The sequence below is a fragment of the Rattus rattus genome, chromosome 10, assembly GCF_011064425.1.
Source record: "Rattus rattus isolate New Zealand chromosome 10, Rrattus_CSIRO_v1, whole genome shotgun sequence".
NCBI classification, from domain to species: Eukaryota; Metazoa; Chordata; class Mammalia; order Rodentia; family Muridae; genus Rattus; species Rattus rattus.
In genome coordinates, this window is record NC_046163.1 from 31,068,125 (window position 1) to 31,187,982 (window position 119,858).

At 45.5% G+C, this 119,858-nt stretch overlaps 1 protein-coding gene across 1 annotated transcript; it reads left to right on the forward strand.

Moving 5' to 3' along the window:
- The first annotated feature begins 2,058 nt into the window (after positions 1–2,058).
- On the forward strand, positions 2,059–87,378 carry Niban1 (niban apoptosis regulator 1). The gene is made up of 13 exons (XM_032915317.1): positions 2,059–2,188; positions 6,953–7,084; positions 10,188–10,302; positions 14,401–14,565; positions 57,472–57,587; positions 62,789–62,893; positions 63,170–63,332; positions 68,202–68,389; positions 72,086–72,247; positions 74,537–74,647; positions 77,907–78,014; positions 83,894–84,005; positions 85,413–87,378. The coding sequence occupies exons 5-13, from the start codon at positions 57,477–57,479 to the stop codon at positions 86,561–86,563; spliced, it is 2,211 nt and encodes a 736-aa protein (XP_032771208.1). The 5' UTR covers positions 2,059–2,188; positions 6,953–7,084; positions 10,188–10,302; positions 14,401–14,565; positions 57,472–57,476; the 3' UTR covers positions 86,564–87,378.
- Positions 87,379–119,858: the final 32,480 nt, after the last annotated feature.

The following is a 119,858-nucleotide window of genomic DNA, read 5'->3' on the forward strand; positions in this document are numbered from 1 at the left end:
TTAGCACGGTACTCTTCAGACGGACCAAACAGTGCTTACCTGGAACTAAAGGGCAAATTTTGCTCATCATTTACACTCTCGTTGTGGGAATTCACAAAGATCTCCCACTCCTGTGTAAGAAAATTATAGACAAGGATATAGGATTACTATTTATGCGTTGTAATAAAAGCTAATAAAATAATAACCAATTAGATGCTTATAAAGCCCGAGTATATTAAAGTATTATGCAAATCCTGATTAATTGTAATACCATAAACTCAGGGAGCAAAGCAAAAGCATGCTTGATTCAAATTATAGGGGCTTTTATTTGCATTTCTACAGAATCTATTATTAGTGGGTCTCAAAGGACCTTGCAAGTAATAATTACTAAAGCCCATAAATAAAACCCATAAATGTCATTTTATTAAGGGAATACAAAAGAGTTCCCCTTTCTCATACACATTATAAGACGGAAAAAATGCCCAAGCAGAGGTGGGCGTGTCTGCCTGCAGAGGGTCTTGGTATGCATGGGTGGTTGGCTGTGATTTCATAGGCACACAAACAGGCAGCTGTGTGAGCCAAGGCTCTCCTACTGAGCATTTCCAAATACCTGACTCAGATGCCTCGTTCCTTCCTGAAATTTTGCATGCGTAATAGCTCTGTGCAACTCTTGCCTGTAAGGTATATTTTAACATTCCTCTGTCAACTAAAATATCAGATTTGAAAAACAAAAGTTAAGCCAAGCCTTCCATGAAGTATATTTAAAAATATTTTTGCAGTGCTATCCCTGGTTTATGTTCCTCAAGTTCCTATCCTACCTATTTCGAGCTGTAAGTGCTTGTCAGAATAGATGGGGAAGCTAACATTTAGTTCTATCCTTGGAAACCAGTACCGAAATGGTAAGAGGCTTTGTAGCCTGGTTCAGAACTCTCCTGTACTAAGCAGGGGTTGGAAGGGCAACTGGATCTTCCCCTTCCTCCAACTCCAGGTCCTACAAGATTGACAGCAAAATTTACCCCTGGTGTCAAGACACCAAAATGTCACTGCTGGTCAGTATGGTGATGTAGTTGTGCCTTCAACATCATGCTTCGGTGTCACCATGACTCAGAGAATGCGGACCCACGTCTCCCTACCCTACTTCTCATAGAGGGGCAGTGGGTCTGGAATGCAGAGGGAGTAGGCTGAGTTTAGGTGGGTGGTTTCTAACTCACAGTTGGAATGGCGTTCACAGTCCAATAGATTTTCAAGCTAGTTCCTCTCTCTACCTCATGGCAATCATATAACACTTTATATCACAAAAAATCTCCTAAGCACAAGTCTCTCTCTCTCTCTCTCTCTCTCTCTCTCTCTCTCTCTCTCTCTCTCTCTCTCCTCCCACCATGTGTGTGTGTGTGCACGTGTAGGCATGCATGTGTGTATGCATGTGTGTACATATAGTATGTGTTTATGTGTGTGGAGGCCAGAGGTTGATGTCAAATGAGTTCCTCAGTTGCTCTCCATTTTTTTTTTTTTTTGAGACAGGATCTCTCACTGAACCCGAATCTCACTAATTTAGCTAGAGTCCTGGCCAGCAAGTCCCAGTATCCTCCCTCTCCATCTCTCCGGGGCCAGGGTTCTTACATGGGTGTTGGGGGTGTGTGTCCATTCAGGTCTTTGTACTTACCTAACCAACACTTTACCAACTGAGCCATCTTTTTATCCAGGGCTATGGAGGCAAAAAGACTAGAGACTCAGCTTCTAGTTCTGGATAAAAATGAGAGATGTGTACCCAGAGTCTGGAAGGGTGGACTTTGAGATTACTGTGATGTAGAGAATACTCTTACAGAGCAGTAGTGAGTAAAAACGTCCTCCGACCACTGACCGCGAGGTCCGTGGGGACTCTCGAGCTCTCTGGCGTGATGTTAAGTGAAGGGGTTGGAAGCGGGTGTAGCAGGAGCAGCGTTCCCAGATAACACAGGCTGCTAACAGCCGTGGTCAGCAGTGGTGTTTGGGAGATGGGAGCGGATATTCAGAGTAACTTGGTATCTCTTCTGGGAGGTACGCTTCACTTCAGAATTCTGATTTTCGTAATTTTCCAGGGAAAACGGAGGCTTCTATCAAAAACTTCAGTCCCTACTACAGCCGGCAATATTCTGTGGCTTTCTGCAACCATGTGCGCAGCGAGGTGGAGCAGCAAAGAGATCTAACGTCACAGTTTCTGAAGACCAAGGTAACCCACGAGCCTTTGACTTACATCTTTCCCTCACTGGAGAAAGGGTTATAGTTGCTAATATTTGAGTTATTTGAATTACAGTTCTTAAAACTACACTAAAATCATTTCATACCAAAAAAAAACCCTGAAAACACACACACACACACACACACACACACACACCACACACACACACACACACACACACACACACACACACACACCACACACACACACACACACACACACACACACACACCACACACACACACACACACACACACACTCACACACACACACACACACACACACACACATGCTTTCTCGTTGATGGTATGGTCTATATAAACAGAAAGCTAGAAGGATTCACATCTCACAGTGTTTTTCCTCATTGATGGTTTGGTACAGGAAATTTGGCTTGCTGTTGCGACGTTCAATCTAAAAAAAAAAAACATGATTACATTTGTTTTGGTCAACGATCAAACATGATTTCCCCCGAGTTGCCTTTGATCTAGTACATGAATTTCAAAACTCCCTACCTTCCGGTAGTTTATGTTCAGATGGAGGAGACAGACGGTAAACAGTGGAAGAAACTAATAACAGGTGATGCTAGGACAGTGATCAAAGCTTCAGACACAAATGAGGCAAGCGCAACTCTTGTCTGGGGGAAGTTGATAGGGAAGGAAGGGAGGACAGCATCGAATCTGATGACGGGACAGAGCAGGTGGGGAGAAATAGCAGTGGAACAAGAGTCCCAAGAAGATGGAGCTGGAAGTGGAAAGGTCCTCCAGCCCAGAGCCCCCAAGACTCCACGAGCTTGCCCGGAGCTCTGTGAGGGAGGGAGAGTAGTGGGCAGTGACCCTGGGGAGACAGGTAGGGACCAGAACCTGTAGGACCAAGGTAAAGACTTGGTTTTAAGAGTGACAGGACGTTCCACGGCAGGGTACAACATACAGGCCAATACAGAATTTTAAGTGTGTAGTTGGTGGCTTTGTTATTGTTATTCTTTTCCTTTTTTAATGGGCTCTCCGTGACTAGACCACGAGGGGAGAAAGGATGCGATGGCCATTGTGTGTGTGTGTATGTACACACATGTGCACATATGTACATTGTGTGTGTGCACAAATGTGTGTGTCTGTGAGTTTGGAGGAGGTCAACGTTGGGTGTCATTCCTCAAAAGGAGGAAACCTTGGTGTTTGAGACAGGATCTGGCACTGGCCAGGGTTTGCTGACAAGCATAGGCAGGCTGGCTGATGAGCCCCAGGGATCTGCTGGGCCTCTGCCTGCCCACCACTGGGATTACTAAGCATCACTTTTCAAGTGTGGCTTCTGCTTGTGTGATTAGTGTGTCACTGACTGAGGTATCTCCCAGCCTGGGAAGGAGGTAATTTTGACAGAGCTGGTGGCATCTGCTGTGAGGGAGAAGTGTAGTGTCAGCGTGGCTTTTCATGTGAGAGAAGCAAGGGAATGAAGCTGCCTTTTACTCAGAGAGGGGAAGGGGTGAGTGGAGTCAGGGGGGTGTGTGTGTGTGTGTGTGTGTGTGTGTGTGTGTGTGTGTGTGTGTGCGTGCGTGATTGTGCACTCTTGTCTACAGGTGCCAGGGTATCCAGAAATGGTGTTAGATTCCCTAGAGCTGTAGTTTCAGGTGGTTTTGAGCCATCGGATGTGAGTGCTGGGAACTGAATTTGGATCCTCTGCACGAGCAGCAAGCACTCAGTAATCACTGAGACAGTTCTCCAGTCCTGAGATGGTGATGGTGGCTGGGGTGGTGGTGCTGATGGTGGTGATGATGATGGTGGTGATGGTGTTGATGATGATGGTGATGGTGGTGTTGTTGTCTGTTGATGATGGTGGTGGTGGTGGTGGTGGTGGTGGTTCTGATCTGGAAGCCCAGTAGACAGATGGAGTCTGGGATTGTTAGCTCACAGTGGAGATCAGTAGTGAGGTGGGATGGGAGGAGGCCAGAGACTGGGTGGAAATGCACCAGTCTCAGCAGCATTTGCAGATGCCGAGGAGGAGACGTCCAGGCAAAAACACTCAGAAGAAACTCCCTGAGGAGTATGAGAAATGAGTCAGGAAAGACAGGAATGAGTGATGAGTGCGTCAGCCACTGTTGAGAGTCTGAGTTAACCAGAGAACTCAGCAGCATGGGGAACCCACAAAATAGTCTCAGGATTTAGAGAGCACATTCCAGAGCTCGAGAGATGCCCCGAAATTAAGAGCACCTGTCACTCTTGCAGAGGACTTGGATTTGAGACCTAGGACCACATGGTGGCTCACAAACACCCAGAACTCCATATCTCAAGTTCCAATGATCTGATGCCCTCTTCTGTCCTTTGGGGACATCTCACACACACACACACACACACACACACACACACACACACACACTGGGAAACATGCACATAAAATAAATACATTTAAGGAAAGGAAGGACAAGAATGCAAGTTCCAACCCTGTATGGTGGGGTGTAGCTGTAGCCTCAGCCTGGGGAGACAATGGAGGGCAGGTCACTGGAGAAACCGGAGACCAGCCTGGGCAACAGACTTCTGCTTTAAGCAAAACCAATGTAGATTCTGTTTCCGGAACCCGGAGACTGAGACACGATAAGTGAATCAGGAGACCACAGTGGCCTGAGTTTGAGAAAAGCTGGACACAGGAACTATAAGGTTGTCTTCAACCTCATTTAAAGAGACCAGAGAGGTCCATTTTATCTTTTAATGAGTCAAGATAGAGGGTTGTCAGGAGGGTCTTGAAGCCCTGGAATTTGGAATGAAATTCATTTCATCCTTTAGATGAGTCTTAAAAGAAAAAGGCCTGTCTCTTCTGCATGATTCTTATAAGTATTTTGTTTTAAAGTAAGGTGATGAGTTTTGAAGGCTAAGCAGGCCTGTTTAAAAGGGAGAAGTCAGCATGGCATTGGTGACACGTCCGACAAGGGCACATTCCGGTATTTTACAATGATAAGGATATTGTGCAGCAGAGCAGCATGCGTGCTCTCCTTCTATAGAGAACTCGATAACGAGGAGCCAAGTAGAAATTGCTGTAACTCATACACCAAGGTTAATGAGAGGCGCTCATGAATACAAGAGAGAGAACGGACTGCTGCTGGCTTGCTTTGTTCTTCAACCCAAAACATACAAAAAGCAGGAAGGTGAAGCCTGGCAGTGCGGGCACACACCCTGCATTCCAGTGCTAGGAGGCAGAGGCAGGTGGGTCTCTGTGAGTTTGAGGCCAGCCTGGTCTACAGAGTGAGTTCCAGGACAGCTAGGGCTACACAGAGAAAACTTGTCTCAAAAAAAAAAACCAAAACCAACCAGCCAACCAACCAAAGCAAAACAAAAGAAAAATGCAGGAAGACAGGCAAAGTGTTCACAACCTAGGTCTCCACTACTTTTGGAACAGGTGGGATGAGAAGGAGGTTGCTTTGAACTGTCAATTATTAATACTATTATTTGTTTGAGTCAGGGTCTCTCTGTGTACCACTGGCTGGTCTGGAACTCACAGAGTTCTATCTGCCTTCCCAGTGCCCAATGGAAGGTATGTGCCATTATATCTGATAGAACTGTCAATGTGATATATAGAATCACCTGGAAAGATCATCTTAATGAGGAATTACCTACATTAACGTGGCCTGTGGACATGTGCCTTGGGTATTTTCTTATTGCTGCAATAAGATACCATCACCAAAACAACTTATAAGAAAGAGAGTTTATGTGGGGCTCACAGATCCAGAGGGCTTGAGTTCATGGTGGTTATGGCAGGAAGCATGGCAGCAGGTAGGCAGGCAGGCAGACACACAGGTAGGCACTAGAACAGTAGCTGAGAGCTCACATCTTGAGATACAACCACAGGCAGAGAAAGAGAGACTTGGAATGGTGCCGGACTTTTGAAACCTCAATGTTTACCCTTTCCAACACACCTCAAAGCCATGCACTTCCTTCAACAATGCCACACCCACCCAATCCTTCCCAAACAGTTCCACCAAACTGGAGCCAAGAATTCAAACACATGAGCCTATGGGGTCGTTCTCATTCAAACCACCACGTTAAGTCTGTGGAGATTGTCTGAATTGTTGATTGACATGGGAAGACCCAGCATCCACTGTGGGCAGCACCACTGAGCTAAGCAAGAGAGATGAAAGCAATCAATCAAGCAAGCAAGCAAGCGAGCGAGCGAGCAAGCAAGCAAGCAAGCAAGCATCCATGTGCTTGTTAGAACTTTCTTTGCTCTTGATTGGATTTGATGTGACGAGCTGCTTCAGTTCCCCGAAACTGTGACCTGGAGCTCTAAGCCAAACAACCTCTTGATTCTCAATTGCTTTTGGAAGTCAAAATATTTTTATCACAACAACAGGAATTGAACTGGGACAATAGGAAAACAGCTGACTGATTCAAGATGGAACCTTGAGGCATGTCGGTGAGTGAGTTGCAGTGGATACCCATAATGTGAGCTCAGTACACTGCCTCAGCCAGTCACACAGTTTACCAAGTATTTAGTAAGTGCTATGTACATGCACAGGATATGCCTTCGGCCATAGGCTCCCATTCCTAATCTATACAGAGGGAAACGAAAATCAGAACAGTACCATGTTACAAGCGTCTGCACTTTCTTTGAAAGAATAAGAAGGGATCCATGGTAGCCGGAAGAAAACAACAGTGTCCCCAGGATCACCGCACACGATTTCCTAAATTATTCCTTGAATATCCTGGATAATATACTGTTCGCAAGGTGTATTGTTATCTTTTGTTGTGACAATTAATCATATCCATCTTCTTTAAGCCCCCACTGGAACCAGGAACTGTTTTGTATGAAGCTGAGCTCTCACAGTTTGCTGAGGACATCAGGAAATGGAAGGACAGATACATTGTGGTTAAAAACGATTTTGCTGTGGAAAGCTACGAGAACAAAGAGGTGAGACACGTTGCCGACAGTTCTTAGAGTAGTTTTTTAAACATTGGCTACGTTGGTATGCCCTGGCCTGGGCCGTTGACTGCTTGGATACTCAACTCAATTGATAGGTGTTTGTTGAGTGTATCTACTGTCTGTCAAATGTCTTATATGGATCTGAATGCATAGTAGTTGATCAGACACATGCTTGCAGTATAGGGAAAAAGATAGGCTTGGGAAAGCGATGGCGGGTGAGTGTGGGAGTAGCTTCAGGAGTAGCTTCCTGTTGTTAAGTGACTGGTGCTTGATGTAAGGGCTTGTTCAGCGATTGTTCATTCAACTGCAAGGTTCTTCTCAGCCCGACGTTTGCTGCTGCTCTCTGCTCTGCCTCGTCTTTCTGCTCTTAAGCATCACATCCGATGCATGGCCAGCGAGTTATTATTCAAGAAGATAGTGACTGTATTTGTAGGGATTCCAACAACGTTAGAGCAACCTGAAAACCTCAGTCCACTTAGACTTAGGGATGTTTTTTTATTTAGTTAGACTTTTTCCAGATTATTTGTCTTGTTTTTACCAAATGAAAACAACAACAGCAACAACAACAACAACAACAACAATAACAACAATGAGATTAGGAGTGTAAAACATCTATACCTGGAAGACTTAAGACTTAGTGTTTCTACTTTCTTCCCTCTTAGAGTTTATGTTCAGTTGGATCAGGAAGGACACTGAGCAGTGAAGTCTAAAGTTTAGTCACTAATTGTGTCACTAATTAGAAGTAAACTCTGGACTTAGTGGTCTTCGAGCCTCAGCTGAGCTTACAATGAGATCACATGATCCAGCAGATCCTTGAGAGCTCGTGCCATATGCATTTGTCATCCACACGCATTCTCAAGTACCCTGTGAAATGCTTGCTTGTATCAGGATTCCACTCGATCCTTAATCCGTGCTCCCAACACATTACAAATTAGCATAGGCTTTTCATAGACATCCGAGTGTCCCCTTAGATGGCTGGGAGAGGCGGAGTATCTGAAAAACATTATGGGCTTTGAATTACATCTTTGACAGTTACCAGATGCATGCCTTTCGCTAAGCTACATATGGCCTGTAGTCTCGGTTTCCTCTTCTGCAGACTGGCAGGGGTAGCTCCTTAGAATGAAATAGAATGCACTGAAGCACTGAGCATCTGGCTAGCCCACGGTGTAGTCCAGGACAGAGCAATCATTCCTGTGCCTGCTACTAACTAACTGAGAAAGCTCGTTATCAGATTTATTGAGTCTTTCAACACATTTGACAGTAAATGAATTTTCTTGGTGAATTAAATCCCTGTGACTTTTCTTTTTTTCTTTTTTCTACTTTCAAAGATGTTCCCCCCCAATTTGAAATTTATTCTTTAGTTTCACTGCTCATTATTTTCAACTAATCTAAGTTATAAAACTATGATGAGTACATTTGATCACGATTTGATATTTCTAAAAACCACCTGGGTATTTAAATGAAAAGTCCATGTAGCCTATCACCGTCATTTGACATTATAACAATAAACATCCTGTTGGTTAATTTATAGACGTATTTTCAAAAATCACACATAAGAGACATTAACTATTTATAAATGTCTTGTTATTTTATTGCAAGTCCAATTTGATGTTGAGCACAGGAGCATCAAAGCTTTCTCGTTTCCTAATTCATCCCTATTACCCTCACGTTTGCTGGGGACTTGACAGATACAAGGATGCGTCTGGAATCCGTCAGTCATGACTGGGTTGGTGCACGCAATTCGACCTCTGCGAATTTGAGTTTTCTCACTTGTAAAATGGAGATAATATCATAGTGCTGTCTTGAGAATCAAATGATAACATGTATAGACACTTATTATAACCACAAACAAAATTCATAGTGGAGTCCTGTCTGAATCAAATCACTTCACACTATCCTAAAACCGTTCCAAGATAGATCCCCCTGTTAAGCTCTGGGTCCCCAGTGTGTGTAAACAGTTGATCAGTAGTTCTTCCAAGTATTAAAACAAGTTTCATAGCACTCAGCGTTTGTTTTGTTTGGGTCTCTCCAGGCACCTCTTAGAGATGGAGCATGTGTTATGGTTATTTTGAGCTTGTTGCCCGGATCGATGTTATTTTAGTTATTCCCCAGGGCACACTTTAGATTGTGGGTCCCACAGTTTCTGGGTTTCAACTCTCAACTTGCTCTCAAGTTAGGACTTTCAGTAATTTGTCTTGACAATCAGCCTGCTGGTGGGATACACACACTTGCACTTCACCCCATTCCTTGTCCCTGGGTGTGTCAGCATAGGCACTCAGCAGGGGCGATGGATTTCATTCAGGTTTCTCAGACAGCAGAATGCCTTATCTGCCTGACAGAATGTCTTCTGATGTCATAAAACTGCACTTCAATTCCAATGACTTCACTGCAAAACATCCAGTCACAGTCACATCTGAGGGCAAACGGTCACACATTTTGTTATGGCAACATTTTTGTGTTTTTGCTGAAACTCCATGGTAGTCATTGTAGTTTCGTATCCACAGTTTCCCTCAGCATCATAAGCCCACACCAGCTGAATACTTTGTTACTTCGTGGAGTGTGTGTGTGTGTGTGTGTGTGTGTGTGTGTGAGAGAGAGAGAGAGAGAGAGAGAGAGAGAGAGAGAGAGAGAGAGAGAGAGAGAGAGAGAGAGAGAGACAGAGAGAGAGAGAGAGGGGAGAGGAGAAAGGGAAAGGGGAGGGAGAGAGATTGCCAACCTTGTGGTTATCAGAATGAGTCAGGCACATCAATGTCTGAAGCAATGAACGTGATATAGACATAAAGATATTACTGATATTCCAATTTTTCATTTAAGAACACATTTCCTGTGAATCTTCCTGAGATTAGGGACTCTGGTTTCTCATGCTAGGAGTGACCATTAAACAGATGTAGGAAAAAATACCACCTTATAAGCAGCAAGAATGCAAACATAAATAAATAGACAGACAGACAGATAGACAAACCTAAATAACATAGTGTGGGGATATCTACTGCTGAGTATATATGTCAAGACTTGTTTGATTTTTCCAATTTCTGGTGTTTTCAAAAATATGTATTGGGGGAAATCATGTATTTCCTGCCTTTTCTTCTAGGCCTATCAGAGAGGAGCTGTTCCTAAAAGCAGAATTCTTCCAGCTGGTGGCAAGGTGTTAACCTCGGAAGAGGAATATAGTCTCTTATCGGATAAGCATTTCCCAGACCCCACTGGTGAGTCCTCTGCTTTCCCCTGAACTTCCTTTGTGTAGGCAGACAGCAGTCCTCAATGAGGGAGAACTGTGTAGGTAGACCACCAAACCTCCATGAGAGAGACAGGTTCCTTTCCAGAGACAACTGGCATTGTCTGGAGATTTGGAAGATGTGTGTTGTAGACGATGCTGTTAAACTGCCTACAATGCACAGGGTAACCCTGACGGTGACAGATGAATGGCCTAAGGTACCATGAATGCCAGGATGTTACTGTGAGTCGACATAATCCTTTTCCTATTACTTCACCTTCACTCAGTCACACAGGCACTTACTGTGTCCCTGGCACATGGAAAGTGTGTTCCTGGTCAGATGCCTTGGACCTTCAGGGATACACTGTAGAATTTGATAACAACACTTAAGACAGCAGACACAAACAAGTCCGGGATCTGGTGTGAACTGCACAATTTCACTTTTCAGTAAGCAAGTCTGGATCTGTTAGGGGTTATTATCTAATTTTTGCTGTGATATGCAATAAAATGGTCTAACTGCTTTAAATAGCAGTTGCAGGGACTCAGAGCTACCGAGGAAAAGAAAGCCTTGCCTTTGTTCACCAGTCTATAAATAATGCTGAGTGCTATAGGAAGAGCATTGGCCTGAGAACTGGGGGCTGCTTTTCGACGCGGCTCCCATCGTGCCGCTTAGCGAATGTTTTCAGCGGAACCAGTTCTGGGTGCCTCTGGCTTCTGTTTCTCCGGCTTTAAAATGGAGCTTCGAGCTTGAAAAACATGGAAGGAGTCTTCCCAGCTTTAAAGTTCTTGGATTCTCATCCATTTTACTTATTTTTAGGTAGAGAAGATGATGGATTCTACATAGGCTAAATAGGGCATTTCATAGAAATTCATGAAGTGTGCATAATGTAATCACCCCGTCCGCCTTGGTGTAAATCACACAGCTCATTCATTACTTGCTTTCTTGAAGGGAGCCCTGGATCTTATTAATGGGCAAGAACATTTCATTAGAATTTATGGAGAACTCTATAATCATTCCGTCAGTGGTTATTCTGGTATAGATCGCTAAGTGTGGTGCTTTTAATAATACAATTACAGGGAGTACATGGACCATAAACCTAGATTATCAAATTATTCTAAATAATTCAAGCTAACACAAGGTTTTATGTGCCCCCCTACCTGAGACTGTGCATGATATTTTCTTCCAACAACTAACCGCCTATCTGCCATGTTGGGTGTATATCTATCTGGCACTGAAAGGTATCCCAGCATGTTGACCCTTGGGAATCTCTCCAGAGCTTTCCAGTGTGATCTGGCAGAACAGACGGTGCACTTATGGCTTTATTGATGAAATCATATCAGAAGGAATGAAAAACACCAGGCCGTGTGACTCACGCCTAGATAGCCCAGGGCTCCGCACACAGTCATTCCGATGACTATTTTTATTGTGTGGTGTGGCCTGCTGGGTTTTAAATACAGAGTGCTCCACAGTGGATCGCTTGTGATATCCTTGTAACTCGCCTCAGAAGGAAAATGCAGACGGGCGGAATCTCGAAAACTGTTATGGAAGGTTTGGCGAGAGGTAGCTAGAGGCCGAGAGGCTGTGGTCAATGTGGGAGGAGTTAGCTTCCCTTGAAGAAGGCACCGGAGGGTAATGGATGAATAGGCGTTCTTTGTGGAATGTTCAGCCAGGGTGACCTGTCAAAAGGGTCCCTGTGCTTCACTACAGTGAGTCACTTGTTTGGTGTTTGATTCGTTCGAATCCGGTTTACGGCATGCAATGAAACTCTAGTTAAATATGCAAGGTTTTATTATTTTCATTCAAGCATGTGAGTGTTGCCCCAGGGTTAGTGTGGCAGGTCCACATACCTGTCAACAGCTTGGGCTCTTCTGGCTTTCTCCTCTATTTTCCCCAGGTTTGGGCACTTATAGCACTTATCATTCTAACATGGCTACTGGAGCTATGACTTCTTTCAGATAGCAGGGGAGGAAGAGGAGGATGCGGTTCCATTCCTTAAGGGTGGCCGCAGGAGGTGTGATATGTCCATTCAGGTTATTTCCCACTGGCCAGCACTTAGGAGCAGTGAGCTACCATACTACAAGGGAAGCTGGGAATGTGTGTGACGTTGTCATCATCCAAAACGTCTTGCTCAATTAAAAGATAAATGGCTTCAAGGAAAGGGAGTCTCTTCAATGTGTAACTATGTGTGTGTTTGTGTGTGTGTTTGTTTGTGTGCACCTTGATTCCTTCCTCTGTTGTGGTTTTGTGCCAGGCACTGGTGGGTCCAACTCATGTTCCCCAATAATTCTGTCTGTTGCCTTCAGATTTTGAGAACAGTAGGACCAGGCTCCTGTACGTGTCTTAAAGAAATCTTACCTTGTATTATTAATTTTCCAGTAGCTGATAGAGTTGTGAAAGCATGCCTTATGGTTCATATCCAGTTCTTGGCATATCTAGCATGCTCTAGCCTCTTAGATGGTCTTTCCTTTCTTTCCTGGAGACCGGAGCTCACAGAACACTGTGTCTTCTGTGTGCCCCCCAAGACCCTAGAGAGAAGTTGGATCTTTTAACCAAGTGTGCTGTCATGTGATAGGGATGCAAAGGGATGGGGTAGGCCCTTCCCTTCCTTCCCCTTCCCTTCCCTTCCTTCCTTCCCTTCCCTTCCCTTCCTTCCCCTTCCCTTCCCTTCCCTTTCCTCTCCTCTTTCCTTTCCTTTTTTGAGACAGGGTTTCTCTATGTAACAGAGCCCTGGCTATCCTGGACTTGCTTTGTAGAACAGACTGTCCTTGCCTGCTTCCAGTGCAGGGATTAAAGATGTCTGCCAGCATGCCTGGCCTGGGGTAGGGTTTTTGAAGAGGGACATGGTTTCATATGAGTTTCTCAGAATTGATTTTGAAGAAATAGTTAAGCATTCCTGTGTGTGCTGTGTACGTGTAGAATTGAGCCCTGATATTGGGCAGCTACTCTACTATGGAACTAGACCCACAGCCTCCAAGTCTTGTCCTCTCAGGACTACTAAAACTTTCTAGACCAACAGAGCATATCTGCTCACTCAACGTGATTAAGTTGAATGTCTTCTAGGTTTGTACAACTCTGCTATGGGCTGAGGATACAAGAATATGCCAGAAGTGGACTCTACCCTCTAGGATATACTGTTCAGGGAAGGAAAGGTACCCCTGAGAATCAAGAATCGGGGCTCATTTACCCACCCTTCCTCCCCAGCGAGTGCCAGGCATGGAAGGAAAGTCTCATATTTTAGGAGAACCGTAGAGAGCACATAGTCCCGTCTGGGTGTGTCAGGTGCCAGTGAGGGCTTCCCAGAGGAGGTGACTCGTAAAGCACCTTATGAAGGATGAAATGCTTTTTCTCTAAAAGAGCATGATGGGAAAGAAAAAGGCGATACGGTTTGTGAGAATAATCTAAAGTGTACAATGGACAGACACCAGCTGGAGGGATAAAGACCAAGAGTGTAGGGGACCAAGCATAGAGCTGGACAGGTGCCAACCTTATCAGGGAGATAGAAGGGGACAAAGGAAGCCACAGCATGCAGACGACAGTTTGTTCTGTTTTGTTTAAGAAGACATGATGAGAAGCAGGAGAGGTGCACTCCTGGAAATCAGTGGGAGGGAATGGTGTCCAATGAATGGGTTGCCAAAAGCAGCGAGTGCTACAGATCAACTTAAAAGGACAATTACGAGTAGATGAGCTGTGTGCCCAAGATGGCCTTAGTGACTTCAGTCATTGGGTTCAGGAGCTGGTGGGGCAGGAATCAGACTGTCCTGAGAAAAGAAATGGCCGTTCAGTCAGCAAACGTTGCTCAGCAGAGGAAGAGACTTGGGTAACCAGAGCAAGGAGCAGGTGAGCCTCAGAGGCAGTTCGGGGTGCCGGTCTTCGGAGACTCAACGGCTTGTGTCTCTCTGTGGAGGAGTAGACTATACCTGTGGGAAGGAAATGCTGGGCTGGCAATAGGCTTGAGAGATGAACCCCATTTCCCCACCATCTTGCTATCCTGTTGGCTGCCCCCAAGTACTTTTACAGACTGAGTGTTTGAAACACAGACTCACCCTTTAAAGCTATCTAAGACCCTCTGTGCTTCCATTATTTTCCCAGCTTCCAGTGAGAAGAACTCTCAGCCCTTCCTGGTCCTACCCAAGGCATTCCCAGTGTACCTGTGGCAGCCTTACCTTAGGCACGGCTACTTCTGTTTCCACGAGGCTGCTGAGCAGCAGAAGTTCAGCGCTCTTCTCAACGACTGCATCAGACACCTGAATCACGGTAGGCTCCGCTGCCCTCTTCTCTAATGGCCGCCTTTTCTGAACTGCTTTGCTTTGTCATCTGCAAGCGTAACTCTGAGAGGACATTGCCATAGGGAAGGGAAGGAGGGGGCTATGAGCAGGGAGCTTTGGGCACAAGGAGCTCAGTGGACAGAGCTTAGAGCAGTTCTACAATAGCTAGTGCAGGCCCATTCCAGAGTATTCTCTGGTTATTCATTATCCTGGCCACGCCATCCGTAATATAATTCTTCCTGCTCCTTTCTCCTGGTGTTTTCATTTTTGTTTGTTTGTTTTAGGGGATTGATTGATTTTTTTTTTTTTTTTTTTTTTTTTGCCTACAGGGTCTTGCTAGGAAATGCTAGCTGACCCTATAGTCACTATGCAGGCCAGACTGGTCTTGAACTCATAGTACTCCTCCTGCCTCAGTCTCTTGAGCCCTGGCATAATGAACATGTAACAGCATGCCCAGTTTTCCCGGTGCTTTCAATGATTTGCCAGCTTTAAGAATGTGCCAGCTGACCCTTTACGACACTTTCCATCCATTTCATTTTTCATTTCCGTGTAAGAGTTACTCAATAAAGATCAGCAGCACGGTCTGTTGTAAGCTAATACTTGCTATTCAATTAGCAGTCTCGTTGGTTAGCTTCCTGTCACTGTAGCAAGTGACGTTTATGTTGGTTTACATTTATTTTGGTGATGGTTGTCTGGGTTGATTGGGTTTCTTGTTTGTGATGAGACCGTGACTCTCAGCAAAGAGGGAAGTGACAGAGAGGAGGGGGTGAGGGTCTCATAATCTGCTTCAAGGACAGGTTCTCAAAGACCCCTGGCCATGCTGCATATTTCAAAGATTCTACTATAAGTACAAAGATGGGGACCAAGCCTGTAACACAGAGCCCTTAGGAGGACTTGCCCAGACCACAGAGGCAGTTCTTAAAGCTTGAAGGGGTGTAAGGATCCCGGGGGAAACCTGATCAAAAGTGGGGAGACAGCTCGGTGATGATGGGTGCTTCCTACTCTCACCAAGGAGTTCAGTCCTACCACCCAGGTTGGGAAGCTCACAACTCCTGTTACTCCAGCTCCAGAACCGTCAGACCCTCCTCTGGGACCTCTGTGGACACCTGCAGGCATGCGCACAGACCCCCACAGACACAGGCACATAATTTAAAAGAAAACAACATTCAAAACTTAACTAAAACCCAGGAGCTTGGGCACTGCCCTCAGACAGTCTAATTCACTGTGATTGGCGGGAGGTGGGATTTCCAAGCCATGTTGCCCTGCACACTCGAAGTAGCATGGCTTTAGACAGCATTATTTGCTTTTAGGTCTGGATTTACTTATCTATCTGTAAATAAAATTTTAAAGAGGATTTTTCATCCCAATGTGTCATTTTTTTGACACTTCTATATGAATGTAGGCCGCATGTGTGAATGGGCTTGCAGAACGCTGACCTGCGTTCCTTGGCGGTTGGAAAGGCGAGCAGTCGAATGTCACAGAGGGGCTTAGTGTGTGCCAGCCCCGTAGGGGTGTGGAGTAATGAAGCCTGCAACGTCTTCCCTTGGGAGTCTAAATGCAAACGGACGGAAGAGCAAGCTCACCCACACATCCTAATCGATGGCAGCAAAGATAATATGTTAAAGAGTAACTAGAAATCCTGGCCAAGTGAAGACGCATGTCCGGATGATCCCAGCTCTGACACAGCTTAACTTACGATTTCCCGGATCACGATGGTGCAAGAGCTGTACCCGTCATGGCTGGCTGGCCCTGTGCACTGTGATGCTCTCTGTCTCGAGGCTGACAAGAGCTCTCTCGGCCGTGTCACCGGAGCATTTTGGACATTGCGTTTTGTGGTTTTGCAGCCAACCGGTCCATGAGACACCCACCTGTCCCTGTACAGGAGGAAGGTGGCACTTTATTGTCACATCATCTTTGAGCAGATGATTATACTCAGCTGTAGGCTTAGGTGAGTCGTTGAACATGGTTAAAGTAGGCCAGGCTAAGCTGTGCCAGGCTAAGCTGTGCGGTAGGTGAAGTGCATTGCATGCATTTCTTTCTTTTCTTCCTTTCTTTCCTCCCCCACCCCCAAGCCCCTGCCTCTCTACAGTCTGTGTAGACTTTACTGTCTGCAACTTACGCTGTAGACCAGGCTGGCCTTGAACTCACCTACCTCTGCCTCTCTTGTGCTAGGGTTAAAGGTGTGCACCACTACCCCCCAGCTACATGAGATGTATTTCCAACTTACAGTGGACCCCACTGTAAGGCAAAGAACATCTGCATGGGTGTGGGGCTGAGGACACACTAAGTAAGCACTTTGTCCAGTCCTGAGCAATGCCGTCAGGCTTGTACAGAATTTTAAGTCTGTTTTGCAGGAGAGGTTTCCTGAGCTGAGTCACAGTCAAAACTGCCCCCACCACGCACACTACAGCTAATTTTAATATACAGGAATTTTTCATGTTTGGAGATGTCCCTGAGACTCTCAGTGCCACTGAATGACAGCCACTGGTGCTGCATCTCAACAGTTCTTGGTTGGTTTGTACATACGTATGTATGCATGTATGCATGTATGTATGTATGTATGTTCATATGTATGTGTGTATAGGTATGTACGCATGCATGTATGTTTGTATGTATATATGTATGTTCATGTGTGTTTGTATGTATGTGTGTATATGTATGTATGTTTGTTTGTATGTGTTTGTATGTGTGTATGTGTATATGTGCGTGTATGTATGCATGCATGCATGTATGTATATATATCTGTGTACATGTATGTGCATGTTTCATGGCATACATGTGGAGATCCGATGGTAATTTGAGGAGTCTGTTCTTTCTGGCTACCATTCTGGTTTTAGGGCTTAAACTCATTTTGTAAGGCTTGCTAGCAAGTGTCCTTACTGGGTGAACCGCCTTGCCAGATCCTAATTCTTGACTTTAATGCATGTGTCAATAGAGGCTAATAAAAAAAAGTCGTAACTCCATTTTGCTACAACAACTCCAAGTAATATAATATGGACTCTTAACTAGAGCCTTATGAAAACGATTCCCTTATTAGTATCGTGCCTGTGTCTTTAATATTTTAGAGTCAGATTCTTGCCGGGCACTAGCTCAGTTTTCAATATACTTAGAACCTCTTGGGTCTTGGTCTAGTGAGAACACACAGCTGGCCCAGAACGCAGGAAATACAAAGTTGCACTGAGCAGAGAATGTGTTCTGCGGAGTCAAAAGGGACTTGCTACATTCCCCATTCCTTGTACATAATAGGAGTTTCTCTGGGGAGTTTTGGATGGTGTGGAGCCTGCATTTAGACACCATTTATGGAAGGTCTGAGTCAATCAGAACCCAGCTCTGCTCTCTAGGATGTTGTCAAGGCATGAAGACAATGGAGTCTAGTTATATTTCTCTGGTCTGTGGCATATTCTTCGAACCAAAGACCATTTGTTCCCCACTGGGTCTCTGCGCTGACAACTGGGCATAGGCCATCATAGCACGACAAAGAGCAATCCTCAGTTGTTGCAGGCCAATGAGATCATGGGGCTTTCCCATCTTGCCCCATCCCCTGATTTTTCCCCTTGTGTTTGATGGCACAATGTACCACTGTTTTTACTGAATCACTTTTTCTGTCCCAAGTCCCTACCTATTATTCATTGTGTAGTCTTGAATAAGCCATTAAGAGGTTTTCTCAAGCTGTCAGTTCACTGTATTTGCCAGAGTTGTTCCCAGGGGCTATAAAACACTGCCTGTGACCAGGGCCTGGGCCTCGGAGCAGGACTGTTTGCTGTTGTCATTGCTCCATTGACTCTAAGGCCACCACACAGCTCTACTGAGAACTGGGTCCTAGATATCTGAGTGAAGTCAGCTGCTGTTGACCCCACATGGCTTCTTGAGATGTGTTCCCTCGTGCTCAGGTTAGCCCACTTGTCCCCTAGTGCTCAGGTTAGCCCACTTGTTCCCTAGTGCTCAGGTTAGCCCACTTGTCCCTAGTGCTCAGCTTAGCCCACTTGTCCCCTAGTGCTCAGGTTAGCCCACTTGTTCCCTAGTGCTCAGTGCTCAGGTTAGCCCACTTGTCCCCTAGTGCTCAGGTTAGCCCACTTGTCCCCTAGTGCTCAGGTTAGCCCACTTGTTCCCTAGTGCTCAGCTTAGCCCACTTGTCCCCTAGTGCTCAGGTTAGCCCACTTGTCCCCTAGTGCCTCAGCTTAGCCCACTTGTCCCCAGTGCTCAGGTTAGCCCACTTGTCCCTAGTGCTCAGCTTAGCCCCCTTTTCCCCTATTGCTCCGGTTAGCCCACTTGTCTCCTATTGCCCGACTTAGCCCACTTGTTCCCTAGTGCTCAGGTTAGCCCACTTGTCCCTAGTGCTCAGCTTAGCCCACTTGTCCCCTAGTGCTCAGGTTAGCCCACTTGTCCCCTAGTGCTCAGGTTAGCCCACTTGTCCCCTAGTGCTCAGGTTAGCCCACTTGTTCCCTAGTGCTCAGCTTAGCCCACTTGTCCCCTAGTGCTCAGGTTAGCCCACTTGTCCCCTAGTGCTCAGCTTAGCCCACTTGTCCCCTAGTGCTCAGGTTAGCCCACTTGTCTCAGGTTAGCCCACTTGTTCCCTAGTGCTCAGGTTAGCCCACTTGTCCCCTAGTGCTCAGCTTAGCCCACTTGTCCCCTAGTGCTCAGCTTAGCCCACTTGTCCCCTAGTGCTCAGGTTAGCCCACTTGTCCCCTAGTGCTCAGGTTAGCCCACTTGTTCCCTAGTGCTCAGCTTAGCCCACTTGTCCCCTAGTGCTCAGGTTGGCCCACTTGTCCCCTAGTGCTCAGCCCACTTGTCCCTAGTGCTCAGCTTAGCCCACTTGTCCCCTAGTGCTCAGCTTAGCCCACTTGTCCCCTAGTGCTCAGCTTAGCCCACTTGTCCCTAGTGCTCAGGTTAGCTCAGTGCTCAGCTTAGCCCACTTGTCCCCTAGTGCTCAGGTTAGCCCACTTGTTCCCTAGTGCTCAGGTTAGCCCACTTGTCCCCTTGTTCTCAGGTTAGCCCACTTGTCCCCTAGTGCTCAGCTTAGCCCACTTGTCCCCTAGTGCTCAGCTTAGCCTACTTGTCCCCTAGTGCTCAGCTTAGCTCACTTGTCCCCTAGTGCTCAGCTTAGCCCACTTGTCCCCTAGTGCTCAGCTTAGCTCACTTGTCCCAAAAATGTTGGGTCCAAATCACTCTAGATATTCATATCCATGAATTCCAAATCCAGATGCACTTCTGTTGCATCTAAGAGGCGCGTATATTTAACTTTGACAAAGGTCCCGTCTACACGCTCTTCTTGTATACTATGGCTGTCAGATGACAGGTGAGGACAGTTGGAGGATCTGTGGTCCTTCGTTTTACTAAGGAGCTCCGAGTATGTGGATACAAGATGATCTCACAAAATTAATCTTTACAGGACATCCCGTTCCAACTCAGTTACGGCATGGCGTTCATGTACAGTAGCTGCTGCAGATTCCGCACTGCAGTCCCTGACCACGGCGGGTGCCACAGAGGGAGATTTATATTTCCAAGATGTGTGGAGGCAGCTTTCTTATGCTCCTTCACAAACACAGAGCTAAACACAGGCTGTGTGGATGACGGTCACTGTTAGCGTGTACCTGCTTCTCCAACTCTGGAGATGCAGGAGAGGGGGGCCATGTTCCTGGCAGGATGGATAGGATAATTGCGAGCTGAGTAGCAACACAGATTATGGACCACTAGAGGAACTGAAGGAATTCTGTGAGCTAGAGAGCATGGATGAACAAGAGGAGATGGGGGAGGATGACGAGATGGACTGGATCCAGCTGGAAAGGGGCTTTATATTATAGATTAAGAATGTGGACCTCCCCCGAAGAATTGTAAGCCCGTAAGTGACACGATCCTTGCTTACTATCAAGGGGGTCAAGGTGACTGCAGCACAAGTGGCATAGGTGGGAGACTAATATTTTGTGGTGCCAGGAGGTCACAGGAAGTTTGGGTAGGAAACAACAGTTGGCTGTAGACTGCACCAGGCAAGGGCATGAATTAATGACAAAAGTCATCATTAAAGAGGCATCATTCTTGCCCTGAATTATTTGGGGAGAAAAGAGAACATGGAATAAACACCATGGAGTAGACACTGCATGGGTGGTGATTCGGCAATAGATGTGAATGCTGGCAGCTTCCTTCAACAGTGCTGTGCTAGCCCGAAGGATGCTGCATTAACCTGGAGGACAGCCAGGACCTCCACTAAGCCAAGTGCCTGTGTTTATTCACATCATCGGGAACACTCAGGGAGGGGGGACTGTAGAATATCTGGGAAATATGAGGGCAATGGGTTGAAAACACCCAGAAGAACCCAGAGGATTTAGGCTAAGAGAACACAATGATATAACTCAGGCCACCCATGTGACCTCCAAGGGCTTTGGTGGTGGTCGAGCCAGGCTGAATGTGACGTTATAAAGCAACTGCATTTTAGATTTGGTTGCTTTGTCAGTGTTGTATGCCCCAAGCTCTTATCTAGAACTCCCCTGTGAAATCAAACTCTTTTATTATATTTGATTTTGACACTTCACATTTTTAGGTGTTCAATACACGTTGCTGAGTTAAATTGGATTTCAGAACAGAAAAAGACTTTACAATTCAAATGAGATGCAGCCAATCCCTTTGCTGTGTTTATTTCGGCGTGGTGTTTTACATTTTCCAGCACTCTTGGTGCACATCTCGGGTTTATTTTCACTGACTTAATGTCTACACACAGTCTAGAGATACCTACAGGGCAAGTTTATTGCTCGAGAGACTGTCTGGTCTGGGCACCAATCAATTCTAACTGAAAATACAGAGTGAGTTTTATTAGGTAATCAATGAGGACATACTTGTGAATTTGTGTCAGCCATGTTTATAAACAAACAGATCCAGGAGTTAGAAAATTCTAACTTATGCCTAATCATTTTTGGTCAGTGTACTTCAAATAAACAATATTGGGAGAAACCAAATTAGAAAACAATCAAACAAAACTTTTGGTGGGGGGTGTTGACACAGGGTGTCTCTGTGTAGCCCTGACTATCCTAAAACTTACTACATAGATCAGGCTGGCCTTGAACTTACAGAGATCCACTTTCCTCTGCCAGCCAAGTGCTGGGATTCAAGGCATGTGCCCACCACTGCCTAGCTTTTTCCCCCCTTAATTTTATGTGCATTGGTGTTTTGCCTGCATGTATGTCTGTGTGAGGGTGTCAGATCTTGGTTACAATTGTGAGCTGCCATGTGGGTGCTGGGATTTGAACCTGGATCCTCTGGAAGAGCAATCAGTGTTCTTAACGACTGAGCCATCTCTCCAGCCAAAACACAATTTTTATAAATAGCACTTTGAATGCTTTGACTTGCAATCACACAGCTGTGAACCTCGAAAACACACACACACACACACACACACACACACACACACACACACACACACACACACCCATTACAAGCAGGGCACAAAGTGTTTGGTAACTACTCTTTCCTAAAAATAGGATGTCAGTGTCTTGGCTTAGGAGGGGTGCTTTTAAAGAAAAATCCCTCAAACTTGCTCTCTCTGCACAGACCCCCTCTCTCTGAGTTTTGCTTGTGTGTGTTGTATGGCGTGGTTAATAATCTATAATAGCAAATACTTCCCTTTATCCCCCTGTGAGTGACACAGTCTGGAGCAGTCACAAAGGTCCTCAGAGACCTGGGATGTGTGGCTTTCTTGGTTAGTGGCATTATTTGAGCTGACCTTGCTATTCTGTCCACTGGTTAAATATGACCAGATCACTTAGCTTACATAGACCTGGAATATAAAGTGTTTGATAAGTGTAGGTTGCATGCTAGTTAAATGTTATGGAGTTAGGATGTAACTGTACCTGATTTTGTACAATTTAAATGTAAATGTTTTACCGTGCGCATCTCTGGAACACCGTGGATATCATTGATCTCAGACATGCCTTCATAAAGCTTCTGCTTTTGGTTCTAATTAAATTCATGTTCTCAAAGCAGCATGAGAGCTGGAAGGGGAAGGGAGGTCTCCCCCAGAAGCTAGAACACTAGAACTGTGCTGCTTGGGCATTCGGGGTCATTTCCCCAGCATAGGCTTGGTTTCTTGGCCTCTGAAGCCTTGGTGCCTAAAGCCACCTTGCCAGGGAATTACATTTGAATACTTCTTGTCAAACAGTATCATTCCTGGGGCAGCAGCCACTCTTTCCCACTTCTGCTGAGCTAAAGAGCTGTCTTGGCATGAAGGTCTAAAACAATGTCATTATAATAGTTAAGGCTTACCAATCAGACCAATAACACACACAATTAACCAAGCAACAAATTGAAAGAGTTAATTTAAAGTCTTACACCATTAAGATTGGGTATATTCCAAAAATCAATGGATTTATTTTTTATATTATTATTGCCTGTAGGAAAATTTGAATAGTTTTCTAGTTTTTTGTAGTTAGGACATGTTAAGATTGAAACTCACTCAGAGTGAGAGATTGTGTGGCGGCTGCCTCATGTGACAGTGTGGTGAGCATTATGAACGGATTCTATTTGGCATATGTTTCTTCTAAAAATCAGCGCTTAGGAGAATTTGGAGGAAGTCCTGGTACACTGTGGAATGCTGAGCTGTACATTCCTCGTCCCGTGCTGTGAATAGATTTGGAGGGTGAGGGAGGAAGAGCCCTGACCAGGAGCTGTGACTCCTCCTAGTAGTTGTTTAGAGGCTTTTATGTTAAATGTTGAGTGTGTGTGAAAGAATGTGGTGACCTATTCAGCAGGTGTTAGGAGCACTGCCGTTAACGCTGATGCCTCTCGCTGTCTTTTCTCTGTCCTTCCTCCCACCACAGGCCACCCTGGGTGGTTTAGTGCTGTTTTTCTCCATAGTAGCCTAATCTCATTTAGCATGCTTTAAACCTTATCCACACAGCATCTGACCACGTCTTCTCCCATGATCTCTTTATTAATGTTCTGCGCTTGCGTGATTGCTTGTACCAGCCACTGACGTTCCGTGCTAAAGCTAGTCCACTGTACTAATATGCTGTAATTTCTAAGACTCAGTTAGCTGTTGACAGGGACCTGGGGTGTTCCCATTTGTTTTTCAGAAAGCCACTGTGAGAACTTTCCAATAGTTCTTGTTTATAGGAGTTTGATTTTTATTTCGCCTATTGATATCTTAAGGAATTTTCTTCTCATCTATATTCGTGAGGGTATTTGGTATGTAAGCTTCCAGTTGGTTAATGAGATTCTAAGGTCTGGCTCTTAAGGTCATTTATGCTGTTACAAAATGGACCGGAGGGCTGGGCATGCGTATAACTTAGTCGTCGAGCATGAGGCCCTGGGTTAGATCCTGAACTAACCGTGCTCCCTAAAGAAAGTTAGAAAACATTCTTGCTCCTCTTGCCTCATTTTTTTTTTTTTTACAATAAAAAGTAGTTTAGATAAGACTGGAATTGTTCACGTTTAGTACTGGTAAACCTTTCACATGAATGTATGTTAGCTTAACTTTCTTCTTAAAAAATAATAACTTATATTTCTTTGACAAGTTCATAGACACGTGTTCTGTATCTTGTACCCTCGTCTCATCCTTCACCTTCTCCCAGGGTCCCCCCAATCCATTCCCCTCCCCAACTTCATGTCCTTATTTATTTTAATCCACTGAGTCCAATTAGCGTTGCCCATGTGGGCACAGTGTGAGCTCACCCACTGCAGACTGTGCCATCTACCAGGTGTCATCCGCACCCAACTCCAGAAAAGTAACTGCCCCTTCAGCAAACCATCAGCTAGCTGCTCACAGCTCCTCAGCCAGGGCTGGGGCCTTGGTGTAGTCCCTCTCAGGGCTCTTTCTGAAGGAAGATTTTAAGCCAGTGACTTACATTTATAAATTGTTTAGGACTACCACACGGTTCTATTTCTTTTCACTACATATGGAATTCTGGAGCGGCTGTTGTCTTTCGGTCGTCACGGCGAAGACTGTCCTCTGCCGTCATCTAGCGTTCCTCAGTGAGGTGGAAGAAAACATTTGCTGTCAGTTTAATTGCTCTTTTGGGAATAATTTTATTTCAAAAACATTTTCTCAGCTGAGTGTGGAGGCTCACGCCCCAGCCCATGTGAATGTAGAGGCAGGAGGATCAAGAGTTCAAGGCCAGTCCCTGTTACATAGCAAGTCTAGGCCAGCCTGCTTCACGAAGAAAAACAAAAGTCTCTCTTTGTCTTTGGTATCCTGGGGTCTTGTAAGAATGTATCTTAGCTGAGAGTTTTCTTAGGTGCTGATAACACTTTCAAATCACTCCAAGGTCCTTTTTGGGTTTCTGTATTAGTTTGCCAGGGTTACTGTAGCTGGGTGACCTCTGCTCTGGAAAGTTGTATCTAGTTTTAGAAGTGACTAAATCCTGGTGCACCTCCCTCTCACTCTGTGAGAGGGGCCCATTCCAGGCTTTTCTCCTTGGCTCTCAGAAGCTTCCCTGAGACCTGCCTTTGTCTTCAATGTAGCATTTCCCCTGTGCCAATGTTTGTGTTTATATCCACAACTGTGTCAGTGTCTGAATGTCCCCCTCCTTCACCTCTGACCCCTACATTTATTACACGCCTATTTATTTACTTGTGTATGGAGTGTGTGGAGGTCGGAAGACGGCAAGTAGCTGGTGCTCTCCTTCCACGTGGGTCCTGGGCACGGGACTTGGGTGTTTGGCAAGTACCTTTACCAACAGGGGATCTTGCTGATCCCTTTAAAAACACCAGTCACACCAGATGGAGCGGGGCGGGGCTAACCTATTTCAGAATGACCTCAGTTTACCTAAGTCGGTCTGCAAGGACTTCCTTTCCAGATAAAGTCACTTTCTGGCCTAGAGTGCAGTAAGTGGGAAAGCATTTTGTTGACGCCTCAAGGCACCTTGACGTAGGTGCTGCTGTTAATTGCGTCCTTCTCAGTGCGCAGATGAGGTCTCTGATGTAGCAGTTCCGACAGCTGGTTCAATACAATTTTAAACCCAGGCTGTGTGACGTCAAAGCTCGTGCTCCTGTGAATTGAAGTTTCCAGAGAAAAGCCACACTAAAGTTTCCCAAGACTGATTAAAATCTTGCAGAGAATTGGAATGTTGCAGGTTCAGGGCCACATAATCTTGAGATATCTTTAGACTCCTTCGTGACCGTTTGTTATCCACCTTTGAGTCTAGGTTAACCCCCTTGTGACTGCCATGAGGAACTTTGGCAATGTACTAGAACAGACACTGACTGGCTTCCTCCATCCACAAACTGATAATGTTGTGGTATGGGATCAGAAACCTATTATAAAAGCCTCTCCCATTTTGCTTTAGCCCACCGATCTGACATTTGACTACCGGTACATCTAAAGAGTCATTGATCCATTGCTTCTTTTATTCTGTGACTATGAAAGCCTAAGGAAGCTGTTTCCATGTTGGAACATGCTGTTTGGGGCAACCTGAATCCATGTTCCAAAGCCTCAGTTGCCCATACTCCCTCTGAGGTGAGAGCTGTGGTCTGTGTGGACACTCTTGTTTGGGGGCTACTTTTCAAGCACTCTCTGTAAGACAGTACTTGTATAGCTGGTACTTAAGAAAAAAATCCAATCCATTTCCTGCTTGGGGCGTGGTTACTTGAGGTTAGACATTTCATACTAAGCTCAACACGGACGATTTCTTAGTATTGGTTTGAGGAGGAAGTGAATCACTGCACATCTATTAAAATTCGGGTAGCAATTGAGATGGAGAAGTCTTCACCCTGAAACATGAAGTGGTTGTCTTTACCCGAATGGGTGTTTCTGCGGCCAACTGCATGACAATAAAATTATTCTTCAATGCTAGAATTTTCTTTGCCTATATAAACATGTAGCTGTGGATAATGCTGTGGGGTATATTGTAGGCATGGGGTTGCTTATGTATTTAAACATAAACTATTGGGGCTGGAGAGATGGCTCAGTGGTTAAGAGCACTGACTGCTCTTCCAGAGGTCCTGAGTTCAAATCCCAGCAACCACAGGGTGGCTCACAACCATCTGTAATGGGATCTGATGCCCTCTTCCAGTGTGTCTGAAGACAGCTACAGTGTACTTATATACAATAAATAAATAAATCTTTAAACATAAACTATTTATGCTTTAAGTAGTTACCATCCACTTTGTTTTCCTTTCAGAACTCTTTTTCTGTTAACTAGATTGTTGTCTTTTTGTTTTAAGACAGGATCACAATTAGCTCAGGCTGGCCTCCAACTCATTATGACTAGCCTTGGATTTCTTTCTTTCTTTTTTTTTTTTTTTTTTTTTTTTTTTTTTTTTTTTTTTGGTTCTTTTTTCCGGAGCTGGGGACCGAACCCAGGGCCTTGCGCTTCCTAGGCAAGTGCTCTACCACTGAGCTAAATCCCCAACCCCTAGCCTTGGACTTCTAATCTACCTGCCCCAACCTGCTGAGTGCTGGGATAACTGGCCTGGGCCACCACGCTCAGTTTGTTAGGTAGATTCTTGGCTACTGCTAAGAGGAAGCCTGCCTTGACTTGTCTTTTGTTTCTTAGTGATTTCTTCAGAAAAATAAAAGTCAGGCTTGAACCAACATCTAGTGGTTAACGAGACACTCCTATTTTATGGGGCTTAGAAAGGGAATTGAAGAAGAGAGAGGTCGGAGGGAAGCCATATATAGGGAAGTTGGAGAGAAGCCATATCTTAGTGCCCACTTTCACACCTTACCAGGCCAAGTCACTCCCTGCTAACTTCCTTTCCTGCTGGAGATAGGGCACGGTCTTTGTTGGGACCAGCAGAGAAAACTGAGAATCTCTGAACCAGATGACGGCTCACACTGTCTGTTCACTATTGGTGGCCGTCACCAGGAAAGACACAAGTTGGGAGAAAAGAACTTGTATTGCGGGTGTATTGTCTAGACTGTTGTCTTAGATTCTGGGGGCAAGACAGAAACATAAGGCCCATTCTGTCAACAGTGGAGAAGTCGTGCAATTATTTTCTCCTGGTGTTGAAGGAGAGATGGAATAGCAGCAACATGAAGTAGGAATGTCATTTCAGCCCATTCCGTCCCATTCCTTGTCAACTCTTGGCCAACCCCACATGGTTCTGGCCCAGAGAACATGTTCAGTCAGGCCAGATGTCCTCCTGAGACATTTCTAATTACTGCCTGGTCCTTTTTCCCTGCAAGGAGAATAACTATTGTTGGTTGGGACCCTTCTGTCTTTCTTTTTCAAGACCCCTTCCCATGCTGGGGATTGAGTCTGGGGCCCCATACATACTAAGTGAATGATCTGTGACTGACCTAAGCTTTCAGGTCCCTTTTCTAAGAATTAACTTATTAGATCGAACATTGTCAAATTTGAGAAGTCAGCAGCCTTTCCATGAAGTTGTAGACTCTGGTGACAACAGTGAACTATTCTTCCTGAGAGCATGGTCATTTGCATCTGGCCAGCACTTCTTGCTTGAAGAATCTTAATGAAGTATGAAGTATGCTGCCTGGAACTGTGTGTTCTAATATCCTGTGTGTAAGACTATTTACTGAGGACGTTCCATGTGGCAGGAGAGCAACTTTTCAAGGTGTACTCAGGGGTGTGTGTGTGTGTGTGTGTGTGTGTGTGTGTGTGTGTGTGTGTGTGTGTGTGTTGGGATTACAAATTACCTTCCTGGTTGGCCTTGCCTAATGTCACTTGCATTGATCTAAGTGCTTTGGTTCATAATTGCTGTGCAGATGTCCCATAATTCAGATCCCAGCATTCATGTCAGGCAATGCACATCTGCCAGCATCTCCAGCTACAGAGGAACCTTTTTCTGGCCCAATCCCCAGCATAGGAAGGGGTTGGAAAAGAAAATCAAACCAGCCACAAATACAGCGGTAACATTTGGTGTTGACTTTGAGATGAATCACCTTCCTGACGTGGGTGCTGCTAAATGGACAACAACAGAGATGAACCGAAGGCTGGTTGTCTGAAAGGAGCGTGAAACTTCCCCTCTTTCTTCTGCAGATGCTTCATGAGCTTAAAGATTCCCAAGGTCCACTGCCAAGGGCAGTCATAAATATCACTGCTTTCAGAAAGCTTGATGGATCGTTATGGTTGGGTTTGGCCATGAAGGAGAACGGGAAATCCCCAGAATGATGACTTACTTGGCAGCAGCTTTGTCTAGTTTCTCTCCTCACTTCTAGTTTCAGGTCTGTTGCTTTAAAACCAAAACTGTGATGTTCCCATTTCCAGAATATGGACTAATGAAGATATCTCTGGAAATATGAGTTTTGTAGCCAAAAGCAAGGGAGCGTATTTGAAATTGAGATAGCATATACTAGGGAGTTAACAATTGTGTTAAATGGATTGTTTTGTTATGCATTATAATCTTGAAAGCACATTTATTTCCTATCTCCTCACTTACTGTTCACTAATCATTGCTTTTTGTTCTCCCTTTGGAACTAAATCTTAGGTCAGTGACTCACTTTGGAGTTCTTTAGTTTTCTGAAGGCCTGACCATCTATGCGATTTCCTCAAATTCTTATTTTTAAAAACTTAAATGTATGTGTGAGTGTGATTGTGTGATTGTGTGTGTGTGTGTGAAGTGTATATATGTGTATGGTTATGTATGCATGTGTCACTTCGATGTGGGTTCTTGCAGAGGACAGAAGATGGCTCTCCTGAAACCAGAGATACAGGCAGTTGTCAGCTGCCTGACGTGGTTGCTGGGAACCAAATGTAGGCCTTCTGGAAGAGTGGCACGTGCTCTTGCCGTAATCCACCAGTTATTTCGGAGAAAGTTCTGCTTTACTTCGTTAAACAGATAAAGTTCTTGGAGAGGCAGTTTTCTCTCTTGACTGTCTATCAGGGTGATTTGTCCACTCTCCCTCCGGCTTTCCCAATGCTGACCACCTTGTAAGGTTTCTCACCACCCGTTGTCCTTCCAGTTTAGGCTTCTTTCTTATATAAAACAATATTTTTTGCGCTCTTATTTGCTTAACTCATGAGAATCCACCTAAATAGACTCCTAAGACTGGGCAGGCAGAGCGAAACATTGTTGCTTTGTGCCGTCTTTAAGTTACTGATTTTTCTGTCTGTAGCACATGGAATGTTCCTTACACTAAAAAAAATTATTGTTGTTTATATATCGCATGCTATTTTCCATATAATGCTTTACATTTACTGGCGACTGTAATTCGAATAAATGACATCAACATCAACAAAAGTAGCCAGACGACCACACACACTCCTTCGATCTCCATGAGACTAACAGCAGAGAAGAGAAGAGTTTCTACTAACTCTGCCTTATTCAAAGGTTCAATCCCACCAGCTCACAATAGACCTCAATAACATATATACTAAAAGTCTACTTGTTTCTGTGAACTCCTGAAAGAATAAAATAGAAACGACTTGGTTTGCACCTCATGGTTTGACACATGTATGATGACCTAATTGGTGACAATGTACTAGTTGATATTGTCAATATTTTTTGAGCGCACGCTCTGGGACAACCGCTGTTGATAACAATTCTTAGTTAGATAGCTTTACTGCCTTGAAGGATCTGAAGTTGAGACAGGTGCTAAAACTTGATATGGCTTAGTTACCAAGCGCTAGATTCATAATGCCTTCCTAGATTCATAGTGCCACTCTAAGTGTCACACTCTCAGGCACTGACTCCTATCTGCTGTTTGTTAAGAAGCTCAGGACCCGAAGGTTTGTCTTTGATTTTCCTCTATACATTTTAAAAAGGATTTCAGAAAGTGAGGATACAAGCAGCCAACTCTGAGATGCCCACTGCCCTGCTGGGCCTTCACCGTGCTCTTTCCATCTCCAACAGCGCTGATCACGGGTAACGCCAGCCTTCATTTTACAGACAAAACGCGTCTCGTGGAAACTGAGACACTTAGGACGGTAGTGATCAGAGCTAAGCTGACTGGCTCCCAGATCCATGTTTGTGCTATTTTCTAGACTGTCTTCAGACAAGGTCGAATTCTGCGAGGTCTGGAAGCCAGGTTATAAGACTGAGAATGTTTGGTTTAGCAATGGTGTATGCAGGAAAAAGTCCTCAAATATCTTCTGTCGCTTAGAAGAAGAGTCCTTTTGCTTCGCTCCAAAGGGTAAAAGTGTTACTTATAACCACAGGCAAGCTGGATTCTGACATTACTGGTGCACTTACTTGCTTTTTGGAATTTTACTTAATAAGAGTAGAAATTGAATCTATCATTTAAAATAACAAAAATACTATTAACTCAGTTAAAATCCCTGGGAGTCTTCTGTCACACACATCCTCAAGAAACCGTGCTTCCTGAACACTAGAGGTAAAGTCTTAGGCTGGTCCTCTAATTTGCCAGACGAAAAGAAGAGTCCTTCTTATTCGTAAGTTCACTTCAGAGCATAGTGTCAGTTGTTCTGGAGAATGGTAAGGTCAGGCGGTGGCGTGGGGGAAAGAACTGCTCTCGGTGTTCAAGGCTTCCATAAAACAGAGAGCGACAGGCACGTCCGTCAGCGAGTGCCACCTGCTCAGGCCCTGTGGGGAAGAGACAAGAGATGAGAGATTGCTTCACGAAGCAGGAATCTGCCGCCACTCCCCAGAGAAGGCAGGTGATAAACGGATAAAATCTGGTGACAGATGGCTTTTTAAGACGGCTTCTCTATGTAGCCTTGGGTGTGCTGGGATTTGCTCTGTAGACCAGGTTGGCCTCAAACTCAAGAGATCCACCTGCCTAAGGTGTGTTCCACCACAGTCCAGTGGGGATTTTTTTTAAATATGGAAGCAAAGCAGGATACAAAGACAGTGACCCTTAGGGACCTGGGGAGAAAAGGACTCCCTCACCTAGAAATCTGGTTGAAGCTTCTGGGATAGACGCTCAGGAACTCTTGACCAGCTATCAACAGCCTCCTGAGGCTTTTCCTCCTTCCCGGCTTTAAACCGCAATTATCCTGGACCTCACCAGAAACTTCCCCTTTTAACTCTCCTGTAACCTCAGTGGCTCCTGGTTTTATTGCTGTCTTTCTACCCAAGACTCCTCTGGAGCTGCCCCACAATCCACGTATCACAAAGAGAGAGAAAAGGTTTCTTAGCCACCCTTCGAGATGGTAACTTGACCTACCAGGATGGGAGCTATGGCCAATGTTCAGACACTCAATTGTGACTCTTCTTTAAGGTCACACACACACACACACACACACACACACACACACACACACACACACACACACACACACACCTGCACCCCATTCTTTCCTGAGTCCCTGTCTTTCTGTTTTCAGTAAACTCTAACTCTGCTTCATACTGGCTTGCCCTGAAAGTCTTTTATGAGTCAAAGCCAAGGATGCGTTGTCCCCAGAAGGGAGGTCCTAAAAGATGAAGGGAGCTCTTCCGGCTGCCGAGGGGCCGGTGATAGCTTATAGGCCCTCTCTAACCCGGCCAATGACAGAAGGACACTGGGACACTTGGTTTCTGATGGTACCTGAAGGACGTACAGTCTGGGGCTGGAGAGGTGACTCAGCTGTTAAGAGCACTCGCTCTGCTGAAGCTCCAATCCTAGCACTCACATGATAGCTCACAGCGGTCAGTAACTCCAGTTCCAGGGGATCCAGCGTCTGTTCCGGCCCCTGCTGTCACCAAGCGTGCACATGGTACTCAGGCATACACGCAGGCAAAACACAGGTACACACGAGATCTCTTTCTGTTTTTAATGAGGATGCACAGTAGAAAAGAGCTGGCGGAAGTGCTTTCTGATGAACTCTACTGCAGAACACAGAACAAGGTGAAGTGTAAGGACTGCCCTTCCTGCCTACCCACCCCTCTCTCCACCTCCCTCCTTCTCTCCCTTTCTGCCTCTGTTGCCCACATTCTTCTGCCAACAAATACTGACTGGGCATCTTTTTCTCCCACACGATCACCGGGAATCCAGTTTGGATGTTACAAGGTAGTTATAACAAAGAAATTGTAATCACAAGCTGAGGTGTATGTATTTATGAGATAGAGAGAGTTGATTCAGACTGCTCCAGAGAAGGCCTGTGTGAAGGAATTATACTGATATTAGGCTGAAAATCATGTCATCTAGAGTGAGAGTTGACATATGTGATCTGTAGGCCCAATCCGAATGTCAACTCTTTGTGTCCACACCCTCTGCCCAGGAATTCTTGCCTGCTTTTGTCAACGAAGGGCAGAGAAAAACCATCGTGGCAGAAACTGTGTGACTGGCAGAACCTGCAGTATTCTACTATCTTCCTGCCCTTTGGCCCGGAAAACACATGAGAAGCGGCTCTATAAGCCCGCTGTGGTGGCTTACAACTAGAGTCCTGGGGCAGGAGGATTGCCATAAGTTCTGGGCCAGCCTGGGCTACAGAGGAAAACCCTGCCCCAAAATAAAAGTCAGAAAAGAAGGAATATAGTATTTAGTTTGACCCAGGCCTTCTTGAGCAGAGTGAGCCACAGATTTGGGAGACTGAGAGATTAGGTTAGTCTCTCTCTCTCTCTCTCTCTCTCTCTCTCTCTCTCTCTCTCTACACACACACACACACACACACACACACACGTGTGTGTGTGTGTGTCTGTCTGTCTATGTGTCTGTCTGTCTGTCTGTTTCTCTCTGTGTGTGTCTGTCTGTCTCTCTCTGTGTGTGTCTGTCTGTCTGTCTCTGTGTGTGTGTGTCTGTCTCTCTCTCTCTCTCTCTCTCTCTCTCTCTCTCTGTGTGTGTGTGTGTGTGTGTGTGTGTGTGTGTAAAATACTCAGAAGAAAACAAACGTCTCTTGAAGTGGACGTGAAGCAGGTAGGAGGCATTTCCTAGAGTGAGATTACATACTTCAAATCGATGTTCTATGTGTGAAGAGAAGCGTGAGCCACGTGGATGTGAGCTGTGCATGTGGAGTCAGAGTCAGGCCATTTGGATTCAAATCTTGACTCTTACACTTAGTAACTGTATTACTCTTGTTGCTCTTCGGTGACCTTGGGGGTGAGACAGAGACACTCAGTGCCCAAGGCATGGTTACTGTGCAAATTATAGACGATTAATGTAAGGAAGTCATCACACATTACTGAGAAAGAGTAAATACTTCATAGGTCAAAGACATTACTACTGAGTACAAAAATAATGTCATAAAATAACACCTTGGTCTATATACTCTCTCTCTCTCTCTCTCTCTCTCTCTCTCTCTCTCTCTCTCTCTCACACACACACACACACACACACACACACACACACACTCGTCATTTCTAACCCAACATTTTTTTCCATGATGTCCCATCTCAAAAGTGGTAGTTTGTAAATTGTTCTAATTTCATTGTGTTGCTGTAATAAAACACTAACTAAAAACAACTCTGGGAGGAAAGGGTTTATTGGCTTATATTTCCGGTCATAGCCCATCATTGAGGGGAGTCAGGGTAGGAACTTGAAGCAGAAATCATGGAGGAATGCTGCTTGCTGGCTCTCTCAGAGTCTGACCCTTAGATAGCTTTCTTATGCAGCCCAGGACCACCTGCCTAGGAATGGAACCACCCACAGTGGGCTGGACCTTCTTGCGTGAATTAATAAAGCATGACAGTCCTCTACACACATGCCCCATAGACCAATCTAGGCAGTTCCTCAAATGTGGACTCTTCTCAGATAATGCTCTGCTGTGACGAGTTGGTAATTAAAGCTAACTAGGATGTAAATTATGATTCCACGGTCTTTTGAAGGTGACTTCATAATATTTTGAAGCTTTTAGTATGTTTACAGAATTTTTTCTTTGTAAGTTTAAGGTGTTTGTCCCCGTAACTCTGGCTCCCACCAGCACTATCTGCAGTAGAGTACGCATCCCACCAACATCTTCCCCTTACTCCATTTTCCTACAGCCTTGGCACTCTTGGGTGACCTCTTATCTTCTGTCACTTGGTGTCATAGTCCATACATTGACCTGAGCATTACCCCCATCTTCCTACAGCCTTGGCATTCTTGGGTGACCTTCTCTTATCTTCTGTCACTTGGTGTCATAGTCCATACATTGACCTGAGCATTACCCCCATCTTCCTACAGCCTTGGCATTCTTGGGTGACCTTCTCTTGTTCTCTGTCACTTGGTGTCACAGTCCATATATCACACCATCTTCTTTCTTTAGTCCATTCTTTCCTGGAGCTCCGGCTTTGGTTTCTGGCTTGTAGAAGAGTGTGGGTGCTGGTTGACAGTGATTCTAAAAGCTATGGGGAGGTCTGAAGGGATGGGTTGGTGACAGTGGGGACTGACTGCTTTGTACTCCACCACTAACTGTCCCCTTTCCTTACCCAGTCTTCAAATTCCAGGGTGATGGCATTCCCACTATCCTATCCATGAATCTGGCACCCAGACCTTCCAATTGCATTGTGGGATATACCCACCGTGCCCAGCACATGGCTTGCACACTGTGACAGTGTCATGAAAATAAGCGTAACCAGGCCAAGAAAACAAAAGTCAGAGTGGTTGAAACAGAAAAGAGGTAGTAGGGCGTTCTCGGTTTCTGTTGGGATCTCATTGCCTGGTTTCCACAAGCTACAGTGTTTTTAGGGAAACAGACATTAAACTGGTATTCTCTAACCTTAGTGGAAATTATCTCAATTTCCACTTCTCAGCTCATGTCATAAAAGCTAGGCTTTTTTCCCTTATTCCCTCCTTCTGTTCTTCCATGAGCAATATTGAACTCCGTATCTTCCGTATGTTTTCCCGTGTCCATCCATGATGAGGTTTGCTGTTTGGTCACTGTTATAAGGAAGATCATCCTGCCTTGGTTTTTCTCACCCAGTGCAGCCTTGTGAAAACTTCTTCTAGTTAACTGGCATGGTTCTAACTCATCGATGAGTAGATTATAATATCCCATGGTTTGTACTCTACATTGGCCAACATGTGCCTATTACCTTCCCTTTTTTATTCTCCTTCAGAAAGAGTCGTGACTATATTGACATGATTATGCTAACATTGCTGTACACATGTCCCCATACTCTTATTTCTATGAAGCAGTGCCCAGGAAGTATGGCTGACCAATAACTTAATAAATGCTCTCAGGTCAGTTTTCAGCTGGACTGTAAAGTTTCACCTTTCTATGGCACACAAGAGCATGCTTTTAGCACGCTCTTTGCAACAGGACTTTCTGTCGTTTGTCTGCACCGGTAGGCTGACCGGTTAAAAATGAATCTCGTCTTTATTTTGGTGGACCTTCCCTTATTGCTGTTGGGTCTGAGCATCTAACCCAGTAGTTGTCAACAGTTACATTTACTTTCTGTAAGTTTTCCATTTTCACCCATTCATTCTCCTGTTCTTTTGTTTAAATATGGCTTTACAAGAGTTCTGTGGGAGATTTGCACATTAACCCTTTGTTTACCTCCACTAATGACATTGTATTCAAGTTCACCATTTATCTGTTACCATTAATTCGTGTATGTTAGCTTTCAATTAGAATATACTATGCCATGTGAAGATGTCTAATTTTTTTTTTCTTTTTTTTTTTTCGGAGCTGGGGACCGAACCCAGGGCCTTGTGCTTGCTAGGCAAGTGCTCTACCACTGAGCTAAATCCCCAACCCCAAGATGTCTAATTTGTATATAGTCAAATATGAATTTCTCTATTTTTTTAATGGTTTTTGGATTTTCTACCTTTGTTGAGATTTTCCTTAACCTTGGATTATATGTGTGAATTTCTTATTTTTAAAGTTTTATATTGCTATGTATTTTGATAATTTTATTTTATGTGCATGAGTGCTTCACCTGCATGTGTGTGTGTGTGCCCACCTGTGTGCCTGGTGCCTGCAGAGAGTAGAAGAAGGCATCAAACCCCATAGGGTTGTGAGTTGTTTGTGGGTGCTGGGAGTGGAGCCTGGGTCCTCTGGAAGAGCAGCCAGGGCTGTCTGCCACGAGCCATCTCCCCAGCTCCTTATCTTGCTCCATTGTCACACTGGAGTCTGTGTGGACATCATGTTCAGATGATGTACACCTGTGGTCAACTGTTTTTCCTTAAGTGGATAAACAGTTGTATCAACACCATTTATGAGCTAATATAACCTTTCTACGGAATATTAAAATGATACGCATGTAGCTTAAGGTCATTTGGTTACTCTTTTCTCCACTAAATCATATACTTATTCCCACATGGTTGCAATCTTGATTTATGGTAGCTTATGGGTTTTTGTTATGCAATGTTATATCCGATATGGAAAACTTTCCCTTATAATTGACTTGCATTATACTTTCTTGACTATTTTAAGCATACATTCTAGTTTGTGAACTTGTGCTTATTGTCGCTAATTAGCTCCTAATGCCTGCTGGGAGCCTAATTGCAAGCTCATTAAGCTATAAATTATTTTCGAAAAACAATTTGGATGATCACATGACATAGTGTATGGGCGATATTAGAAATTCACTCTAAAGACCAGGCACACTCATGGGCTAGTCTGAATGCTGGAATGGATGCTTTCCCCGTGTGCCTGGTGCTTGCAGAGAGTAGAAGGCGGCATCAGATCCCATAAGTGGTTGTGAGTTGTCTGTGGGTGCTGGGAATGGAACCTGGGTCCTCTGGAAGAGCAGCCAGGGCTCTCTGCCATGAGCCATCTCCCCTGTTCCTTATATTGCCCCATTGTCACACTGGAGTCTCTCATCAGTGTGGACATCATGTTCAGATGTGATGTACACCTGTGATCTGAAAGAGGCGAAGGAAAGTGCTTGCGGCTGTAGAGCGCCTACCGAATGCCAGGCTCTGCCTCGCGTCCCTTCCTCATGGCGGGTCCCCATACACACCCCACTGAGATCACAGGTAGGTAGTTTCCAAGCTCAGGAGCCCACCCCATGGAACTCTGTTGGAGGTCTCTGCGTCTGGACCTAACATCACCCAATGTCTACTCCAGGCGAGGTTGAAAGCTCCATCGCTTGGGTATCTAAAGCAGGAAGTGCTCTTTCGTCAGCCTGGGGATGTGTGGTTTGCCTCTGTATGCTGAGCCATACATCCCTCCCTTTGCCTTGAACACTCCCACTTGCCACAATTCAACCTATACTTGTCCAACGTGCCTTGCTGTTCCACAACTACGTGGACTGTAGAGCAAGTGACTGTGTGTTCTTTTACCAGACACACATTAAGCCGTTGCTTTGTGTTTGCCCAGGATGCTGGGGACCCAGTGGTGAACATCTGTGGGTTGATTTTCCACACTCATTGCTATTCCTGGTTGCTCTCTTGACTATAGTGATGTTTGTTTTTAATTTAGGCATTAAATGCACTTGCTAAAACACTTCACTAGTCATCTAGAAATATGGGCTTAGACGGAAAGTTTCCTATTAATTTGATCTTAATTAGAAATTCAGACTCGGTATGGAGCAGACCAACGTTCATTTAACAACATTTATTGAGTGTGGTATATGCCAAGCCTAGTTATGGGACGATGACAGAAACGAAAATTAACCAGAAATAGAAATACAAATGATTAACTTAGATAAATGTAATAAACACTGTGTATTAAATGTAATAAACACTGAAAAACAATAGAATGAGGGAGTCCAGGCATGCTGGGTGTGGAGGAGTGATGGCCGGGTGAAATGTAGAGTAAATTGCATTAAATATGCAAATTTCTCTAAGAATTTGAAAGAAATGTGGAGATATAGAGAGGCTTTGTTACTAATTTTTATTTTATTTTATGCATATGAGTTTTGCCTGCAGATATGACTGGGCATCATGTGCGTGCCTGGTGCCTACAGAGGCCAGAGGGGGTGTCAGATCCCCTGGAGCTGGAGGTATAGACTGTTGTGAGCCAACCTGTAGGTACTGAGGGATGCACCAGGGTCCACTGGACGAACAGTCAGTGCTCTTAACCACTGTCTCTAATCTTAATAGTCTCCCCAGGCTTCAGTCAAATACTGTAGTTAGACTGTCTTCCCCCTCTGACTTCTTCATAGTGGGGCCTAAACTCGACTGCGTGAGCCTCAGGGGACCTAGTCAAAGAGTATCTAAGTCATGCATTCGGTTTGAGAGAAGGGTCCTGGGCAGATGTGGACACTTCCATCTGCGTTCAAGACTGTCCCCATGTGGAGCCTAAACGGTGCAGGGGACAGTAAGGAGAACTGTTTTGTAATGAGAGCCCCCATGCGCTAGCACGGGAAGTGTGGAAGGAGGGGTGAATCGAGGCCTTCCGAACGGCTTCTATTGGATTAGGTTTGATCTGTAAACCCACACTACTTAATACACAGCAGTTTTTACCATTATCAGTAATGATAATAAGCTCAGAATAATTTATATGCTATCACAGTCATTTAATAAGTAAACACTGCTGTGTTGTAGGGTAATTGAGGAGACATTAAGAGCCCATTCTAGTTCTGTAATTCCACTGTGTCTTTTTTAATCACAAAAATACTGTCAAGAACTATGAATACACAAGAGGCATTTACTAGCTTACACACTCCTATAAAAACACACTCACACATGAAGCAAATTACATAGTCTCATCTAGTCAAACCTTTGACCCATCTAGCAGGGATGGAGGGTGTTTTTGTTTTGTTCTGTTTTTAGCTTTCTGTTTTATCATAAGAGGAATCTGATCAGTGGAGCAATTGTTTCTACAGTTCCACGGGATGTAATTATATCGTGTAACTCAAAGTCTTAGCCATTACTGACAATAGGTACCAGAGGGACCTCCATTTATCAAACTCTTTGGCTGTTTTTCTTTTTGGTAGAGGGTAGGGATTGGGCGAACAAGTCGTTGCTATAAAGCAGACCGTTGTAAGACTTGTGTCCTGTTTGGAAATTGATTTCATCTCCTGTGTGTGTTGGTAGTTAGCAATTTTCTACCACACCGATTGTTGCATTTATAAAAAGATAAAGGGGGGTGGGATATGTTATATGGAGGTCTGGGACAAAGGGGTGCCTCAGCAGGGGACAAAGGGGAAAGAGGGTAAGAGCAAGAGAGTGAGGAGGGGGCAACAGCCCCTGTTATCGTGTCAGGCACACCTGTGGGGGTGGAGCTTAGACAGAATGGAACACAGACCAGGACTATTATGATTCAGCACTGGTGGAGAGCCCTCAAAGTTAAAGCCGCACTGACCTCTCTCTGCCCATCAGCAGTGTCTATAAGAGAAAACTATGAGGGTCTTAAACTTGAGCCAAACTTAATTTACATATATACTTTTTACAAGTCATTTTCTTTTTTTAATTTTTTAAAACTTATCCACTTTACATCCCACTCACTGCCCCCTCCCAGTCACCCCGTCTCACAGTCCTTCCTCCATCCCCTCTCCCAGGCACCCCCTCCCACAATCATTCCCCCATCCCAGTCCCCTTCTCCTATGAGCAGGTTGGGCTCCCCCTAGATATAGCCCCACACCCTGTCACTTTAAATCTCTGTGAGATTTGTTTCCTTTTCCACTGAGATCAGACAAGGCAGCCCCGCTAGAATATACCCCATGGACAGGCAGCAGCTTTTGGGATAGCCCCTCTTCAGTTGTTCGGGACCCACATGAAGACCAAGCTGCACATCTGCTACATATGTGGGGGCGGCCTAGGTCCAGCCCATGTGTGTTCTTTGGTTGGTGGTTCAGACTCTGAGAGCCCCAAGTGTCCAGGTTGGTTGACTCTGTTGGTCTTCCTGTGGAGTTTCTATCCCCTTCAGGGCCTGTAATCCTTCCTCCCATTCTTCCATAAGAATCCCCAAGCTCCATCCACTGTTTGGCTGTGGGTGTCAGCTGCTGGTTGGAGCCTCTCAGAGGACAACATACTCCTCTTGTCTGTATGGTTCAGGCTCTGCAGGTCTGATGAAGGTTGACATGCGGGGAAGAATGGAGGTCTCCCTGTATGGTTCAGGAGTCTGATGAAGGTGGAAGGAGAGTGGAGGTCCCCTGGGATGGCTTCATTTTATTTATTTATTTATTTATTTATTTATTTATTTATTTATTTATGAGGTGAGCTGTGCTCTGTGTACAATGCTGAATCAGAGCCTCCTTTATTGGTATAGAATAGACAAATTTTCCCAGTTTTGGGGGGAGGGGGTCAGATGTCAAAGAAAAGTATCTCTGTGTTACAGCCCTCGATGTCCTGGAACTCACTTAGTAGACCAGGCTGGCCTCGAACTCACAGAGAACTACTTACTTACCTGGGAGTAAAGGCATACATCACCACACCCACTCAAGATCCATTTTTAAATAGATGTTGTTTAAGCCTCACCAGGTGTACAGTGGTCATGTGTTCTTTGTCCCCACTGGGATAAACACCTACTCTTAACCCCTGAGTTCCACTGATCCATGGGCAGACATTAGCCACACAAGGCTACCGATCACCTGAAATGTCTAGACTGAGGTAGTCTGTACGAGTGAAAGTTACATCAGATCCCAGAGGCTTAGCACTAAAAGAGACTGGGAGATGTTTCTTCAATAGCACCTACACAGTTAGCCATCATTCTGTCTCTGATGAAATGCTCATGAAAGAAGTAAGGAAGGGTTTGTTTTCTTCATGATTTTGGTTCATCGTGGCAAGGAGGTTGGGCCAAGGCAGCTTACATCATAACACTGAGGAAGCCAGGAGAGAGCAGACCAGGGTACGCCCTCTCGGTCCTTTTCTGTTCTTTTGTTCCACATAGGACCCGGGTCTGTGGGATGAGTGCTGCTTACATTTAGGGCAGGTCTTTCCTCTTAGTTAACCCTGTGGGGAAGTATCCTCACCGAGACATGGAGAAGTGCACTTTATTAATGTCTCAGGCTCTCTCTTCAAGTCAATCAAGACTCAACATGGTGGGCTGGAGAAATGGCTCAGAGGTTAAAAGCACTGGCCGCTCTTACAGCGGCCATTCAGACAATGCTCAGAGGCATCCTAACTCCAGTTTAGAGGATCTGATGCTCTCTTCTGACCTCAACAGGCACCAGGCATACACATGGTACTCATATGTGCTAGCAAAACAGCTCCAACACAAAATTAAATCAGTCTACATCGATCGTTATACATTATTTACTGGTTACATAATCAGTCTAAATTGATTCTTATACATTATTTACTGGCTATATACTTTAGATATTTGTAAGTTTAATGTGTTATTAAAATGAACCTTTACCTGTTCTATTTTTTGATGTAGCTACAGCTATTAAATTTAAAACGGAATGTGTACTTTCAAAAATCTATTGAATGATGGAAGGCTAGAATATTTTTGTTTTCCCATTTCCCCTGTTATTCCCTACAGAAAGTCTTTAGAACAAAGTATTATTTTCTGCAGCCTGGAGGAATGCATGTGTATGTCTGTGTACACGTGTGTAGGCATGTATATGTCTATATGTGTATATGTGTGTATGTATGTGTACGTGTGTGCATGTGTGTGTACATGTGTGTGTGTGAATGTGTGTATGTATGTGTACCCACGTGTGTGTATATATATGTGTATGTGGGCATGAATATGTATATCTTTGTATGTGTATGTCTGTGTACATATACATGTGTATACGTGTGTATATGTGTATGTGTGTATACATGTATGCATGGGCATGCATGTATGTGCATGTGTGAATGTCTGTACATGCATGTGTGTGTGGATGTGTGTACATGTGTGTGCACGATCATGCACATCAAAGTATGAGAGGTGAAGAAAGCTGCATGGGGAGTGAAGGACAAAGGAGAAGAAGCCATTTGTTTAGGCATTGGTCTAAGATGCCACCTGTCACTTTAAAGAACGAAGAATGGCTGAGCACAGTCAGCTCCCATAGGGCAGATTTGCTCTTTGTTTTAAAGTAAATGGGGTCACTGAAGCACAGAATCAGCAGCATTCAAATTCAAACACACAACAGACAGACACACAGACACACATGACAGACACATACACAGATACACACAGTGCTTTAGCATAGACCCAGGCAGGAAGTTCTAAGAATTATTGTCATGCCTTTGTTAGTTAGTCTTGCCTTGTATTCGAGTTGATAGCTCTTCATCTGGACAAATTGCTTATAATACATTTGGCTGGACAGCATTTTATTAATGAGAAAATTCTGACTGAGGTAGCCTTACAGTTTAATAGTCTTGGTTACCTGCAAACATAGATGATAGTTTTTTTTCTGGAGAACTGGATGGTTTTATAAATTTCGGTGTTTTGGATAGATGTGAAACAACTTCCATCAGGCGGGGATGGCATTTAAGCACCCAAGCCTATGTGACTAAAAAAACGATTTAATGCTCCATGTGTCAGTTTCCTATAACCTCGTCATAGAGCATAAAGTGGCAAACTGCACTATTTTTGCTGTTTTATGAGCTTGGTTAATTAGATTGCCCATTCGATGAGCTCAGAGAAAGAAATAACATGAGCTGTTGTCCAGGGAAGGGCAGGGGAAACCAGAGGGCAGAGATCATGCCCACTGTGCAGTGGGAGCATTGAGGAAGGCACTTTGGCCATTTAATGCATTCTGATGGCTACACTGGTGACTTCCTTTAGCCCAGAGACAGATGAGTTTGTGGGGTGCAAGAAGGCAAAAAGAGAAAAGTGAGACTTGGCCTTGACTCTAGAACTTTCTGTCCTACAATACAAATACTGTCATGGAAATCACTAATGCCAGTACGGCATGGCCCTGGTAGGCACAGAATGACATGGTTCCTGCCCCTGGGACAGGGCCAGCAGGCATGGGCCTCCATGTGGTGTTGGCTGCTGTGGGCATAAGGCTTGTTTGTATAATAATGTACATATTTTACATTCTTCCTACAAGGAATGTCCCCCACTCTGTTAACATTAATGACTCCATGATGATCAGAGACAGCAGGAGTCCGGAGGCAAAGGCCTGGCTAATACCTCAGCAAAATGGTAAACCCTGGGACCTTCAGGGCAACCTTAAGGCTGTAGGAAAAAAAAGAACTCTAAAAACTTGAGTTCAAAAGTATATAATTTCTCAACGATACAAAAAAAATAAGGGTGTAATATAAATTATATGCGTGGTTTCTCGAATCTAAAGGAACAAAGGCAGCATTAACAAGCCAGCTTGACAGATACAAAGACAAGCAGATATAAATGCAGGCAGGGGTTGGGGATTTAGCTCAGTGGCAGAGCGCTTGCCTAGCCCTGGGTTTGGTCCTCAGCTCCGGAGTGGGGGGTTGGGGGGACGACAAAAAACAAAAAACTAAAGGCAGGCAGATTCCTGAGCTGAAGGTCAGCCTGAGACACAGCAAGTCCAGGCCCAGGTGTGGTATCCACTGTGCTTAACAGAGGCAGGCAGATCTCTGAATTCTTTTGCAATGGTAAAAGAAAATGTGTGCTTGCTGTTTCCTAAGAATTAAGGGGCTGGGGTCACTGGACGCTGATTCTTAGGATAATCAAAAGGAAACCTGGAGTAAAGGACTGGATTGATATAGTAGAATTAAAGACTAGGCTTATGATCTGCAGGAGATGAGCTGTCCAGAGAACTTTTTAGAATAGCATGGGAGGACAGTTTGGAAGAACTGTCTCAAGCAGAGACTAGCAAGAGAAAGCTGTCTGGAGAGAGAGGGGTTGGGGAGAGCTGCCTAGAGCTCTCCAGAGAAAGCAGAATAGAGAGGAAGCAGGCTGCAAAGGTTTCTTGAGCAGAGCATAGGTCGCCAGCTTTGACCCACGATTTGACTTCAAGTTGTTTGTTTCACCGCTCCCCAAAACACCTTCCCTCAGAATCCCCAAGGCCGGTCCTTGACACACTAACTAACGATTTGACTAACTATTCTGGAAGAGGCTTAGTCAGCCTCTTTGAAATTAGACCCATTGAAGCAAATCACATACCTCAAGCCGGACAGTAGAATGGCCTTCACAACTGCTCTGCAGATGAAGGTTACCCTAAAGATGCGAGAGTAAGGACGGGACAGCACAGGAGCTCATCTGGTCTTATCGCTGATGACATCATTACCTTCTGACGCATGGACCTGCGTTCTCTCACCTCGCTCAGCTTTGACGGAGAAGCTGAAGCTAATCGCACTGTGACAGCCATTCGTCAGAAGCCCAGAAGTGCTTGCTACATGATCATTATGTTTGCCCTCTGTTCAGAAGAGCCCAGCCCCGGTAGGAGGCAGTGGGGCCTTCTGGGTGAACCCCACTGTCAGTATCTCTAAGGAGACGAGACAAGAAAGACCTTTTTAGGTAACTACCGGGAGGGCTGGCGGGATAGTTGGCCTCAAGTTCTGCCTGCCTCCCAGGGTGAGAAAGCTGGCTCTTCTGTACGGCATCCCACTTACTAATACTAACTGCTTCCTGGCTCCTGGGCACACCCCCTGCCTGTGAGGACCCTGGAACACCAGGCTGGGAGCTAGCAACTGGTAGTGTTCATAGGAGCTCTCTTAGATCCTAAGGAGCAAAGCACCATGGGCTACTTTGACTCTGGAGATGTAAAAATAGCTCATGGTCATGCAGATATGTAAATATGTATGAGCGTACATACGTATCATCATCACCACCACTACCACCACCACCACCATCATCATCCTCACTGTGATTTCACTGAGACAGGATCTCAGTCTATCCCATGATGACCTAGAACTCACCAGCCTCTCGTCAGCAGTCTTCTGTACTCAGCCTCCCATGGGCGCCTAGCATATTTTAAAATTTTTTTTTTTTTTTGGTTCTTTTTTTTGGAGCTGGGGACCGAACCCAGGGCCTTGCGCTTCCGAGGTAAGCGCTCTACCACTGAGCTAAATCCCCAGCCCCTAAATTTTTTTTTTAAATCAGCATGCATCTTTCAAAGGACAGTTAATACATTTTATAACTGTTAAGTCAGAAATACAAAACTCCCCAGAACTCTTTTTGTATCTGATTTTCTTCCAATCACTGTTCATTTTACCCTGCTAAATCAAGATGGGTATGTAATTTTATAATTTTTTGCAATTAAAACGGTTCTAGAATACTCTTCCATGACCTTCCTAGCTCAACTGTTACTTTGGTCATCCCGTTCCAGTCAGGAATTCTCTCTCTGTATGCTAGTTATTCAAGAAGACATCTTTGGCCTTTCTTGAAAATAACAAAGTGCTTAAGGTTTATTTTCCAAATCTTAGAGTTGAGCCTGCGTGTAAGGCTGCATTAAGAGACTGCTTTGTGACAACACATGTGGATACGGAGTCCCAGGCCCTCAAAAACCCCAGCAGTAAAATGCTCGCCAAGTGTCTTTTGGCTTAAAGCAATTATGAAAATTGGTGTACTGTGTGGGATCAGCTAACCCAGAAATTAAACACTTCTCTGTTGGCAGAAGCTCTCCTCGTCATGGGTCAGGAATGCAGACACTGCTGTTATTGGTTTCTGATTGCTGGGGTTCCCATTGTTGTCAAATGACCCCATCCCTAAGAACTTGAGCCCTAGTTTTCTGTCCCTCCAGTCCTAAGGAGGGCACCATGAAATTCTCTTTCCCAGTCAGGGTAGGTGATAGGTTTCCAGGCTCTTGGAGCCTCGCATCTCTTTTTCTTAAGGAGAAAGCCGAGTGTGGCTCGATTGAGTTTTTTAGGTCTTTGAGAGGAAGTTATAAACGAGGAAAAGTAAAATAAATCTATTGTTTGAGATAAGCAAGACCATAGAAGTTTCAAGTAAGGTTAGGTCCATTTTGCACCTGAGCCTTACTTCAGACTAGAACTTTGTTGTCTGATTATTATTTTTACTCTCACTTGATGTCCTGATAGAATGAGTTATTTATTGCTCTGACCCTGGGCCATGATAAAAAAATTTTTTCTTTTCCCATTTTTTTTTTTAACCTAGAATGATTACATCTGGCTTGCCTGCCTCCTGAGATTGCTATGGGAATCAAATGAGAAGTTGTAAACTGTAAAATCTGATAAGTTCAAGGTAGATGCTGCCATTAATCATCGGTAATGACGGGTGCTTGGAACCCGGCCAGAGAGCATCGTCAAACCTGCACTGGACGCTGTGGCTGTGTGAGGCCCGGATTTGATGAGGTCGTGCCAGTTCATGCCGGCTATTTGTTCTCTGAAGTTGACCTGTCCCGGTCACCATCCTGCCAGCTTCTGCTTGTGAAAAGTGTGTTTTCACAGATGAGGGTGACACTATGGTGTTCCGGGGTCACACAGGGAAGGCTGTCCAGAGAACCGGTCGGGGGGAACCTCTCTGGCACCTGTGCTTTCGTGACACATTTCACTAGTTTGTAAGCAGTCATTTCCAGGAACCAGAGAAGGGTCTAAGAAGAATATGGGCCCATCTGAAAGCAAAGAGCGTTTCCTTATTTATTTAAAAGCAGAGGTAGGCATTAACTTGTCCAGGTTAAGTGGGGAAGGTTTGCCTGCAGGGCGTTAGTCACACCACTTTCCGCCATGTCCCAGGGAGACCCATGACTCAGTTTCTGTGGTTGGGCTGAGAGGCAACCCCAGTGTGTGCATTGCCATATCAGCCTGAAAAACATTTGACAGTAGGCACTCACCCCTCAAAGGGCAATGGTGTGCTGATGTTCGGAGGGAGGCATCGCTTCTTTGAAAGTAGTTCGTCGGTATCTCCGGGAGGAGTCCTTATAGCCTTGAGTGCTAGTTTTGGACTCGCGGCCTTGGCACACGAACCTGCTCATACAGCCATCTTTGTCCCACGTGACCCTCTGCCTCTGCCATGACCTTCTTGGCTTACTCTGTCCAGATAATCAAGTCCCATAGTGTGATGGAGGACCTGTAGCCATTGATCTCACCTTCAGACCACAGAGGAGGACACTAATGGTAACATCCATGCTTTTGGATGAGGCTGGACCCGGGTCATTTTTACTTTTAAAGGCTTTGAAAGAAAAAGTTAGGGGTTGGGGATTTAGCTCAGTGGTAGAGGGCTTGCCTAGCAAGCGCAAGGCGCTGCGTTCGGTCCTCAGCTCCAAAAAAATAAATAAATAAATAAATAAATAAATAAATAAATAAAGAAAGAAAGAAAGAAAGAAAGAAAGAAAGAAAGAAAGAAAGAAAAAGTTAAAGCAAAGGAAACTGAGGTTATTTATCCCAGAGAAGGCTGTCGATAGTGGCCACATATCCACTGCACACACAAACAAGGAAAATGAAATTAACCAGGGTTCTGAGGATTTACATCCAGTCAGTGACTGCTTCTGAAAAGAATGGGGAGGAGTGTTCATGGGTTTAGAATGGTGTCTTTTGACCGTTCCCAAGTAGTTACCCATTTTTTCCATATACTCTCAGATATAATCATTCTTGTACCTTTTTTAAAAATTGTTATTGGTTCTTATGAATTTCACATCATGCACCCCAATCCCACACAACTTCCCCTCCTCTCATATCCAATCCCTACCTTTGCGATTCCCCCCCAAAAAAGAGAAAAACAAATCTTGCTGTGCAAGCATCAGTGTCCCACAGAATACCCTTTTGTCCACACTTCTTTGCTTGGAAATGTCCATCGCAGCGAGTCATTGGTCTGGCTCAGGGCCCTTGGATTCTGCTACTCTATCAATACTCACTGGGACTCCTCTCAGATATCCTGTTGTTGCCTTGTGTCATGGAGATCCTGTAGTTTGGGATCTGTAGGACCAGCCCCTCAGGCACTCCAGCAGATCATAGGTGGGTTAGATGCTGGGGTGAGTCAATTCAAAGACCTGGATCTGGGCCCGAGAGGTATCTAAGCTGGCTAGCCCGCCACCTTTCCTGTACCTACACACCACAGAGATGAGCTCTGCTGCCTTGCCCTGGCTGGCCCATCTAATGCTGTAGCTAGTAAGTGGCTAGGGCAGCTCTCCTGCTCTCCTGCTCTCTGGCTAGCTCACCCAGGCAAGGTACAGGGCTCTCCAGAATGCTACAGCAGGTGAGGGGTAAGGATGATGGGCGAGGCAAAAGGGAAGGGAGGGGATTTCTCCCTTGTCCACGCCACTGCGCAGCGGACAAGAGGCAGAGCCCTCCATGTTCATGCCCTCCTGGTCAGCTCACCTACAACTCCTCAACCAGGGCAGCTGAACTGTGCTTCCTGGGTGATGTGTAGGGCCCACTCTCCCGAGTATTGCAGCTGGCTGGGGGCAGGGTCAGCTATTTTGCTCTCACACCACCATAGTCAGCCTTCCCATGATTTTCCCATGATTCCCAGGTAAGAGGTGGGTCAATTCTGCACAGCACTCAGACATCAACATGTCCCCAAGCATCAGCCCAGGCCGAGGATGTCCACCTGGACTTTGGTGGCAACAGACCCTAGCTGCTGCAGGACCTTGGACATAGACATAGCCCTCAGTGACAGCACAGGTCAGAACCTCACCATGGTTCCCACGTGACATCACTGGTGCTCACATCACACTGACCCTGACGATGCCCAGGTCTCCAATTCTACCTCTCCTCATGGTGCCAGAATCCTTCTGTTTCTCTTTCATTTCTCTACCACGTACTTGCTCTAGGTGTCTGGAGTCGTCTCAAGAGTACCATGTGCTACCTGTACAGTATGGCTTAGGGGTCATTTCAGACTAGCCCAGGTCTCATGGCTTCAGCTGGTGATCATCTTGGGCTCGCTCCTGCCTGGGCCATGTGGCCCAATGTAGGATTGTCTGTGTTGGGCTCACTCCTGCCTGGGCCCTGCAATCTCAGACAAGCTCTGTCTCATCCAGGGCTTACTCCCTGCTCTGGGAGCCAGTCCCTGTACCGTTTTTTAAATATTGGTTTGGTAACTACAAGTTTTCATTGCATTAGAGCATCTGACAAAAAGGACAGTTCTTAACCTGCTGATGGGGAATGGGGTCATCGAGACCCTAAATACTCAACCGTCACACTTTTCTATGTCTGATTCTTCTGGGCATCCCCTGACCCCATATGTGTCTATAATCCACTGGGACAGATCACCCTGGCTCCAATCCCAGACATGGTGAACTGCAATTGGGAATTATTAACTGTTGGTGCTTCTGATATGTGAGAATCACAGCCCCAGTGCGGCAGCAGAATCTTCTCTAAGTGTGCCCTGAGCCTGTGTCCTGAGCGTCACCTAGAAGCGTAGTAGATATGTAAACTCTTGGTCCCGTCTCAGGTCCACCAAGTCAGGCCTGTGGGACCAGAAGGCTTGGCAGTCTATTGAGTAAGTCATCTACTGTAGGCCGATGCTTCTTAACCTCTGGGGGGCCCTGGGAGAGAGCTGATCTCTTCTGTAGCTCTTTAAAACAGGAAAGGAGGGACTCATTAAGGCAATCTCATAATTCGCATCTCTTGGGTTTTGTCCGTAACTGTGAAATTTCAGATTAGAAGGAATTGTATGAGATTTAATCTAATACTCTCTCAACCATTTTAATCCCTCTCTTCCCTCATTTCCCATCCTTTGATCATTTGATAAGCCCTATGCACTAGGGCTTGAGGAAGGCATGATTAATATAAACAGCAGCCCTTGTCTTCTTAAAGCTTACTGGATACGGGAGAAGTATGCCTGACGCGCTCATACTAGCTATAAAATAGTGACTGCCACGCTGGGTAGACAGTGGTGCCGAGAGGATTTTCTAAAGGGATTCTGAGTGAGTCCTCTACAAAGTAACTAAACCATGACTGGATGTTGACTCTAGAACCCGAGTCTACACGGAGCAAAGCCAAAGCTCTTCTTACTGCAAATCCTCACATTCACAAGGGTCCCTTCCCTCTGGATCTCTCTCTCCAAGGCCGTGAGATTTTTTGCATTGATTTAGTCCAATTTAGAAACACTCTGCCCTTTTTCTCTTCCTTTAAAAACATTTGCAACCGATTTGAGTGCTCTGCAAGAGAGATCACAGAATGATAAACTTTCGGGAGGAGCAAATCTCAGAATCCACCTCTGACTGCTGTTACCCGCACATCTGAAGCCCGGTCTCACTTGTTTCATGCATGACATGTTAGACCTCTGACTCACGCTGATCTCTCAGAGAAACCCAGGCTTAGGGGCAGTCTTCCAGCTCAGTGCTTGACAACGTACTTACCTTCCGCGGCCGAACACTGAGCACCGTAGGATAAGAGTCCATCTTCTCGTAGAATGTTCAAATGGGCACATATCGACAACATGGCACAAATATAAAAGAAGTTAAAGATTAGAATTTCACTTAGTCTTCTGTTTCGGGCCTATAATGCGTAGGGCACATGCCACATAATTTTGTGGTCATGTTTTTGGAGTAAATTCTAAATTCATTTATCCATATCATATTACCTTTTAGATTCAGATTCTGTAACCTGATAGACTGAGGTGACCTGGGAGTTAAAAACGTCCTCCATTTTATCTTCAATACCTCAGGCATTACTGCAGTTTGTGCTATGTTAATAGGTAAATAAGATTTGGTATTTGATGTATTGTGAAGATTGATGTATATGTTTTCCAGGGAACTGGCAATGTGGTAAGGTCCTCTACAGATTTCCTTCTAGGCTGTCAATAGCCCCGGCTCTTTAACAAGCACCCATCGTTTATTTTAATGGGTTTTTCTGGGTCTATTTGCATTACCAGCCAACCTGAACTTCATCAGGGTGCCTATCAAAGTCATGCAAGCCGTTGGTAGGTGCCTTGCTAAAATCTAGACACAGGATGTTTCACCAGCCTTCTAATCGGCCAATCTAATATGTTTATCTGAAAGAAATGAGGCCAGTCTCTGCCTCCACTTCTAAAGACTGCCATTTCCTTCTCTCTGTTGACAGTCTTCTAGTTTTTATTGACAAGTCACGAGGCTCTGCCCATGGCTATGTGGTTTTCTTCTGTGTGGTTAAAACTTTTTACAAAACAGTTTTTTCCTCACTAGACTCCCCCCCCCACACACACACATTTTTAGAAGTAGTCTCTCTCTTCTGAGGAAGTTGTTTTTTTTTGTGTTCTCACCTAGAGCAACCGACACTGGACTTCTGAACTGTGTACATACATCCCTGGCATGCTCACCTTCTATGCCTGATAGGTCCGTGTCCGCTAACTAGCAAACAAATGAAGGGCGTGATAGGTATTTTAGTCCAATGGTTTTCTAAGATGTGTTTCAGGGATGTCTGGTAATGTAGCAGTTTCTTCTCAATACCTGAGGTTAGCCCCTATAATGTAGTAATGAATATTTACTTAGGCTGGTCATACATAGTTTTTAAAGCAAAATGCACTCAGTGCTGTTTTATTAGTGTGGACACCAGCCATTATTAGTTCTAGTGGGTAAATTTACATTTATTTGGCTTTAATTTTACTAATATAAGTTCACGGTCTGTTTAGACTTTGACTGGACAGTTCTGAAATGAAGAGTTTAGGCTCAGTAGTGCTTGCTATGTGATCAAAGTCCAGAATTCCATGCGTCTAAACTTTGCAACGAAAACACCCCTTGAAAATAAAACAAATATCTTTTGAATATAATATTTTTAAATTAAATTTAACTTTTTTTACTTATTCACTTTACATCCTGCTCACTGCCCCTCTCCCGGTCACCCCCTTCCACAGTCCTTCCCTCATCCCCCATCCCCTTCTCCTCTAAGTGGGTGGGCCCCCCTTGGGTATTCCCCACCCCCATCCCTGGCACTTCAAGTCTCTGTGAGGCTTCCTCTCCCACTGAGGCCAGACAAGGCAGCCCAGCTAGAAGAGCATCCCACATACAGGCAACAGCTTTGGGATGGCCCCTGTAATAGTTGGTTACGTTTTATAAAGTAGTTTTGAAACACTAAACTATAAAGTGTTGGAAAGGGATCTGGAGGTAAATGGGTCTTGCTTGACCATAACCTACCCCTGAAGCTCTGTTCCTAGTCTTTTGCAATATGGAGATTTTATGAGATGGTTTCTTATTCAGATCTTGGTCATCTTCACATCTTCTCTTCCTTGTTCTAGATTAATCACTAGGACAAACATCCTCCCTGTGGCTTGCCCAGGAGGGAGCTGTGAACTGGAACTGGGGAAGGTTTTAGGAGAGTCTGTGGTAAGGAACCACAGAAACCCGGGGAGTAAGGCTGTTATATAACTTGCCCAAATCACTCAGCAGATCAGCTGACAGGGCTTGGTATGGGTTATCCATAAAACAGAATTACAAGGCAGCTTCCAAACCTAGATTTGGCACAGCGGCCAGAGTCACAGCATACATTGACTCCACAGGCCGGGGAGCTTTGGGGTTTTGGTTAGCTCAGGCATGTATAAATCTGTGCAAGTGGAAAATAACAAAAGATGACGTCTCTCTGGCTGGCCCCCTGAATAACTGTCCCCGAGAGGCTAGGGAAGCAAAGCTCTCCTTGCAAAATCCTTAATCATCTCTCTCAAATATGAGTTTTCCATGCAGCTGCACAGATGAGGACCTAGGGAGAGACGGACAGAGGAGAACAGAGCATTCCTAGACATTTCCTGGCCCTGGGGATAGAGTGTTGAATGAATAGCTACAATGTGTCTCCCACACTCCTGCTAAAATGCTTAAGGTTTCCCAGAGTTTGCTGGGCCCTGGACTTCATGAACGTTTTACCAGCGAATTGGATAGAAACAAAGCAGGCAAATTTAGCAATTTTTCTGGTTCTTGGGTCAAAGAGGGTATGGGGCAGAATTACAGGTTTCAATGGTTTCTCAGGTGGGGCTGATCATAGAGCCTTGTCACTTAATACGGATAAGCTGTCCTAGTATCAAAAGTAGAAGTGCAAGTTAAGAGACGCTTAGGTTGGCAAGCGTCTCTTATGAAAAGAAGTTTATGGGCTTTATTGGATTTCAAGAAAGGTATGAGTCACCCGGATGCTGTGGCCGCATTAAAGAAGAAACCAGAAAAGGGGCAGAGAATATTATCTCGGGGTTTGTAGTGAGTGCTAGAAGAAAGAGTGTGGTACATTAGAGGGCATCACTGAGTTGAGAAAAGAAGGTAAAGGTAGGAAGATCCAAGGGTAAATTGATTGTTTGAAGAAAGTTGAAGGAAAGGCAGTCCACTCTGTGGACAACTGGGATTTAGCCCAACCATATAGAAGAGGAGTAATGACAACTAATTTACTCTGAGAGAGAGTAGATGGTGTGCATGCGCGTGCGTGCGTGCGTGCGTGCGTGTGTGTGTGTGTGTGTGTGTGTGTTTATGTGTGCGAGTGTGCATGAGTGTGAAAACGTAGTGGCTTGAAAAAAGGTAAACATTTAAATTTTAAAATAATTAGGCAGTTCAGGAGTGGAAAGAACCATTTCATTAAATTCTGAGCTTTCTGTCTCTAGAACTATTTGATCCAAGGCCAAGAGAGCATTGCTCTGGTGCTCTGAGGGTTCTCAACACTGAACAAGGACTCACAGTCAGTGACCATTAAGATCACTCCTGATCCTCATCCTCATAGTCTATGATTTAAGTAAGCATGAATGCCAAGGCTACCCAGGACACGCCCCTTGGCTCTGACTCTGACCAGCTGTGTGACCTTCAGCTGAGACATTAACTCCCCCACCCCACCCCCAGTTTCTTCACTGGCTTTAACAAATGCCTCAGTTGCTTCCTGGTACATCTGGCCCCTTGTAGAGTCTTTAAGTTAGGACATGTGGGAAAAGGGAGTTCTGGCCTGCTTGCTACCTGCCGTAAGTCTTCCTGAAGAGGGGAAGAACAGGAAGGCCCTGGAGGCCACTGACTTAAACCCTCAGTTTGCTTATTGGCAGGAGAAAGGGCAGTTGTGAAGCTGCAGCGTGCTCCCTTGAGAACTCCCAACAGGATGCTGGTAATCTGCTTCCCCTCAAGCACCTGTACTGAGTTCAGCTCTGCCTCGCAAACAACCTGGGAGAAATGGAGGTCCGGTTACCTCTCACAGCACAGCTGTGCTCTTTGGCAGACTTCATTCTCTGTTTCCTGGGCTGGTGACTGCCTTTTGAGTTTTGCTCAGGATCATCAGAACAGACCGTTACCCTGTGACACATTTCTTCTCCAAGTTGTTTTGTTTTGTTTTTTCGTGAATCAATTTGTTTAATTAGCTCATAAGCTGAAAATCTAACAACAAATTGGCACCATAGATCTGTCTCCCACTCTCCGAGAGGGGAATTTAAGATTTCATTGGTCCTAGTGGTAAGAGCTCTCTGTCGTCTCCAGATTCCATTGCTGACTGACTGGGGCTTCTTCTGTGGCCACCTGGTTCTTTATTCCTTTCTTCTCTGCCTGAAGTGGGGTTCTTCATCCCCACACCAATCCAGTGCTCACTTCCTGACTCTCCTTCATCGACTTTTGTTAAGCTAATATCATTGTCTCCAAATCCTATTTTCTTCCACACTCCACCCCCCCCCACACACAGTATCTTTAGCAAACACTTATCCATATACATGTCAGTTTGTTTTAACATAGACATAGAAGTCAGTGGGCAGGAGTGGAAAGAATCATCTAAACTCTCTCCTCCAGCTCCTGAGGTCGGCTGGGGAAGAAGAGAAACTATGTTGCTGGTAACCACCAAGGAACTGAAACCTTCGCTCCTTGGCTGGCAGCTCTGGCCATACCCACCCCATCCACATACAGAGCCACATTTTCTCCCATCTCTGTTTCCGTAGATTGGAAATGAAAACAGCTGTTAAAACTAGGAGCACATGAGTCATCTGGAATCTCCACGTGCTAATTATAGTTTCCATCTCGCTCTGTCCGGTCCTTCCCAGTGTGCTGAGCTCCGTATCACAGTCCCACTGTGGGGAAAGCACCACTGTGGGGAGAGCAATTTTTTTGAGGACAACCTTAATTTTCATTTTCTAATCTTCTGAGGTTAAACGCCAAGTGGGGTGCCAAGCCAAGAAAAATAACAAGAAAGAAGATACTTCAATTTGAAAACTCGATCTGTGGGACGGGCCATTTTTCCAGTTTTCCATTTTGAGTCTCTTGAGTTGCTGTTGGTGAGAGGTCGGTTCTTCTGTAATTTTGAAGGTGCCACCCTAGGCTTGCTTCGTGGTATCCTCACCGTGAAGAATGTTTAGCGCCTGCAGATGCTGAGGCTTACGCTGTGTTTTCTCTTTTAAGTGTCTGGCACTTTATAATCTAGTTAACCTCAAGGGAGGTAATCAATCTGTAATCTGCGACCTGACTGTCACCTGCCAAGGCAGACTGAGTCTCTTAACCTTGCCTGAGTAATTCTGCTGGCCTAGAGCAAAGATGTCACCTCTCCCTGCAGTGAACCTGCTGCCTTCATCCTAATGGCACCCACACATGCAGATTATAAATTATGTAGATTATTGTTTCTGGCAAGAGAGCTGTACGCCACATTGTAGTGGAGACCTGCCATTTACTCCTCTTCACGTCCCCTTTCTAGAAATGGATTTCTCTGCCATTGGATTAGGGGTGGTGTGTGTGTGTGTGTGTGTGTGTGTGTGTGTGTGTGTGTGTACTGGGCATGAAACTTACCGAATTTAGGACCAATGCATGCTAAGTGCACTCTCTACCACACTGAGTTTCACTGCAGAAGTGCCTGGTTAGATTTTTTTTTTAATTTTAATTACATTTATTGATTGATGGATTGCGTGTATAGGTGTGAATGTGTATGGGCCATGACGTAGGTCAGAAGACAGCTTGCAGGATTCGGTTCTTTCCTTCAACTGTGCCAAGTCCCAGGGACTGAAGTCAGATCATCGAGCTCGAACATCTCTAAGCCAGTGGTTCTCAACTGTAGCTTGAGGCCCCTTCTGCAAACCTCTGTCTCCAAAAATAATTACCTTGTAGTTCATAACAGTGGCAAGAACACGGTTATAAAGTAGCAACAAAAATGACTTTATGGGCTGGAGAGATGGCTCAGCGGTTAAGAGCACTGATTGCTCTTCCCAGAGGTCCTGAGTTCAAATCCCAGCAACCACATGGTGGCTCACAGCCATCTGTAATGGGATCTGATGCCCTCTTCTGGTGTACATGAAGACAGCTACAGTGTACTCATATAAATAAATAAATCTTCAAAAAAAAAAAAAAAAGAATCTAAAAAAAAAAAAAAAAGACTTTATGGTTGGGGGGGTCAGCACAACATGAGGAACTGTACGAAAGGGTCACGGTGTTAGGAAGGTTGAGAGCTATCGCTCTCTAAACCATCTTGCTGGTCCAAGATTATTTTTTGAGTTCATTTTCCACATCTATAATTCTGTTACCATTTCCTCCTCCCAGAGCTAGTTTTAGCAGGAATGATGTCTCACGCCTGTAATGCTAACACTCAGGAGGCTGGGACAGGATTGTGAGTTCTTGGCCAGCCTGCACTAAGTGGTCAGTAGGCAGCGCTGTAGAGGGAGTCCTTCAGCAAACCGGAAGCTAAAGAAGGCCACAAGCTAGTTTTATGTGTTGGGAAGGCAGACACATAATGTTCTGGGGGTTTTGGTTTTTTGTTTTTGTTTGGTTTTGGTTTTTGGTTTTTTGGTGGGGAGTACGGTATTTGAAACAGGGTATCTCTGTCTAACAGCCCTGGCTGTCCCAGAACTTAGAGAGATCTGCCTGCTTCTACCTCCTATGTGCTGGGATTAAGATGTAAGCCACCACCACCTGGCAGGAAGACAGACAGTGTGACTTTCGGAATTCCAAGCAGGTTATTCAGACCCAGTTTACTTCTCCATACCTTAAATCCCACCATGGGACAGGCATTCCTCTCTGGTATGGTATTATTTCTCAGATGCGGGGACAAACTCATCAAGACAGGATGTGGAGTCAGCGGCCTACCCAGTTAGATCTCAGCGGGACCCTCCACTCACTCTCTGTGTGACCTCAGGCCGTGAGGTGATAACAATACGTTTCCTCTGGGATTTCTGTCAGTTCTCAGTGAAATGGGTGACGTGCATAAGTCAATGGCATCTTGCTGTGTGCCAGTTAGCGCCGTTTTCATATGCATACGTTCGCAGACTGTGTAGACTGAAAGGGCTGACATCAGCTCACAAGGAAACCGGACTTTAGTTTGGGCTCAGGTGCCTCACATCAGGTGCCTTATATGAGAGACTTCTCACTGGTGGCATGGAGTCACCGGATGCCCAGGGACAGCATTTGAGGTGAGGCTGAGAGAGGAGGGGAGGTCGGGTGGTCCTCACCACTTGGCTCAGTAAGTGAAGGAATTGTCAGCTTGTAGGGAGAGTAAGCGTGTGGTGGACACTTCCAAATGAACTCCTGCTGGACGGCCTGGTGAGTGTCCTGTGTTCTCGTACTTTCCATGCCTCGTAGCAGAGAATGTTACTTCTTGGCCCGTCAGACTTGAACCACAGAAGGATGCAAAATAACATCTGCTTTCATTAAATGTGCCTTTCCTTTCTCTTAGATTACATGAAGCAGACCACATTCGAAGCCCAAGCCTTTTTGGAAGCTGTGCAGTTCTTCCGGCAGGAGAAGGGTCACTATGGCGCCTGGGAAGTGATTACTGGAGATGAAGTCCAGGTACGGTGGGGCTTGGAGTTATGGCTCCTGTCTACCTGTGTGGTGGGGGTCAGGACCGTTCAACGAACGATCCGCAGGAAGTTGCACGAATAGAAGCCAGGGTTTCTGAGGCGTTTCCCTGAGCCGTCTAAAAGCAGCAGTCAGTGAGCGGTGGGGTACCCATGAAGACCACCAGACCTGCCTTGGTAGGGCAGCCCACAATGCTCCTGTTAAGTTGCTAACTCTGAAAAAGCGGAAGTTTGCTCACAATGATGGACGTGGTTTTGGTGTTTTGGGGTAGGAGCCAAAGGCGTCCATGTTGAGTATGTTTGTTTTAACACATCCACACATGTAGTCCCGACCCGAGAACACTTCAGAATTTCAAACAGTTCTCAGTGTCCCATATTTTGCAGAAGTGTATCCATTTAAAACGTTGAGAAGTTGAAATATTTACAATACTTTTAAGCACCAAAGAAAACCCAAAAGCGTAAGAAACGGAAGCATTTGACACCGCCTGGCCCAGCAAAGAGACAGCACAGTTAATACTCAGCAGATAGTTAGCACAGAGACCTGTATTAAATGTTCCTGTGTGGTACTTTGTAATGTTCAAATCCTAAGTGTGTCTTGGCGGTCTTACAGACGGGGAGGGGCAGTTTGTATGAGGGAACTGGGAGGCCCAGAGCAGCTAAGTGACTTCTGCACTCAGTAACTTTTTATCTTCTGCCTAGGCCACTTGCTTCATATTTTCCTTCGCTTAAAATCTTTATTTTTTTTTAAATTTATTTTTGTATGTATTGGTGTTTTGCCTGCATGTGTGTCTGTGTGAGAGTGTTGGATCCCTGGACCTGGAGTTACTGACAATTGTGTGCTGCCCTGTGGGTGCTGGGAATTGAACTCTGATCCTCTGGAAGAACAGCCAGTGCTCTTAACCACTGAGCCATCTCTCCAGTCCCTCACTTAAAGTCTTAGTCATATATTAGTTCACATTTCTTTATGCTGAAAACAAAAATTTAGTACATCTTTTCTGGGGTGGAGTGTTTCAGTGTGTGTGTGTGCGTGTGTGTGTGTCCTTTAGGCTAACACGTGGTAAGTGCTACATAAAGTGCAAAGGAGCTGAATGATGCTTTTTATATCGCTCTCTTAGTAGTGATGACTCACACAAGTATGGCAGGCCTTCATGGTGATGGTTATTTTAGGCAGAGGTCCAGGCAGAGCAGTGTCTCGGAATAACTTTCCTGACAGGCTGTTAAGGTGAAAAATATTTGTGTGCTTGGTAAAAGCATCAACGCATTTCCTCCTTGTCAATATGAGCTACGAGCACTATCAAATGAACTCATGAGAAAAACCAATCTGCCAAAAACGTCAAGTAGCTGCAGGTAAAGGGTGTGTTTATTTGCCTTTAAATTAGCCAGGTGGGTGAGAACCGTTCATGCTGTTTGGTTCTAAGACCAGAAAAGTTCCCACATTTGAGGGCTTGTCTATTCCTTCTAGACTTGTCTTCATTCAAAGTATCTTGAATGCGGCCCTTTAAATGGATACACTCACCTTCAGTGCTTCAGTAACCAAGGGGCCTGGGGCCAAGGGTCCAGTCAGACATGGGGGTCTGCCTTCGGGAGGGGCATTCTTCCTCAGCCTTATACCTTCTTACAACTCCCAGTCTGAGAGGAAGCACAGTGGTGTGCCCTTGGGGCGTAGCAGTGGGACCTCAGCGGGTGTGCTCCGTTGGTTTGGGTTCCGTTGGTTTGGGGAACAGGGTCTAGGCGTGTAGCTCAGGCTAGCCTCAAGCTCTTGTCCTACCTCCCTTAGTTTCCTTAGTCATACATAAGGCATACAACACCATACCCTGCTTGCTTTGTTCATTTTGATCAAACCGATAGCATATTTGGTTTCTTATGTGTGTGATAAAATGTTCATCTCCACTTCCCAGAAGTTCAAATGAATTTCTGTATTTGATTAGCTACTTTCCTTCAAAAGGCCACAGGCTTCTCTCTTGCTTGTGGAGAGCTAGCCTGGCTCAGGGCAGGTAACGCCAGAGTGGACGGAGAGAGACAAAGCAGTGTGGATGGGAGGGAGCTGAAGTTAGTTAATGAGGAAGGTGGTGTTGGTGTGAGACGGCATGCTACCCCAGGCTCTGTCAGCCTCAGGCCTCTTCCCCCCAGCCCCCTTGTAGCCTCTCTTCCCCCTCTTTCTTTTTTTCCCAGACATATTTTATTCTCAAGTCCCTGAGCTGTAAAATAGAAGCAAATTTCTTGGAACATCATGTGGGAAAGAGCAGAGGCGAACTGTAAGCCCACCCAGATGGAATGTTGGTTTTCTTTGGCCTTTGTGTTTAACATTTGGGTCTTCTCACATCGATTCACGCTCATGCTCAGAACCCATCCAGTCTCTGCTGAGGGACAAACGCAGAGAACTGTGGTCCTTGGCTTCAAGCCTTTTCATCCATGACAGCATTCCCCATTGTGTTTTGCTTTTGCCTCCATCCCTCTTAGCTCTCTCTCCTCATGCCATACTTGGTAAGTCTTGGGCATAGGTTCCAAACAAGAACTCACTCACCTGGGCAGGATGTGACCTGGGGATCATTAATTACTCACTGAATCCAACGGCTGAACCTGCTGACTTCCAATATGTTTACATACGTCAAGTTTCTCATAAGATCCCCACAAAAAGGCGATCTTATAAGATCATCTCTTAATGGTCCACGGAGAGTGACTCAGAAAGGAAACACAAGTCCCTCAGTGACTTTTAAAGACCTGTGAAAGCCTTGCCTCTGTTACCGTCATCACTTGAGGTAGATCCACAGGGCAGCAGATGGGAGCCCTTCAGGCTGTACTGAGCCTCACAGCTCCCTTCCCAGGAGCCCAGGGGACCAGGGGACCAGGGGACCAGGGGACCAGGGGACCAGGGGACCAGGGGACCAGGGGACCAGGGGACCAGCCTGCTTGTCATTTCCAGCCTCAGAGCATTCCTGTTCAGTCCAGCTAGAGCATCGCACCCTGCCATGGAACCCTGGAGAAAGGCCAAGGCCAGTGAGCTTGTGAGGGTTTCCACAGGCTTTGTCTGACCAGTGAGCTCAGTGAGAAAGTCCTTACTGCCCAAAGCGTAATCTGAACTTTTGTGAGGAGGAGGAGGAGGGGGAGGTCAGCTGTTTTGGATAAATATTATTTCAGCTTCACAGACCAAATGTCTCTAGTGATGGCCTGCTCTGCTGCCCGCTGCCATTCTCAACAGCGCCCTCAGTCTGCAGCCTGCTGTTGCTGCTGAGCTGTGATCCTGAGAAGACTCGAGGTTGAGTGAGTTAGAGTGGCAGAGCTGCCCCATGTCAGGGCAGAGAGCAGAGAAGGAAGGGTGGGGGCGTTGTGGTGGACGTGTGGAGTACTGCTCAGATGCAAGGGGACAGGAGCATTGATCAGCACAAAGTTTTAGGATAGATTTGGGGACATTCCCACAGAGCACTCTGAAAGTTTCGATGTCCCCTAAATTCTGCTTAGCCCACAAGTGCTGTATTGTTTCATAGTACTTGGTGCTAATTTATCTCCCTATTATTTGCCTAGCAGGGTCCAGATTTTGTACTGGTGCTTTTCACAGTCACGACATTCCAGCCAGGGCATGGGTAACTAGCAATCTTCTATCTCCCATCCTCAGTGCATAGCTGTAGGAGAAAGCTTCTGTAAAACTCAACACCGTCTTCATTCCATCAGCAGGGAGCATTTTCACGTAAAGGTCAGCATTTCACAGTTGGTGTGCTGTTGAAGACATTCTCACCAGACATTCTCAGGAAGCAGCAGGGCAATGGCAGAGTTATCCACCTGATGACCTATTGCTGAGAAAAGGGTCCTCTTGCTCTCTTAAGGGTCTCTGTCTTCACTGCATGGCTGGGAAGTCAGCGTGCCAGGAGCCAGCTTCGCGGGGTCAGGTTCTAACAGGTCTCTGGGTCGAATGACATTAAATACAGAAAACAGAGTGAGAGAAGGGAACATAAAACATAATTCTAGCTTTCTAAAAACAATGCCATAGGCATTTGCCCAGGTGGCTGTGTATCTCTGGAAGGAAACCCTTCTCCTGGAAGCCAAGAGATAGATAGTCCTCCTGAAGTATAAAAGGCAATAGTTCTCCCAGGGCAGGCCAGCTGGGAGATGTTTATTCACAACGTATGCCCCTCCCCTTTAAAACACAATGAAACAAGGAAATGTTTCATTGCTTAACAATGCAAGCTTAAAAACACATAAAACAGTTCTGCGGCTTTGTCTTGGTTGTGTTTTGTTTTTGAGACAGGATCTCGCCATTGCTCACACTGACCCAGGGAGGCTCCACCCCGATTCAAACTCTTAAGTACTGGGATAATAGGCAAGCACAACCTCATCCAGCAAACTTTTGCATTTTTATAAAATTAGTTTTAAGAATAATATTTCAAAGTAGACAGTCATATTCTCTCTCTCTCTCTCTCTCTCTCTCTCTCTCTCTCTCTCTCTCTCTCTCCTCCCCCCTCCTTCCTTCTCTCCCTCCTTCCCTTCCAACATTAACAATCCCTTCACTTTCTGTGCCTTGTTCGTTTTGTCATCTTTCTTTCCTATCCTTGCTAGCATCTCCTTGGCCCTTTGGTACCTTCTCTTCCTTCTTTACAGGACTCCTGTTAGGCTAGGTGTCTTCGGAGGAGGTTTAGCTGTCCACCGAGGATGAAAGGCATAGTCGGGAATACTAGGAGTGAGGAGAATGCAACATGCAGAGGCTTGAGAAAGAATGGTGGTTCTGGGACCACAGACCAGCTCAAGTTATCCTGTTCAAACCTGCTGCTCCTGTTTAAGGATGCCGTGTCTGCCACTGAAAGCCCCACTCTGGTTCTAAACACGAGGGGTCTTGAATTTGAGGGAATTGTTTTTCCCATTGAGAGAGCAGCCGTAGAGAATGCCAACAGTCATGTCTGTGGCCCGTGAAGGTTGAAGAAGATTTATTTATCCCTAAGATTGTGAGCAAAGATTTAATATAGGACAGCCATGAGTTCCTTCCCAGGCATCAGCATCAAGGTCTCTCCTTCCTCTTCCCCCTCACCTCTGCTCATCAGCATCAAGGTCTCTCCTTCCTCTTCCCCCTCACCTCTGCTCATCAGCATCAAGGTCTCTCCTTCCTCCTCCTCACCTCTGCTTACTTCAGAGCCTGTGTAGCCCAGGACAGAGATGCTGGCCATCATCCGCTGATGCCCGGCCATATTCTCCTTTACTCTGCAGATCCTGAGTAAGCTGGTGATGGAGGAGCTCCTGCCGACCCTCCAGACTGACCTGCTGCCTAAACTGAAGGGGAAGAAGAATGACAGAAAGAGGGCCTGGTTTGGAGTAAGTTACAGTGTTGCTTTGCAACTGTGTGTCAAAAATGAGTGTTCTCATCTCTTTCCCTTTTTGGGAGTGGGGGTGGGGGTCAGAGGGCAGGGGTACTTGGTATCGTTTTAAAATAACTCCTTCCTGGGTAGAAAAATGTGGGCTTTGAACCTGCTCGATCTCATTGGCATAAGAACTAATCTAAACGGAGTTGTATGAGAGTCTGTGGTGGGCTGGCCTCCTTCCCTTCCGTAACTCCTTCAGTCATAGATGATGCACCGTTCTGCGTTTCAGCTCCTGGAGGAAGCCTACAATCTGGTTCAACACCAAGTTTCAGAAGGATTAAGTGCCTTGAAGGAGGAGTGCAGAGCTCTGACAAAGGACCTGGAAGGGACCATCCGCTCAGACATGGATCAGATTGTGAACTCAAAGAACTTTCTAACTGGGAAGATCAGAGGTTGGTGGAATGACCCCTTGCTGCTCCCTAATAAAGAAGCCGCCCACTTAGAGACCCATGCATGCATAGAGAGAATGTGCTGAGCCTCTGTATCCGTGAGTCTCATATCTATGGATTCAACTAACCACAGATTGAAATGCCCAAGGGGAAAAATGTTTGCAATGATCAAGTGTAGACTTTTCTGTTATTCCCTAAGCAATACAGCATGGCAGCCATGTGTTATCTGTATTGTATTTAGTATTGTAAGTAAACTAAAGATGTCTTAAGTGATAGGGGGTATATAGCTGTGTGCACTGGTTCTTTTTTTTTTTTTTTCGGGGCTGGGGATCGAACCCAGGACCTTGCGCTTCCTAGGTGTGCACTGGTTCTATGAAAAGACTATATCATTTGATAGCAGTAATTTTAAAAGTCTCTCGGGATTTTGTCCTCCTCTGAGGTGGGGGTTGAGGGGAATCTCAGAACCAATTGCCCTCAGAAAGTATATCCAGCTTCAGAGGAGAAATAAGCCGAGGAAATTGAGGGGAGACAGTAGTAGCTGTAGAAGGAGCTTGGTGTAGTGTTAAGGGCCTTTGTTTTACCCTGGATGCTTTGTAGACTCAAGGTAGAGGGAACCTTGCTTTCTGCCTTGTGGTGTGCCTGTGTATTGTGGTGAAGAATGAGGCTTTCTCTGATAGAAAGCCTCCGGTTTGGGCTTAGGCTCAGTAAATCTGTTTGTAGTGACAAATTAATGTACATATTAGCCGGTCACATCGACTCGAGGTGGTCACGCGCTTCTATCTTCCTTAGTTTCCTAATCTGACATTGGAAGGGCTGACAAGCATGGCCAGCAAATTGTGGTCCTCAAGCTGGATCTGGCCCTGCAAGATTTTGTAGAAGTTGCCGTTTTGAACAGAGCCACGCCCACTCATGAGTTCACAGTCTAAGCTGCTCTGTGCTCCTACAGCAGAACTGAGGTGTTGGGACTACACAGCCACAGATGTTTACTGTCTGCCGCTTGACAGAAAATGGCAGCCCATCCCACACACAGAAGCCTTAGGTGGCCTGGAGGGGTCTTTGGGATACTTTCCATGGCTCCCTGTTCTTCCTACGTCCTGTACCCAATGCATGAGCACTCCTAATGTTGCTGCAGAGGAATGGCTCCTCAGTGGTCATTTCTCAGAAGTATTTCTAAAAAAAATTTCTAGGTGAATACTCACACATTGGACATTTGCTCCGCGCCTTCTGAGCTAGTGGTAGAACTTGGGACCCTGTGATTCTGAAGCTGCCTGGCTAAAGGGGGTTGTCTGTCTGCCAGATTATTCTGCAATTCACACCTTCATCATACTATAGCCCAACATGCCTCAGAGCTTTAGGATGGGTCCCACTGAGAGGAGATTAGATGAGGAATAGCTTTGTATGTGTGTGGTGTCTGCGGGCCTGTTTCTGCAATGCCTTCAAAGCCAGATACAGATCAGCATCAGTGTGATTTCTGTTTGATATGGTCCAGCCTCACAACCCCTCTAGGGTGAGTGTCGTAATTCGTTGTATAACTAAAACTACCAACATTATGTTCTCTCAGACCCATGTGGGCCTAACTACCGAGGCTGAAAGCAGACCAGTGTCTTTTACCTAATGCTCTGTGGCTCCTAGACTAGTACTTATTCCATAAAGGAGATCTGGCAAGGACATTAAGGGCAAATCTTTTAAAAGCGAAGTATCAGGCATGTACAGTGGACTCACTGGTAATCTTTAGTACTCTGGGGACCATGAGCAGGATGGTGAGTTCCAGGCTAGTGTGGGCTGGAAAGGTAATGTGCCATTTGGAAAGAAGAAAAGGGGAAGAGAAGGAGGGAGGGAGGGCAGAAGAAAGGCAGAGAGGAGGGAAGACAGACACGTTTTAGTGGGCCTCTGGTCCTTTATCTTTAAGACAGAGAAGGTGCCAGTTGCAATGATGAAGGGTGTTAGATTTTGGGAGCATTATGTAGCTGTCTTAGTCAGATTCTATTGCTGAGAAGGGACACCATGATCATGGCAACCCTTATAAAAGACAGCACTTAATTGGGGAAGTTGCTTACAGTTCCAGAGGTTTTGTCCATTACCATCACAGAGCAGGGTGGCACTCAAGGTGCTGGAGAGGTAGCTGAGAGTTCTATGTCCAGATCTGCAGGTGGCAGGAAGAGACGCTGGGCCTGGCTTGGGCTTCTAAAGCTTCAAGGTCACTCCCATGATGCATCTCCTCTAACAAAGCCACACCTACCCCAGCAAGGCCACACCTCCTAATCCTTCTCAAGTAGTGCCACTCCCTGATGATTTCAGTACATGAGCCTATGGAGGCCATTCCTATCCAAACCACCACAGTCCTCGTCTCTCCATTTCTACCCATATGGCACTTGGGAGTGAGGCCATTGATGGTCAGTTCTGTTCCACGATTATCTGTTCAGGAAGAGCTTACTGTGCTCATGCTCAGTGTAAGGACTGAAAGGCTTCGGGTCGACACACTTTTACGCACAGAGGACAGGAAGCATTTTGTAGATACCAAGACAGAAGGGAAAGATGATGAACTCTCTCAGAGAAACCAGAACAAAGAGGACAAGTTCAGAAAACTGTGGGGGCCCTCTTGAGGAGGGTAGTTAGAATTAGGTGATTAGAAAGTGCGAGAAAGCCTGCAGTCCTGTGCTCCCTGAGTGTCAGAGCCGTTCTAAGCACTGGGAAAATGGTGAGCTTGTTTCCCCCTCACCATAACCCCCAGAATAATTACTTCTCTGATCTCAATTTACAGACAACAAAACCGAGGCCATGGTCAAGGGGCACTCCTGACACCCCGAGGCAAGGGTGCGGCAGGCTCTGACCCAGCCCCTCTAGCCTCAGCCTTCTAGGCTTCCCAAAAGCTGCTACCCGCCAGGGAGGCTCTTTAATTAGGGTCACCCCCTCCATAGTCATCATGGCTTCATCCCCGTGTGCTTGAAAGAGGGCACAGAGCATATATGGGGATACCATCCTACTCAGCCTGGAAGGAAACATCTGCAAGCCACAGGTCAGGAAGTCTGGAGCTGGGGCTCATTAGGCTGTCCCAAGTATGTGACATCGGAACTGAAGGCAAGATGAAAAGGATGATTGCAAACGGAAGTGGAGGGAGGCAGCCCAGGTGAAAGGACACTGGATGACGGGGTTGATGGGGGCAGGGAAAGCTGAGGAGAGGAGCATGGGCCGTCACTACCCATCTTGCAATGGCGCACCATTGTTGAGCATCGTCGGTGCTCGGGATTGATTAGATGCTTTTCAAACAGCTCCTCTCACACACTTAATTAACTGACAGCTTGTTTTCTCGGCAAGCACTTTTGCAGTTTGCTTTCAGACAAATCCTCTTTTTAAAATTCTACAAAACTCAAAATGTTTCGTATCTGAGTCTGCCATCACAGGGGTCTTTCATTTATTCTTTGACTATTTCGTGCATGTATGCACTATATCTCGGTTATGTCCACTCTCAACTCCCCTCTTTCACTCACCCACTTTATCCCTCTTCTCCCTTCATCTTCATCCCCTCCCTCCCTCCTCCCCTCCCTTCCCCACCTCCTTCCTTCTCAGTAAACCACTGGCTCTAATTAGTGCTACCTGCTAGAATGTTGAGTGGTCTTAAACCACCATTTATTTATTTGTGAGTGTGTGTGTGTGTGTGTGTGTGTGCACATGAGTGTGTACATTTCACATGTATGGAGATCAAAGAGCATCTTTTAGGAGTCAGCTCACTCTTTCTGTCATGTGGGGCTCTAACTCATGCCGTCCTCTCGGCTTGGTGGGAAATGCCTTCACTTGCTGAACTGTCTCGCTGGCCCCTGTACAGGTCTTGAGCCGGTAGCCATAGCACTGTGAGTTCATGAATGTGGTACCAAGTCTAGGATAACTTAAGCATCGTTCTGGATCACAATCCTGCATTCGCACATGAGCCTCAACCTTGGTACAGTTATCTACTGTGCCCAGTTTCTCTTTTTCCGTATATAAAGAGGAAGGGTCGGACATGCGGGGCCGTCTGTGATAATGTGACAGAACAGTGTGACACACTGAGCTTCAGCAAGTGGGTCTACCCGCTCCGTGCAATATGCTGAGCTCTGCCACTGTATCACGGCTAGACTGCTCCGCGGTCAGGAAAATGTCCTCTGCACCAAATCTGTGAAGACTCCCCACCCTGCTGATTCAGAGCTGGGATCAAAGGTGGTGTTTTTAGAGAGTAGGACCATGGTGAGATTGCTTTCATGCTCCTATGATGTCTTTACTCTGTGTGTATGCACACGTGTGTGTGTGTGCGTGTGTGTGTGTGTGTGTGTGTGTGAGAGAGAGAGAGAGAGAGAGAGAGAGAGAGAGAGAGAGACCAAGCTTATCATCCTTATCAGAAAAGCATTCCTTTTGTTCTGTGTTAATTCAGTTCATGAAAGAGACAGAAAGCGAGTGGCCAACTGAACGGAACTTGGTGCCGTTTGCCTGAGATTGGATTTGAGTTTTAAAAGGGTCTCTGGTGGTAGAAGGTGGGTGGAGTTACACTGACTTAGTGCTTAGAGACATGAACTAGAACTGCTAATCTGTTTTAGAATACCAAGTGCACCTCAGTGGTGATGGCGGCGGGGGCTCAGTTTGTCAGGCCACTGCACATTCATGGAGAGCAAACAGAGAACCACATTCCTCCCAGGGCAGGATGAGGCTTGGAGGAGACGTCTGGGGAAGCTTTAGGTCTCCAAGCATCCAGCGAGTTTCCCGCCTGGTGAATGCTGGCAAAGGTTCTATTATGCTAGTCTACTCTGCCCATATGAACTTGCCCATGGGGCCATTTAACTGTGATGTGGTCTCTGAACCCAAATTTGCCCTAAGCCACGCTTTTTTGTTTGTTTCCTCCCTTAGCAATGGTGGCTCAGCCGGCCGAGAATCGCTGTGGGGAGAGTGTGCAGCCCTTCCTGGCATCCATTCTGGAGGAGCTAATGGGGCCGGTGAGCTCCGGTTTCAGTGAAGTCCGTGCACTTTTCGAAAAAGAAGTAGACGAACTCAGCCAGAGCTTCCACACCACCCAGGACGGTGCCCAGCTGAAGGAGGTAGGAGACAGCACACTGAGGGGCGGACATCCCGGGGCTCTGGGCTGCCTCTCTTGCTCTCCTCTCGTTTCTCCTTGACCCTTCCCAGTCTCTCCTGTTTCCCTCCCCTTCCCGTCCCCTCCCCTTTTTCAATCCCCTCTAGGCCTCTCCTTTTTCTGTTCCTCTTTCCTTTCATTTATGTGTTGTTCCTGCCGTCTACCCAACTAACTCACTGGTCTATCCACTCATTACTAAGTCCACCTAGTTCTCTTCATTAATGGCTTGTAAGTTGCAACTATGTTTATACAACAACCACCTTGAAGATAGAACGCTAAGTCCATAAAGAGGCAAAGTACTTGACCAGCATTGACACCAGCTGCTCCCACTCCCTCTGGCTTCATACCCAAGCCCTTAGATTGACTGATATAACCTGGTGTGCGTTTACCTGCATACTTTACTTGTTCATATATAAGCATAGCTCTTCATTTTAAATAGTGTTCGCTGCTTTGTTTCCACAGCTACAGGCTCCTAGTATAAAGCCATGCTTGTCACACAGCAGTGTATTGAATCACAAAGTAGGGGAGGGGTGGACACCAAAGGAATTGATGTGCCTTTATGTTCAAGATTTGCTGACACACACACTGGTGGCTTGCCTTACACTTAACGTGTCATTAAGGACAGGGTTTGTTAGGGTGACTCTTTCTTATCTTTTCTTTCCCTTCCTGATAATCAGTTAAAAGCGACCGTCTTTTGAATTGGCACATTGTAATTGTACACATTTATGGGCTACAGTGTGACAGTGTTACCCAGAGCTTTGAAGGCAGAAGCCTGACTCCACAGCCCCAGTAAGCTATGCTCAGCCACCTGTCACCAAATGCCAATAGAGAGATGAGTGGAGGTGACAAGCAGAGGAAAGAGGTCAACTTAATGTGCCCACCTTGAGAAGAGGAAGAGAGAGTCCAGAGACCCAAGTCTGTCTTTTTTTTTTTTTTTTCCGGAGTTGGGGACTGAACCCAGGGCCTTGCACTTGCTAGGCAAGCGCTCTGCCACTGAGTTAAATCCCCAACCCCCCAAGTCTGTCTTTGAAGTGCTGATGAGAGGTTTAGGCTTAGGTAGAGGAAGAACTGGGGTCCCCCCCCCGTACACCCCCATCACCTCTCCTGCTCCCCTTGACCACCATCCCAGCCCCAGCTCTTCAGTTTCCAGATAATCCTTAAAATCATTAACCCTGGAGGGGACACATCTGCTTCCTGTGGGGTGCTGTCTTCTGCTCCAGGAGCAGCGTGGCCTGCAATGCTGACAGCCCCTTCATACGTGGATATATCCTGGGAAGTTCTGCTCCTCTTAGGACCCAGAGTGACTGCAGGTTTAGGACAAAGACTTGCCTCTGTGCCATCAGCCACAGTAAAGGAGACAGAGATACTAAAGGGAGGTAGAGGTGCCAGCCTTCGTCCTATGCTGGGTACCTGTGGACCTACCTGAGGGGGTCAATGCCTTTTCAGCAAAAGCAGCTTAACACGCCTGGTTCAGCAGTTTATACGTGCAGATGGTGTGGAATGATCGCATCAGGAATTAGCGCTTTATTCCCTTAAACATTTTTCATTTCTGTGTGTTATGAGCTCTTTGGGCCCATTATAAAACACATGATAGATTGCGGTAAGCCATAGTTTCCCTCCTGTGCTGGGCTCTCATTTCTTTACGCGCATATTCACATGTATGGTTGTACAAAACCAAGATCACTTAATAAATGCTTTGATGCTTCTTATTACAGCCCTGTGTTCATGTGTGTGTGCATGTGTTTGTGTGTGTATGTATACATGTGTGCATGCATGTGTGAGTGTGTGTGTGTGTGTATGATACATGTGTGCATGCATGTGTGAGTGAGTGAGTGTGTGTGTGTGTGTATGTATATGTGTGTGTATGACTATGTGTGTATGGGTACCTGTGTGTATATGCAGGTAACTTGCATGTGTGTATATAAGCACATAAGTATGTGTGTATACACATGTGTATTTTACCTTGCCTTTCTTCCTCCTTGTTTGCTGGCAACACTCCCTTCTCTGCAAATAACTATTATCACCAATTTGGCTTGTGCTACACCGCGCTTTCCCCCTCTTAGAAGATATATAAAATGTACACATTTCACAGCTGTTGTCTTCCACTGCCTGCTTTTAGAAAAATAGAGTTATTTTGTATACCACGCAGCTTATCAGGTTTCTTCCTCACAATGATTTCATGAAACCGTCTCCAAGGTAACTGTACTAGTTCTAAATCACTTTGTGTAATGACAGCATAATATTTCCTGCTTAGAAGCGCCATGATTTATTCAGCCGCCCTATCATTGCTGACACCATGAGCAAAGCCATAATAAATAACCTTGTACCTACATCCTATTGTATCATAGATACATGCACATGTGTATGCACACGCAGTCCTTACATCTTGGTGCTTTTATTTCAGTGGGATAGAGTCCTGGGTTGAAAGATATATGTTTATGTTAACAGATGTTTCCATTACATTTTAAAAGGATTTTAAATTTTGCAGGGTACTGATTTGTTTGTGGCAGGGAGCCCTCTCCCTGTGTTCCCCTCTGTGACGGTGGCTATCGAGTATTTAACCATCTGATAGTAGTGAAACAGGCACCCATTTTCCTCTCTTGCCGATTCGATTAATTTGTTTTAAGGAATACATTCCTGGCCCAGCAGTTACATATACTGGCTGCTCTTCCACAGGACCCAAATTTAGTTCCCAGCATTAGGCCAGGGACCTCACAACCACGCGTAACTCCAGCCCCAGTGGATCTGATGCCCTCTTCTGGCCTTCACGTGTACTACATTCCCATGCCCATACTAAACACACAGATATTCACTGTTAAAAATAAACCTTTGAAAAAAGAAGCAATATATGTATAATTGTAGGCCAAGAGCAAAGGTAACAATGTATCTTCCCCCTTTTAACCAAAGGTTTTTGGTTACACCCCAGTAGACCTCTCCATTGTTTACTTCTTTTTTTTTTCGGAGCTGGGGACCGAACCCAGGGCCTTGCGCTTGCTAGGCAAGCACTCTACCACTGAGCTAAATCCCCAACCCCTATTGTTTACTTCTTAAAGGAGATACTTTCCCCCTTTAAAACTCAATGGGATGGGCCCGGGGAAAATTCACGTCAGATGCGGACTCCTAGGTCATTCACACTTGCCTGCGTTTTGCACAGCTTCTCTGAGAGTTTTCATTATCAGCCATCTTTATTTTCCTGTCTTTACCCATTCACCTGTGTAAGTTTACAATGCGTGAAACCATTTTCAACTAAGCTTAGGATACAAAGTTTCCACCCCTTAGAGAACCTTTTGCAGGCTCATGGGCTCAGCAGCAGTTCTCACAGTCTGCCTCGCTGGTTCTTGAGTTCAGGAAGCAGGGACTACTGAAGGCTGAAGGCTGAGGGCTCCTGAGGACTTAGGAAGCTGGGAGCCCCTGCTTGAGCATGCCTCGCAGTCCTGCCGCTATCTGGTTGCTTCTACTGCATTTATTTCCTTGCAGTAGAGCTTCTCCAGAGAACCACAGAAAGAAAGAAGACGGTTGAAAATGCCTCGGATAAAGTGGTCCAAGCAGAAATTAAAACTCATAGCGGACACTTGATTGTTTCATAATATTAGTATTGTGTAATATGGTGGAAAGATTCCTGACTCTAAGGGGGTTCGCTTTTCTTCTTTACCAAATGCAGCGTCTAGACCAGCTAATGAAGCTTCCTCTGGATTCTGTGAAGATGGAGCATTGTTACACTAAAGTCACCCTGCTTCCAGAGCGCCTGCTGGACCTCCAGAGTCGCTTCAGGTTCCCTCACGTTGATCTGGTGGTCCAGAGGACTCAGAACTACATGCAGGAGGTGGGAGCAGAGGGCACTCCAGGGAGGATGGGGATGAGGCTAGAAAGAAGGGGAGAGGGAGGGAGAAAAGGATAAGTGCACGCTGGTGGGTGTGGTCAGGGTGCTTTTCGGCTCAGAGAAGTGAGGCTGGAGTGCGGTTGACTGAGGACACACACTGTACTTCTAGCTGGCTTCATCTCGCCTCGGAAAATACGTGTCTGGGAAATAAAGCAGCATTAGCCAGTAATTATTGAATGGTTGAATCAGGGCTTAAAATTTTGTCTGCAGGTGAGGAACATATGGGGAAATTTTAAAAACTACTAATGTGCTACCCCACCCCCAGTGATCTCAAATGTGCGTGTTTGTGTTATCATTTTTTTGAAATTCTTAGAGAGCATCCTCTACCCCTCTCCCAGTGTTTCTGATATGCAACCAGGATCTAGAAACAATGGCGGAATTCTCCACCTCATTATAAGAAAGTCCGTTACAGCTTCATATTTGATTTTTATTTTTGAAATTTACTCTATCACGTGTACGTGTGTGCACCTGCTTGTGTGTACGTGCGCCATGTGCATGCAGGTTCCGCAGGGCTAGAAGAGGGTGTCAGATACCTGTGACTGGACTTATTGATGGCTGTGAGCTTCCCCATGCGTGCTGGGAAGAGAACTGGGGTCATCTGGAAGAGCAGCGCGTGTTAACTGCTGGACCATGTCTCTAGCTCTGATATTCAAATTTCTCCAGTCTACCCTGTAGACCTCCCCGTGAGCAGGTCCTCCTCCAGAGACAGACGTGAAGAAGTATCATAGGTCCCTTCATATTATAGTATTCCCTAAGTGAAAGAAAAAGCTAATTCTGTTCCACATGTTTAGCTTGCGGCGACTAAACACTGCATGGAATCCCACCTCAGAGTCATGACAAATTCTAAGTAAGACCCAATCTTAAGTAAACGTAGTGGTGTTGAAAGTGTCTCCATGAAACGTTTTACTTAAAAATTACAGGCAGGATTAGTTTCGTGTGTTACTATCTGACCTCCAAACTCTGGGTGCTTAATGATGATTGGGGGAGCTGGGTGTGGTGGTGCCCACCTGTAATCCCAGGATCGGGGAGTTAGAGGCAGGAGGAGAGGGTCAGCAGTTTGAGGTCTCTGTCTACATTACAAGTTCAAGGCCAACCTAGGCTGGATGAAACCTTCCCTAAAAATATAAAGGATAGGGCTGGGGATTTAGCTCAGCGGTAGAGCGCTTGCCTAGCAAGTGCAAGGCCCTGGGTTCGGTCCCCAGCTCCGAAAAAAAAAAAACCAAACATATAACAAACATATATATATATATATATATATATATATATATATATATGATAAATGGCAGAATTAGGAACAATATAACAACAGTGCCTTGGATAATTCTGGATCCTGGAGAGACAAAGGCAGCCATGATGGAAGACTAAGACATCTGAGCTGCATCGGTTTCCTGAGTAATAAACTCCTGTCCTGTGTGACAGCCACTACGGCCATGGAGTCCTGGTCCCGCCTCTCCTCTCCAGCTTTATTAATGTCCTTTCTCATTGCTGTGACAGAACACCAGACAGGAACCACAAAAGGTTTCCTTTTGGCTTATAGATTGAGAGGGAACAGCCCAACAGGGCAAGAGGTCATGGTGGAGTTCATAGAGGTGGGAGGGAGCAGGTGGCTGGGACAGCACCAATGCTGGTGTCAGGAGCAGAGAGGGCTCAAGCTAGAAGTAGGGTGAAGCTAGCCATATTCCCTACGCCTCCCACCTCCTCCACATCCTAAAGATTCAGACCTCCCAGAACACAGCAGCCAGCCAAAGACCAAGTGTTCAAAAACATGAATAAGCCCACAGGGACCCTTTCCCATTCCAACTGGAGCACCAGCCTGGCAGAGGAAGGAGGGGCTATGAGATGATGGATGGAAAATGAGAGAGGGTGCACCACAGGGCGACTTATGTCATTCTAGGTGTGGAGTTGCAGCCTTCTCCCCCCCCCCCGTCATGTGATCTGTGTCTGCATTGCCAGGGAATGGAGGAGAATGCCAACAGGAGACCATGCTCTGAGTCCCTCTGTACTGGGGTTTCTTTCCCATTAAGAACAATGGGAAGAAGAGGACACAGAAAGATACCATGATGCAGGCAGGCAGGCAGGCAGACAGGCAGGCAGGCAGGCAGGCAGGCAGGCAGGCAGTCCACAGTTGCTCCTGGGGAACTCTGTCTAAGACTCCTTTCAGAGCCCAGGCAGGCTAGTGGGGTCGCCTGTTCCCAGCCTCTGACTGTGGTCTTTTTCTATCTTGATGGACAGCTCATGGAGAATGCTGTGTTCACATTTGAGCAGTTGCTCTCCCCATATCTTCAAGGAGAGGCTTCCAGAACAGCAGTGGCCATCGAGAAGGTTAAGCTCCGTGTCTTAAAGGTAAAAGTTTGTAGGGGGAGCATCTGACAAGATTGTCACACACACACACACACACACACACACACACACACACACACACACACACACACACACACACACACACACACACACACACACCATTCCTTTACTCGGTGGGAAATGCCCTGACGTCCCGTGTATCCCCTCAGACCCCTTTTTCCAAGCAGATAACCATTGTTCCCAGCAATTTCCCCAGCATGACTTGCATGCCTCTTCTGCCATCTAGTGGCGTCTTCTGGAACTGCATGTCCTCAGCCTGAACACTGAGCAGAAGTGACCTGCGTGTACTGGCTGACTGCTTCAAACACTGTGACTGCTATTACATAGTTATAACTACAGGCCAGCTGCATCAGAGCTCTCCGAGTACAATAAAATCCACTAAACTACCCAACATTTTAAATAAAAGCCAAAGCTTAGATCCAAAGGAACTATCCCAAGGGAGAGCGTGAGATAGTTTTTAATGAGCTCTCTGTATAAGCACTTGATAAAGCTGTTGTGATAACAGGAGCTTGCACGTATTTGGTGCTTACTTAAAGCCTTTTAAAAATACATGCTCCTAAGATTTATTGTTCCTAAGTTTTCATTCCAGGGGTTAATCTGTTTAGTTTCTATCATTTATATGGGTCAGTGTTGTCTGTGTGACTGTATGCCATCTGTGTGTGGGTTCCCATGGAGACCAGAAGAGGTGTCAGGTCCTTTAGAGCCAGAGATACAGGTAGTTGTGAGTCATCCAGCACAGGTGCTGGGAATGGAGTTTGGGTCCTGTATAAAAGCAGGAAGCAATCTTCCCCTCAGAGCCATCTCTCCAGACCTATTTGAAGTCTTTTAAGGAAAAGACCCCAGAACGACCATTCCCTTTGACTTTCACTGAGCTTAGGCAATGATTATAGACTCCACCCCACAGCTGACAGGAAGCCTAACCTCTGAAAGCAGGACTCCCTGGAAACATGAGCTTGGAGCTGAAACTATATTTATACCTGGCCCAATAATTTCTGCTACCTCCTGCTTCCCCCAAGCAATACTTTAGAACAGAAAGTTAAGGTCCCCTAGGGTCTGAGGGATATCTCAGAGTTCTCCTGCCTCGGAGCAGGAGAAAATTCTGGCAACCAAACTGTCGAGACCAAAAGCAATGCTGACCATAGGAACACAAATAAAAACACACTCACAATTGACCTGAGGGGAAAGGTTGAACCTTAGTCATTGATTGAGCAGCCAGGTGAGGAAGGGGTAGAAAAGTTTACCAATCTTCACTTTGGGGTGGAAAGGAACTTAGAATACCTCAAGTTCAACTTTATAGCCAGCGTTAAAAATGTTCCTGCATGGTGAACCGGGCCGACCTGAATTCTGGGTGAGGAAATTCCGGTGTTGTTTGGGACTGCAGGAATATGCAAACTTGGGCGGTTCACATACTTTTCTTTTTTTTTTATTTTTTATTTATTTATTATATATAAGTACACTGTAGCTGTCTTCAGGCACACCAGAAGAGGGCATCAGATCTCATTACAGAAGGTTGTGAGCCACCATGTGGTTGCTGGGATTTGAACTCAGGACCTCAGGAAGAACAGTCGGTGCTCTTAACCACTGAGCCATCTCTCCAGCCCGGTTCACATACTTTTGAGACCTTCTTTAGATTTGGGTTTTCCTGGGACCCCTGCAACCATCCTAAATGTTGACTGATCTGTAGAACAGACCTGTGTGATGGAAATCTAGCCATTGAGGGTTTCATGTTCCTGAACTCAAATATCCTGAGACTATTGACTATATCTGACCGTGTCCAGCTTAGCCTCGCTTTTATTTAGAGAGGTGACATTATAATTGAAAAAAAAAATCCAAGCCAAGTATTTGTAAAAGAACAATTCATCTGGAGGGTAACAAAACTCCTTACCACTAGTCCACTGGGCATCTTTAAAAGCCGTAGTTACCAGATTGGATAGAAGGTGATAAATTACAGAATTTACAGCTACCACGGTACCACAGGCCTACCTCATATGGACTAAGAGGAGAGATCCTCTTCCAGATTTGGCTTTTCGGTGGTTTGGGGTTTCTGTGTGACAGTTCAAATGGCCATAGATTTTCTGATGATCAGCAAGCATTTATTTGTTTTTGACTATTATTGTCTCCTATTCAAACAAACTTAGTACTGCAGTTAAACTACTTGCTACTCCAATAAATAAATAATAGATAGATAGACAAATGAATGGACAGACAGACAAATAAATAAATAATAAACAAACAAATAAATAAGTGTGGTGGTGCTTCTAGTACTCAGACACCTCAAGAATCAGAACAAATTCCACCTCCCAAGACAGCCAGTTGGACTTTTCACGAGTTTGTGTGCAAGGCCACGCCTTCCGATATTAGAGTCGGGCCCTGAGAACTGGTAGTTCTACTCCCCCACCGTCCTGCGTAGCCTTCTCCACCTGGTTGCCTTTGGTAGACTGAGTAGAGATGTCATCCTGCCCCTGTTTATGATCTGCAGTGTGAGTGTTCTCTCTTTCCTCTTTCGGCCTGACCATTGCATTTGCACGCCCACAGCAGTTCTCCCATGCACCTGTGCAGAAGGCACTGGTGTTCGCGTGCAGACCAGTAAGGAAATGGGCTGCTCCCAAGAGCCTGCTCTTACTGACTCTTAAGTCCAAACTTGCTCTTGTGTGCCTGTCCTGGAAAATATTACACCAAACCACAGAGGGCTGGGTGAACTCTGTTGAAAGTGTCAGGTGGTAGATGTTTTAGTCTTTGTTTTCTGTGCTGCCACCCAGTATGGCTACTATGTACCTCCAGTTTGGGATGCTCAGTGTTTCTGTAAACTTCTTTGTCAACGGTCACCCGCTGTGGTGATGGAGCTTTGAGCCATGTCCCCTCTCCCCTTGTAGATATCATGACAAGCCATGCACCGTGCTTGCAGGACAGCGATAATTGATATTCGTGGCTCCCCTGTCTCCACCCAGGAATAATGAAGCACAAACTCACCCTCTAGTTAGATCCCCGTCTTTCTAAACAGGATATCACTTGTTTTGATCTTGCCTTGGTTTCCATATTTGTGCAAGGGGGGCGTAAAATGTGTGTTGACTTCACAGTCTTTGCCCAGTTTGTGAGGAAGTTCCAGAAACAGATCTCTGAGTCCCGAGAGTCCTTAGAAATTAGTGGAGGCTGAGGAGGGAGATGACCTGGGTGGCTGTGTTGTTTATTTAAGGTCACGGATTGAACCATTCTTCCTTAGCGTGTGTCTCTGTGTCCACAGCAATACGATTACGACAGCAGCACCATCCGCAAGAAGATCTTCCAGGAGGCATTGATTCAGATCACACTACCCACGGTGCAGAAGGCGCTGGCGTCCACATGCAAACCAGTAAGACGATTCCCACCAGCCTGCTCTCGCTGACTTTTGGGTTCAAATGTTTTACTTTGCACTTCTGCACTGACATAGGGTAGACTACACCCGAGGGCTGGGGAATCCTCTGTAAGTGGTCAGGTGGTAGATGCTTTAGGCTTTATGGGTTTGTTTCTGTCACAACCACTCAGTACTGCTGTGCAGTACAACAGCAGCCAGAGAGGATGCATACGTGTATGATCAAAGTCAGTATTTAGTAAACTTAACATGTGCGCGCGAACACACACACACAGACACACACACACACACACACAGAGAAACACATACACATGCACTCGAACATGCACACACACACACACACAGACACACACACATAGACACAGAAACATATATACATGCACTCGAGCGTGTACACACACACAGAAACACATACACATGCACTCGAGCATGCACACACACACATGCGCGCGCACACACACACACACACACACACACACACACACACACAGAGGAAGCCCAGGATTTGTGACTTCGGGACTATAGGAAATCAGAGTCCTGGGCTTGAGCCAAGTTCTCAGAGCTGTCTGTCTTGGATTACCAAAGGAGACGAGACGTCCTCCCCCTTTTTTGGCAGTCCTTATTCAGCATGTACCCTGGAAGTTGGCCACTCTACCCAGAAAAGATCTAATGTGTGACGGCAGAGGCTGTTTGTTCTCCTATGTTCTGTAACTTTAGCTTACTGAAATCTCTGGCATAAGCTGGTGTGAGCAAGGGGTTGCAGGACAGCCATGATTATGGATGAGTAGAGCAACGGGCAGGAGCACTGCAGCTGCTTCAAGTCTTCTGTTTAAGTCCTGGCTCCCCTGGGCTCTGCTCTGGGCCCCTGGGCAAGCATGCCCCTGTGTTCTTGTCTGATCTACTGCTGTCATTCATAAACTTCAGCTACTAATGTGTGTATCTTCCCTTTGTTTTTCCATTTCCATCAAACCTCTCCCCTGTGTCCCCCACCCCCCGCCTCCCACACGTTTGACAGTACCTGGTTGCATAGCCCAGGTCGGGTACTGGACTTTTGATCCATCTGGCCTGCTACACCTTATGCTTGCACTGTCTGTCTCAAGAATGAAAGGTTAGAAAGGCGCATCTGCCATCTGACTCGGTTCCTACCAGACACCAGGCATAGCATTAAACATCTCTTCTCTAGCATCAAAAACCAATTTCACAGAGGCCCTTGTGGGAGGAGAGAGACCATTCACATCCTCATGGTGCAATTGAGGGAAGTAAGTGGTTGAGGAGTAGCAGGCCCAGCAACACAAGGCCGGTTGCCACCAGCTGAATCCAGTTCATAGTTACCTGTGACACAGCTGGCCCTCAGCAAATGGCAACGCCTACAACTGTTACTCTTGCTGTCCCTGCATTCCCAAAAATTACTTAGGAGGTTGGCCGCTTGCAAGGCCTGTCCCCCTTGGAGTCAATAAGAAAGAGCATCATAGAATTTTTAAATGGCGTTTTGACAGATTGGAGACTCTCCAAGCACCGGACATTCAAATCCTTTGTGTGGGTGATTATACTGTGAAATTTTCTCTGCTTGTTTTCATATTCTATAACTGCTGCTTTTCTTCAGATAGTCATTGGTGTACCCAGTCTTGCATTGGTTCCTGAAGTATTTCTTTGGTGGAAAGGTTCTGACAAAACCAAAGGAGAAGGGAATTGTTCTGTATGCATGTCTCTTGGCCACATGTGACAGATGACTTGGTAGCCTGGGGGTTAGTGATCCACCTCAGAATGTGTTGTGTTTCCCTCCCAAGGGAAGTATGGAGGCCTCAGTGCTCCCTTCTCCACGTGAGGAGAGGAAGGAGTGCTCTGGCTCCTCTTGTTTCTATGCCCTCTCTTCCTAACATCAAAGGAGCAACTTGTGCCCAGCCTATACCGCTCTTTGCAGGTGTTTTGTTTTGGCATGTGTGTTCTTGGCATGCACACAGCATGTGTTTTGCATGTGCAGGTGTGCGTGCTTTCAGAGGGTGGGCCAGAGTGTTTTCAGAGTGTGAGTGGAGGCCAGAGGTTGACACAGAGCGTCTTTCTCCGTCATACTGAACAGGAGCTTGCCAATCTGCTCGCCCATCTGGGCAACTTGGCTTAGGGTTCCCGTCTCTGCTTCCTAAGCTCCCGGCTTACAGGTGTCGAATCATCCCACCCCCAACCCTCCCACCTTTATGAGGGTGGCTTATTCAGTGAGCCACTGGGCCCAGCCACAGCTCTTGACGTTTTTTAGTTGAAAGAGGTTGCTTTGAAAAGAGCCTGTGACCCTGACTTTTCCATGATCACAGATATTGTGTGACAAGAGCTTTTGGAAAACTCTAGGTTTATAAACAGATATATTAGGGGATTATCTGCTCCCTAGAAGTCTTTATTTTCCTAAAGTGAGCTTTATCTTAGTTCCTTTAGTAGCAACTTTCTAGAGCTGCGACATTGACTGTAACCTAGCCGTGTAGTAGAACCGCCTGTGGTGCCTTTTCTTAACCACCAGGTCTCAGTGTCAGGATTCCATCTTTAATGGTTGAGAAGATTCAGCATATGACCCAGTTCAGTTGTCTCAGCGTGCAGGACCTGCCTTGTAACAGAGCAACATATGTGCCCCTCTGTTCCCTTCCCACAGAATGATTTAGCTGGTTGAAAATATGGTTTCTATTTACTCGGCAAACATACTTCAAACGTGATCCAGGTACTGTGGCGTATGTAAAACACCGTGCAGGTTACTGCCCTGCTGTCCTGGAGTTCCCGGGGTAGAGGCAGTGCCAGGCACACAGGATGCCATGGGAGCAATGCAGCAGTGGCTGCCTGGGGAAGCCTTCTAGGGAAGGCGGCAACTTCCCTCGCCGAGCCCCAGGCTGAGCTCTGTCAGGCAGTTCAAGAGGGCTTCCCAGTGTAGGGCTTTCACTTGGTACCTGAGCATGAATGACAGGGGAGTGAGGGCTAGCATGGGACAGGGGAGTGAGGGCCAGTATGGGACAGGGGAGTGAGGGCCAGCATGGGACAGGGGAGTGAGGACCAGCATGGGACAGGGGAGTGAGGGCCAGCATGGGACAGGAGAGTGAGGACCAGAATGGGATAGGGAGTGAGGGCCAGCATGGGACAGGGGAGTGAGGGCCAGCATGGGACAGGAGAGTGAGGACCAGCATGGGACAGGGGAGTGAGGGGCCAGCATGGGACAGGGGTGAGGGACCAGCATGGGACAGGGGGAGGGGACCAGCATGGGACAGGGGAGTGAGGGCCAGCATGGGACAGGGGAGTGAGGACCAGCATGGGACAGGGGAGTGAGGGCCAGCATGGGACAGGAGAGTGAGGACCAGCATGGGACAGGGGAGTGAGGGCCAGCATGGGACAGGGGAGTGAGGGCCAGCATGGGACAGGGGAGTGAGGGCCAGCATGGGACAGGGGAGTGAGGGCCAGCATGGGACAGGGGTGAGGGCCAGCATGGACAGGGGAGTGAGGACCAGCATGGGACAGGGGAGTGAGGACCAGCATGGGACAGGGGAGTGAGGGCCAGCATGGGACAGGGAGTGAGGACCAGCATGGGACAGGGGAGTGAGGGCCAGCATGGGACAGGGGAGTGAGGGCCAGCATGGGACAGGGGAGTGAGGGCCAGCATGGGACAGGGGAGTGAGGACCAGCATGGGACAGGGGAGTGAGGACCAGCATGGGAAGATGAAGGGATGTTGAGGTTTGATCTAGCACCCTTCATATAATAGAAAAAAAGACTCAGAGTGGTGCCTTGGCTTACCCAGGCTCCCATGAGCAGTGTCCGGTTTCCTGGTCAGTGCCCCTTCCAAAGCTTCATGCTTCTTGTCTGTTAATCCATCTAGAGCTCACTGATGCTCCTGTCCCTTTAGTCTTCCACCTTTCTTCTCAAGTGGACATAAAGAGTCCACATTGTTATCCATTGTGGGTACCATAAAATCCAGGGCCGCAGCACCCCCATGTCTTAGCGCTGAAAGCTGTCTGAATGCGATACGTTACAGAGTTTATGTAATCCCAGTCTGCACCACCTTTGATTCAGTTCCTGGATCAAAGGCACACAACTTCTATTAGAACCTGCTTTCCTATTGATAACCCTGAGTTATTACTTGCTATGTTTCATCTGGGTTGCTCTTACACCCAACTGGGCAGCCCTCAGGGCTGTTTTCATGAACTCATCTAAACCGTGGAGAGAGAGAGGGAGAGGGAGAGGGAGAGGGAGAGGGGAGGGAGAGGGAGAGGGAGAGGGAGAGGGAGGAGGGGAGGGAGAGGGAGAGGGAGAGAGACTTTGCTGGGCCTGGTATGGACTTTTGAAACTTCAGCCTACTCTACTTGTTACTTCCTAAGGCCACACCTCCTAATCCTTATCAAATGGTGCCACTCCCTGGTGATCAAGACCCTAAGGGGGCCATTCTTATACGATCACCTTATCATATAAAAATGATATCAAATGAATATGTATGAACAATTCTAACTCATTCATATAGTGAACGTTGTTTATCAATAAGGAGGAATGAGCTGCCGACCTACCTGTGTCACGGAGTAGAAGAAATCTAAACAACACATGGTTTCATTTACATGCAAAACCCAACCATACTGTGACAGATGTCGATCAGATCTTATCTCTCGGAGGGGTGTGGTCTGGATGAGGACCTAGGTTATGGTCACAGGAACAAATTTATATTTAATGTCATCAAGCTATACTTTCTTAAATCTGCATTTCACCACATACAACTTTTACTTCGGTAAAGTGCTCTTTGTATCAGATAGAAAATGAAGGGAGGCTAGGGAGATCTCAGCGGGAGAGCACTGGCTGCTCTTCCAGAGGTCCTGAGTTCAATTCCCAGCAACCACATGGTGGCTCACAACCATCTATAAGGGACTCTGATGCCCTTCTCTGTTATGTAGGCACACATGCAAATAGGATACTCATATGCATAAATAATAAATCTGTAAAAAATGAAGATAACATTGGTTAATATTAAGAAAAAGGACACGGCGCCCACTCATAGACCTTGAGATGACTAGGAACAAAATCTCTGCACAGAACGTGCTCCCAGTATACACAGAGGAAAGGGAACGACCAATGGCTGGGTGCCTTCTTCTCGTAGACTGTTAACAGGTACAAGGAGGTTAGCACATAGGCTTGATGCAGAGGGAGCACAGGGAGACATCGTTGGCCGCACTGTCATCTAAGCATTGTTAACCTGTAGGACCAGTTACTATCCTCCCACGCTCCCCATGGAGCAGGCAGAAGGCGGGAGTCACCCTTTCCCCATCTCTTTTGAAAATAGATTCTTACTCCCCCCTTGTTTGTATTCTTACACATTAATTACAAAAGGCAACGTGTCTCTTTCTTCCCCATGCATACACAGCGCCTCCGATCGATTTTCTTGTCCCCACTCATCCCTCTTGCCTTTCTGCTCTGCAAATGGTCTTCCTTCTCCGTTTCTGTCTTCTTCAATGTTTACTAAGTCTAGATTTTACATGTGAGAGAAAGTGGGTCTGGCTTGTTTCTCTTAAGCTGACAATGCCCATTTGATCCATCTTTCTGAAGATGACACAATCTCGCTTACTGTGTATACACCGCACGTTCCTTATCCACTCGTCTCCGGTTGCTTCCATACCCTGGCTGTTATGAATAGTTTCCTTCAGGCACGTATGTAAGAGAGGCAGCTCGATCATATGTGAGAAAGGCTGTAGTGATTTTTACAATGCCTCAACTACCTCCCATCCCCTACCAGCCATGTACAGAGGTTCCCCCTTCCCCACGTCCTCACCAGCATGTGCTGTTTTCTTGCCTGAGAGATGGAACGTGATCGTAGCTTTGAGTGGCAATCCCCTGACGTCATGGCTCTTCTTCTTCATCCTCTCTCACTTTCCAGGAGCTTCAGAAATATGAGCAGTTCATCTTCGCAGACCACACCAATATGATTCATGTTGAGAACATCTATGAAGAGATTTTGTATCAGATCCTCCTCGATGAGACCCTGAAAGGTGAGGAGTGAGCACTCCAAAACGGGGTGCACTCTGGAAATAGGACTCAGGAAGGCCGTAAGGTCAGAATGTGGAAGAAACTGAGATTGGTCTGCAGGGGTGATGACAAGGAGAGGGCAGATAGGAAGGAAGGACCAACCTCGCCTCATTCACGAGGTGACTGCACCATGGGCCGTGTCAATCCTCTTTCAACGCAAGCATGAATTCTGTAGGACAAGAACATAAGCTTTATCATCAAAGAGGAAAGAAACCAAGGCTTAGTGCGGCTGAACTGAGGGTCTGGCAGGTAGATCTGTCCTTGCTACTCTGTGTTAGAACACCGAAAGACTTTCAGGGCTGGACGGCAGTCGGGCCCAACCATTGCTCTCTCAGCACATTCCTCCCCTCCAGTCAGATGGACAGAGACCCAGGGCAATGGCATGGGACTCTGAGAGCCTCTTTAGGACTCTGGCATCTGCTGCAGTATGGAACGGGGCCTTGTCTGTGATCACAGTGGGACTAGTTATGCATTGGAAATGCTCTGCAGGAGGCCGCCAGCCACCTACCGGAGTGAGACACATTTTCACTGTAGCTGGCCAGGAATCCCAGGCGATGAGGAGGGTAAAGGCGTTGGCATGGTGTGTGTGCATAGGCCATGGACAGCCTACTTAGCGCGGACATGTCTTAGTTCAGTTGGAAGAAGATTCTTCTGCACGGCCTCTTCTTCTGCCTGAAACTTGCTGTAAGGTGGTGCCTGTTAGAGCAGGGCACTAGTGCTGACTACCCCTAGTGGTTCTGCCTCTGCTGTAAGACCCGCTTCAAGTTGGCATTGTTGGACACTGTAGCCCTGCACAGAGAGGTCTGTGGCTGAACCGTCATACACTGTTACCCATGCTGTTACTTTCCTTGTCCTTCCAAATGTTCATCTTGAACACTCCAGGCCAAACAAGCTCTCTCAATTGGATGTTTAGCCCTGAATACCCACTACACAGTCGGGACCACACTGCCAGACAAAACAAGGAAGGGGAAGGCCTGCCCCTGCCTCGTTAGAGTTCCAGAGCAGCCACTTGTCACAGCAGCTGGTGACACCGATGAATATGACACCCCTGGAGACTTTGAATTCTTTACAAGCAGAGGTTTTATTACTCTCCACAGTGGGGCTGGGCTCAGAATAGATGCCTAGCAAGTGTTTCTTGATTGAAGGAATTTTCGAAGGAACGCTAACAAGATTCAGAGTCTGGAAGGTTTGCAGGTTTTGGTCATCAGGAAGGGCGGCCTGTGAGAGGATGGTCGTGAGATGGTTCTAGAAACTGAGAGTTTGGGGAGCCAGAGAGCCGACAGGAATGATTGGCTCCCGGGTAACGTTGGAAAATCCAGGTTTGCCGGGCAGAGCGCTAATATGGTGTCTTGTTTTCTGCCCCCTCTCAGTGATAACGGAAGCAGCTATCTTGAAGAAACACAACTTATTTGAAGACAACATGGCCTTACCCAGCGAAAGTGTGTCCAGTCTGACAGACCTCAAAACCTCCATGGGGTCAAACCAGGCCAGCCCAGCCAGAAGAGCATCTGCCATTCTCCCAGGAGCTCCAGGCGATGAGGCTCCAAGCCACGAAGTGTTCCAGGAGCCTGAGGAAAAGCAGCAGCAGCCTGGGGCCCCTGGCTCACTGGCCAGAGAAGAAAGTGCTTCCATCTCGGGGTCCAGCCCTCCTTCAGGTGAGGACGGGCAGGTGTCTGTGTCCGGTGTGGATAACTCTGCCGGGAACCCTCTCACTGCAGATAATTCAGCAGGACCTCTCAGCTCACACTTGTCAGAGGCAGAAGCTGGGGAGGCCCCTAAAGATGAGGAAGCAGCCCACAAAAGGCCAGAGTCTAGCGCCGTGCCAGGGTCCTTGAGGGAACTGAAAGAGTTGTTGACTGTGACGGTGTTTGTCGAGTCTGCCCCAGAGATTGGAAGTGACACACTCAACGGGACACCTGTTCCCCGAGAAGATAAAAAAGAAGAAGAAGAGGAGGAGGAAAACAAGGTCCACCCAGAAGCCAGCGGCCCAGCTGCCATCCAGCAGGACAGCTGTGAAGAAAGTGAAGTCAGAGAGAGGGAGGCCTATCCTATGCCTTTGGAAGCTGAGGCTCCTGGGGTGAGCGTGGGGACACCGCCAGAGGGTAGAGGGCCTACCTCTCAGTCTACCGGTGAGGGGCTCACTGAGAACACCAGCTGTCTAGGCCCCATAGAGGAGCCATGTGAGGCTCCAGGGCCCGCTGAGGAGGTGCTCCTAGCCACAGTTTCCACACAGGACAGCACCGAGGCAGGGGGTGAGGCTGTGCATTCTGTGACAGTCACACCTCAAGAAGATGCCACGTTAAGTTCTAACCCCATCTGTCCCGTGGAGAGTAATGAGGGGCCCCAGGTTTCCGGGGATCAGGAAGTGCTGGGAGGGAGTGATAGCCCAGCCCTTGCTATGGATACAGAGCAAATCAACAATGCCCATGTGTATGAGTGCCACTGGGAGGTAGAGGATGCCCCGAGCGCTGACATCGTAGATGCTCACGATTGTGACGTGGGCTCCCCAGGGGAGTGGTAGGATCAGTTTGCCAGTCTTTTTTCTTCTAAAACTGTCAGTCAAGGGGTCTTAGTTATGGGTATCCTTAGGGGGTTGCATGTGACTCGCTATAAAAATTATGAAATGTTTCTTTAATTTGAAAGATGAAGCCAGAAGTGCACAGACGGTGGGAGCAGTGAGCAGGCTTTGGGGCGCTGAAGTGCTCCCCATGAATGATCTATCACTTTGGCATTTTAATAGGAATGGTAAGAGAACTGAAGCGTTGGGGCAAAAGTCAGTCAAAGGGGATCCAGAAAGGGGAGCAGAAAATGACACATCAATATTCTCTTCACTGAAACGTGGTACACATTTTGAACTGAGCGTTAAGGCATTTTTAGCAAGCATGTGAAGGACTCCAGCCTCAACACCTGCTCGGCTGTCACTCCTCACCTGGTCAGCTCCACTGTCTTCTGTCCTTAGACAGGTCACAAGAAAGAGGAAGTCATGAACCAGGCACCCCTGTCCTGCAAAGTACAGAGCCAGTCACGGCTAGTAGAGCTCAGGGGATGCAGAGCAGAAATCCAAGGTGGAAGGTCTGTGGAACTATCTAGCCCTGTTCCTAACCCTGCTAGCAATCCCTTGCTGGTTAATTCTGCTGGTTTACATTAATTAATCACCCTTTAAGGAAATTCAGGCAGGGCAAGAGATTTCACTGGCACGAATCAGCCATAGGTTGTACAAAGTGCTTGTCTAAATTTTCTAGCTCGAAACCTACACAGACATGACTTGAACAGATACTGCATGCTCTGTTAGTCGTCATAATAAATAGAAGACCAGGCGCTTTGCTTTCATATAAATGAGAAGACTCATGGGAATTCAGCCTAGAAGAAAAGAATATTCCAAATTTTAAGTTTTAAACCATGATGGCTTTCACTCCTCTATTCACACAGCTCCAGTTTATTCTCAGGGGGAAGGAATGAATTAATGAATGGATGAAAAGAGGGATGAATGAGAAGTTTATGTAATTACCACAGACTTTACTTTTACCAGTGTAGAAATTGAACACTCATCAGATTGTTTTCTTAGGAATCCCTTCAGGCACAAACCTGGGGACACCATGATGAGAAGAGTGAAAGAAACAGAAAGAAATTGACCTCTAAACTAGATGGCAGCCTGTACCTGTCAGTGTAGGGGACGAAGGCACTTCGTTGCAGTACGACCTATCACGTTGTGTTTCGGGAAAGGCTGTTCCCAGAAGGTTTCAGCTGCAGGTAGTGGACTGGTTCTTCCTTTCACACATCTTAACCTCAGCACCTCACCCGTCAGCTTCAGGGTTGGCTTTACTCAGTGCCATCAAGCACCTCCTTCAGAGAACTTACCCCACACTTAGCCGTTTAAGCGGGAATTAAGCTATCTCCCTCCCCACCCCTCCCACGAAGGCTTTCTGGGACTCCTGAGGCACAGAGGATGAGTGACAATCATGCCAGCGTGGTCTCACACTGAGTCGCTTCACCTTTATTTCCTGAATCACTTGCATCCTTGTGTCCATGAGATATCCCACGACTAAGTGAGGAAGGACTAACCAGTCGTCTCCCCAGTGAGTGAGGATAGCCCACGCTCCCTGTTTACCTTTTATCCAGTCTTTAGTATGGTGCACTGAGTGGTGTTTACTTCCACAACCTCCTCCTCCTTCCTTCAAGGACTGAAACTGGGGCTTAGTCATCGTTTGTTCTTTCAAACCTACAGCCTTGCATAATGGCTTTCTGCTTGCCAAGAAGCTTTAACATCCCAGGGCCTAGGATAAGGGCTGACAAGATTCATGCTACTCCGGAAATGTGGGAGCTGAGCGCCCGGCAGACACGCTGCTATACAGGGGCTATTTGGGGCTTGCTTTTAGGGATTTGTTTCCAATTAAGCTTTCTGACCTTGTTGAATCTTCCCATAAATAAAGTCCAAAACTGAAGAGGCAGATAGCCAAATGGCCAGCAGCATGTCCAGTCAGTCAGAGAGCCAAGAGAGCAGCATCTGGCCTCACAAACACTACCCTTCTTTCTCAGAGGGCCACGGCTATTGTGGAGCTCCCAGCTCATGCCAACCCCGCTCCAGAACCTCTCCTCTCCCCTGCCTTTGCTCACCTCCTCCTGTACAGCATGAGAAGCTAAGAATAAACAAGAGTTCATGTCACCGAGTCGGCTGGATGAATGTTAGTGCCCACCCAGAAGGCCAGGCAGGAGTCAGCACTAAGTAGCAGGACATTCTAGAAAATACCAAGAGCACTTCCATCCATATCTCACACAGCCAGGGTCTCCAAAATAGGCAAGACGAGCTGTGACACGGCAGGATGGGCAAGGGCCCTGCAGTGCACTAAAATAGTCTCTGTGTGTGGTAACACGCCCAACACTTGTCTTGCTTTTCATGGATGTGTGTGTGTGTGTGTGTGTGTGTGTGTGTGTGTGTGTGTGTGTGTGTGTGTTCTAGTGTTTCCATGGGGTGGGGGGCAAAGGTGCTTTACGATCTGAGGGGAAATCTCTGCCTTGGGCAAAAGCTGTTGCAGACTCCTGGTTCCTGGCCAAATCTCCAGGTCTTTAAACTAGTTATGTTACTTACTGACCTTTCACAAAGAGATTTTTCCTTGGGGAAAAAAAAAAAGACTTGTTCCGGTAACTTGGCACAGTGTATGAAATTGTGCAGTGACCCCAACACACACACACACACACACACACACACACACACACACACACACACACACACCATTTTTAAAAAGCATTTTGGAGACCACAAGGTCAGATTCCAGCCTGTTGCGGAGAGTTTGAGTGTGAAGAATTATCCCATGGAACCTCATGATTGCCCTTGTCATTCTTCAGATTAAAGAATTCTGACTTCTGAGGATTTCATAGTTTCCCCGGACAAAAGTGATTTTAGTTTGTTACTTTTTGTAAAGTGTTACATGAGTTGAGGGCATGGTTTCAGATATAGCCCTTGCCTAGCAGGTTGGAGGTTCTAGTTCAACCCCCGAGTGGTGGCTGGGGGTGGAGGGGAGGCTACGTGATGTATGAGGGGTGCTGGATAGTCATTTCAATATGGCGGAAGGTTGGACATCACTGACATAGACCACAATGGAGCTTCACGATGTGAGAATGCCTTCTCTACCATAAACACACATGACTAGGGATTTGCCTTCTGAAGTCTGGGACTTTGGGGAAAGGAATCCCACACTGTGGTTTCATTTTTGCATTCACTATACACAGCAAGTAAACTAAGAACATGTTGTAACTATGTATTTACTCTGCCAAGTGCCTATATGCCAATAAAGCATTCATCGCTGAAGGGCTGTCCAGATACCTTTATTTAGAATGGGGCTGGCTTCATCTTTTAAGCAAATGTCACACTGGAGCTGCAGGAACAGCCCTTGGAAATGAAAGGGCACGTCACTCCTGCTGGCTCTGGAAATTTCACGTCTCTTGTTGTTGGGGAGAAATCCACTGGGCACGACTTGATGTCCAATGAAATTCTGCTTTGATAGCACACATGCTTATTTTTCAAGGAATTGGATCGAATCCACAAACCCAGCAATGGGCAATTACTCTTGATATAATTGAACGGCTGTTCAAACTTAAGTGTATTTTCAGCGGGCGAGACTGAGTAAAACGTTCCTTCCTTCTGTAATTATAAATAAAACAGTGTTTACTTACTAACATTCACAGTTGCTCATTTATCCATGAATTCGCTTGGCCAAAAAAAAAAATAGTCGCTGTGTATCTCCTTGATGCAGTGGGTGGTACAGAAATACAAGAGACTGCAGTAGGCAGGACCCTTGACATTATCAAATGTAAATTCTCAGTGGGGTATATAGCCAGAACCTAGAACACCCATTTATTTCCTCTAGTGACATAAACTTCATCTATGATGTCAGTCCTAGCTCTGTACCAACAACTTGATTCAGGAGGGAAAAAAAATTTACAGAGGATTTATCAAGGACATCAGGGATGGGAGGAACTCAGAATGGTTGATAGGTCTTCGCTCCCTTCCCTCCATCTATCAGGCTTCCTGTGTGTGAAGGTCGGTCAGAGCGGCCTCTCCAGGATTTCTGCATAACCAACAGATGGGACTTGACTTAAAACTCTGCTTGTACCTCCTTAGATGAGCTGGTGGTCTAGTGAGAGGCACTTAGGAAGGACAGTGGAGGCCTTGGAGGGGCCACTCGGATCAGCCTCTGCTTGAAGAGCCCAGTCTTTGCCACATCCATCACCTATTGGAAGCACCCGACTCCCCTCCAACAATTCCCACTGTCCCCCGAGTCTGGACAAGTCAGAGTATGCATCCCCTCTACTGTGTTCCCGTACCGCTCAGCATTATTTTCTGAACTTTGACCCTGTTTACTTGCCTACTTCTGGTCATCCTCTCTCCCTCCACTGCAGCCATCTGCTTTCCCTATGCCTCTAGGGAAGGGATCCTTCAGTATCCAACCCTTGTGTCTCTAGCAGAGCAGAGCACGTGCACACCGAAAATGCTCAACACACATCGGGAGAATGAATGGATGAAGACCCTCCATCCGGGAGGGAGACAAGAGGAGATGGGGCAGATGATGCCCCTTCAGCACAGGGGTTGGGATGCTAGCAACTTTTTATTCACACATCCTCGACCTATATTCTTATTCTCCTTATCCTTCTGCTGTATTATCAAAACTGAACCGTGTGTGTGCACACTCAAATCTCTGGGAGAAGGCCCAAGAGCCATGCCATTTAAAGAAGAAATCAAGTGAACGACTATATACCTAGTTTTCACGGTAGTAGCAGCCATCACTGGATTTTCCTAAGGTCTCTTGGCTGTCATCTATCCAAAAGGTTAGAAACTCCCCTTGCAGTACAATTAGGTCTGCAGAATACAAGCAAATGGCCACCAACAGCAATGTCATCAGCCTGGCTCTCCTCTTGGAGTTGGGCCAGGAAGAAGTAACAGTTCCTGCCTTGCAGAGACTTAGAGGGAAAGGTGTCTCAGAATTCACTTAGCCAACCCCTTACCTAATCTCTTCCTAGAAGCTATGTCTCCCATGCATGTTGCTCTGGGCCTTCTGCGGACTCAGCTGGGCTCCTGCTTTGTGTGAAGGTGCTGTGTTATTCTTGGGTTTTAAAATCTCATAAGAAAGATTGAAATGAGATTTCTGAGTCAGGCCTGGTGGTGCCCCACATACTGGGGAGTGACTCAGGCCTGTTGGTGCCTGCCCCACATATTGGAGGCTGAGACAGGAGGATCACTTGAGTCTAGGAGAAGGAGAGCAGTATGAGAAACGTAGTGAGACCTCCCATCTTCAGAGGGAAAACTAAAACCAAAACCTACTCGTCATGATGGCTTATGCTGGGTGGATGGAAACAGGGGGATCAAAAGTTCAAGGGTGTCCTTAGCCACACATTGAAGTCCAGGCCTGCGTGAGGCCCAAGAAACCCTGTCTGCACAAAAATGATTTAATAATAATAATAATAAAGATATATTTGCTTGGTTAGGTTTCAGATATTTTAAAGATGTATTTATTTTATAATGTGCACGAGTATTTTGCTTGTATGTATATATATGTGTACTATATGTATGCTGGGTGCAGGTGGAGACTCTGGATCCTCTGAACTTAGGGACAGCTGTCAGCTGTTATGTGGGTGCTGGGCACTAAGCCTGGGTCTTCTAAAAAAGCAGAAACTGTTCTTAACCACTGAACCATTTCTTTAGCTACCAAAAATAGTTTCAAAATAAGAGGCTTCCCTCTGTAACTACACAACAAAATTCATGTTGCTTCTATGATGTGGGGTTAATTAGAAGACAATCAGGAGTTACGGCCAACGTGTTTATCCTCTCAAGATGAATGACAAAACACCTGTGATGAATGTCCTTTATTGTTTCAGACACGGACATGTTTGCATGTAGCAACTAATCACAGTCTTTAGAAAGGGTAGTCATCTGTGGAGGGTAACTTTAAATACGCACCTGATTTTTTTTAAAGGAAGCTCTTTTCCTCTCTATAAATCAGTGGTTCTCAATCTTCCTAATGCTGTGGCCTTTTCCTGACACCAAACACAGATCTTACAATGTTCAACTTGTATGGTTAGCATTCCTTATTCTTTGTAATTATTACCCATCTCCTTCACCGATTGAAGTGTGAACCCCAGTTCTTCAAGGCTCTCAAGGCTGATGCTGCCCTTCCTAACTGTTTAAAACTTGGTTTTGAGACCTACATAACTCTACTTTTTTGCATGGTGTTAGGGCCTCCTGTGTGCCAGGCCGACATTCTACCCTGGAGGTACAGGCCTAGTCCTAATTCCACATTTCCTTCTCTTTCCATAGGGATGTAGCAGGACTCGTGCTGTTCCCAACACCTCCAAACTTCCTGTCTGTGCGTGCATTCGATCAGTGGTTACTGCTGGGAACACTGGCTTTGGTACTTAAGAATGTACTACCAAAACATTTTAATGATTTCCTGTGTTTTGACTAAGAACCCGTTGGACACGTGTAGCTGCCTTTGGCTACTTCGTGGGCTCGTCTTTCTTCTACCCTTCTTCACCCCCTTTCTTCCACCCTTTCAGCCCCCTAACACTAGGTAAGAGAGAAAGGACAAACAGAGAAGTGAGAAGAAAGAGATCCCTGAATAAACTCAGGGGTTAGAGAGGGGGATGACATTATCGTTAGACAATTCCTGCTGATGCGGGGAGAGGTTGACGCAAGATCCTTGGGGCAAGTTTGATCTTTCCATCAGGATATCTGATTTCTTCTTGTTGTTTCTTCTTTGTACATAACTACTTACCAAACAAACCAAAGCCAACAACCCACCCCACTTCTGGGGGCCGTAGCGTTTACACACCCTCCGAAAGGTCCCCAGAATTCCAAATGTCACACAATTGCGGAAACTGTCTGCAGCTGGCAAAATCATGCACCTGCTGGAGCACGAGGCCAATCATAGTCAGCTGCTGTGGACAATCAGAAGCAGCCCCATATCCCACACCTGGGATTAAAATAAAGATATATCATAATAGTTCTATCTTTCTTAAAGAAACGAAACTTCCAAAATTGTCACTACAGACAGATTTTAGAGGAGAGAGCTTTGTATAAATGCCTAGCAACATTTGGCAGATCGTACACTTGTGGGGGTAGGGGGTGGCGGGGTTCATCCAAGGAGAATCCATTGTGTCTGCACTTCCTATCTGAAGCTTTTCTGCTATATGGCCACTGACCAGGGATGGGAATTTCACTGTCTCCCCAAGGAATACATCCATCTCTAGACAACTATAGTTAGAAAACAGAGATATTCTCTCCTTTTCCTCTCAAACCCACCCACAACCATAATTTCTACCTATGAGCCCGATTCTGTCCCTCAAGGCTGCATTCACCCTTCTAAACCTTTCTTAAGGGCAATTTTCAAACATCTCCAAATGGCTGAATACCCCAAACTCTCCCTCCCCTCTCTTCCCCTCCCCTCTCCTCCTCTCCCTTCCTCTTCCCCTCCCTCCCTCCCTCCCTTTTAGATAAACCAATTCCTTGTGTTTTGCTTTGTGAAGTTCCTCACAATACTCAGAGCCCAGCAGTGGTCCCTGCATCCTAGTCTGTGTCCTTGGCTGGTGAGCCCTGCCTCCCCACAAACCTGGATCCTTCCACTTCACAGGAATGGGGGGGGCAAACAATCCCCCCACCTTTTCTTCTTCCCTTATTGACCTTCCTCCTCCTTCTTGCTACAGTTTTTGCTTCCTTACACTGTGGGAAGAGAACCCAGATAAAAGCTCTAAATTACAAGAATAAATACATAATTATGTTTCCAGGGTTATCATTTCCGACTCCTGAGAAAGTAAGGAAAAGTTTTCTTCTTGTCACCCCACTGTTTATTTCTGAATAAGTAGAACTCTCCAGAACTCTCCAGACATTCGCTTTCCATTTCTTATTAGCACTACTGCCACTGCCACCACCGCCACCATCATTGCCGTGTGTGTTTACATGCACAGGCACACATGCACATGCATACACATGAGTATGGAGACCGGAAGACAACCTCAGCTCTTGTTCCTCAGAAGATGTGGTCTCCCGTTGGCCTGGAGCTTGCCCATTATGCTAGGCCGGCTAGCCACTAAGTCCAGGGATCTGCCTTTGACTCCAAGGGCTGAGATTACGAGCATGTGCCAACACATTGGCCCTTTTATGTAGGTTCTGGGAAGGACTCAAACTCAGGTCCACATGCTCACTGACTGAGCTTTGAGCTTTCTTTTTAGCCCACTGCTTCGATCTCTGACCTCAGATAATATACACTTACTCTTTCAAGAAAGCGATTCTTCCCAGAATACAGTTCAGGAAAAGCAAGGGCTTTCATGGTGTTATTTACAAAGGCTTCCAGAATGCAATACATCTCTACCAGCTTTGTCTTGTCAACCTCCTTTTGACACTTTCGTGTTCCCCTTTGAGACCTCTAATGGGTGTTTATTGACCAAATACTCTACATTCCATAAACTAAATAGTGCAGGAGTTCCAGAGTTCATGAAGGTCAGTCTAGAAATAAGGATTTGGTGATTGAAGCTCTCGGGCGTAGATGGAAAAATCTATAGACATGCGATCTAGGGTACTCTGGCCAACATCATTTGTGGAACAAGGAGAGAAAAAAAGACAAGTTTCTTCTGTGTTGTTTTTAAGTGTAAGGATGAAAAGTCAGAGGACACAACTTGAAGAGGAAGTGATTGATGTTTCAAGCGCCTCAGACAGCTTGGGTTTGAAAAGGGGAGGGAAACTGTCTATTGTTTATTCTAAAAAGTCATCAGAGGGACAGCATCCAGATTGTACGAGGACGTGCGGGCAGACACATTAACTTCTCTTTATCAGCCTTGGGATGTGTTACACTCCAACTGAAGCCCATGTTCTAGTGCTGGGTGTGGCCTGACTGTAACGGTAAGCTGGGGTCATGTCACTTGGTGATCTACTTTGTATCTATGAATAGAACGTCACACCATATTAAAGTTGGGGAGAAGGATTATTTTGATTATGTTTTTTGGGGGACAGTACTATGTGTTACACCATTCAACTGACTCATATGTAATATAATCTGCCTTCTGTCACCTACATGACACTTTCATCTGTAGCAGAAGAAACTCCTGACTTCCCATCCTGTGCTCCCATCAGAGAGATCTAAGCTCACAACCCTACTTGGCTACAACTTACACTGGTGAGTTTCATTTCTTTGTTCTGGCTTATGGAAATCGTTGGCATAGTTCTGTCGTCTGGTAGATGAGGTATTCTGATTTCATGTCTTCCACAGACTTGCGAATTCACTTACTGTTGTTCCTATTCGAGTTAGTAATTATGTCAGTTCCCTTACCTTCCTTCAGGCGAGGCTGGGAGGCAGGAGGTGGAAGTAAGCCAGAGTCTGAAGCCAGTAACAAGTGTCAAAAGCTGACAGCAGGTGTGAAGCTAGGGGAATTACTTCCATACCAGAAGCTGTTCAAGGAGGGGGAGGGCAGAGGCTAAGGAAGTGTGTGGGACAGAAACAAATCGCAACCTTGATGAAGAGATTTAATACGAAAGACAGATCAAGAATCTAGAAAGTAAAGACCCTAACCTTTGGAGCATTTGCTGGCTTTTATTTCCTCTTTCCCATATGCAAAGGCATGAGTCCTTCAAAATTCCAAGGGCTCTTGGATAAAGAAAAGCATGATACAAGACAGGCCTCCCAGCTCCTTTCTAAGGGCATTAGGACCTTTGTGTGGAAGCTCAGGTAAGCCACTCTGAATTCGCCTCATTACTTGTCTCTGCTTCATTCGTATCTCCAAGGAGATGATCCATCACAGGAGAGCAAGGGGAAAAGGAGAGAGAACGGCTTCCCTGGGTTCTGGTGTTGTGTTCCAGTCTTCTTTTCTATCCTGGGATTGCATCCAGGATAGCACTGCGGTGCTGGGGGTTGAAGCTGGGGCCTTGCACATGCTAGGCAAGCATTCTTTCTCTAAGCGACATCTCCGACCCTTGATTTTTTGAAGCAGGGTTTCCTTTGGTGGTTCCCACTGGCCCCTGTTATCCCACCACCTTTGTTTCCCATGCGTTAGGACTATGATAGTATACCACAGTATTTGGTGTGTGTTAGTGTTATTTGTAACATGTATTACAGCTAAAACTGAAGAAAGAACCGAGGGACGATGAGTATGCAGCCACGATTCCTGTCCTCATCAGTGACACCTAGATATTCATAGAATGATGAAAACTTTTGTTCATACAAACACTTAGTCCTAGCCACTTTGCTGAAGTTGTTTATCAGCTGTAGGAGTTCCCTGGTGGAATTTTTGGGGTCATGTAAGTATACTATCATATCATCTGCAAATAGTGATATTTTGACTTCTTTTCCAGTTTGTATCCCTTTGACTTCTTTTTGTTGTCTAACTGCTCTGGCATAAACCTATTGCTGTTGTCTTGGTAACTTTCGAGAGCTAGAGATACCCTAAGTGTCCATCAGCTGGAGAATGGACAAGGGAGCTGAGGCGTATCTGTGTCATGGAACGCTACTCAACGGTAAAAAGGAATGCTCTTCTGATAAGCCCAGGAACACGAGTGAGTCTCAGAGTAACTAGGAAGGGCGAGAAACACCAGACAACATGAAAGCCTCCTTACTGTGTGATTGTTTTTACATGGTGTGGGGTGATCTGATGGTTAATCTGATTGTCAGTTTTCTTGAATTGAGACATACACAGGAGATTAGTAAATTGCACCTTTGGGTGTGTCCATAAGGACATGACTAGAGACAATCGATTGGATATTTTGCCAATATATAAATGCTTCGCAATCCCCCCCCCCTTTTTTTTTTGAGTAACCATGGCTGTCCTGGAACTCCCTCTGTAAACCAGGCCAGTCTCAAACTCAGAGATCTGCCTGCCTCCTTCTCCTACCGCCTGGCATCTAATAAAAACCTTAAAGCCTAAATGGATTAAGATTTTGAATAGATTACAAGGTGGTAGAATGTGGAAGGTGGGGGTAAGGTTTCAGGGAAAAGGCCATTGGAAGCCTGTCATTAGGTGGGGGCTTGACACACCCCTTCCTGTTATGGCTCTGCTCTGCTTCCTGTCTGCCATGAGATACAACACCATGTCCCATCAGTCCATGAACTCAAATGAATCTCTCTTCTTTTTCTCCCAACTTTAGTAACAGATGTACAAAAGGACTGATACCATGGAGTGGTGTTCTGTTATTGCATTGAAATATAGTGACCAAGGTCAACGTAATCAAGAGTTTATTTTGACTTACGTTTCCAGAGATTTAGATTTCCATAAAGGTGAGGAACGCAAAGCTACAGGAGCAAGAAGCTGAGAGGTCACGTCTCACCTGCACACAGGAAGCAGATAGTGCTGGAAGTGGGGTGATGCTATAAATTCTCAAAATCCACCCTCACTGATGTACTTCTTCTAGCAAGGATGTACCTCTGAAAGGTTTCATAACCACCCCCAAACAACATTACTGTAGTGGCTATTCCTGGTTGTCAACTTGACTATCTCTAGAATGAACTACAATCCAGAATTGGAGGGCTCACCTGTGATCCAGATCTTGAGGCTGGAAGACACAAATTTCTGACCAGGATCTTGGCATGAAGATCTTGAGGCACAGTGGCCATGAAAAGCTTAGAGTCAGGCAAGGCAGTACATCCCTTTAACCCCAGGAGACTGAGACAAGGAGATCTCACCTTTATTCTGGGTCATACCCTCTGCTGGAGGCCTACATAGAGACATTGGAAGACGGAGGATTCACTCTTCTTCGACTGCTTTAACTGACTTGGAACCTGCTTCTACAGAAGACCAGCTAAAACAACCAGCCTTGTGGGACTGGGCAACTACTACATTCTTGGACTTCCCATCCACAGCTGCCCATTGCTGGCTTAATTGGACTAAAGACTGTAAGCCATCACAATAAATTCCCTTACTATATAGAGAGACATTCCATACATTCTGTGATTCTAGAGAACCCTGCCTAATACATACAACTACCAACAGGGACCAAGTGTTCAGATACACGAGCCTATGGGGAACATTTCTCACTCAAATCATCACAGGTAGCTAGAAAAAGTAGATCATTGGTTGCCAGCAGTTGGGACTACTACAGGGTCTAGCTATGAAGTGGCAGAGGAGGGAGTTTTGGGGGATGATTGAATTGTTCTGTAAGTTGATTACTGTGGCTGCACAATGACTGTGCAGTTGTCAGTACTCTTTAAACTGTGTATTAAGAAGGTTAAAGGGTATAAAAGCATCCATTTTTCTCATATGTAAATTTACCTCGATAAATATTTTTTTAAAGACAGGGTTTCTCCTGTGTCCTAAAACTCACTTTATAGACTAGGCTGGAGTGAACTCACAGAGATCCACCTGCCTCTGTCTCCTGAGTGTTGGGATTAAAGGCATGCTAAAATGTTTTAAAGAAAGTATTTGAAATATTTTATACATTTATTCTTTGATGATTTTTTACATGTATACAATGTATTTTGATCATATCTACTACTCGTTCTCCAAAAAAATCCTCCCGGGCCTACCACATTCTTTTCCCAACTTCTTCCTCTCTCTCTCTCTCTTTTTTAAATAAACTACTGACCTTAATTAGAGAATCTCTTGTGCATTGTATAAAATCATCACCTGTCAATAAGATGCTGTTGGCCTATTAGCTTAGGCAGGAAATAGGAGATAGGAGTTCCAGCAGAGGGATAGAGTCAGGGGCAGGAAGCCTCATCTTGAACCCTGAGGGAGATGGTTATATACCTGAGGTTAGGTAACTAATAACATGGTGGGACTTAGACTACAATAAATGGGATACTTGAGTTACAAGCTAAGAGGAACAAGCTAGACTCAGCCATTGTTTTGGGAACTTGGGTGTGGGTAGAAAAGCCCACAGTTACAAAACAGAGACATGGGGCATGGTCAATCTACCGTGGCCACAACACCAGAGAAAACAACTCTCCCTTCTGCAAGTCATCAGCTGTTGATAGCTCTTTAACAAATGTGCCATTATGAGTCTCTCCCCCTAAAAATAGTTTCAAATGTTCTGACAATTGTTAGCAAGTAATTATTAAATATGTTATGAAACATTTATGTCATCTAGCATTGCACAGTGGCATTGGACATTGTTCTAGCTACTAACAGTCTTTTCTGTGAGGGAGAACCTACCTTAAAGCCTGCCTTCTCTCCATTCTTCTGTTTTGTTTTGTTGAGGAATAGTCTTATCACGTTGTGTTGGCTGGCTTTGAAGTTTTCATCCCCCTCCCCCGTCCCCGTCTAAGCCTCCAGAGTTCTAGGATCCTAGATATGTGCTTCCGTGCCCAATGAATCTACCTGTTCTTGAGTTAGAGGCCACCAGCTTTATTTTGTATTCCCCATTACACCTAAGAGTGTGGGTACACTCTTATCAGTAAGACACACTCATGAAACTTCAACTCCAAAGACTTAGGAATCAGGAGTTGGTTACCAATGGCAAATCTATTCTGAGTGTGGTGGCTCGGCTGAGTGATAGCCAGCCCTTACAATGGCAGTGACAGATATTTAAGAGCAGTGTTCCTCCTTTAGAGTTGACAGTTTGTTTGTTTTTGTTTTTGTTTTTTTAAGCCAGGATCTTGGGCTTTCCGAGAACACATTTACATTCATTTAATTTTGAAATTTATTTCTTAAACTGTCCAACTCTCTATGGCCAAGAATAAAGGCTGATAGAATACACATCACAAATCAAGTTTCTCCCAGACCATGTGACTAATGACTCTGCCATGAATATGCTGACTTGGACCACCGTTGAGATAAGTAGTTTTGTTGGGTGGTGACGTTCCCCTCACTACCACATAGAGGGATGTCATTATCTGCAGCAAGATACAGCCTAACTCACTCATCTACAGGAAGTGGATCTGCGTCCCCATGAAGACTGCAAGGAAAAGAGGAGGACAGATGACTGCTCTTCCTGCTGCACTGGCCAATCTCACAGTCATCTCAAACTCTGAAACACCAGGGAAACCCATTTGAATCTCTCCTGCGCTATTTTGTTTTCAATATGTAGCAATTTTGGATGTAGCAACTTTAGAGAGATGTGTTAACAAATTTTAATAATGTGAGAAAACCACAGTTGCTATGTTTTAAAAACATCATAAAATGATTAAATATATATACATGAAAAAGAAAAAAAAGGAGGAAAAAGAAAAAAAGAAAAAAAAAAGCAAGCCTGACATTGAAAGAACAGATTGGACTGGAGGGATTTTAATTGGTAGTTGTCACTTTCTATATCTGCAAACCTATTCCCCATGTCTCACAATGAAGATGTGTTACCTCTGTTCTAGACAATAATTTTTTCTTAACGGGTATGCTTTGGGTTTTGAATGAGTGAGTGTGGTGATTTGAAGATGCTTGGCCCAGGGAGTGGCACTATTAGAAGGTGTGGCTCTGTTGGAGTAGGTGTGTCACTGTGGGCGTGGGCTTAAAGACCATCAGCCTAGTTAACTGGAAGCCAGTCTTCTATCTTCTAGCAGCCTTCAGATGAAGATGTAGAACTCTCAGCTCCTCCTGCACCATTCCTGCATGGATGCTGCCATGTTCCTGGCTTGATGATAATGGATTGAACCTCTGAACCTATAAGTGAGCCCCAATTAAATGTTGTCCTTATAAGAGTTGCTTTGGTCATGGTGTCTGTTCACAGCAGTAAAACCCTAAGACAGTGAATTTCTTAGATGAATAGTAAGCCAATACTTGGCACTCGTTTAATAAAAATAAAAAGTACGTGATGACAGATAGATAGATAGAGATAGATATCAAAATATTACTAGATCAAATGCTCAAAACAACCAGCAGAAATTGACTGGGGAAAACTGTTAAGTTAATCAGCTGGTGTCCCATTGGGTAAAACTTTCAAGAAAAAGAACAAACAAGAGCAGAGGGCAAGGGCTAGCAAGATGGATTAGTGATTAAGAGCACTTGCTGCTCTTGCAGAGGACCTGGGTTCAGTTCCCTGCACCCACTTGGTGGCTTAAAACCACCAATAACTTCAGTTCCCAGCGTTTGATGCTATCTTCTGGCTTCTTAAGGCATCAGACACATGAATGTCCACAAATATACATGTAGGCACCCCCCCACACACACACAGAGAGAGAGAGAGAGAGAGAGAGAGAGAGAGAGAGAGAGAGAGAGAGAGAGAGGGAGGTATGCTGATAAACATCCAGCAGAAACCTACTGAGGTATCGCTTTAAAGCAACCAGCTGGAGCTTCCCATGAGTCCTTGGCAGCACAATGTTCCTTGATGTGAGATTTCTAAGCAAAAGAACACAGAAGAACAGGTAGAGATAGCATCTAACATCATCACATTGGGTCCTCACAACCCCCAGCAGTAGTTGACAGACAAAGGTGAGGCAGTCATTTGGACTGAGATTTCTCCCTGGGTGGTGTGGTTTGAATATGTGTGGCCCATGGGAAGTGGGACTATTAGGAGGCGTGGCCTTGTTGGAGGAGATGTGGCCTTGTTGGAGGAAGTGTGTCACTGTGTAGGCAAGTTTTGAAGTCTCCTAGTACTTAAACCCTGTCCAGTATGGAACAGAGTCTCCTGGCTTCCTGCAGAAGAGAATCCCCTCCTGGCTGCCTTTGAATCAAGATATAGAACTCTGAGCTCCTCCATATCTGCCTGCCTTGGGCCATGCTTCCTGCCATGATGTTAATGGACTGAACCCCTGAAAGTGTAAGCCAGCCCCAAATAAATGTTGTCCTTATAAGAGTTGCCTTGGTTATGGTGTCTGTTCACAATGATAAAACCCTAAGATAGGTGAACTCTCTTTTTCTTTGTAAGTACCTTTGAATCACGAGATAAACAAAATTAACAGTTGGAAGTGGCTTACTTCCTAGCTATTTTTGAGGATATAGTATTTTTACTCCTGGGCTTTCTCCTTTTGGACGCAGAGTTTATCGGGGCTAGCCCCATACCCAGATGAAGAGTTTAGAAGCACACTTTGAGACAAACATGCTTCAGGCTGTGTACAACCTTGCTTCCAAAACCTACTTCCCAGTGAGCTCAAACACAACTTACCAATGTAAGGTACATTAAATGTCAAATCAGAAAAAAAAGGACATTCAAAAATAATTAAAATATAAATTTTGTCTTGTTTTCCCAGAATCACATAGGTTAAGGTATTTTTTTGGTGCGTGTACCTACACTCAGCCCCTTTAATAGCGGCACATAACTAAGAGCGGCCTATAAGGAAGTCACAGAAAGCTTTGACAATGGGGAGTGATACGACTTAGAGATGGGACACTTGCCTAGAGGATGCAAGGGGCCACAGGTTAGAGCCTCAGCACCACAGAAACAGATGACAAACGGAGCTGTGGCTTCATGGAGAATCATTTGGCAATACTAATCTGAAAGGGCTCCAATGCTCTGCTCTTTGGAAGAAGAGGCAGAATGAACGTCACAGCCCAAAGAAGAGAAAGAATGCCATGAGACGCCTATGGACTTGCCTTGGCTGCTGCACTTGTGAATTCTCAGCAGCTGTGGGTACTCACGCAAGACCTGCCGGAGACCACGCCTCAAAACTCCTGCATAGAAGGGAGGGGGCTCGTAAGGGGCCACCTGCAGCTGAGGAAACGTTGGCAGTTAGTTGATGGCTTCTGGGGGAAGCAGAGTCAGTTTTCTGTGGGGGTAGGTTACCCAGGCTCCAGTAGATGACATCACAGCCATGTGTATGTGGACAGCACTAATAGGACTCACTGAATTATTTAAGAGGAGAAGGAAGAGGAGGAAGAGGAGGAGGAGGAGGAAGAGGAGGAGGAGGAAGAGGAGGAGGAGGAAGAGGAAGAGGAGGAGGAAGAGGAGGAGGAGGAAGAGGAGGAGGAAGAGGAGGAGGAAGAGGAGGAGGAAGAGGAGGAAGAGGAGGAGGAGGAGGAGGAGGAGGAGGAGGAGGAGGAAGAGGAGGAGGAGGAGGAGGAGGAGGAGGAGGAGGAGGAGGAGGAGGATGAGGAGGAGGAGGAAGAGGAGGAAGAGGAGGAGGTGGAGGAGGAGGAAGACACGAATTTGAAAAGAAGATGTGTTAGGGGCAGCCATGGGGGGATTAGAGAAAGGAAGTTGGTATATATGATTAAAAGTCTTTGTATACATCTATGGACTTTTCGAGGAATGAGTAGTACGTCTTTAAAACATGAATGGCATTCTGCTGTTGCCTCTGGTTTTTTCTATGAGGCACCTGCCAAGCCCCTGCTTGGCTGACCACCTCCTACCAGACACCCAACAGTGGCAAAATGACAGATTGCCCAGGTGGGAACAGGAAATGCCGGAGTTGTTCTCGGCTGTGTATTCCTGACAACTCTCCCAAGAGGTCTGCTGAGAAAGACAACTTAACCCACTTCCCTTCCTCGATACACTTTAAGAACTTAAAAGTCCAAGAGGACTCGTACTGAGAGGGCGGCCATGCCCTGCGCGAAAGCACAGAGGGCGGTGTTTCAAGTCCAGAGACCACACCGAGTTAAAAATTTTCACCTGCTTGTCTTTTTGTGTCTAAATGATTTTTTTATGCCAAATAAAGTTGAAAGTCGCAAAACCCAAAAAGGCCACTTTACGATAAAGTTACTGGAGTCTTTAAGGAGATGGGATTAAACATATCATATAAATCACTAGGCGTTTAAGCATTCTATATTAAGTACTTCTTTATTAAGTATTTCTAGGAACAGAATACATTCGAAGATACTCTTTATAATCCAGCAAACCTGTAAAAATGGGAAGGATATGCCTTTAAGTCTCTTTCTCCTCACAGTTACAGAATACTTGTCATGGAGGCAGTGACTTCACCACGCTTAATTAAAACTGGCGATTCTTTCCAAACATTGGCAATGAGACCTGCTTTGAAAAGTATTCACCCAGAAGCAATAATGTTGCAGTAAAAGCTTTGAGAAAGGAGACCGTTACACCCTGAAATGTCCCCTCAAAGGTTCACCTCTTAATGTCTTAAGGGTGTGGTCTTCAGCCTGTGGTCTTCCTCAGGGCGTGGTGAAACGTTTAAGATGCCGAGCCTGCTGGGAGTAAGTTAGGGCATTGAGGGCCTGCCAGGGAAGGGGCCCCTAGCCTCTCCTCTTACTTTCTTCTGCTTTCCAGATGCCAGGAAGTGAACACCTTGTGCCTGCTCCCCACTTCCCAGCCTCTGCCTCACAGGCCCCCAAATAATCGAGCCAACAAACCACAGAACTGAAACCTTCCAAACTGTGAACCAAAGCAAACCCTGCTTTTATTATTGTGCAGATGACCGCGGGCATCCCTTGGCGGAGGCCACCAGCAAGCCCTAACCAGTGCTGGGTGTGGAGGGTCAGCGAAGTTCATGGGACGTTTGCTTCCTTTTTCTTACCTCACTGCACCTTTGATTCACGCCCCCAGGCCTCTGGGGTTTGTTTGTTAGCATTTTTCTCTTTGCTGTGTTTTAGATGCCTCTATAAGATGCAATAATACACAAGAGGCTAATCTCTCAGTCAACGATGTTCTGGATATAGCAAAACATTACTTAAACCGTGGGCAAAAAGAAGAGGGTTGGGATATCTAGAAGGCTCAGCAGGTATGGAGAGGCTCTTGCCACAGAGCCGGAAGACCCAAGTTTGATCTCTACAACCCACGTGGTAGGAGCAGAGAATGACGTTCTACAGATCGTCCTCTGACTTCCAGACGTACACAGCCCTGACCCACACACACTCACTGACCCTCTCACATACACAAAGTACACGAAATACATAAATCCCAATTCAAAACCCCTGGGAGAGAGAATGTGTGAGGTTTAATTTGGAGCGGGCATCTGTCTATCCCCGGTTACCTATAGCTAGGGAAAGGTGGCGTTGAAGGTGACATAAAGGTGTCAGTGTTTCCAAACTTATCTGAACCCAGAACAATATTCACCCCGGAACAACAAAAAGCCAAACTTCCTGGCTTTTTAGAAGTTGCAGGTGTCATTCTTTTATGGCCCTCAAATTGGAGCTTTTCAGGATATTAGTGTGGGATGCTCTGGTCTAATTTATGACCCCCCCCCCACTTTCCTTTATTCTTTTTTCCCCAACATAATATCCCTACTGAGTATTTGGGAATTTCACACAATGCACCCCCATCACAGTCGCTAATTTCTCCCAAGTCTACCCTCCCACCCTTGCACCCAACCCCAAAAGAGAAAAAAATACACCAAGTCCAATTTGTGTTCTCATTGGAGCGTCACCAGACTCTGTGGCCAGCCCCTTAAAGATAACTTGAGTCCTCTCCGCACCCTCACCAGAAGTTGTGAGGAGTTACACATCTTCTCCACGATTTTAAAGGAGTCTCCAATAGCTTCCTGTCTGGAGTATTTCTTTTTGGGGGAAGAGCGGCTGTTACAGACCTTCCATGCCTCTCATGCTCAGGTATGAGTCTGCCGTCACCCATACCACTGCAGAAGACGCTTCCTTGCCCAGAACGGCCAGCAGCAGCAGCACGGCTCACGGAGTCCCTGAGGTGTCAGGGGTTAGTGTGGACCCTGGACATCCACACAGGCCACAGACCTCGCATTGGCTCCCAGAGGCAGCACCAATCTTTCACCGTTTATAAATTTGCTACTTTTTAAGACTAGCCACGTTTGTTTGGATAAAGAATCGTTGCAGACATAACTAAATTGAAGATTTCAAGAGAAGATCACTCCAGATTATCCAGATGGGCCATGAAACACAGACGGGGACAGCGGAGTTGTGCAGTCACGAATGCAGGGCCGGTACTTTGACTTCAGACTTTCTTTTGGTCAGGTTAGATTGAAACTACAATGTCACCTTACTCAGGTATAAATTATGCTCTTTATCAGTCGTCATCTTGGCAATTTAAGCAAGTTATTATGCCTCTTGTGGTGCGCATGTGGATACACAGCACTCCTACAGCAAGACTGGGGGTGGAGCAAGAGAGTAGGATGGGAGCTTATGGCCCATCTGTCCTGAGGGATGAAGAATAGCCACAGAAAGAAGAGAGACCCCCCACACCCCAAAATTATCCACCAACCTCCCTGTGTGCACCACAGACCTTGTGTGTCCAATGCCTCCAACACACAACGTAACAAATAGTTGTAAAACTTTTCATAGAGGTCACCTCTTATATAGAGCTAATCAGTTGTAGGAGGTCCCCAAGGCTTGCAACCTTGCCACCAGCCTAAAGGCAACAGAGCCAGGGGCCACGGCCTGAAACCTCCGGAAGCAGGAAGCATTAAGCAGACTAGCTAAACATTTGCCACTGGAGAAAGCTTAACCCAACACCGACTATCCCGGAAGTGCTAGCAGCGGTCTTCCATTGGTTGGGAGTTTAAAGGATCTTAGGGTGGCAGAGCTTAAATCTTTACAGTCTTGGGATACATATAGATGTTAGGTCTCGTTCTACTGCCCAGTCTCGTGTTCCTAGAAATAAGACTCAGACTCAACCCTGGGTTCGGTCCCCAGCTCCAAAAAAAAGAACCAAAAAAAAAAAAGACTCAGACTCAAAATATATTCAAATACCTTGACCATATAACTAGGCTCTACTCTGACTAGATCATAACTCAACATAACCCAATTTTTTTAACCTACATTCTGCCACGTGGCTGAACACCTGTGCTCAGGTACTGTGCATCTGTCTCCTCACATCTTCCTGCAGGAATCGTCCCACACCTGGCTCTATCCCAGAATTCTTTCTGCTCTCAGACGTCCTGCCTTGCATTTCCTGCCTAAGCCATAGGCCATAGGCTTTTTAGTTGGCAGGTGAGGCATCCATGTAACACACAGGTATTCTCTGGACAATAAGGAAAGAGCTGTAGAATAGACCCGTTCACACCCGTAACCGCGGCCACCTACTGGTTCCCGTATGTGGTTTCTAAGTCAGCACTGCTCAGCAGAACTGAGTCTTGTCTAATCTAAATTTAATTTATTTCACATTAAAAGTAAAAAGAAACAGGTAAAAGTTAGTGGTGATCGTTTATTTAACCCAATCTACCCAAGGTGTTCATTTAAATACTCAATCAATGTTAAAAATCATTATGGATGTCTGCTTAGTTTAATTGAGATCTTTTTAATCATTGAATTTTCTCTCATCTGTTGTTATAAGTACACAAAAATTATTGTTACTTATTTTTAAAAAAATTTTTTTTCTTCTTTTCAAACTTACATTTTAATCTACTCATTTTGTGAGGTGTGTGAATGTGTACGGGCACGTATATGCTACAGCACAAACGAGGAGGACAGAGGACAATCTTCAGGAGCTAGCGTCTACCACACGGGTTCTGGGACGAGAACTTAGGTCATCCGGCTTGGAAGCAGGTGACTTTATCTATTGGGCTATAACAGTGACCTCATCTTACACTTTTTATAAAAAAAGATGTATTTATTTTATGAATGTGAGTACACTGTCACTGTCTTCAGACACAGAAGAGGGCATCAGATCCCATTACAGGTGGTTGTGAGCCACCATGTGGTTGCTGGGATTTGAACTCAGGACCTCTGGAAGAGCAGCCAGTGCTCTTAACCGCTGAGCCATCTCTCCAGCCCTCGTCTTACACTTTCCAACAAGTCTTTAAAATCTAGTATCTTGGAAGAAAATCTGAAAGTATATTTGCGCTCACAAATTAACCGTGTTTCAAGTGCTCGATGGCCACCTGTCATTAGTGACACTCTGCTGGCCTGCACAGTTCCAGCGTGTACCATTAATGAAACTATTAATCAGCTTCACAGGAGTGGGAGGAAAAAGGAAAAAGAAAAACTTTACAAATCTGTATAAATGGTTTCTAAACTCCAGGTTCCCTGGCATCCTATGGGAATATGACAGAGCAAGACCGTTTAACAAACACACGTCCCTGCTTCCGCGGCTGACAGCACTAATACTTTCCATGCTCTCTCGCAAAACCTAGGATTAAATACATCGAGCGATTTTGCAAGCTGCTAAACTTTCTTATCAACTTCTAACAGACTCCCCTTTTCCAGAGGTGGAGCCGGAACTAAGTGTCCTGCAGGTTGTTTACGCTACTGTGCCGTCTCAGGGCCCTGGAAGACTGATTATTGCTTTTACTGCTTACTAACTGCCTCTCTCATTCCTGTGGGACCTGGATACTCACTAGGGAAGCTGCCTGCAGCTCTTCCAGGATCACATCATCTCTGCACATCTCACGCAGAGGAGAAAAGGGGCTCCTTTTGCAACTGTTAGGCTTCCCCAGTAAGCGTAATGAGTGTTATACACACTAACACTTCTCCAAGCACCCTTTATTTATCTGCTGTGCTAGGGGTCTCAGTGAACACACTATATACCATAATGCTTTAATGGGATTGCTTTGCGCAATTAATCTATTTTTAAAAAGAATCTGAGTGTATCACAGATCCCTACCTGCACCTTTCTAAGCAAGCATGACTGAAGGAGAGCAAACAAGGACTTGGCATGACAACTGAGCAACTCCCAGCAACTCCCGTTCTCCTTTCGAGCTACAGAATCCCTTGAGCTTAAGGTTGGGAACATTTATGCTCACTGAGAATCAAATCCCAAGCCTTGTAACTAGGTGTGACCAATTCCTAACTCCATGATAGCCATTCAAAGAGGGTATGAGGAAAGAGACACAGGCAGCTTCCGCGTTCGTGTCCCTCTCAAAGGACTCTGCTTTCGTCCTCCCTCCCTTTTGTATCTTCAGGTGTTTTACGGCACTGGGGAGCCGGTCATCACGGGAAGCCTTTCAGTTGACCAAACAAGAACCTGCATTCCTAGACCATCGTGGAAGAGATTTGCCCAGCGGTCCTGGATTGTCCATTCACTACTGAACCTTGCACTGATTTGGATTCTAAAGACTTTTAGGGTGGAAAAGCTTAAACCTTTATTAGCCTCTGGGACAAGACAAAGTGCTATAGCTGGGGCCAATGTAAGCTTGTAAATGTGGCTGTCTGTCATTTCTCTCTTGTAGCTTCTAAATCAGCACTGGCCAACAGAAATCAGTCTAATGCCATTTCAATTTTAATTTAATTCACACACACACACACACACACACACACACACACACACACACCACAAGACACAGCTAAAATGCTAAATCTTACTGTGACGATTAATAGTAATTGCCTCTAGGCACTCTTTCGAGGAGATGTCTAGATTAAGGTTAGTCTCTGAGAAGGTCTGTTGGGATTATCTTGGTTACATTGATTTATGTGGGAAGATCCACGTGAACTATGAGTTGGACTGTTCCACGAGTCAGGGATCCTAGGTTACATTAGGTGGGGAAGACAAGCTGAAAATTAGCATGCACCAGTGCATTGCTCTCTACTCCTGACTCTGGATGAAACGGGACCAGTTCTCTCGGTTCCCCCTAGGTTCCCCCTAAACTGCTTTAGTCAGAGTATTTGATCTCAGCAATGGGAAAATAAATGAAGACACTAATCATACCCTCCCCCACCCACCATCCCCCAAAACCTCCAGAGTTCTCCGGGTAGCCCTGGCTGTCTTAGAACTTGCTCTGTAGATCAAGCTGAGCTTGAACTCACAGAGATCCACCTGCCTCTGCTTCCCAAATAAATGCTGAGGTTAAAGGCGTGTGCCACTGCTGCCCAGCTGACACTCACCATCTTGTACCAGCTGGTAATCTTCCAGGACACTTTTTTCCTTTACAAAGCTCCCATGACTACCAGCTTCAAGCAGATTGTTAGTATTACATGATACAGTTAAGCACCTAGGATATATTTCTTGAAATTAAAAGGAGTTGTCAAGGGGCCATTAGATCTACACAACTCATTGAACATGGAGAAGTCGAGCTGGTGCCTAGCTAGAAGCTCCCACTCCTACTGACTAGTGTTCACGGTGCTGTAAGGAACACACACGCCTTACACACCACTAGAGAAGGTTCTCTTCGTGCCACGGATTCACCTACGGCCCTGCAATCTACCGTGGTGTTTTGGCTGCAGGATAAGCCGGAGCACTAGTGGTACAGAGGTTGCGGAGGTAACCAGCCACCCTCTGCTTGGATTTAAGGCTCACTCTGTGAAACGGAACCCATGCCTGCTTCCATGGCCAAGAGCCTGAGACTAGAGAGACCAGGGACTTAGAGAAAAACTAAACATGACTGTTCTGCTAAAGCAATGTAGCAATAAGAGGATTCCTCAGGAGTCTCTGCTATACCCACAGATCAGCCATCCTCAGAGAAGCTTCCTCCTGCGGTAGATGGGAACTGCATCAAAGACGCACAATGGGACGATGTACAGAGACCTTGGACAATGTGCAGAGCGTGAGAGACCTTGGAACGCTCAGTCCTCGGTGGGTGTCTCTATCGAGCCCCTCCCCTCAAGGGTCAGGGAGCTACTGGAAGAGGAGGCAGAAAGAGTGTAAGAGCCAATGGAATGGAGGGCACTGAGCAAACAAGGCCTTCTAAACACAGCAGGACTGGCGTACATATGAGTTCACAGAGACTGTGACAGCACGCACAGGGTCTGCACAGATCTGTGCCAGGTAAGAGTCCCATTGCTGAGAGGGGAAGCGGACACAAGCCCCCATTCCTAACCCAGAAGCTACACCGCCCCCAAAGGAAAAAATCGTTTTCTCCAATGGAGTCTCACTGATAATACAAATCACTCTTAAGGCAGGCCCCATGTTTGGCTGTAGAATGCGAACACAAAACGAACTCAGTGGCATTTTCTAGTTCTTTGTCTCATAATGCTTTGTGTGGGCATTATTTAATTTCTTGTCTGTCTTTCTGTCTTTCTGTCTTTCTTTCTTTCTTCCTTTCTCTCTTTCTTCCTTTCTTTTCTATCCCACCCCCTTTGTCACTCACAGGTCTTTTGTAAATATAGTATGGTTCCTGTTGTTCTATTTTAATGGGATTTCTGGGTCAAACAGGCACCTCAAATTCATCACGTCCCAGCTGAACTCACCTGTCCCCCCTTTTCCCCTGTGGCCACTCATCCTACGGCTTCCATTGTAGTGAGTGGGGTTTCCATTGTAGTAATCACTTTTAAAGTAAGGGCTTCACCCAAGTTGCTACTTGTATCAAATGTTTGAAGTAATGAACAGATGGAAAACCTGATCAAACATGACACAGACAATGGGCGATCGCTGTTGACGGTGACGTAAGGGAGCCTGTTCTTAACTCTGCCCACTGTCGAGCATTCATTATTCACTAATTTAAGGGGCAGCGCTAGGTACAGACTTCGCTGAAGACTGAAATGTGAAGTCTACTCAGGAAGTTAAGGAGCAGAGTTGGTCAGAAAATAGTGTGTTTCCGTGACATAAATATAATATATCAAAGTTTATTAATTTTACTACATAAATAAGACATGCTCAACGGTCAGTGGCTCCTCTAGGATCTTGTTCCTTACTGTCGCCCTCAAAGATCTCAGCGTGGCTTATACACAGTAGTTATTAAAGGATATTTAGGAAGCCAGGACACGGGGTTGGGGATTTAGCTCAGTGGTAAAGCGCTTGCCTAGCAATGCAAGGCCCTGGGTTCGGTCCCCAGCTCCGAAAAATAGAAGAAAAAAAAAAAAAAAAAAAAAAAAAAAGGAAGCCAGGACACTCTTTTGAGGTTAAGGTCATTAAATTTGGCCATGTCACCTCCCCCCACACTCTCTTTGCTTTATATCTGTATTATACTGATAGCAGACATTGCTGGTTTTATGATTTAAGTGAATATCATATACCCTATCAAAGAGATCTCACCCTGACCCCCTCTCCAGACTCTCTGAGCCTTATAATTGGGAGGAGAGAGAGAGTAAATAGTTCAAAACTGAGAAAATAGTAGTTCATCATTTAGAAAAAAAAATCATTTAGAGGCAGTGTGAAGATCTTAAAAGTCAAATATTACGAGGGGTATAAAGTTTGTATTGATCTCAACATTTCGTGTGTGGGAGTGTTTCATCTGCATGTATTTTGTCCACCACATGTGTACAGTGCCTCGAGAGGGCAGAAAAGGATGCTGGATCCCCTGGGACTGGGATTACAGATGGTTGTGATGCACCACACTGGTGCTGGAAATTAAACCCCAGTCTCCTGCAAGAACAAGACGTGTTCTTAATTAATGCCGTCTCTCCAGCCTCCATTCTTTCTGTTTAAATATGAGAGTGGCAAGCTCAGTCTTTAAATAAACTTTAGAGTTTTGCCTCCATCCCTAAGGCAGAAGGGAATGCGTTACCTCATAGGAAGTAGTGGTAAGGCCAGGTGGTTGAATGCTGCCTCGAGGCTAGAATGCATGGATTGGAGACCGAGTTGCTCTGTGGGAGGTGAGGGTCTCTCAGAATCTTACTTTTTCTTCTGGAAATGAGACCCACAGTAGCATTTACAGAGATGCTGTGAGCGGATAAAAACAAAGTACGCCTTGCAGAACTATTTTAGTTTCTAATTATTCTATGGAAAGGAAACACAAAAGTAGAGAGGGTAAGGGGAATGCTTGTCTAGATGAAGAAAGAAAGGATCATGGGAAAAGGTAACAGTTTCTTATCTACTCCGGTGGAAACACGCCCATGGCTACATTGTACTCAGGGTACCAAATACCCAGTGGATGTTCTCACCATCTAAATTAAGCTTATTGTATTAGTATTTGTTTATGTATTTTATTTATGCATTTATGTATGTATGTATTTGTTTGTTTGTTTGTTTGATTATGGTTTTCTGAGACAGGATCTACTGTGTAGTCCTGGCTGGCTTAGAACTCACTTCCATGTGGACCAGGCTGGCCTCCAGCTTGGGGTGGTCCCCCTGTCTCTGCCTTCCGAGTGCTGAGATTATAGGTGTAAGGTCTCACTCCTGGCTTAGTAAGTATTTATTAAATGATTTATGTATACCAAGCATTGTTTTAGCAAACGATAACAAAAAGGTGCTTTTCCACGATCATTCACATAGTAGAGTCTGCAATAAAATAATCTTTTTTCATATATTTTTGCTTTTAATGGTGATTTCCAATCCTTTGATATGAACAGTAAGCTCGTTATTATTCATTGTTCATTAAGTTGTAGAAAGCAATTTTATTAGAAGATTTTTTTTCTTGGCCCGTGGGAAGGATTTCATTATAGAGACTTGTGACTTAGAGTCAAATAGGCACACATTTCACACAATATTGTACTCTGTATTTTTAGCATATTTTGCTCAAGGAACTTCTTTTCCCTTGCAGACCGTGTTAACTAAGCCTGACTCACGATTCTCTCCCTGCTCTCTTCCCCAAGCTGCACCTCTCACCGCCTAAAACCTTCCAGTAGTTTAAAGAAAGAGAATGGGTCTAGCCAAATCTAAGGTTCACTGTAAAAAAAAATAAAATTTACGACCAGAGTGTCCAGTTCAACTTGCTGATCCCTTCCAGCGTCCCCTCTTTTTAAAGACTTACTTTTAACGATTTGTATGTGTGTGTGGGGGATGTACATGTGAGTGTAGATGCCTGAAGAAGTCGTGAGACGGTGTTGGTGGAGACCTGAAGCTGGAATTATAGGCTTTTGTGGAATCTGCTTGGCTCGAGTAATTGTCTCATGGTTGTGACTTCATGGTATGTTTCATGGTTGTTTCAGGTCATAGTTGTGAGTCTAAAAGCACAGGACCTGTGATTTAATCAAACTCACATAGGCCGTTTGTGGTCCCTTGTTGTGGCCTGCCAAGAGAAATTAGCCTGGTTATGACGTGGTCAGGTAATAACCCCACTCCTGTCATCTGGCTGCTATAATTACTGCTGAAAGCAAGCTAGTAGTTTTGTACGATTAAACTGCGTCCTAGTTAGGGGTTCTACTGCTGTAGAACAAACTGCTATAAAGCAGACAAACAAGTAAAAATATCATGATCGAAAAAATGGAGGAGGAAAGGGCTTGTTGCATCTTACAACCATGACCATCATCTATGGAAGTCAGGGCAGGAACGAAAGGCAGGGACCTGCGGGCAGGAGCCGATGCAGAGGCCATGAAGGATGCTGCTTACTGGCTGCTCCTGCAGCTCGCTCAGCCTGCTTTCCTATGGAACCCAGGACCGCCTGCCCACAGGTTGCACCGCCTTCAATGTGCAACTTCGAGGTAGTGGCCTTTAATTCCAGCGCTCAGGAGTCAGAGGCAAGCAGATCTTTGTGAGTTTGAGGCCAGCCAGGGCTATACAGAGAAACCCTGTCTTGGAAAAACAAAAACAACTGACCAAACAAAAATGCTTCACATGCCTGAGCTGAGATAGGGGCGTTTTCTCAATTGAGGTTCCCTCTTCTCAAATGCCTCTAGCTTGTGTCAACCTCACATACAACTAGCCAGCATGAACTGTGTGTGACGGTTATTCGACACTTTAAAAGAATCAGACTCATATCTGAATCCTCTGCTCACTTCTTTGGTAATTTACATTGGGAAAAAAATACAACCTAAAACTGAATCGTTTATGGGTTATATACAATATAAGTGTTATATGTAGGTCTCAGATGTGTAAGGTATCTGATTATATTCTATTCAAAGCTCAACAGTCAGGAGTAGGCACAAGGTACAGGTATATGGACATGCATGCCAAATAAATTGGAAATGATCCCAAGTGACACAGGACATATGGGATCCTGGGAACCCTAGCCCCCTCCCCAAATTGGCTGCAAGTCACCCACAGAAAGGCTAGGAAAGCACTGAATGTAAAACTTGCTTATCAATTACTTGTACAATATTCAATAAAATCCACCAATCTTTAATGGTACCACTGTTCATAGCTCACGTTATGGTTTCTATATGCTTGACCCAGGGAGTGGCACTTTTAGAAGGTGTGGCTCTGATGGAGTAGGTGTGTCATTCTGGGTGTGGGCTTTCTCATCCTAGCTGCCTGGAAGCCGGTATTCTGGTAGCAGCCTCCAGATGAAGATGTAGAACTCTCAACTCCTCCTGCACCATGCCTGCCTGCCTGGATGCTGTCCTGTTCTTGCCTTGATGATAATGGACTGAACCTCTGAACCTGTAAGCCGGCCCCAATTAACTGTTGTCCTTTATTAGAGTTGCCTTAGTCATGGTGTCTGTTCGCAGTAGTAAAGCCCTAACTAAGACAGCTCATTATCTGATGCACAGAAAAAGATGATGAACTTTAAAAGGGCGGTGGTATCTAAAACCACATCTCAAAGTTTGAAGTTTAAATCCTGTATCTGAAGTGGTAAGCTGATTTCACTAGGAGAGTGAGTACCTGTGGACAAACATACAACACATACACACAAGCATGCAACACATACATACAAGACTGGGAAAAAACCCTCATGTAGGCGCTAGAGAGATGGCTCAGCAGTTAAAAGCACTAACTGTTCTTCCAGAGGACCTGAGTTTGGTTCCCAGCACCCACGTGGTGGCTCACATCCATCTGTGACTCCAGTTCCAAGGGATCCCATGCCCTCTTCCAACATCCATGGGAAGAGACATGTATGCAGATAAACACTCATTCACGTAAAATCTTAAAACAATCATGCAGAATCTTTTAAAAAATTATGTAGATCAAAAAGCTCACAAGACCCGCTAACCACCCAGTCTCCAACCCCTCTTACAACTTTAAATGTCCTACAGGTGAAGTCATATCCTCTGAGGGAATGTGTGCACAATCCCCCACCCCCCAAACAGGGGTGAGGCTCTCTAGCTTTTACAAGGTCTCCATGGCAGAATCTGTGGTTCACTGAGTAGCATGGAGGTCCAGGAAGGTTAGGATTTAGGACAGGGAGGTGTCAGTCAGCAGAACAAGGTAGTGGAGATGATTTGTGGTAGAGATTAGAGCCAAGGCTGTGGGCACCTACACCCACCCCTGACTCCCATTTTCATCAAGGCAGCTTTCCTGTTGTATTCCACATTAATGATAAATATCAGTAACTACTATTTATTGAGCTGTTCGGAATTTTTCTACATATTGTGCACACACATTATTTTCTTATCTTCATGAGGTAAAGGTGCCAAGACATGAGTACTTCCCAAAGTTCTGTGAAGTCAGAGAATTGTAATGGCTGGTTTATGTGGACAGGACTAAAAGGTAGTAGAGCTGGCTCAGAACCATAGTTCTTGGCCTCTGTGATGCCAGAGCCAGAGGTCGTTGAGCAGTACTGACTTAAAACCTGTGGCTACTCCTAACTGTCCAGAACCATATTGGTGGTGCAAAATGAGGCTGTAAATCCGAAGAACAGAGAAAACTGGGCTTCACCTCTGATAAAGAGAGGACAGGGAAAATGGCTACTAAAAGGGCAAACGTTTCTATCGTGTATTATTACAAATGATACTAAAAGAGCAAATGACACATCTTGTATCTTTACAAATGACACAGGAGACGGTACTGGTGCCAGGGAATCAGTGAGGGCAATCTGAAGTGTTCTGAAGGTCTCAAATCATTGCGGACAGTGATTCATCTGAATTCCCTTTCTGGAATTTGGAGAAGACAGCCATTCCGGGAGACAGCTCATATTTACTGAGTGCTTTTCATGAAATTCACCTTCTGGAGCTTTAAAGTCCCAGAATGTAAATGCAGAGTAAACATTGCCTTGATTTAATATATACAGGCTTGAGTTCACAAGACGAAAAATGTCCTGTAAATTCCACATCATCAACTGATGGGAATATTGAAAGGAGAAGGATGGGAAGTCATTTGAGGAATGTTCCAATAGCCGCTTCTGAATCCTACTTTAGGAGCATGAGACCTGTAGAATTAAAGAATACAGGGGCAAGGGCTGCTCTGTGACCAGTCTTGATCAGCTGCCCTCAGCCTCCCAGGACTCTCCTTGAGACCTAACAGAGTTGAAGTGGAGCTTCTCCCTTGTATCTGTATGGTTTCTACCCACAATCTTTCATAGCCTCTGACGCATCCAGGCAGGAAAGGGAACATATATATTTGCATAAGATACAAGGCTGTGTAAACAAACTCTTAGCTGGTTAAAGGGCACCACTTTATAAACTGCCCTTATTAGTTTTAATGGCTCTACACAACCAAAAACCTGTTTTACATTCTTTAAAAAGTCCTTCTCTCTTTTCCCCTTGGGTGCTTTATACTAATACTGTTTTGTTTGTTTGTTTGTTTGTTTGTTTTTTGTTGTTGTTGTTGGTTTTTTTTTTTGGTATAACTCCAAGCTCTCCAAATTAACTTCCATATCCTTTGAAAAGATCACTCATGTGTACGTCTTAAAACTAACAAATGTAAAATTTTACAGGAGTCCAGTTAGCTAATAATTCCTATTCCCATCAATGGGTTAAAATGGGATCTACTTTGAAATGTACTTTTGCGAGTGCATTTCCATCATGAATATGAATCTCCCACTTAGAAATGTTAACTTCCAATACTTTTTAGGTCAGATTTTCCTATTTTTGAACTTGCAGAGGTTGGTGGAAAATGGACTCAACCATTGGTTAGAAGTTGAATCACAGAAGGGAGAAGAAGATGCTTATTATTCAGTGAGTCAACAAAGAATGTGTCCTGGCCGCTCACTGCACCCTTTAAAAACGCAGCGTTAGCTTGGAGACAAGCAAAAATGCAGAAAAGACAAACACTGAGGCCAGGACTTCCTTTCAGTATGTTGTTTCTTTAACAAGATCACTAATGTCTTATTGAGAGCCAAAGACTCAGAAGTTTTTATGATTAGAACATCTAGAAGATTAATAATAATAATAATAGTAACCATAGTAATAGAGCCAACTGGGTTATTGTCAGTACGCCACTTCAAGTAACAGACTCAAAAATACATCTGAAAGTCCTTAGGTATGTTTCTCCTGTCTTTTGTCCTTTTCTATTACTAGATGATTGGCGTTGACCTTTGGCTTGTCCTGTTCTCTATGCCACATCCACCCTGACTCAGAGGTATTCATTTACTTAGCTAACTTCTTTATTAGGGCTGCCAACACGGATCCAGGATGGCGGCGGTGCAGGATTGCAGGTTTGTAAAAGGGATAGATAAACATCGTTCAGAAATGAGCTCACGTGTACAGCATCCATTTGAGCACAGGGAAAGGGCATATGATTTCCACTTTATAGTGAGGAAACTGAAGGAATAAGAAAACAATACCTTCACTACTTCTTGAACATGTATAGTTCGGGGAGACACAGCACTGGGCCTGTTAGAATAATCTGGTTATTTAGAAACACGCCGGTTAATTCCCCTCGATCAATCAGAATCTAGAGCATGTTAAACTGCACTAATAAAGACAGAGTCCAGTGGAAGAACAGGAAGGAGGGTGGCTTGAGAGCTCTCTGCAAGGTTTAGAACTGTTTTGTGGGGATGGAATCTAAGCCAAGTCTTAATGGTTTGTGGGTGTGGGGCAAAGATTACAGCATAACAGAGACTATAGAAGAGCAAAGATAAAGAAAAGACAAATTGTGAGAATTTATTTCATGGTCGCATAGAATTTGAAGGGCAGATGGAAGGCAGAGAGGAAGAATTCAGAGGGTTTGCAAATTGAATGTTTACTCTGTGGCAGTGTAGACTAGGGTGGGAGTGTAATCTCTTAGACTGTTGCAACAGTTCAGCAAAAAAGATAATGAGATCTGGAACTAAGCAAAAGTGGAATAGAAAGGCAATGGTCTGAAAGATGGCTGAGATATGGACCTGGGTAATTTAGCCACTGGTTGGACACTAAGAAAGCAGAGGATGAGTAAACATAGTTCTGAAGCATTAAATAATTTTACACTTGAGTTTCTCTTGGACCAGACAAAAAGGAAATTGAATATAAGGCTAATGATCAGGACAGATATAAATCTAAAAATCTATCAGAGAAATATGGTGGCTGAATCCGCATTAGAAATCACTAACGAATAACCGAGAGTACAAAGAGCAAAGGGATTGAAACAAAACCTTCAGGAAACACCTGCGTTTTTGAAAGAGGAGTGGAGGAAGAAAGGTTATTTTGTAACCTGGAGGGTCAGAGAGATAAGACTTAAGTGGCCAGGCACTAAAAGCAAGAGGTTTCAGACAGCTCAATACTGCTGAATGAACAAATAAAAATTTACTGTGACCACAGAGGTCACATCCAAGCTTCTCGATTCTGTAGCCACCTGCTGAAGTAGCACAAAAGAAAGAAATGTGCTTTTGCAAGAGAAATCCACTTGTCATTTTACCAAAAGTTAGCCCCGCCAATCAGCCATTGCAACTCATTACAACATCTGGTCTTCACTAGATTTAAAAAAAAAAAAAAAATCACTTTTGAATTGTACATTTTTTTACTTCCTGGGCTTTTACGATGACTATTATTAATCATGTCCTTAGCTTTGCTTGCCCTTCTTCATTTTGAGGGTCCTGTTAAGTTGCTGGGGCTACTGAATTAGAGGTGTAATCCAGGAGTGAGATTAATGTTTGCTAACTTCCTCAAACCTTTGTGCAAAAGTCCAAGCTACGTGTGCAAAAGTAGAAGGATGATATATACATACTAGAATTGAGTATATACGCTAATAAAAGTAAAGCTTTCACATGGTTCAGTCGTCAAAGACTCAAGTCATT

Excerpts from the sequence above, each read along its gene's own strand:
- Niban1 (XM_032915317.1), top strand. The coding sequence starts at position 57,477 with ATGAAGCAGACCACATTCGAAGCCCAAGCCTTTTTGGAAGCTGTGCAG. Across the intron at positions 57,588-62,788 it reads TTACTGGAGATGAAGTCCAG|ATCCTGAGTAAGCTGGTGAT; the intron begins GTACGGTGGGGC and ends TTTACTCTGCAG. Across the intron at positions 78,015-83,893 it reads TGGCGTCCACATGCAAACCA|GAGCTTCAGAAATATGAGCA; the intron begins GTAAGACGATTC and ends CTCACTTTCCAG.